Source organism: Oncorhynchus nerka, linkage group LG12, assembly GCF_034236695.1.
Source record: "Oncorhynchus nerka isolate Pitt River linkage group LG12, Oner_Uvic_2.0, whole genome shotgun sequence".
In the NCBI taxonomy this organism is placed as follows: domain Eukaryota; kingdom Metazoa; phylum Chordata; class Actinopteri; order Salmoniformes; family Salmonidae; genus Oncorhynchus; species Oncorhynchus nerka.
This window is the reverse complement of record NC_088407.1, coordinates 46,210,977-46,347,399: the sequence shown is the minus strand read 5'-3', so window position 1 is coordinate 46,347,399 and position 136,423 is coordinate 46,210,977. Positions and strand designations below refer to the sequence as shown.

The following is a 136,423-nucleotide window of genomic DNA, read 5'->3' as shown; positions in this document are numbered from 1 at the left end:
GAATGTGTCATGGAAACAGCAGGTATTCTTAATGTTTTGTAAACTCAGTGGATATACAGGAAGTGCCAGAAATCCCTATGTTGATACATTTAATACATTTTTCCATTACAGATAAGAATTTAATGTTTTACATAACTTAATTGCAAGATTAAATATCACCCTGATTTTGGATTTGGATACAATACATTCTCATCACTTCTAGAAGCAGTGATCTTGCGACTCTCAGTAAAGGCCATGTTTAAATGGTTGAGTGCCTGGGGCCTAGATGGTGCTCTTCAAGGATCAAGCCACCGGGGCCTGAAAAGTGGGCTGTAGGTGACAATTAATCAAACCTGCAGTGGAAAACTAGGAACCAATGAAACATTGCCGACGTTATTGCTTTATGCCCTTATATGAAGAGCGGAACGACTAGGTGCACCTGTGCCATATTGACTGGTTCAATATTGACTCAGACCTTCGTTTGATTAAGGTTGCTCACTGTACTGTGGGTTAAATCTGGACATTTAAAAAAAAAAATAGAGGAAACTAAATTGTATTGCGGCGCTTGTCTGTTGGAAGTCAATTGTATGAAAAGAACAATAAAACATGATTTGTTTGCAGAGGGAAATGGAGAGGATATTGTGCTTACAATGGGGGTCTGTGGTTTGTGGAACAACACACATGCGGCTGGAAGGGTAACAGAGGGGTTAGAGAGAAGTATGGGTGGAAAAGAGGAAGAACAGCAAATAGAACAAAAGGCACAGTTGAAGTCAGAGTTTACAGTCGGGTTTATGTTCAGTGGATTATTTCCACTGGGCACAGACGTCAGTTCAATGTCTAGTTTTGATTTCCATTTGGTTGAGTAACATGAATTCAACGTGAAATCAACAAAAAAAACTTCACCGTGTCATTGAATGTAGGTTAAAAGTTTGGTGAAAAAAAGACAAAATGCCCTTGCGTTGATGACTTTTTGCAAATCCAATCAGTTTTCCAAGTTGATTCATCGTCATCACATTGATATTGGTTTAAAAAAATACGTGGAAACAATGTTGTTTCAACCTGTTTTTGCCCAGTGGGTTGGTTGTTGAATAAGTTCAGGTGTAAGGTAGGTCATTGCTAGCCTGGTTAATGCAATGCAGTGTTCAGTCTAGTTTAACCAGGTTTTGTCACTGCTGGCCTACTGTGCTACAGTTGAGCAAATTTTCTCAAAGTTTCAATACCAATGGCATATGGTTGCTTATTGATCTCCAAACGTCCAGAGAATATCCCTAGAACGTCCGTGACTCACCTATACAGCATGTGATCCATAAGTTATCAATGGCTGTTACCTCAGTAAATAGCAAAGCTGATAAATAGAGTATGTCATTAGTAATCGCCCATGACCTAATGTTGAGTCAACATGAGAGAATTGTGTGATGTTTGCTGCAGAGTTAGGAGACAGATGAAGTGTGGCAAAATTGGAATTGGAAACATTAGCTGAGGTAAATCTTGGCCTATTTTTTTCTGTTTCTGAAAATAAGACTATTTGTCAGTTGGCTCAGATATTGTTTCACAAAGTTGATAGTCAAAATGTATTAATTTGCACCAATGGCCCAATCTAATTCCAGCTGTACAGATCACATCTCTCTGTTTGGCATCAGTTGAGTTTAATGGGAAAGCCATGCGGATGTCATCCTAGAGTGGCCCTGGAAGTGAAATTCTGACTGCTGACCTCTGAGTGAACCTGGCAGTGGGTTTTGTCACCAGGCAGAGAGTACCCGGAAGCACTGGTCTGGAGCCAGCTTTTAAATATTGTGGTGCTGGTTTTTAGTTTGTTTTGTGGTTGTTAAGACAGGTCCAGAATCAGATCAGTAGCCTATAGTTATACCTTGCTTAGTAGGATATGACACAGGCTATCACAGAGGTAGTTGGGATAGTGTTGGGCATTGGACTCTTTTAAGGGGTTTCAAATAAATCTCAGATACTGGCTGAGACGGCAATACTGTCTTGGTTCCATCATAACCGTGGGCAACACCAAAAATGGTTGATAAAGGGACAGTTCACCCAAATTGCAAAATGACACATCTGCTTCCTTACCCTGTAAGGAGTCTTTGGACAAGAGACAAGCAATCCATTTGTTTACTTGGCTGCTGTCAACAAATGCTAACTTAAGTCACGTTAATATACCCTAAGTTAGCATGGGACAACAACAATATTATTTGATTCAGTCTTACCCATGGGCAACACAGAGAATGGTTCACCAAGGAGGTGTACCACTGATCCTTCGACTCACTTTTCTATTACGTTATTGAGGTTTTGTTAGAGCAAGGGTGTCTTACCAAGCATTGAGAACGTCAACAAAAGATCTTGAGAAGGAATAGGATCTGGCATTATAGGATAATTGTTCTCCTTTGCACTTATACGCACTGTAAAGATATATGAAATGAGGGCTAGCATGATGACATGAATGGTTGTTGATTCATAAGGGTTGGATTGAATGCAAATAATATCCCACTTAAATTGTGATCCTTTTACAATATAAAGTCAGTCACTACGGAGACTTTTAAACACTTCAGATCTGTGTGTTAAATGCAACATGATCTCATTCGCTAGAGGCCATGCTGTATGGAGACTCAGTGCTGATCTAGGATCTGTCCAAACAATGTTATATCGGGGGGAAGTTGCTATGAGGTTGTTATGCTGATAGAGGTGGAGCAGAGACTAGACTAGACTCACTGCCAACATGTTCATCACTCTGGACAGTAGTTTGGATTTATGGAAAACTGACGTGGAGCCTCCCTGGTCCTGCCCCTGAACAGTTCTACGAGGCTTTGCATCAGTAGAGGAGGCAGCTACACTCCCAGCGCGGGAAATATAATTGCTGTTATGAAATTGTGGTGGTGAATCCATTTGAATGTAATCAGCTAGGAATGGTGCTGGCTTTTTGATTCTCTGAGTGTGTGAGTGTGTGTGTGTGTGCGTGTGTGCAAGCAGGCATCCGTGCATATGAGCATGCACGTGTGTGTGAGAATGTGCGCGGGAGTAGTACTAGTGGAACAGAGTCTGATCTTCCGTGTTCCAGGGTTCTGAGCTTTTTATAGCCAATGCAAATCTTGTTCTCTTTTGAAGCACCTGTTCAGATAAATGGGGGTCAATAGGGCGCTAGCTCAACCACCCAGCATGAGATGTGAGACTATTAATTTGTTCTCCATAATATCGTATATATAGTGCAATCGGAAAGTATTCAGACCCCTTTACTTTTCCCACATTTTGTTTCATTTAGCCTTATTCTAAAATTGATTCAATTGTTGTTTCCCCACATCAATCTGCACACAATACCCCATAATGATGAGCAGAAACATGTTCTTAGAAAATGGAGCAAATTTATTACAAATAAAAAACTGAAATATCATATTTACTTAAGTATTCAGACCCTTTACTCAGTACTTTGCTGAAGCACCTTTGGCTGTGATTACAGCCTCAAGTCTTACACCTGTATTTTGGGAGTTGCTCCTATTCTTCTCTGCAGATCCTCTTAAGCTCTGTCAGGTTGGATAGGGAGTGTTGCTGCACAGCTATGATGTTCGATCGGGTTCAAGTCTGGACTCTGGCTGGGCCACTTAAGGACATTCAGAGACTTGCCCTGCGTTGTCTTGGCTGTGTGTTTAGGATCGTTGTCCTGTTGGAAGGTGAACCTTCGCCCCAGTCTGAGCTACTGAGAGCTCTGGAGCAGGTTTTCACCGAGGTCCTTTCTGTACTTTTTGCTCCGTTCATCTTTTCCTCAAACCTGGTCTCCCAGTCCCTGCAGCTGAAAAACATCCCCACAGCATGATGCTTCACAGTAGGGATGGTGCCAGGTTTCCTCCAGATGTGACGCTTGGCATTCCTGCCAAAGAGTTCAATCTTGGTTTCATCAGACCAGAGAATCTTGTTTCTCATGGTCTGCGAGTCCATTAGGTGTCTCCAAGCGGGCTGTCATGTGCCTTTTACTGAGGAGTGGCTTCCATCTGACCACTCTACCATAATGGCCTGATTGGTGGAGTGCTGTAGAGATGGTTGTCCTTCTGGAAGGTTCTCCCATCTCCAAAGAGGAACTCTGGAGCTTTGTCAGTGTAATCATCGGGTTCTTGGACATCTCCCTGACCAAAGTCCTTCTCCCCCAATTGGCCAGCTCTAGGAAGAGTCTTGGTGGTTCTTCCATTTAAGAATGATGGAGGCCACTGTGTTCTTGGGGACCTTCAATGCTGCAAATATTTTTTGGTACCCTTCCCAGATCTGTGCCTCGACACAATCATGTCTCGGTATCAGGTATCAAGGTAAGACCCAGATGCAGACCGTGTCGAAATAACAATGTTTATTACAGCAACGGGGGCAAAGGTACAGGACGGCGGGTAGGCTCAGGGTCAGGTCAAGCAGAGGTCGGTAATCCAGAGGTGGGGAAATTGGTACATGTACGGCAGGCAGGCAGGCTCAGGGTCAGACAGAGAACACAGGTATAAATACACGGGGGATAAAGGGGAAGATGGGTGACACCTGGAGGGGGGTGGAGACAATCACAAAGACAGGTGAAACAGTTCAGGGTGTGACACTCTGAGCTCTACCGACAATTCCTTCGACCTTGGTTTCTGCTCTGACATGCACTGTCAACTGTGGGACCACACAGGTGTGTGCCTTTCCAAATCATGTCCAATCAATTGAATTTACAACTCCAATCAAGTTTTAGAAACATCTCAAGGATGACAAATGGAAACACGATTCACCTGAGCTCAATTTCGAGCCTCATAGCAAAGGGTCTGAATACTTATCTAAATAAGGCATTTTTTTTTTTAAGTATACATTTGCAAAAATGTCTAAAAACCTGCTTTCTCTTTGTCATTATGGGGTATTATGTCTAGATTGATGAGGGGGAAAAAAACAATTTAATCCATTTTAGAATAAGGCTGTAACAAAATGTGGAAAAGGGGTCTGAATTTCCTAATGCACTGTAGCTTTGAAATCCTAACATTATGAACTTCTGAAGAAAATAAGCAGTTTCTCGACTCATAAACTGACTTTCTAGAAGGGAGTGTGCGGCGAATGGCTATGCAAACGCATGACACAGCAATGTGAATTTGATTGGCAAGGAATACCCATGCTTCGAGCATTATGCATATCTCCATTCATTTCCCCCGCTGTTTATCATCTCATTTTTTAAATAAATATATCTGATACTTATTTTCTACTACAAAGATCTGGTCAAAGGTCAAATCATGAATGAGGCAGAGTGAAAGCGAGACAAGGGGCTAGACAAGATAAACTACAAAACACTCAATCTCTAGAGTAAAAGGGAGACATCCATGTCCCGTGTCTACTCAGTGAAACACTGTATATAGCTAAGGCCATACAAACTCAATTCTATGTTTAACGGATGCCCCTCGAAAATAAAATAGAAATGTGCTCGCTTTCCTCACAAAAAAATAAGTCATCTGTTAAACATTTATTAACGTTTGTGGCGAGCACCTCAATCAACAACAGTTTTTAAACCCGCATTTAGAAAGGGAATTTCAAAAGGAAATAATGGGAAGGTTTCGTGCCATAAGAGATAGCACTGACAGTATCATCTGTATTGTTCTGCATATCTATGTAACTCAATTCTCAACAGTGTTTTGGCTGCAAACACTTGTTGACAATTGACGATTGATGATCACTTCACCAACATGATACGTAGATAAGATCATTTTAACCAAGTAAATGAATTTAAATATGGTGACTTAATTGCAGCTTTCGCCTTGTCATGTGGAAGGCCACGGAAATATTTCATCCATATTTACTATGACGTCACAGATCTTTAACGTCTGCACATTTTGTTTCATGTAGGTGTTCACAATGTCCATCATCTTCACAATGTCATCATATTGTCTGCATTTCAGATAGGCATTCTTGGGGGGGGGGGGGGGGGGGAATGGATGTTTAACGTTTAGAGTGATGCACAATATGTTGTAAAATATGTTGTATAATCTGCACCAAGGTAACAGACAGAGGATATGACGTAAACAAGGTTATTTTTTTATTTTGATCAGGGCCTGTCAGTCAAACATGCAACTGGAAACTTGTTTTCTGGGAAATGAACGATACACGGGAACGAAGAGAAATACATAGTATCACCGATACAAATATAATTGATGATATTTCTATGGTACTGTTTCACCACTCCATTATACAATATGGTTCATGCTCAGGTATAGCCTAAATGGGTGCCCAAGGTAGGGCAACTTCATTCCAGTGGCTTTTGGCATGTGTTCATTAATTCATTCCACCCACTTGTATTCTGTCTTTCTGGCGTTCCTCAGGTGGCTCTTGAACTCATAAAATGTAGGACGTTAATGACTCTGACTCATGTAAATTTTCATATAATTCCTATGACTGAATAGGCTCCATGCTTAGATTTCAAAATGCCTATGCTGCAGGCACATCGTTAATGTGACAGACTCTCTGCAGGGTGACACCAAACGCTAAGTTCATTATCAATCATCCAACAATAACCACTCTCTCGCAGGGTGAAGCCAAGTTCATTAGCAATCATCTAGCAAATACCTATGTAATCATTTTTTACATTTTATATATGAAATGTGGAATTTTATTGCAGATATACAGTATCCTCTTTGCATGACAAGTTTGTACCTTTTTAATGCACCCAACTGTAGTTAGAGGGAATCCTAATCATCAATGTGAAGGTTTGTGAAGGTTTCCTGTGAAGGTTTACTGCAGGTCCCGGAATCATCAGATGACACGCTGAATGTTTTCTCTGTCTGCACAGGATATTGTTGAAGATGACTTCAACTGTCTCACCTGTGACCAACTTCACTACAGTATTCTCCAATACCACAATCACCACCAAGTCCAAAGAACAAATACTCACTCAGAGTAAGTGTGTGTGTGTGTGTGTGTGTGTGTGTGTGTGTGTGTGTGTGTGTGTGTGTGTGTGTGTGTGTGTGTGTGTGTGTGTGTTGTGTGCGTGCATGCATGTGTACTGTATGTGGCCTGGCTGGTGTGTGTGAGAACTGTTTGTTAGCACCATTTTATTTGCCCTTTTTGTTACATTTCAGAAGTGAAATACACAATTTGTTATAGTTTCACAATGACACCAAGTAGTAGTAATCATTTAACACCTCCCCTGTGAAATTTTAAATCAATAGGAAATTATAGCCCTAGTTAAGATAAGCATGTGCTTATAAATAACATCCCAGTGCGTCACACAATCTAATCAAGATGTCCTGCAAGGGAGTGGTAACAACTGAAACTCAACCCGTTCACTAAAGGATACATCTACAATCCCTCCCAACAATGCTATCAACAATGAGAGGCAGCAAGATGGCTGACGAACGAATGTTGATGACAGTATACTAAATGACCATTCAATCTCACAAACAAATAACATTGTTACCTCTTTGCTCATTTCCCCAGGTTCAGGGGCTATGATTGCTGTCATTGTCATCGGGATCATTATCCTTCTAACCATACTACTTGTCACCCTGAGGACATACAACAGGTCAGGCTGCATTTCATATAAATAGGCCTCAATTACATGCTCAGTGACACAGTCAGCCATTGCAGGTTCCCTTTCAATTATTTGTTTTTCGAAATCTCACAGTGCGATTCACCAGAATCTCTAGAAGCTCAAAGAACAATCATACACACACGTGTGTCGGAGACAGACAGGTCTAGTGGCAAAAAAGATGAGCCCCTCCATTCATACTGAAGAGCCACTCGCCTGACCTCTGGTCATTCTCATCTCTCTTCCTCATCATGAAGAGTAGTACTCTAGGCTGCTCAGCACGACTTTGATCTGTTTTCAGGTTCAACTGTTCACAGGTGTGCTGCAAGGTCACGCTGCCAAGCGCAGGTTTTTCAGCTCTTGTCTTCTGCATCACTGGTACTTCCTGTTTGAGTTTTTGCTTGTAAGCAGGAATCAGAAGGATAGAGTTATGGTCTGATTTGCCAAAGGGAGGGCCTTTTATGTGTTTCTGTATGTGGAGTAAAGTTGATCTAGAGTTTTGTTGCCTCTAGTTGCACAGGTGACATGCTGGTAAAAAATGAGTTAAAACAGATTTCAGTTTTACTGCATTAAAATCAACGGCCATGAGAAACACTGCCTCTGAATTTTCATTTTCTTCTTTGCTTATGGCCCTATACAGCTCATTGAGTGCGGTCTTAGTGTCAGCATCGGTTCGTTGAGATAAATAGACAGCTACCAAAAATATACATAAACTCTCTTGGTAAATAATATGGTCTGCAGCTTATCATGCGTTATTCTAACTCAGGGAATCAAAAACTTGAGACTTCCGTAACATTAGAGATCACACACCAGCTGTTGTTAACAAACAGACACACCTCTCCCCCTCTCGCCTTACCCCAGTCTGCCGTCCGGTCTTGACAATGCAGATAAAAACCAGCGAGTTGTATATCCATGTCCTCGTTCAGCCACGACTCCGAGAAACATAGGATACTACAGTTTTTCAGGACCCGTTGATAGTTTAGTCTCGAACAGAGATTATCCGTTTTTCTCCAGTGACTGCACGTTTGCCAACAAAACAGAGGGCATTGGTGGTCTACATGCTCACCGACGTAATCTCACCACCTTCGCTTGCCTCTCTTTTGCCGCCGTTTCCTCTTTCGAGTCACAGGGATCAGGGCCTGGTCCGGGGTAAGTAGAACATCCAGAGCTGCTGACTCGTTGAAGTAGAACACTTCATCCAAAACGAGGTTAGTGATCTGTGGAGCAGAGCACAATTACTATCACTATGTGCGACTCATGTCCTGGGCGTGCTGAATGTAGGAGCGGACTTATTGTCCAGAAGGAATCATCATCACAGGGAATGGAAACCATCCCCAAGTGGTGAAACACGTCTTCTCCTAAAGCCTCATACTCCCCAGTCTAGTCAGAGTGAGAGAAGAAGGCTTGTTTCTCATCTTGGCAGCCCCCCGATGGCCAGGCAAGCTCTGGTTAGCAGAGATCATTATCCTGCTGTACGACGAGCCCTGGCAACTCTCGTTATACAGGGATATTCTGATCCAAGTGAACTGAGACATTGTCCACCCTCACCTGCAACACCCATGGCCCTCTGGGCCTGGCCCATGAGGTTCAATCTGGATGTGACAGGCCTGCCTCTTTGAGTCATTGACTGTACAGAGTGCCAGGGCCCCTTCTACACGCCAGCTGCGTGAAAACAAGTGGTGCATTTTTTTAGAAGTGGTGTGACCAAAAACAGATAATTCCTTACCAATGTCCTGTATCCGAGGTGTTATGCTTTTTGCAGGACCTTATGAACAGGGGGAAGGCTTTATCCACTGTTAAGGTCTATCTAGCCGCTTTCTCGGCCTATCATATAGGCTTCAACAATAACATGGTGGGAAAACACCCCCTGTTATGTTGTTTCATGAAGGGGGCACATCGCTTACGTCCAGACTTTTTAGCTGCTGGAAAGTGTGGAGATATATGTCCTTTAACACTGTTTTTACAGTGTGAGTGCCTACAGTTTTCCCGGGGCTTTTCCAAGGTTTCCTTGTTGCCCAACCCTGCCTTGATGCCTAAGGTCAGGGCAATAACAATTTTCTTGCCTTGGAGCTTGTGGTTTTACACCCACCGCCTTTCCCTTCGACCAAAAGAACGGATGCGCGTTGCACATATATTTTTGGATAGAACAAGAGCTTTGCGCAAGAGCAACCAACTCTTTGTGTCCTGGGTGCCTCCCTGCAAGGGAAGGCCCTTCTCCCATCAATGGTTATCACATTGGATTCTGGAAGCTATTATATTGGGCACTGTTTAACAGGAATCTCATTGCAAGAGATTTACGATGAGGCTTGTTTGGCAAACCCCTCAAACTTTTATGAGGTTCTACCGGCTAGACGTGGCTGCGCATTCTTTCGTGCATACTATCCATTCTTCTGAGAGGATGTGCAATATGGGAGTTGGCCATATCCCACTGTGAGATATCAAAACAAGATATCTCTGATATTATCAGTGAGTTATCTCACCACATTCCCCTGCTCACAAGTGTGAGGAAGTTTGACATGCTCGAAAATGACCCGCGGGCAAGTATCTCCGACAGATGCGTGTGATTGGTTCTTCGAGGGCTGTACAATTGAAAAGTAAACTCACACACCTATAGTGCTAGAAGGTGCATGGAGAAAAACTGAAAACACTGAATATGAAGCAAAACTCCTGCACACTGGTGATCCTGATGCTTCAGAAAATTTTATGGATCTCATAGGATAACTGTGCTATACCAACTCAATTATGTTTTATCAAATGTTTTATTGGGTGTATATGTTCTGCTAATCCAGATGGTATTGACGACTTTTTGTGATTAGTCATTAGAAATTAACTCAAATTTTAAAATGCAATGTATAATCTATTTTGCTATAGTGAGGGCTTTGACAGGTTATATTATCAGGTAAAACTCAGGACCCTAAGATGGATCTTTATATGTATTTAACCCTTCACCAGGCGGACACATGCGTCCAGAGTGCTGGGTACAGGTTCCAAAGGGCCACCTCGACAAAAGATGTCTTCTTCTACAGTGCAGACCAGCATGCCCTTGGGGAGCTTTGCGCTGTCAAGTAGTATGTCCGAAAATGGATTCCGGCTGCCCCGAGTGGAACTAAACAGCCTGGACCAAAACAACTTGGAGCAACAAAGCAGAATCAGCGATTCGACAGTAGTCACCATACATGATACTCCATCACTAGGGAATACATAGCAGGCTGCTAACTTATTGGACAGGTGACAAAGTCAGCATATAATGCTTGAAAAGAAAACCTTTATTATGAACAAAGTGGTACTATAGGAACGCAATGAATAAGCATGGACACTCCTGTGGACATAAAGAATTGCTTTCTTGACTACAGTGTTCAGAACATGGACAAAATTATCCTGCTGTCTGTGCATTTGCAGCTATGCTACCAACAACCACGAGGATAAGCGTTGGAGGAGAGATGTGTACAAGATTTACGGCATGAACATGGTATCATGTCTAGTTTTTCTGTGTGCGTACATTTCTGTGAGGGAGTTGTTCACAGGGTTTTACATTTATTCACATTATTCTGATGTAAGATTATTAATCTTTTTTTATCTGAATAATGTTGTTGTGGTTTTCAGGAAAAATCATGAGAATGTTTCTGTGAAAAGTCGATACTGGTTTGAATCCCTGTGGAGATCTAGATAGCATACAATTATGAAATAATAAGTCCCAATTAGTTTGATTCCAAAGGATTTAGCATTTTTCACTCAACCTATCCTGTGATTATTTTTGCTTGTGGTTATTTCATTGAAATTAATATTGAAAATAAATATTGATATTTCTAAAAGTGCGTGCATGTTTCTGCTTGAATATGATTACATTTGCATTTCGTCATTTACAGTGCATTCGGAAAGTGTTCAGACCCCTTTACATTTGACACATTTTGTTACGTGACAGCCTTATTCTAAAATGGATTGCATAGTTCCCCCCCCCCCCTCATCAATCTACACTCAATACCCCATAATGATAAAGGTTTTTAAATATCACATTTCCATAAGTATTAAGACCCTTTACTCAGTACTTTGTTTAAAGCATATTTGGCAGCGATCACAGCCTCGAGTCTTCTTGAGTATGACGTTACAAGCTTGGCACACCTGTATTTTGGGAGTTTCTCCCATTCTTCTCTGCAGATCCTCTCAAGCTCTGTCAGGTTGGATGGGGAGTGTTGCTACACAGCTATTTTCAGGTCTCTCCAGAGATGTTCGATTGGGTTCAAGTCCGGGCTCTGGTTGGGCCACTCAAGGACATTCAGAGACTTGTCCCGAAGCCAATCCTGCGTTGTCTTGGCTGTGTGCTTAGGATCACTGTTCTGTTGGAAGGTGAATCTTCGCCCCAGTCTGAGGTTCTGAGCACTCTGGAGCAGGTTTTCATCAAAGATCTCTCTGTACTTTGCTCCGTTCATCTTTCCCCTCGACCCTGAATAGTCTCCCAGTCTCTGCCGCTGAAAAACATCCCCAAGGCATGATGCTGCCGCCACCATGCTGCACCGTAGGGATAATGCCAGGTTTCCTTTAGACGTGATGCTGGGCATTCAGGACAAAGAGGTCAATCTTGGTTTCATCAGACCAGATACTATTGTTTCTCATGGTCTGAGAGTCCTTCAGGTGCCTTTTGGCAAGCGGGCTGTCTTGTGCCTTTAACTGAGGAGTGGCTTCCGTCTGGCCACTGTAGTATAAAAGCCTGATTGGTGAAGTGCTGCAGAGATGGATGTCCTTCTGGAAGGTTCTCCCATCTCCACAGAGGAACTCTGGACCATTGGGTTTCTTGGTCACTTCCCTGACCAAGGCCCTTCTCCCCCGATTGCTTAGTTTGGCCGGGGGGCCACAGCTCTATGAAATCTTAGTGGTTCTAAACCTCTTCCATTTAATGGAGGCCACTGTGTTCTTGGGGACCTTCAATGCACTGTAGCAGACAGAGGTCAAATGTGTTTTATATTGGATAGTTAGTAGATATATGTTCTTCTCTCATCAATAGCTATTTAACCAAGCATGCAATGACTATGAAAATGGTATACTCTGAATCAGAGGTGGATGGAGAAAAATCCACACTTTATATTTTTATAAATGTAGATTTTTTTATTTTTCAGATTTCAATCTTCAATCTTCAATAGCTTTTAAAAAAGCATGCCATGTCTATGGAAATAATATATTCTGAATCAGGGGAGGATGGAGAAAAATCCACACCATTTAGATTTTTATGGGGGAGGGGTTCAATCTTTAATAGCTCAAACAATTGATTCAGAAAATATAATTTGTCATGGTCATGGCACGCTTTGTTTAAGAGCTATTGAAGATTGAAATCTGAAGATGTTTTTTATAAACATATGTTAACTAAAAAAAATGTTTTTCTACATCCTCCCCTGATGCAGAATATATCGTTTTCATAGTCGTGGCACGCTTTGCCAAGAGAAAACCGAATATCCACCAAATATCCAATATTAAAAAAAAATGACATCGGTATTTCGCAGACAGTTTTCTATTGACTTTGAATGAATGGCTCAATCGGTGTCAACAGCTTGAGAATACTCTTAACACTACTTTTTTTGTTCAAGTGACTGGCAACTGAAAGATTCAGTGCCCTCATCTGGTAGAAAGTTGCCAATGGCAGAATTTCGAGTGTGCATTACAGATCTCCATTACTTTGAAGTTGCAATGCGTTTGGGCGTCATTTAAAGTGGAACTGACAGCATTTTAGCAACATTAAATCTTATTCAAATCTGTTCATATTCACCCTCAGGAAGAATGACATGTATTTGAATTTTTTGAATGTTTGAGAAATGAGATCTTACATATGGTCATTTTCACATTTTCATACTTTCATGGAATGTTTGGGAATGATGTGGAGTAAAGCATTTGTGAAAATCTTTAGCAGCCGTGGGTTGGACAATTGATAGTACATTTTTACATTCTGTAATGTTCACTTGAACAGAAACAGTGCTGTACTGAACGACCAGTTGACAAACGGGAGGTGTTGGGTTGTGGGTTGGGGAACACTGTCAGCATGGCCACTGCCCTTTAAATATGTCCACTCATTGCTTCAGCCCACACCTAGCCACACACACCAAATGTAAGCAAAAATAAGTCAAAGGTTGTTCAAGAACATACAAGGACGTTTTTGGGAAACGTGTCAATCTGTACAAAACGTTCCGCAGCGTAGCAAACGTTCAAGCGAACTGAATGGACCTCAGCACCGGACTCTACACAGACCTGTGCACCATAGTCAAGCAGTGCTACAGTAAGCTTATATGCAAATAAGCCATACGGCCTTCATTCACTTTGAACTGGGCTGTGTGTTTGCAGGCACTAGCAACAACGGCACTTTAGATTATTAGAAAGCATTTGCCAAAAGCCACAAAATACATATACCTAAATCGATTTATGCAAATATGTAAATACCACGGGAGTCCTCTTACATTTGGGAACTTTACAGTCCTATTGATCAAACAACCACGAAGAGCACAGAATGTTGGTGCCACCTTAATTGGGGAGGATGGGCTCGTGGTGACGGCTGGAACTGAATAAGTGGAAGCAGCAAATCTTACCAGGCCAGCTGTGATTTACAACCTAATACCAAGGAATGTATTGGTGAATGAGTTATATTTGCCTGACTTTCCTAGTTAAATAAAGGTTAAATAAAATCTAATAAAAATACATATTAAATCGGGAATTAATGTCTTACTCTATGTCATGGAATTTTGAATGAAATATAACCTATTTTTAAAACCTCTTTTAAAGTTGGTGTTCTAGCATAAACTGGGAATTTGATATTTTGACTGTGATTGTTTGTTTTATATCTGCAAGGTAGTTCAAACTGTCTGTTCCATTTTAAGATTTTACAGTAAATTGATTAAGACCATAATGCTTGAAAAAAATATATATAGACATTTTATGCTTTTATTTCGCTTCTGAAATAAAACTATCAGATATAATTACTACGTTTGACGGGGTGTCCAGCCAACGTTGTAGAACTGTTTACCGTAGGTGACTTGAATGCGACTCAGTACTCGTTTTTAACAATGGTGTCCGTGGGTAAGTACAGTAGCTAGCTAGTAAATCGGGTATACTAGCGTAGCTATATACTTACACATGGCTCTCTAACAGTCCTTATTTATTGTATTAGTCACACAATGAAACCGAGCTTGCTGGATTGATTATTTACTGAGGTTGAAGCCGATAACTGTGAATTACAAGAGAAAACGAATTAGCGTTAGCGAGGGCTTTGCTAAGGCAGCTTCCGGGTAGCATTATCTAGCTAAGGGAAAGTCAAAAGTTAGTAACTTGTAGCTAGCTTTCAATCAAGGTATAAAAGAGTTTGGATATATTTACATGGTCGTTAAATTCACACGTTTTGAACAGTTCAACAGACAGTGGGGAAATATGTATGTGTAACACCTGTTGTGTAAAATACACCTTGAGCAAATGTCATAAGCTAGAGAGCTTTATCTTTTTGTACTCTCACTTTTCTGGCCATAATATCAAAGCAAATACACGTGATAGGCAGATGTTATTGCGGGTGTAGCGAAATGCTTGTGCATCTAGCTCCGACAATGCAGTAATGTCTAACAAATTACACAACATATACCCACTACACACAAATCTAAGTAGGAATGAATTAAGACTATACATTTGGAAGAGCGACGTCAGAGCGGAATGGACTAAGATAGAAGTATAGAATACAGTATGTGAGATGAGTAATGCCAGATATGTGAACATTATTAAGTGAATGAGATACCGTAGAATAGTATAGAACAGTACAGTGGGGCAAAAAAGTATTTAGTCAGCCACCAATTGTGCAAGTTCTCCCATTTAAAAAGACGAGAGAGGCCTGTAATTTTCATCATAGGTACACTTCAACTATGACAGACAAAATGAGAAAAACAAATCCAGAAAATCACATTGTAGGATTTTTTAATGAATGTATTAGCGAATTATGGTGGAAAATAAGCTTTCAAAAGTTTGAGGGTTTTAGGTGATAAGACAAATATAATAATTGAGTGGTTGTTGGCAGTGCACATAGGCATTGTTGTTTGTCCAACATGAGTACCATTATCAACTGAAATTGTGTTTATCATAAACTTAGAATTAACAGTTTGAATCCAATTGAATCAAGACAGATTATTGACAGACATTTAATTTCTAGTGGAGGTACTATGCCTGCTGCTGGTAGCTGTGCTGTGGGGCTGCACCAACCCATTTCTGAAGAGAGGCACAGAGGGGATTGAACATGTGAAAAAGGATAGCAAGTTTCTTCACTTCCTGGCAGAGGTTAAGTTCCTGTTTTTAAACATCAAGGTAAATTGACACTTGTATTTGGAGAGGGACTAAAACTTTTTCCATTTAGGCCTATAGTCTTGGATGTAATTCTTAATTGATGCAAATACACTTTCCATGCTTTTCCTGTTATTTATAGCAGATGTAGCCTATAACAACGTGTCCCTTTACATTTGCAGTACCTGATACCATTCCTACTGAATCAGAGTGGGTCCTTGGTGTACTACTTCACTCTTGCCGCCACAGGTGAGCTACATCTTACGACTAAAACATGTTGAACTAGAGGATGACTGTTTTACACATTGACTACTCACAATCTCATCCTCCTCAGGTTTCTCTTATCTCCAAATCGCATGATTGAAGTTGCCCCTAGATGCAGATTTTTCTACCTCACTCTTTTTTTGCCCCCCCCCCCTCCCCTCCCCTCCCCTCCTACAGATCTGTCTCTGGCTGTGCCCGTGGCCAACTCCCTCACCTTCCTCTTCACCATGCTCACTGGGAAGCTACTCGGGGAGGAGTTTGGAGGGAAAAGTAAGTGTTGTGTGGTCACCACTCTCCAAACATAATGGCACACATTCTACAACATTGCCATCGCTCTCTGGGCTGTTTGGTTAGCCTTAGCACACATTGCATTGAGGATTGTCTCATTTTTCACACACTGTCTCTGTGTGTTTGTTTGTTGCAGGAGCTGTTGGAGGGATGGTCCTCACCATGGTGGGCATCACTCTATGCATAGTGAGCTCCATCAGTGAGACTGAGAGCAAGGGGCAGCAGAATGGCACAAAGGTCTCACCATAGAAATAGATACTGTATCAGCACAGTACATCTCTATGGGTTTCGCTCTAAAAAAAGATGACTGGACACATTTTAAAAGGTTCTATCACACACCACCTAGTTCAAGTTATTGTTTCTTGTCTAGGGTACTTTCTATAGGCTTTAGTTATGTCTTCAATAGAAGTGACTTTACGTAACATATTTCAACTACAGCGGTGTTTAGGTTATCCAAAGGGACCAAAGCATATCGCTGTAGAACACAACATTTTGTAACAGATAATGAAAATGACAGCTTCTTATTGGACAAGTTCAAGTAGTAAGCTACCTCCCCAGTCCCTGTTTCAAAACGTTTCTCCCTACTGGACACAATCCTGACCTACACCAGCCAGGCAGTAGAGTGATTGGACAATATGTAGAAGAGAATGCAAATGAGCTTATTGGGTACTCATCATGCACAATGTTGTGGCTTCCACACCTTATAACAACTGTGACAGAGTTCAAGTGAGGTTTATTCCAGCCGGGGTCCAGATTTATTGCCTATCTAGTTAAGGCCGAGCCAGCCATTCTTGCCACTTTGCTGCCATGTTGTGTGAATACTGCCCATAGAAACACTAGGCTATAGGCCTATAGAAGACCACAGTCAATGTGTTAGTGTTGAACATAGACCAACTAGAGTTCATATCTTGAAATCACAGTGCTGCTACTGTATACCAAGGTCAGAGAAACCGTTTACATTGTAATGTCTTAATGTAACTTATTTTGATATGAAACTACAAAGGCGTTCCATGCAAGGTGATATGTTGAGTGGGGAAAAACTGTAGTCTGTTTGCTGTTTTATTGCACTTTTTATTCTGAAATAATGGCATTTAACCCAAAATGCTTGTACTGTACAATCAGAGGACGTTGCTGTTTTTGTAAGATAAAATATTTCATTTGGTATATTTCCAAGTTTATTTTGATGAAGAGGAATTCTTTACATTCAATGTACACTACCGTTCAAAAGTTTGGGGTCACTCAGAAATACAGTGTAGACATTGTTAATGTTGTAAATGACTATTGTAGCGGGAAACGGCAGATAAAAGGCGTACAAAGGCCCATTATCACCAACCATCACTCCTGTGTTCCAATGGCACGTTGTGTTAGCCTTTTAAAATGATACATTTAGATTAGCTAATTGATCATTAGAAAACCCTTTTACCATTGTTAGCACAGCTGAAAACTGATGTTCTGATTAAAGAAGCAATAAAACTGGTTAGTTGAGTATCTGGAGCATCAGCAATTGTGGGATTACAGGTCAAAATGGCCAGAAACAAAGAACTTTCTTCTGAAACTCGTCAGTCTAATCTTGTTCTGCAAAATGAAGGCTATTCCATGCGACGCTGTGTACTACCCCCTTCACAGAACAGCGCAAACTGGCCCTAACCAGAATTGAGTGTGAGGCCCTGGTGCACAACTGAGCAAGAGGACCAGTACATTAGAGTGTCTAGTTTGAGAAACAATCGCCTCACAAGTCCTCAATTGGTAGCTTCATTAAATAGTACCTGCAAAACAAGGGTCTCAACAGTGAAGAGGCGACTCCAGGATGCTGGCCTTCTAGGCAGTATGTGTTCTTTTGCCCATCTTAATCTTTTATTTTTATTGGCCAAGGTCAGCATCCCGGAGTCGCCTCTTCGCTGTTGACGTTGAGAATGGTGTTTTGCGGATACTATTAAATGAAGCTGCTAGTTGAGGACTTGTGAGGCGTCTGTTTCTCAAACTAGACAATCTAAATGTACTTATCCTCTTACTCAGTTGTGCATCGGGGCCTCACACTCATATTTCTATTCTGGTTAGAGCCAGTTTGGCTGTTTTGTGAAGGGAGTAGTACATTGCGTTGCACGAGATCATCAGTTTCTTGGCAATTTCTCGCATGGAATAGCCTTGATTTCTCAGAACAAGAATAGACTGATGAGTTTCAGAAGAAAATGATTTGTTTCTGGCCATTTTGAGCCTGTAAACGAACCCACAAATGCTGATGCTCCAGATACTCAACCAGTCTAAAGGCCAGTTTTCAGCTGTGCTAACATACAGTTGAATTTGGAAGTTTACATACAACTTAGCCAAATACATTTAAACTCAGCTTTTCACAATTCCTGCCATTTAATCCTAGTAAAGAATTCCCTGTCTTAGGTAAATTAGGATCACCACTTTATTTTAAGAATGTGAAATGTCAGAATAATAGTAGAGAGTGATTTATTTGAGATTTTTTTTCTTTCATCACATTCCTAGTGGGTCAGAAGTTTACATACACTCAATTAGTATTTGGTAGCACTGCCTTGAAATTGTTTAACTTGGGTCAAATGTTCCGGGTAGCCTTCCACAAGCTCCCTACAGTAAGTTGGGTGAATTTTGGCCCATTCCTCCTGACAGAGCTGGTGTCAGGTTTGTAGGCCTCCTTGCTCGCACACGCTTTTCGGTTCTGCCCACAAATTTTCTGTGGGATTGAGGTCAGGGTTTTGTGATGGCCACCCATTTTGCCACAACTTTGGATGTATGCTTAGGGTCATTGTCCATTTGGAAGACCCATTTGCGACCAAGCTTTAACTTCCTGACTGATGTCTTGAGATGTTGCTTCAATATATACACACATCATTTTCCATACTAATGATCCCATCTATTTTGTGAAATGCACCAGTTCCTCCTGCAGCAAAGCAACCCCACAACATGATGCTGCCACCCCACTTCATGGTTGGGATGGTGTTCTTTGGCTTGCAAGCCTCCCTCTTTTTCCTCCAAACATAATGATGGTCATTATGGCCAAACAGTTCTATTTTTGTTTCATCAGACCAAATCAAATCTTATTTGTCACATACACATGGTTAGCAGATGTTAATGCGAGTGTAGCGAAATGCTTGTGCTTCTAGTTCCGACCATGCAGTAATATCTAAGAAGTAATCTAAGCTAACAATTTCACAACTACCTTATACACACAAGTGTAAAGGAATGAATAAGAATATGTACATAAAATATATGAATGAGTGATGGCCGAACGGCATAGGCAAGATGCAGTAGATGGTATAGAGTACAGTATATACATATGAGATGAGTAATGTAGGGTATGTAAACATTATATAAAGTGGCATTGTTAAAAGTGGCTAGTGATACATTTATATCAATTTTTCCATTATTAAAGTGGCTAGAGATTTGAGTCAGTATGTTGGCAGCAGCCACTCAATGTTAGTGATGGCAGTTTTAACAGTCTGATGGCCTTGAGATAGAAGCTGTTTTTCAGTCTCTCGGTCCCTGCTTTGATGCACCTGTACTGACCTCGCCTTCTGGATGATAGCGGGGTGAACAGGCAGTGGCTCGGTGGTTGTTGTCCTTGATGATCTTTTTGGGCTTCCTGTGACATCGGGTGGTGTAGGTGTCCTGGAGGGCAGGTCGTTTGCCCCCAGTGATGCGTTGTGCCGACCTCACTACCCTCTGGAGAGCCTTACGGTTGTGGGCGGAGCAGTTGCCGTACCAGGCGGTGATACAGCCCGACAGGATGCTCTCGATTGTGCATCTGTAAAAGTTTGAGTGTTTTTGGTGACAAGCCAAATTTCTTCAGCCTCCTGAGGTTGAAGAGGCATTGCTGCGCCTTCACCACGCTGTCTGTGAGGGTGGACCATTTCAGTTTGTCCGTGATGTGTACGTCGAGGAACTTAAAACTTTCCACCTTCTCCACTACTGTCCCATCAATGTGGATAGGAGGCTGCTCCCTCTGCTGTTTCCTGAAGTCCATGATCATCTCCTTTGTTTTGTTGACATTGAGTGTGAGGTTATTTTCCTGACACCACACTCCGAGGGCCCTCACCTCCTCCCTGTAGGCTGTCTCGTCGTTGTTGGTAATCAAGCCTACCACTGTAGTGTCGTCTGCAAACTTGATGATTGAGTTGGAGGCGTGCATGACCACGCAGTCATGGGTGAACGGGGAGTACAGGAGAGGGCTGAGAACGCACCCTTGTGGGGCCCCGGTTTTGAGGATCAGCGGGGTGGAGATGTTGTTTCCTACTCTCACCACTTGGGGATGGCCCGTCAGGAAGTCCAGGACTCAGTTGCACAGGGCGGGGTCGAGACCCAGGGTCCCAGGGACGAGTTTGGAGGGTACTATGGTGTTAAATGCTGAGCTGTAGTCGATGAACATCATTCTTACATAGGTATTCCTCTTGTCCAGATGGGTTAGGGCAATGTGCAGTGTGATTGCGTCGTCTGTTGACCTATAGGGGCGGTAAGCAAATTGGAGGAGGTCTAGGGTGTCAGGTAGGGTGGAGGTGATATGGTCCTTGACTAGTCTCTCAAAGCATGATGACGGAAGTGAGTGCTACGGAGCAATAGTTATTTAGCTCAGTTACCTTAGCTTTCTTGGGAACAGGAACAATGGTGGCCCTCTTGAAGCATGTGGGAACAGCAGACTGGGATAAGGATTGATTGAATATGTCCGTAAACACACCAGCCAGCTGGTCTGCGCATGCTCTGAGGACGCGGCTGGGGATGCCGTTTGGGCCGGCAGCCTTGCGAGGGTTAACACATTTAAATGTTTTACTCACATTGGCTCCAGTGAAGGAGAGACAACTTGTCTGGGTCTTTTGGGAGGGGAAGACAATCTTTTTCATAGAACTTCTTATCCACTGTAGTCTTGGTCAAAATCTCGAGGAGAAAAATACAAAGGACCTCTTGTAGTATCAATCCTTTCACACTAACAACAACCAGGTGTGAATAAACATGCATTTAACAAAGACTGTTACTTTTATCCCTACAAGCACAAGATGTTGAAAAAAGATACACTACCGTTCAAAAGTTGGGGGTCACTTGGAAATGTCCTTGTTTATAAAAAAATTGTTCATTAAAATAAGATCAAATTCATCAAAAATTACAGTGTCGACATTGTTAATGTTGTAAATGACTATTGTAGCTGGAAATGGCAGATTTTTTAATGGAATATCTACATAGGCGTACAAAGGTCCATTATCAGCAACCATCACTCCTGTGTTTCAATGGCACGTTGTGTTAAATAATCAAAGTTTATCATTTTAACAGGCTACTTGATCATTAGAAAACCCTTTTGCAATTATGTTAGCACAACTGAAAACTGTAGTGCTGATTAAAGAAGTAATACAACTGGCCTTCTTAAGACTAGTTGAGTATCTGGAGCATCAGCATTTGTGGGTTTGATTACAGGCTCAAAATGACTAGAAACAAAGCACTTTCTTCTGAAATTCATCACTCTATTCTTGTTCTGCGAAATGAAGGCTATTCCATGTGATAAATTGCCAAGTTTGCTAAACTATACACTAGACCAACAAACCTTACATACAGTTGAAGTTGGAAGTTCACATACACTTAGTTTGGAGTCATTAAAACTCGTTTTTGAACCACTCCACAAATGTCTTGTTAATAAACTATAGTTTTGGCAAGTCGGTTAGGACATCTACCTTGTGCATGACACAAGTAATTTTTCCAACGATTGTTTACAGACAGATTATTTCACTGTATCACAATTCCAGTAGTCAGAAGTTTACATACACTACGTTGACTGTGCCTTTAAACAGCTTGGAAAATTCCAGAAAATTATGTCATGGCTTTAGAAGATTCTGATAGGCTAATTGACATCATTTGAGTCAATTGGAGGTGTACCTGTGGATGTATTTCAAGTTCTACCTTCAAACTCAGTGCCTCTATGCTTGACATCATGGGAAAATCTAAAAAATCAGCCAAGACCTCAGAAAAAAATTGTAGAGCTCCACAAGTCTGGTTCATCCTTGGGAGCAATTTCCAAACGCCTGAAGGTACCACATTCATCTGTACAAACAATAGTACGCAAGTATAATCACCATGGGACCACGCAGCCATCATACCGCTCAGGAAGGAGATGTGTTCTGTCTCCTAGAGATGAACGTACTTTGGTGTGAAAAGTGCAAATCAATCCCAGAACAACAGCAAAGGACCTTGTGAAGATGCTGGAAGAAACAGGTACAAAAGTATCTATATCCACAGTAAAACGAGTCCTATATCGACATAACCTGAAAGTCCAGTCAGCAAGGAGGAAGCCACTGCCCCAAAACCACCATAAAAAAGCCAGACTACGGTTTGCAACTGCACATGGGGACAAAGATTGTACTTTTTGGAGAAATGTCCTCTGGTCTGATGAAACAAAAATAGAACTGTTTGGCCATAATGACCATCGTTATGTTTGGAGGAAAAAGGGGAAGCTTGCAAGCCGAAGAACACCATCCCAACCATGAAGCACAGGGGTGGCAGCATCATGTTGTGGGGGTGCTTTGCTGCAGGAGGGTGTCGTGGAAATGTCCTTAATTACCAAATGATGAGAGAGCAAATCACACGCGAGTCAGAGTTATGCTTAATCTTCACCTTTAATAATAATTAAGCTTTTGCAATAGCATTTTGACTTTCAACAGTTCAGTATCTCTAATGAAAAGTTGAGAGTCGTCAACATAATGGCAAATGGGATCCTTTATAGCAAAGATCCACCCCCCCTAGACGACATGACAAACCACAGGTCTTAGGAACTTACACAAAGAAAGACTTTACTTCAGAGAGGAATATCCCCTAGCCAGACAGAGTTGGCTATACATTATCGTTCAGTTTGGTCTCCTAAACAAAGCTCTTATCTCGTCCTTGGTACAAAATGGTACCAAGACATTACCCCCACCCTATGATTATATATCAAATTGTCATTTAGATACAACCAATTCTAAATACAACCAATCCTGGACAAACTCACGGAGAGGAGAGTGGGGCTATAGGTCAAGATAGGAACAACAAAAGAGGGAGCATAGAATGATTCCAGACACTGCCATCCTCCTCTCCCCGATGGGAAAAGTAGGGAGTGACTGGCACACAGACACAGTGGAGCAAAAGATATGTTTACACATGATGACACCTTGACCTCTCCCTTCTCTGCGGCCCAAGCAACTTAGTCCTGACAGAGAACAGATAACTGCCAATGGCCACCACTATAGTACAACAAAATACATTCTTATGAGAAATAACTCCTAAGCATATCATGAAAATAAAACATCTTATCTATGTTACCCAACTAATTGTGATTATTCCCCAACAAGGGACTGGTGCACTTCATAAAATATATGGCATCAGAGGATGGAAAATGATGTGGATACATTGAAGCAACATCTCAAGACATCAGTCAGGAAGTTCAGAAAACCAGTCCGTATCTGGTGTGACCACCATTTGCCTTATGCAGCGTGACACATCTTCTTCGCAAAGCTGATAAAGCTGTTGATTGTGACCTGTGGAATGTTCTCCAACTCCAATTCATTGGTTTTACGAAGTTGCTGGATATTAGCAGAAACTGGAGCACGCTGTTGTACATGTCGATCCATAGCATCCCAAACATGCTCCATGGGTGACACTTCTGGTGAGAATGCAGGCCATGGAAGAACAGACATTTTCAGGTTCCAGGAATTGTGTACAGATCTTTGCGACATGGGGCCGTGCATTATCATGCTGAAACACGTGGTGATGGTGGCGGATGAGTGACACGACAATGGGTCTCAGGATCTCGTCACAGTATCTCTGTGCATTCAAATTGCCATCGATAAAATGCAATTGTGTTCGTTGTCCATAGCTTATGCCTGCCCATGCTATAACCCCACCGCCACCATGGGGCACTTTGTTCACAACGTTGACATTAGCAAACCGCTCGCCCAAAATATGCCCTACACGTCGTTTGCGGTTGTGAGGCTGGTAGGACGTACTTCCAAATTCTCTAAAACGATGTTGGAGGCGGCTTATGATAGAGAAACAAACATTAATTTCTTAGGCAACAGCTCTGGTGGACATTTCTGCAGTCAGCATGCCAAGTGCACACTCCCTCAAAACTTGATACATCTATGGCATTGTGTTGTGTGACAAAACTTCACATTTTAGAGTGGCCTTTTATTGTCCCAAGCACCGTTTAATGAGCTTCTTGATATGCCACACCTGTCAGGTGGATGCATTATCTTGGCAAAGGAAAAATGCTCACCAACAGGGATATGAACAAATGTGTGCACAAAATGTTAGACAAAGAAGCTTATTGTGCATATGGAACATTTCTGGGATCTTTATTTCCGCTCATGAAACATGGGACCAGCACTTTACATGTTGCATTTATATATTTTTTCCGTATAATAAACCTCATACATCATTTCAAGGAGAGAAGTGAAAGATGGTCCAATTACACTACTTAAGGAAAGAAATAACAGTTCAAACTTCATTGTCCCCAGAGGGAAATTTAGTTGCAGGCAGGGGTAACATTTAAAAAAAAAAACACATAGTACATAGATTTTGTTTCTTCTTCTTCAGGCAATAGAATGCATTCGAAAATCAGATACTGCACCATTTAATTCCCTATCCCTACTTGGGCCAAGTGTTTAACATGTTTTAGCCGGTGGGTACAAAGGAGTGCTTGTATCAGTTGCTTTTTAGTCTGGTTTGTATCTGGAACCTGAGGGTAGAAGTTGGAACGCGGAGTGGAGGGGGGTGGTTGCTGTCCTGGAACGGAGGGTTTTGGGTAAGGAGGACAATAAGAGTGGAGGAGAGAAAAGAGGTATACCTGGTCAACAGGAAGATCTACTGCTGTGTTCTCATTCTCCAGCACCTCCTCAGCCCCCTGCACCTCCTCTCTCCTCCTCCGTACACATCCTTTGAACACACTGGCCTGGGCTGCAATGCACACACACACACACACATGAACGATAAATCATCGTAAGTGTGTACAGACACAATCATGAATACAATTACTTTACACTATGCCAGGGGTCTCAAACATGCGGCCCAGGGGCCACATCATGCCCACAAGTTGCTTTCTTGTGGTTCCACCTCTGATATCTAATTCCTATTCAAATCAGGCCCTCCGTGAGAACAGCAAAACTGACACTGGCCCCCAGGTAATTGGAGTTGTTTGTGTGCTCTTACCTGGTCCACTACTTGGCAGAGGCCTAGGTTGGGCTCTTGTTCCTCACAGGTCTGGCGTAGAAGATAGCGCTCACCTCCTTCTTTGGTCTCCTTTGAATGGCTGGGAGTGTCGTCTTCCCTACTTCGTCCCCCGTTGACTTCACCCTCCGTCCGTCCGACTGGAACCACAACATCAGAGTCGTGTTCATTGGACACCATATGGAAGAAAACAGACACACAGGGTGGGACTACCTGGACTTATAAGAAAAGCACATTTTTTGCTAGTGTTTCGACTGTACCTCTGGAGAGTCCAGGAAGAGCAGAGTCACTGTATCTGTCCTCAGGGCCCCCTGGTTGCCTTCCTGCCCTGAGCAAGGCAAAGGGAGACAGTGTGTACCTTTATTACCACGCTCAATTGTCCTACAGACAAAATAAATATAAAATATGAATCAGTAGATGATAAGCACAAAGATACCTCATATCTCCTTAATTCCAGGGTAAATTCTGGAAAATAATGGAAAATTGAAATTCATATAATATAGAATTCAATATTTGAACAACAAAAAATCTGCCCCCCCCCCCCCTCTTGACGACAGAGAGAAAAATGAAAGATTGTAAACTTAATTTCCTGTATTTCTAGCCATTTTGCCATGGGGAGTAGAGAAATGTTGCAGTTTTAATTTATGCAAGTCTACACATTTTGCCATCGGGCGGAGAGAAGTTAATCAAAAAAAATGTATAACACATTTCATGCATTTACTACTCCTTTTGCCATGGGGCAGAGAGACATTTTTAAAAATGTTTTACTTAGCTGACATTGCTAATTGTTAGCTGACATGGCTAATTAACTGACATTTCAGACATTTCACAATAAGCGGTTATCACTTAGGGCCACGCACCCTTCAGTCAGAGGGCAGTGTCCATGGCAACATACGTCATCATCCTGGCCAATAACACATCTACATAGACAGATTGAGTGGCCCACTTGAATGAATAACTAAACAATATAGCCACTCCGTCCACAAAATTGCCACTGACCTTACTATTAGGCCCAAAGGCTATTGAGGCAAGCCCTGTTAATATCACTTGTTTCTGACCACATAATATAACAACAAAATCAATACTTCAAACTAAACCTAGCCACAGACGGATAATAATGTTTCTACAGTGTTTCCACTTTGATGTGGCACTATGCAACGTTGTTGTATTTAAACCGAGCGGTAGGCATGGGGGCTGTCAGTGAGGGGCTGCATACAGGTGTAGGATCTTAATTTGATTACTCTTTTGTTGCAAGCACAGCAGGAAATGCAAATTTCCACTTTGAAATTTCAGACTTGATTTGCCCTAATGAGAAATGTATCAACCCCAATAAAAAATGGCCATGAATTATAATCCACATGCTAATTCACGTTTCCTGTTGCTGCAGGATTATTTACCTGCTGTAGCAAACTGGCTCAAACTAAGATCCTACATCTGTAGGCTGTGTATCAGGCCTGCCCAGGCATGTTCAGAGCCCTGATAACACAGTGGCAAAACAACATCTGTGCCAACCCAAGTGTCACACGATCGCCTTTCTACTGTTTCATATTAACTCAGTGGTGTAGAGAAAGAATGCTGACGGGCACGTTATGGTGGCCTTTCTGGTCCCAGTCAGATAATGGAGATTTATATTAGTTTTAGGAGTACGATATTGCTCCAAAGCAGTACACACACTCCACAGCTGAAAATGAAATACATTCATATCTTGCTATCCAACCAATTGGACTGAATAAAAAGCAAGCCCTTTCCATTGTGCGAATGGCTATTGAGATGCTGCGCTTGAAATGGCCTTGCATGACAAGCATCCATGACACGTCCGAGAGTCCTTTGCATAATGTTACCTCATCAAGACCTATCCTCCTTTGATATGTGAATGTATCTGATGATAAGAGAGAGCTATTGAAATGGGCCAACAATTACCTAAGACACCGGGTGACAGCTTGAATACAGCACAGAACATTGACGTTATTATGGTGCTTATTTACATATTTGTCTTGGTACTGGTTCTGATCCACCTGATTTCAGTGGATGTGTTAGTGTGACCACCCCCCTCGGAGCGTTCCAGTGGCGAGTCCGAGATGGGTTAGGCCTGGATTCATGAGTAATGGACCCGACAGAGAGCCGCCACACACAGAAAAGCATATTGAACCTTACCCTGAGCTCCTTCTCTGGGTACAGGCTGCTTTTTCAGCCCTGTGTTCAAATAACTGTACGGAGAAACCAAGAGACATGTCAAGGGTTCACACGTCATCCCCAATGTCAATGAGACATAGACCGCTTGACCCATGTCTGTATAAAATATTTGCATAATGGTTTACGAGCTTCATGTGTATTGGGCACACAATTGCATTACATCTCATAGGAAACGTTAACTTGGACAAAAATAATGTAACCTACTGTGTCTAGGCATTTACACAAGTCATGGTAGACATACATGGTCGACATGAATAAATGGACCATTGAACATACAGGTGTAGAATTAAGACCATTTCCAGAGAATTCATAATTCTGCCTGGTAGACTACTACTCACGCCAGCTTCTTCAACCTCTCAAAGCCTGCAGCTACGTACTTGGCCCCGGTCTGGAGGTCATGCAGCTCCCTGACCCGGTGACCCTGACGGGGGGTGTACAGGGTCTTCACAAGGCTAGTGTATGGATGCAGTGGGTCACGTCATTGAGGAATGCCTCCATGGTGGCCACCTGTTGATGGTTGACCACGAACCTCCTGCCGAGTAGAAGGGGTCACCGTTCCTGTAGACCATCACGCTCTTGACCGGAGGCAGGAGAGTTGCTGACCCACTAGAAGCCATTTCACCAGATGCGGTCTTTGTCCCCGTCTGCTCGGGGTCTAACACACCACCTCTCATACACTCAAACCGTAGAAGGCTAGAAGAGTGTTGAAATGTTTGAATTAGGTGAGACCCCCTTCTGTTGTTGTGTTCTGTGTGGTGGTCTCTCACAGCTCTGGACTGTCCTGCTTTCTCTGCTCTCTCTCACACACACACATCTCAAGCGGCTGTATTTCCTGGTTGCCATGGCAGCAAGGCCAGCAATGACTGACTCTGTGGGCAAAACCATCAGCAGCAACAAACGACAAGAAGAGGAGAGTGCAGGAGCAATAGACAGAGAGAGAGCAAGGGGACAGTGTTGTAAGCTAAACAAATAAGAAACCATAAACTTATGCATCATCTTCAAAAAAACACTCAAAAACCCATTGAATTGACATGGTCAAATTCACAAGTGAAGCCTAATGCTAGTTCTGTAGTATGTACAACGGAAACAGTAGTTAAAGCTCAGGGACAACACCTCTACAATAGGTTTGGCTCCGGGAGTTGACTTGAAGTACCTTTTCCATTCATCCATTTCAAACATTCTCCCTTGTTTGACCTTTTATGGGCTGTCAAGAAAGCAGCTTTTGTGTTGTCGATATCCACACAAACAAGAACAGTATGTTGAATTGTATAACTGCACTTTAATGATTGTATGGAGTATGTGGTCTCAATGGGAAATACGAGCTTGTGTGGATCACCTGAGATACACTACAGGCAGCAGGAATTCCCTTGAATCTCTCCCGTAACTTATTTGAAAAGAATGGAGATCACCATAGTTATATGGAACGATGAAGACAATAGCAGTGACGTGAAGCAACATCACATGTAGCACTGACAGCAACAACGCAAGTATTATTCTTATTAAAAAACATAGCTATAATATACTTGACCACGCCATCAATGGATAGTTACAAACATAAACATTATTCATAATGTTTTCCCCAAACATTCACTCTGTGCCACTCATACACATCTTGAATAAATACCCCCCCCAAATAAAAAAATAAATATACATTTAATTATACCCCTCCCAGTGTGGGATAGCTAGATTAATTTATTTGGTATATGATTATTTATGTATCTTAACATAATTTCATTTATCAACATGGGGAAAGATTCAGTCCTTCAGATCAATGTCCAGTTTAGAGAAACAGCCTCTCCTTGGTCCTCTGCCATTAGGAAATATTCAGACTCTCTTTCAGTGACAGGTACTGAGAGAGAGAGAGAGAGAAAAGAAAGATAATGTAATTGTTAACCTTGCATTGAATATTGGTCTTATTCTTCAACACAATCAATGAAAACAATGCGACAATGACATAAAATTACAGAAAACGGCTTTCACTTTTTTACGGCTGGCAATAGCTTGTTGAAGCCATAGCATCTCCATGGCCAGAGTGTTCCTGTGTAGCTGCAAGGCTTCAGGGGTATGGGGCTCGTCCTGGGCCAGACTACGCCACCGCTGGGAACCTGGGAAAAGGCAGACACGTTCAGAGCAAGTCATTAACTTACATGCCCTAAAAACAATGAGTATAAAGTCTCTAAAAACAAGCATATTTGGATTCACACACACTAAACTTTTATTTGACCCACGCACACCTTACCTTTCTGAAAACAACCATCTCGACCCAGACTGCTCCAGACAGTGGTCGTATCCCCTGTGCTCTCCAGCACGCCTCCTCCATCCAGCTGCTCCCCCTGACTGCCCTCAGTCTCCCCCTCACCCCCAGGTGGACAAGAAGAAGGCCTGGAGGAGCCCCTGGAGATGGATGCCCGTCCATGGCTGTAGGGGTCATCTCTCTCTGGTTCTAGCCTATCGGACATAAGCTGTGCCCCTTCTCTCTCCCCTGGCTGCTCCAGAGGATGGCTTCCCCTGTCTGGTGCTTCTTCCGCATGTTTTTTGGTGAAGATACCAGATGGGCCACCCTGTATGGTAGAGTACAATAACATGTGCTAGATACACAAACGGTGCAGAAAATGACAAGCAGAACTTACAGTCTTCGAGAGAATGGCAAACTCATCAAGGACCTCAGCCACCCGAGCCATGGTTTGTTCACCACGCTACCAGACGGTGGACACAGTACAGGTGCATCAAAGCTGGAGTTGAGAGGTTGAAAAACAGCTTCTATTTCCAGGCCATCAGACTGTTAAATAGTCACCACTAGCCGGCCAGATTATTTGACTTATAATTCACTGTATCACAATTCCAGTTGGTCAGAAGTTTACATACACTAAGTTGACTGTGCCTTTAAATAGCTTGGAAAATTCCAGAAAATGATGGCATGGCTTTTGAAGCTTCTGATAGGTTAATTGACATAATTTGAGTCAATTGGAGGTGTACCTGTGGATGTATTTCAATGCCTACCTTCAAACTCAGTGCCTCTTTGCTTGACATCAAGGGGAAATCAAAAGAAATCAGCCAAGACCTCAGAAAATAAATTGTAGACCTCCACAAGTCTGGTTCATCCTTGGCAGCAATTTCCAAATGCCTGAAGGTACCACGTCCATCTGTACAAACAATAGTATGCAAGTATAAACACCATGGGACCACGCAGCCGTCATACTGCTCAGGAAGGAGACGTGTTCTGTCTCCTAGAGATGAACGTTCTTTGATGCGAGAAGTGCAAATCAATCCCAGAACAGCAGCAAAGGACCTTGTGAAGATGCTGGAGGAAACAGCATCTATAAACAGGAAATCTATATCCACAGTAAAAAGGAGTCCTATATCGACGTAACTTGAAAGGCCGTTCAGCAAGGAAGAAGCCACTGCTCCAAAACCGCCATAAATAAGCCAGACTATGGTTTGCAACTAACTACACATGGGGACAAAGATCGTACTTTTTGGAGAAATGTTCTCTGGTCTGATGAAACAAAAATAGAACTGTTTGGCCATAATGACCATCGTTATGTTTGGAGGGAAAAGGGGAGGCTTGCAAGCTGAAGAACACCATCATGTTGTTGGGGTGCTTTGCTGCAGGAGGGACTGGTGCACTTCACAAAATAGATGGCACCATGAGGATGGAAAATAATGTGGATATATTGAAGCAACATCTCAAGACATCAGTCAGGAAGTTAAAGCTTGGTGGCAAATGGTTCTTCCAAATGGACAATGACCCAAAGCATACTTCCAAAGTTGTGGCAAAATCGCTCAAGGACAACAAAGTCAAGGTATTGGAGTGGCCATCACAAAGCCCTGACCTCAATCCTATAGAAAATGTGTGGGCAGAACTGAAAAAGCATGTGTGGACAAGGAGGCCTACAAACCTGACTCAGTTACGACCTCAACCCAATTGAGATGGTTTGGGATGAGTTGGACCGCAGAGTGAAGGAAAAGCAGCCAACAAGTGCTCAGCATAGAAAATCATTCCTCATGAAGCTGGTTGAGTTAATTCCAAGAGTGTGCAAAGCTGTCAAAGGCAAAGGGTGGCTACTTTGAAGAATCTCAAATACACTTTTTTTTGTTTACTACATGATCCATTTGTGTTATGTCAAAGTTTTGATATATTCCCTATTATTCTACAATGTAGAAAATAGTAATAATAAAGAAAAACCCTTGAATGAGTAGGCGTTCTAAAACTTTGACTGGTAGTGTACATATATTTATATTACACTGACATTGCTCATTCTAATATTTTTACGTTGCTTTTGTTTGTGTATTGTTAGTTATTACTGCACTGTTGAAGATACAGTGCATTCGGAAGGTATTCAGACCCCTAGACTTTTTCCACATTTTGTTATGTTACAGCCTTATTCTAGAATGGATAATATTAAAAGACTAAATCTAATCTCCAAACAATAACAAAGCATAATCAGGTTTAGACATTTTTGAAAATATATCACAAATAAAACACTGAAATACCTTATTTACATAAGTATTCTGACCCTTTGCTATGAGACCCAAAAGGTGCATTCCGTTTCCATTGATCATCCTTGAGATGTTTCTACAACTTGACTGGAGTCCACCTGTGGTAAATTCAATTGATTGGACATGATTTGGAAAGGCACACACCTGTCTATATAAAGTCCCACAGTTGACAGTGTATGTCAGAGCAAAAAACAAGCCTTGAGGTCGAAAGAATGGTCTGTGGAGCGCCGAGACAGGATTGTGTCGAGGCACAAATCAGGGGAAGGGTACCAAAAAATGTATGCAGCATTGAAGGTCCCTAAGAACATAGTGGCCTCCATCATTCTTAAATGGAAGAAGTTTGGAACCACCAAGACTCTTCCCAGAGCTGGCCACCTGGCCAAACTAACAAAATGTGGAAAAAGTAAAGGGGCCTAATACTAATACTTTCCGAATGCACTGTAAGAGTTTCGCTACACCCACGATAACATCAGCAGAATGTGTGTATGCATCCAATAACATTTTATTTGAAACCTTAAAATGCTTACGTCTTTGAAGTGAGGAATGGCAATAATGTGCCCCTTCCACTCTAAGTGGTTCACTTCTCCATCGATATCTCTCACAATGTCCTCAAACTCTGAACGTGCGCAGTTGATCTCCTTTCTCATCAGATATCCACGAGCGTGTGCCTGTGGGAAAGGGGTGAGGTGACCACTGTGTTAGTGTTGGCTACAACACCTGGTGAGGTTAAACTTGTTCGCTAGTAGTAGTGTCGCAATTGACAACTAGAGCTACGAACCAACAACCCTTCAGTAACTGGGAGAGCACATTTCCACCTCTGCCATTTAGGTCCCTCCAGAACTATTGGCAGGGTCTGTTGTATACAGAATGACCACACTATTCCACCTCTTCGGAGAAGCCTCTATTCCCAAAGCAAATGGAAACACTTCCATCAAATGAAGGAGGCTCCTGTGATAATCTACCCGACTTTAGAGCAAGGGTACAGAGCAAGTTGTAGTACACTTGCCTACTGTGCCATAAAGGTCCAGACCGTTTGGCAGAGTACATTCACATTCAGGGAATCTACACTATCATAAAAAGCTAGCTACATACATTTTGTGAATACAACCCTGTTCAACAGAGGCTGTAGTTAGCTACAATACTGTATTAAGCTAGCAGCTAGAACGCATCGTGTTACGTTGTTAACGTTAGCTAGTAACTTAAGCCTCCCACCCACACTCAGTCCCCGCTGCCAGCCAACACTAGCTAAAGTTAGCTTTGAAGCTGCTTTCAAGCAACATGCACGCAGCTATAGTAGCAAGACAACACAGGTAAGCAAACGAGCATTCTTTGTTTGGATACGCCGGCCAGCCAGCTAAGTTAGTTAGTTAGCTGCTTTTACCTGAAAAAGTATGAAAGTACACTCGCGTCCCTCCATTGCTATGGTAACGAGGCAAAGTTCGCGGGAAATAAACAGAGTTGTGTTCCTTTTCCGGTGTCACAATCACGTCAAGTGAAAATAAAAGTCCCTTCGTGAAATGTGTAATTTAAAATATATATCAACATCTCCTTATACGTTGGAAACTCGTCTATATGTCTAATATATTCAAATCTATTATTAGTCATTTCTGCGTTATGTCGCTATTGGTGTTTATTTTGAAAAATATGTGAGCGACCCCGGAAGTACTTATTTTTGCAAATTTCGTAACGCTACGGCTGTCCAAAAATATTTGGCTGTCTGGTCTCCGTATGGCGTCTTGCTAAAAATTAACGCCACACGCGAAAATGAGTGGTGTGAACCAAATGACTTTGTTCCAGACGTGGGGAGCATCTGTTCCGCAAAAGGTTAGTCAAACGAATAATGTAAAGAAGTCTTCCGGACGACGAAAAACAACGCAAAACAGCAGGGGCAGCACAGCAGCCTCAGTCAAGACTCAGAAAAGGGAGACTGGTATAACTTTGCCGCCCCCGGCGCCCCGTAACACGCTATGGGGTGAATTTGATCAGGGGTCCACAGCTGACAGCGAGGTGAGAGATTTCGAGGAGGTTGTTGCTGCTGCTGCTGAAGAAGATGATGATGATTTAATGGTAGTTGCTGTTTATGAGGCGGAAAAGTCTTTGCAAATTGATGGAAACCTTGGACAACATAGTGAACACACAACAAATGTTGAGAGCACTTGTCTCACACAGATAAGCTCAAGTGGATCAACATATTACAAAGACTTCCCTGGCCTTGACAGCTCCTCTGCAAAGGTATGGATCTACCCCACCAACTATCCCATAAGGGACTACCAACTAAAGATATCGGAGGCAGCTTTATTTCAGAATACGCTGGTATGCCTCCCCACTGGCCTGGGCAAGACTTTCATTGCTGCTGTGGTAATGTACAACTTTTATCGATGGTATCCATCTGGAAAGATAGTTTTCATGGCACCAACAAAACCCCTGGTGGCACAACAAATAGAAGCGTGCTACAAAGTGATGGGTATTCCACAGACACACATGGCAGAGTTGACAGGTAAGTTGCCACACATGTATCTTAAACGTGTTTAAGCAGGGCCATGGCAAGGCCATAAAACATGTCTTGTCTGACATTTCCATTCCTTTTCCACCAGGGAGCACGCAGGCTCAGCAGAGGCAGGAACTGTGGAGGTCCAGGCGCATCTTCTTCCTCACTCCCCAGGTGTTGGTGAACGACCTGTCTCGAGCCACCTGCCCCGCGCTGCACGTCAAGTGTGTGGTGATTGACGAGGCTCACAAGGCCCTGGGGAATCATGCCTATTGCCAGGTATCTAACACTTAAAACCATACCTGAGAATGTTTCTGCCTTAACTAAGGTAGTTTGTGTTGAGCTTTACATTTATGTCAATGACCATTACAGACCAGAGGTAAGCTATTTCACCACTGTTCTATAACTGATACTGGCTCCAGTTACCACCAGAGGGATTGATTGATTGATAGAATTTATTAGATGATTAGAAGTAATAGGCTTGTCCAGCCGGTGACAGGATGACATGCATACAAGAAAACACAAAGCCCAGATGCTTATTTTCATTGCTGTCCTCAAAATCAAATCAAATCCTATGTTATTGGTTGCATACACGTGTTTAGCAGATGTTATTGCGGGTGTAGCGAAATGCTTGTGTTTCTAGCTCTGACAGTGCAGTAATAGCTAACAAATAATATCTAACAATTTCACAACATATACACACAAATCTAAGTAAAGGAATATAATTAAATATTTGGGTGAGCAATATCAGTGGCATAGACTAAGATACAGTAGAATAGAATACAGTATATACATATGAGATGGGTAATGCAAAATATGTAAACATTATTAAAGTGACTAGTGTTCCATTTATTAAAGTGGCCAGTGATTTCAATTCTATGTATATGGGGCAGCAGCCTCTAATGTGCTAGTGATTGCAGCAATAATTATCAACAGCAGAGGTGCCTGTTTGAGAGACCTTGTGAGAAAAATACCCCCAATCAAACCGCCATGTTATTTCTCAGATATTGTTTTTGTGACACCTTAAATCTATTCTCTAGTGACTGTTAAATTGCGGGAATAATAGCACGTTGTCACTGCTTCTCTCCTCAGGTGGTGAGACAGTTGGGGAGCCAGACTCAACAGTTTCGCATCTTGGCACTCAGCGCCACGCCAGGTGGAGACACAAATGTGAGCAGCACAGCCTCTTTCACAACACTGAGGATGTTTACAACTATTATTTTGACCTTATGATGCTTTCAAAAGGGTATTAAATGGACTAACATGACATGATGCACTGGCATTCTATAATGATGTACCACTTCAACCATTTACAAGAGAACAGAAATGATATTCCACCTCAATAGTATTCACATTGTGTAGGATTATCACCCAAATTACCTACTTCCTAGAAATCTATCAACTCACTCCTGACTGTCTTCCTCTGCAGTCAGTGCAGCATGTCATATCCAACCTGCTGATCTCCCACATTGAGCTGCGGTCTGAAGAGAGCCCTGACATCCAGGCCCACTCCCACCAGCGCAGCCTGGAGAAGGTGGTGGTTCCCTTGGGGGAGTCGCTGGCCGGGCACCAGGCACTCTACCTACAGGTAGGCACCATAGATCCTCTCATATCAGACTTGGTGGCACAGATTGTTTTCCTGGAAATGTGATGTAGCTTATGTTAACTAGAAAGGTAAACAGTGTTCCTATCTGTATGACAGCTGTAGAGCCTTCCAAGACACAATAATAACATTTATGTTTTGTTAGCTTTTTGAACTTTGTGGTGAAGGAGTGGCCTTTTGAGGCTGGTTCCCTTTTGATCCTGGGTTATGTGATATTTGTGTTGGTGCACTGTCACCATCATCTGGCTGAGATTTGTTATTGCAGGATGTTTTTTTTCAACTGTCCCGTACTTGGGAGTAAACATTCTCTTTTGCCATCTCAGTGTGGTACAACTTAATTCATTATTTCTAACAATATGGTGAGAAGCTGCATACCAGGGTGCACTGTAGTTGTTTGTCAATGTGCCCATTTCAGACTAATTGGTCTCAATTGGCTGGAGTGGTAGAATGTTGTGGCTGTTAGAGCAAAGGGCCAATCCACCAGCTACTCATCCAGCACTGTAGCTCCAACCTCAATCAGTGTCACCTGTCAAGCCACTGGAGCTGAAGTGACTGGCTGCTATGCGAATCAGATAAATGAACGCTCCGATAGGTGCTCCCCATGATCCAGCATTCCAGACAGCCTCTGGCGGGGAGGAGACTGGACCCGTGTGGTGCCGCCTGTAGTTGGTGCACCTCTTGTCTGATGTGCTGAATTTCCAAAGTTACTCTCATGGTTTATGGTCTAGACAAGATGCCATGGCCTCAACATTGACTCACTCAAAGTAGGTTTGCCTCGGCAAGCATCTCCTCCATGGTCTAGACTAGTTGCCCTCAACATTGACTAACAGTAGTATGTTTGCCTCACTGGGCGCCTCATTGCATAGTATCAATGTGACAGCCTGAACCTACTTGAGGCTCCATGATATATTGTGCTTGGGATCCCGCTTGTGAGGGATTGTGTTTCACACAAGTAATTGAGCCCACAATTATTCCCTTGTCATGGGAAATAATATTTATTTCCATTCCCTCTTTTGTAGGTTATGTATTTTGAGTGGGAATTAAGTCATTTGGCAGACATGTCAGATGTTCCCTCTGGAGATTTCCTGCTCTCTCAGGCACTGAGCTGGGGCTTAGTAACCTCATATGCTCCCATCTCACCTTCAGGTTTTTGAATAGCCTTCAGCATGGTGCCATTTCCATGCTCACTGGTGCCAGATAGGTTTGAAACTAAACTTTACAGCTGTGGATCTGCTTTCGTGTGTCTGAACACGACTAATCAAGCTTTTTTGTATACTGGTAGTAGTCTGGGTTATTATTGGGAAATGTCCATCCCCACCATCATGGTTGAAATCACACAATGCAGATTTAACTGGAACAAATTGGTTAAAAGGTGCATGTTATATCACTATGCTGATCATAAAATGATGGGGACGACAATTTCTCAGAGCTACATTTAGACTGGACTTGGCGATTTGAAGTGATTGAGATCCTGTTAGTTTACATGCTGCTGAATGTGGTACGTGGTGAAATAAAGGTTATGAATGGTCATTAATCTACACTGGGCAATGAGAAAGATGATCTACTGAACAAGTCTTCACACAGTGATGATTTGGCAAGGTACAGTTAGTTACCTGACGTACAGTACTGTCTGTGACTGACGTCGTCCCAGCTACTTTACTATATAGTCCGGTGTTAATCAGTATAGGCCTAATTCTCCTCTAAAACAAGAATGATAGATCTATGTATTGTTGAGTCAACAAAATAGATATGATACAGATGATCACTTTGACGTTAAATGAATCCACTTAGTCATTGGTTTTATTACAAAATATTTGTGAAGATAGAAAATACCTCCTAAAATCTTATTTTGAGTTAATGGATTTTTGTTAAATTGGGTATTCGATAATGCTGTGAACTAAAAAAAAAACGTAACTTTTCTTACTTAGAATAAAAATACTAAACACAGTGTGTGTATACACGATAGGTTGCTCTATTTAAGTGCTCTATGCTTTTCCTCTCTTTTCAATGTTATGTGTTACCTGGCACTGCTGATGAGAAGCGTGCACAAACGTTGACACAAAGCAATGTCTGGATTGGAACCGTATGTAAAGAGACAGAAAGAAGTAATATTGTATTGTAGTTTGAACATCGTCTTTAAGCAGGGTTTTTCTGTATCAAAAAGAGGCTTAGTTGGTAGGCATAGCAGGGGAACGGTCAGGCCGTCAGCGTGGCTGAATTCCAGAGAATTTTAGAGCCCCCCCCCCCCATCTAGCAGATTATTTTGCATTTAAGCTGATTTCCGGATATTCTAGACATTTTGCCATGCACCTGAGAAATTTAGCAGTTTAAAGCACATTTCCTGCAATTCTACATCCTGCCATGTAGCGGAGAGAATTTTGCAGTTTTAAAGGTAGACTTAGTGATATGACGTAGATGCAGAAAGTAAACCGCATAGTGGGTACATTTCCGCTCTTTTGGTTCCGTGGCGCCCACGCTGTAAGAGTGAAGCGAACCCGTGCAGATAACTGTGTATGACTGAGAGCGAAGTCTTGCATCTTGCTCATCTCAATATTTGCGCTGCTGCTCGTGGCAATGTCATTTAGCTGAGTCTACCTTTTTAAAGCTAATTTCCTACAGTTCTATTGCATTTTGCCATGGCTAATGTGTTACTATGCTTTAAAACAATCTATACTGCTAAATGAATAGTTTTTGGAATTTAAACATTTATTTCCTTTAGGTGATTGTTAGTTCTCAAAAATAAAAAATAAAATATAGGTTCATTATCTAGTTTTATTTAGTAGTTTAAGTTTACACTGAAATCATTTTTCCATCGCCCAAAAAGTTATCAGCCCAAAGAATATTTTTCATTGTTTGGACTTAGGCAACCTGAAAAAACATTTAGGAAACCCTCCCAAGGATTAATGGCAGAAGGAACCCCGGCTTTAAGAATGAGGAATGCGTTGACGCTGATCATAGAGAAATGTAGTATGCAACAGATAGCATGCTTGATTGTCATACAGCAAAGGTCAGTGATTTTGGTTTGTAGTAATGCTTTTTTTCCTCTTTCTCACAGTGCTTTGGCAGTATAGCGGGGTATTTGGAAAAAGCCACGATGGTTTTTCAATACTGTCAAAACTATTTATTGAATATTTGTACCTGCAGTCAACTTAGGAGATAAAGCAGGTTATGTTCTTAATTTCACCGGTCACATTATGAAGCTTAACCGTAGTTCCCCAGAACAGTTGAGCTAATCATTTTTGTTTGTAAGTAGCACAATGGGAGAAAGCTAGTGCTTGTGAGTCCAGCTGTGCATTTGGTTTATCTTGTTAGTTAGCTAAGTAAGTGAATCGGCAGGGCATCATATAGTGCTAGCTTTCTGCCGTGTTTGAGAAGTCAAAGCGCTTTGGATGGGTATTTTGATTTCCTTGCATTTATTTTTTACCTTCTCGGTCAGTCTACTCCTGCCCCCTATTTATCTGAGCGAGGCAGGCAGACCCATTGCCCTAGCGACTCCACATAGATACCGCTGTACACATACCACTCCCTTATGACAAGCATGCTTCATTCAAAACTGTTCATTTGCACAATGTCTCTTGTTCACATTCGCTCGTAAATGTCCAAACTGACAAAGACATTCGGTAGCTACTGCCTATACTTGTTTAACTTTTAGCTGGATTGCCTGTCTTTGCGCTCGTTAGCATATTTAGCTAGCAGCTGCTATTGAAATTCGCTATTAGTTTGTGCTAATTTTGTTAGCCTTGTGGTAATAGATGTACAATGGGCATTGTTTTAGTGCCCCCTTGTGTACTGTGGCGGTAATACCATAAATCCCAGGATGAGAGAAGGACTGTTTGACGATATGAAAATCTGGATTGACTGTTGGCCGTTTCAATACATGTTTATACAGTTCTGTGTTTGTCTATATGTCGTTATGATGCATCTTCAGTGTGTCCTTGACAGAAATAAAATGGCCTGCTTTACATACATTTCTTCACTGCTAATAAATCCACCCTCCTATCGCATTAAATTGTCTAAAGTTGGTAGTTATCATGGTGAAGATTGCAATTAGGTTCCCCCCACCCACACACCTAACGCTGACAGGAATAGGTGTCATCGTTCAGGTTTGTTAATTGCTTGGTAAAGATTCAAGTTCTCTGAGGTTTACAGTGACTGGTGCAAGAATTACATATCCACCCACTTTTCACAAAATTTCAAGTAAACGTCACTTGGCTCCTCACCTTTCGGAGGAGGTCAAGACTATGAGGAGAACAGAGGTGCAGAGTAAAATCAGTAGTTGGCCTATCAAAAAGGTGTTAATCCTTGAGTCAGTTTCTGCGGCCCCACTAATCTAATTAGCATTTATTTTTTAATCCACCATAAAAATTAAGCTAGAAATATATTTTTGCTTGGGCTGTGTCTCAATCCACCGCATCCGTCAAAATCGGCCTTCCACAGCAGCGGTGAAAAGTGACAGAGCTACAGCGGTGTTTGTCAGATCATGAGACACCCCCCTCCCCAGAAAAAAATAATAATTCAATTTTATTTAAAAAAAAATATCGGTCTTCTCGCGGTCTAGTGTTTGGCCTACAAACTATGACCCCTCTAAGGTGAGACTCAAACACGTCAATGGTTTTGCGCGAAAAATGAATGGAGGTTAAATATAGTATACAAAACATTTTAGGACACATGCTCTTTTCATGACAGACTGACCAAGTAAATCGAGGTGAAAGCTATGATCACTTATTGATGTCACTTGTTAAATCCATTTCAATTAGTGTAGATGAAGGGGAGTAGACATGCTAAAGACGGATTTAAGCTTTGAGACATGGATTGTGCAGTGGTGTGAAGTATTTTTTTGGCGGTATCTGTACTTTACTATTCATATTTTTGACAACTTTTACTTCACTACTTAATATGTAGTTATGTACTTTTTACGCCATACATTTTCCCTGACACCCAAAAGTACTCGTTACATTTTGAATGGTCTAATTCCCACACTTATCAAGAGAACATCGCTGGTCATCCCTACCGCCTCTGATATTGTGGACTCACTAAATGCATGCATCATTTATAAATTGTTGGAGCGTGCACCTGGCTATTCGTCAATAAATACAAATGGTGCCATCTGGTTTGCTTAATATAAGGAATTTGAAATTATTTATACTCCCTTTTGATACTTAAAGCATATTTTAGCAATTACATTCTACTTTTGATATTTAAAACCAAATACTTTTAGACTTAAGTAAGATTTTACTGAGTGACTCACATTTACTTGAGTCCTTTTCTATTAAGGTATCTTTACTTTTACTCATGACAATTGGGTACTTTTTCACCACTGGGATTGTGTATGTGTGCCATTGAGGTTGAATGGGCAAGACAAAAGATTTAAGTGCCTTTGAAAGGGGTATAGTAGTAGGTGCCAGGCGCACCGGTTTGTGTCAGGAACTACAACCTGCTGGGTTTTTTCACGCTCAACAGTTTCCTGTGTGTATCAATAATGGTCCACCATCCAAAGGACATCTGCCAACTTCGCACAACTGTGGGAAGCATTGGAGTCAACATGGGCCAGCATCCCTGTGGAACGCTTTCGACTCCTTGTAGAGTCCATGTCCCGACGAATTGAGGCATTTGAGGGCAAAATGCGCGGTGCAACTCAATATTAGGAAGGTGTTCTTAATGTTTTGTACACGTGTGTATGGAAGTAGTTTAGTGCCTAAAAAAAGGGGTTAAATGGGTCGACCGATTAATCGGAATGGCCGATTTCAAGTTTTCATAACAATCGGAAATCTGTAAATTTGGACACCGATTTTTAAAAATGTTTTATATATTTTTTCACACCTTTAACCTTCATTTAACTATGCAAGTCAGTTAACACATTCTTATTTTCAATGACTGCCTAGGAACGGTGGGTTAACTGCCTTGTTCAGGGGCAGAACGACAGATTTTTACCTTGTCAGCGCAGGGATTCAATCTTGCAACCTTATGGTTAACTAGTCCAAAGCTCTTAACACCTGCCTCTCGAGGAGCCCACCTGTTACGCTATTGCAGTAAGAAGCTAAGGTAAGTTGCTAGCTAGCATTAAACTTAATCAATCATAATAACTAGTTATAACTACACATGGTTGATGATATTACTAGTTTATCTAGCGTGTCCTGCGTTGCATATAATCGATGCAGTGCGCATTCGCGAAAAAGGACTCGTTGCTCCAATGTGTACCTAACCATAAACATCAATGCCTTTCTTAAAATCAATACACAGAAGTATATATTTTTAAACCTGCATATTTAGCTAAAAGAAATCCAGGTTAGCAGGCAATGTTAACCAGGTGAAATTGTGTCACTTCTCTTGCGTTCATTGCACGCAGAGTCAGGGTATATGCAACAGTTTGGGCCGCCTGGCTCATTGCGAACTAATTTGCACGTAATTATGACATAACATTGAATGTTGTGCAATGTAACAGGAATATTTAGACTGATGGATGCCACCCGTTAGATAAAATACGGAACTGTTCCATATTTCACTGAAATAATATTTTTTTTGTTTTCGAGATGATCGTTTCCGGATTTGACCATATTCATGAACTACGGCTTGTATTTCTGTGTGTTATTATGTTATAATTAAGTCTATGATTTGATAGAGCAGTCTGACTGAGCGGTGGTAGGCACCAGCAGGCTCATAAGCATTCATTCAAACAGCACTTCTGTGCGTTTTGCCAGCAGCTCTGCTGTTTATGAATTCAAGCCTATCAACTCCCAAGATTAGGCTGGTGTAACGATGTGATGTGAAATGGATAGCTAGTTAGCGGGGTGAGCGCTAATAGCGTTTTGAACGTTACTCGCTCTGAGACTTGGAGTAGTTGTTCCCCTTGCTCTGCATAGGTAACGCTGCTTCGAGGGTAGCTGTTGTCGTTGTGTTCCTGGTTCGAGCCCAGGTAGGAGCGAGGAGAGGGACAGAAGCTATACTGTTACACTGGCAATACTAAAGTGCCTATAAGAACATCCAATAGTCAAAGGTATATGAAATACAAATGGTATAGAGAGAAATAGTCCTATAATAACTACAACCTAAAACTTCTTACCTGGGAATATTGAAGACTCATGTTAAAAGAACCACCAGCTTTCATATGTTCTGAGCAAGGAACTCAAACGTTAGCTTTCTTACATGGCACAGACTGCATTTTTACTTCTCCAACACTTTGTTTTTGCATTATTTAAACCAAATTGAACATGTTTCATTATTTATTTGAGGCTAAATTGATTTTGATGTATTATATTAAGTTAAAATAAGTGTTCGTTCAGTATTGTTGTAATTGTCATTATTACGAATACATTTTAAAAATCGGCCGATTAATCGTTTTTTTTTTGTTCTCCAAAAATCGGGATCGGCGTTGAAAAATCATAATCGGTTGACCTCTAGTTTCCAGATCTCATCTCTCAGATATAAGACACTTCAAAACAAACTTCCAGGAGATGTTTTTACCTGTATGAATCTGTAATTCAATGTGTTTATGGGCTAATAGCAGTAAGGCCAAATTCAATGTTTCATCAAATAATTTTAAATTTTTGGGTCCTAAAATCGAATATCTAAGTGATCCTTTGTATGACTGTCTTAAAACAATTCCATATGGCAGCTTAGTAGAACCCCACCCCCTTCCAGGTTTAGACTCTAGAGGATTAATGGACCCAAATGATGCAGCCTTGCTCAGAACTGGTAATAAGGACCTTTTTCAGCAAAGTCCCAAAGTCTCTTCTCTTTCTAAAATAGGAAGGGGTTTCCATTAGGGGTGAATCTGTAGGGTCAGGTAAGGACGGAGTGTAGGGTGGGTCAAGTTCAGGAGGAGAGGTCAAGGTCAGGCTGGCCCTCAAGGCTGCTCCAGGAACCAAATCTCATTCTGTCGGTTTACCGCCGCGGGGTTTGTGTAGCCGGCGACAATGAATGAGCCATTCACGCATATGGCGGGGGAGTCGAGCACTTCCGCCATGGTGCGGATCTCGTTGATGATGGTCACCTCGTTCGTAGCACCAGCGAAGGCCCTGGAGCGAGAAAGGGGCACATAGGAATTTAATGAGATTTGATTCAAGTAATGGAGCTGTGCGTTTTAAGGTATTTTAACCTCCCTACCCAATTCTGCTGTATAAATTCCAATGAGATTGTCCAATACAATATGCCATGAAAGTGAATGTCACACTGGGCTAAATGGAAACACGACTGGAGCCACTTTGTCATATTTGGAAGCATGAAGCAACCATATGATGTCTACAAAAAGTGTTGGAGTGGTGGCTGATTGACTGAAATAATGTCAGTAACTTTAGCTAGTTAGTCTCTCGTGACTGACTTAACAAATGTTTGTGTCCAATAGAGTAGCTAGCTAGTTACGTACATGCGATTTGGTTCCGAGATTCCCAGTAAGCTAACTTCTTGGCTAACTGCAGGCCGAAACAGTTTGCCAGAAACTGAACTTGTTCATGCCTCAAACTGACAAAGTGGCTCCAGTAATGATTACAATTTGATGTTAACGTATCTACTTCCATATTGTATTGTCATAAAATGTATCAGGCAGTACAACATAATCGCCAACCTTGTGTATACAGTAGTGGCAGGCCATTCCTCAATGCTTATTTCAGTGTCAGAAGGCTGGGGTGGCTGGGCTTGGTATTCTGTGGGCAGGTAGTAGGCCACAGTGACGTCACTGGACAAGACAGAGTGGTTCTCGTCCGTGCGGATCACCGTCAGGATAGGGATGGTCATACCCAGATAGGTACCTAAGGACAGGACATGAACAACTAAGAGTCTGCAGTAGATTTGGCTAAACAAGAATGACATTTGAAGAATAAAGACTCGATGACTACTGTAAGGCTGCTTTGGACTCACCTGAGGAGTTCTGCTGGCAGATGTATCTCATGAGCTTCATGAAACCGTAACAGATACTCTGCTCGTAGGTGTCCTCGTGAACCGTGATGCACGCCCAGTGGGCCTTCTCATAGTGGCGTTTCTCATAAAGCACGTCCCCACACTGTATAGACAGACAAAGGCTCAGGCTCATGCATTTGGCTGGTTCACTATTATTGATGTGTGGGTCAGCGGTTTGTTCACCCGCCCACAATTGCTAATAACCCATCGAGTGGCCCAGCCAGAGACCGACTTGAACCTGATCGAACATCTGTTGAGACATGAAAATAGCTGTGTAGCGGTGCTCCCCATCCAATCTGACAGAGTTTGAGGGGATCTGCAGAGAATAATGGGAGAAACTCTCCAAATACAGGTGTGCCAAGAAGACTTGAGGCTGTAATTGCTGCAAAAGGTGCTTCAACAAAGTACTGAGTAATGGCGGCGAGCTTTACACCACTCCAGCCGAAACTTGTCATTGCATCTTAGGCTTGTGTGCTCAGCCATGGAGACCCATTTCATGGATTTCCCGACGAACAGTTATTGTGCTGATATTGCTTCCAGAGGCAGATTGGAACTTGGTAGTAAGTGTTGCAACTGAGGACACCGTGAATCTTGGAGGAGGTGGTGTGGGTGTGCTTTGCTGGTGGTACTGTCTGTGATTTATTTAGAGTTCAAGGCACACTTAACCAGCATGGCTACCGCAGCAACCCCATCTGTTTTGGGCTTAGTGGGACTAACATTTTTTTCAACAGGACAATAACCAGAAACACACCTCAAGGCTGTGTAAGGGATATTTGACCAAGAGGGATCAGGTGACCCGGCCTCCACAGATGACCCGGCCTCAACCCAATTTGGATGAGTTGAACCGCAGAGTGAAGGAAAAGCAGCCAACAAGTGCTCAGCATATGTGGGTACTCCTTCAAGACTGTTGGAAAAGAGAGTGTGCAAAGCTGTCAATGGCAAAGGATGGCTACTTTGAAGAATATCAAAATATATTTTTTATTTGTTTAACACTTTGTTACTACATGATTCCATTTGTTATTTCATAGTTTGTCTTTACTAGTATTTTACAATGTATAAAATAGTAAAACAATGAATCAAAACCCTTGAATAAGTAGGTGTCCAAACTTTTGACCGGTATTGTAAATGTACAGTACATAGCTACCTCAATTAGCTTGTATCCCTGCACATCCACTTGGTACTAGTACTCCCTGTATGTAACTTATTTTCTGCTCCTTATCTATATATATATATCTATACGTCACCACGCTCCTCCGCTCTCTCCACTGGCTTCCAGTTGAAGCTCGCATCCGCTACAAGACCATGGTGCTTGCCTACGGAGCTGTGAGGGGAACGGCACCTCAGTACCTCCAGGCTCTGATCAGGCCCTACACCCAAACAAGGGCACTGCGTTCATCCACCTCTGGCCTGCTCGCCTCCCTACCACTGAGGAAGTACAGTTCCTGCGCAGCCCAGTCAAAACTGTTCGCTGCTCTGGCCCCCCAATGGTGGAACAAACTCCCTCACGACGCCAGGACAGCGGAGTCAATCACCACCTTCCGGAGACACCTGAAACCCCACCTCTTTCAGGAATACCTAGGATAGGATAAAGTAATCCTTCTCACCCCCCCCTTAAAAGATTTAGATGCACTATTGTAAAGTGGCTGTTCCACTGGATGTCTTAAGGTGAACGCACCAATTTGTAAGTCGCTCTGGATAAGAGCGTCTGCTAAATGACTTAAATGTAATGTAATGTATAGCCATGTTATTTTTTTACACATTTGCTGTATTCCGAGGTGTCACTATTTTGGATTTTCTCTTTAACTCTTCATTGTTGGAAATGTACCTGTAAGTAAGCATGTCACTGTTAGTGTACATCTGTTTTCTGCAAAGCGTGTGACAATTGCCTAGAATTTAGTGTGAATTGTCCAATAATAAAACGTTTATAAAATTAGCAGACTTAGTGTAACATACATTTTTAGTATGTGTGATCCCTGCAGCCAAACAGGACCACACATTTAACAATGAGTCTTATTGCTGGGCTGGCAGAGTAGAAATTGTTTGTTGGTGAATTTGTCAGATGATAGACTTGCCTTCTCCTTATGAGTGATGAGGGTGAAGGGCACACGCTCCCGGTCGTGTTGTCCATTGTTGTTGCTGGTGATCTGCTGGATGGGCTCGGCCATGTCTGTTTGAGATAAAAACAGACTTGGTTCATTTTTATCGAGTTGCTTCTAGTAGGGTCGTCATAGTCCAGGACCTTCATGTTTTTGGGTAAGAGTGGGGAATTTTGCAACCCTACCTTCAAGTACAACAAATGTGGAGTTAAGCTGTATGCTTGATGACAATGCTATAGTGCTACTAACAAAACACCCCATTTTCTTACATTTCCGATCCTGACTTGGGCTCCATAGATTCAGAAAAACGTTGTGTTGTCTGCCAACCTGCCTAATAGAGGTCAAAGTAGTTGAGGCAGAGGCCAAGGTGCTGAAATATAGACCCCTATGGCATGACTGTAGCTAGTAGTAGTACACGAAGTATTGGTTTCCTATTGCAGTCTATAGACTATAGTCGCCATTCCCAAACTAGGGGTCGTCCGATATAAAAATGGGGTCGCGGGAGAATTTCCAAAATCCTGAAGGGGAAAAAAATATACATGATTTTGAGAGACAATCTTGTGTGGTTAACCTTAATCTAATAAATTATTCAAATTTGAAAGATAAAATTAGATCACTTGAATCATTCCCACGGTGAACGGCTAGGCCTGCTATGCTCTGAATCCACACACTAGCGAACAATGCCTCCCTTCCCTCGGCTGTGCATGTTTATTACAGAAAACAGCGTCAGTAAGTTTCCCACATGAGTAATGACTGCTCGCCTCCAAAGCTTGAAAGAGCATTTTGGTACCTACTTCCCAATCAGCTTGACTATGATCATGGCTCTGTTGACATGCCGGTAAGTGAAATCGAACTGTCAAGTGGCCGAATGCTGCTGACAACGCATTCACTGGTCACTTAGGAGTTTGTGTTTGATTCAAAGGGAATACCTGCCGCCTCCCTCTGCTTTAATGCAGCGGTCAAAACTAATGGGAAACTAATGAGTGTTCAAGACAACTGGGAACTCGGGAGAAAAGAAACTAGCTGTGGGAAAAATCTTTTGAACAGTCATCCAACTCTGACCTCATTTTAGAGCTCCGACTTTCCGACCTGAAGATCAGTGACGTCATGATTTGACTTTGTGTTCCCAGTTGTCTTGAAAGCACCATAAAACTCATGGTACCCTTCGCCAGCTCATATCTGTGTGAAGCTGGATTCAGTGTGCTCGCCTGCATTAAAATCAAATATCGATCCATGTTAGATGTAACGCCAGACTAATTTCCAATTGACTGCCATAGCCCCACATTTAAAATTATGTGACGGTGAGTTGAGAAGACGATCAGAAATACTGTTTTTCAATTGATGGCCATTACCGCAAATCAAAAAGTAAACATTGATTGTTAATTACATTAATTACATTTCACATGGTTGGGGTCGTGAGAATTTTCAGATATCAAATTGGGGTCGTGGGTCAAAATAGTTTGGGAACCGCTGGCTTATAGTGTTCAGTCTACAGTAGGCTTGGGCAGTATCCAGATTGTCATACCGACCTTGTGCCATCCCGGGATGTTTTGTAATACCGGCACTGAACACAAAGGGCACTAATTTCATACCCGATAGCCTCTGGAATCCGAAGGTTAGCAATGCTAACAAATACATGTAAAATTTTTACAGTTCTGACCTAATGTATTTGCAGGACAGACATCCCAGCTCATAAAATATACAAGTAACAACAAAAATGCTACTCAGTTTGCTGCATGCACAAAACAATTAGACATCAAGGCTCTTGATTCAGGAGGGGTTTCTCTACTGTTACCAAACAAAGCTTGATTTGGGAAGAAGCTCACCACTTAGCACGATAGCTAACTAGCTACTAAATTAGCAAACCAAAAGCACAACTGCAGGGCATTTAGAACATTTTAGGCAGGTAACTTAGTTTAAGATATCTAGCTGGCAATCATTTAATTCGATCTGAACTACGTCACCTGGCGCCATGCTGCACAAAAAAGTGAGTGACACGCAAGGCGCCGGTGTGTTTCAAGGTGTGCTTGAAAACAAATACCACTGACTGGGGACTACAGGTAAACGTCCTAATGTGACCGGTGAAATGAAGAATGCAATCTTCTTTAGGCTTATCTAACGTATTGCATAAGTTGACTGCAGGTATTTACTTAAAGTAGCTATAAATAAATAAATAAAAGTATATTGTGTGTGTATTATACCACCCAAGCCTATAAATCTGATAAACTGGGTAAATCAAGATGTATCCTAGGCCTATTCTCAATACAGGTGAATGCATATTCAATAGAAGTGTGCATGCATTGAGTTATTTAGCTTTTTGGGGGGCTGACGTCATCATCTGTAAAGCCATGAAAATTTGTTTCCCTTCCATGTAGCACTTTTTATTGTACTGATCAACATTTGCATAGAAGTCAATTATTTTATAATTCCCCATGACAGAGGAAGAACCATTACGCCGGTAATATGGGTCAGATCTTTTGAACTGTTTGGGTTAGAAACCGGCAGTTTGCTGCATTAATGGTGCAAGCATGGCGCTAATAAATCTATGCTCGGGAAATAATGGTACAGCAAAGCCTTACAACAACTAAAAAGTCATTTAATATAGGATTTACTCCATGTCGCACAGCAAAACTATTTAGTTGCATGTGCGGCAATGTATCCCACTCCAACTATTTGTAGCAGATAAGGTATCGGCTAATGGCTCTATTGTCATTTCAACACATTAGGCCTACAACTTATCAGAGAGCAGATGGCCAGTAGATGACTAAGAAGGTGGGGTGATGTGCATGATCATACATGGGTGACTCATTATGACTGTCCCCTAATATTTTTGATAAGGAGGGTCGTTTTGTGTCGTTTTGTTTCTTTAAGTGCCCCGTAGAACCAACTTCTCTGGTTTAAAAACAGCATAAGGGGCATCTTTTATTTGTTATTTAGCAGATGCTCTTATCCAGAGTGACTTATTTTTTATTTAACTAGGCAAGTCAGAACAAATTCTTATTTACAATGACGGCCTAGGAACAGTGGGTTAACTTCCTTGTTCAGGGGCAGAACGACAGCTCAGGGATTCGATCTAGCAACATTTCGGTTACTGGGCCAACGCTCTAACCACTAGGCAACCTGCCGACATACAGGAGCAATTAGGGTTAAGTGCCTTGCTCAAGGGCACAGACAGAATTTTCGCCTAGTCGGCTCGGGAATTTGAACCGGCCCAACACTCTTAACTGCTAGGCTACCTGCAGACATGAGTCAGAAACATTCATTCTAGTGTCAAAATTGGCTACAAAGTGTAAATAGGATAATGTTGGTCATAAAGCCAGTCCCATCCAAAACAGAGTTTTGTGAGCTCGTCACAATTTACTAGAGGGCTGGATTACAATCATACCCAGTGCCCAATAACGAGAGAATAGGGCTGGGCCCTATATACTGTATTTGACTAAATACTGTACGGCTGCACGAGTCGTATCAGATATCTAATTCCTATTGAGGGGGGGCCTTATTGCAATTGCAATTTTTGAAAATGTGGTAATTCCATCATATGGTTTAAACAAGTGTCAGGGTAGAGAACAGTAATTCTAAAATGAGATCTGAATGAATACATGGTGTACTAACTGAATACAAAACCAAATGTTCTACTAGACTAGCGTAATAATCCACGAGTGAGCTCTGTTTCAACTTCTCCCTTCATTTGTAACCATAAGCCTAACTGTCTGCAGCCCAATAGTGTGAAAGAACTCTCAATCACATATGACCTCTAGTGTATGAAGGGGTATTGTTCACATGAGTGCTAGGCTATAGTACAGTATAGCCTAATCTTTATTAGTGGAAATATGTTTATTGACATTTCTATGTACAGTTCAGAAACTCCTTCAATCGAGTGTTGCGCAAACCAAAGTGTAGTCTGTCAGTGTTTTACTATGGTGGTATTACAATGGACACAGACGGGAAGATCTTAATAAATTGACTAAAACACCTTTTGAGCACCATTCAAAGCCCAAGAGCGAGTGGGGGAGTGGGCAGAGGTTTACTGTACAACATTGTAACCCACAGTATTTCAGGACAGGATTTAATAGCCCAAGCTTTCCCTTAACCAGAGCAGGTTAGGCTATAGCTCATCTGTTAAGCCTTTTAATGCCTCAACGGCGGCTCCATGCTAAGTCTGCAGTTAATTAGTCAGAGGAGAGAGGGAACAGGCAGGAGTCACAGCCTAACTGGAACTACATAAGCAGCATACCATAACTCCGTGTTCAGCAGCCTACACATCCAAACAAAAGGGCATTCATTTCTAACCTGTGGCTTTGACACTAGCCTACTTCAACCTGGGTTGTGTTTAGGACTGGGCGATATGGCCTAATAATCATATCTTTATTTTTGTATTTTTTTTTCTAACTTATTCACGATATATACAAAATTATGTAGACACCCCTTCAAATGACTGGATTTGGCTATTTTAGCCACAGCTGACAGTTGTATAAAATTGAGCACAAGGCCATGCAATCTCCATAGACAAACATTGGCAGTAGAATGGCCTTACTGAAGAACAACGTGGCACCGTCATAGGATGCCACCTTTCCAACAAGTCAGTTCATCAAATTTCTGCTCTGATAGAGCTGCCCCGGTCAACTCTAAGTGCTGTTATTGTGAAGTGGAAATGTGTAGGAGTAACAATGGCTCAGCCGCGAAGTGGTAGGCCACACAAGCTCACAGAATGAGACCACCGAGTGCTGAAGTGGTGGGTTGCAACACTCACTACCGAGTTCCTAACTGCCTCTGGAAGCAACGTCAGCACAAGAACTGTTAGTCGGGAGCTTCATAAAATGGGTTACCATGGCCGAGCAGCCGATCGCCATGCGCAATACCAAGTGTCGGCTGGAGTGGTGTAAAGCTTTCCGCCATTGGACTCTGGAGCAGTGGAAACGCGTTGTATCACGCTTCACCATCTGGCAGTACGACGGACAAATCTGGGTTTGGCGGATGCCAGGAGAATGCTACCTGCCCCAATGCATAGGCCAACTGTAAAGTTTGGTGGCAGAGGATTAATGGTCTGGGGCTGTTTTTCATGGTTCAGGCTAGGCGCGTTAGTTCCAGTGAAGGGAAATCTTAACCCTACAGCATACAATGACATTCTAGATGATTCTGTGCTTCCAACTTTGTGGCAACAGTTTGGGGGAAAGCCCTTTCCTGTTTCAGCATAACAATGCCCCCATGCACCAGGCAAGATCCATACCGAAAATGGTTTGTTGAGATTAGTGTGGAAGAACTTGACTGGCCTGCACAGAGCCCTGACCTCAACCCCATCAAACACCTTCGGGATAAATTGGAACGCCGACTGCGAACCAGGCCTAATCGCCCTACATCAGTGCCCGACCTCACTAATGCTCTTGTGGTTGAATGTAAGCAAGTCCCTGCAGCAATGTTCCAACATCTAGTGGAAAGCATGCCCAGAAGAGTGGAGGATGTTATAGCAGCAAAGGGGGGGACCAACTCCATATTAATGCCCATGATTTTGGAATGAGATGTTCAATACTTTGTCATGTAGTGTTTCTCTAAATAAGCTTTCTTGTACAATTAAAAAAAAGGTCAAATACACTGCATTTGACAGTCAGCAATACTCTCTAATGAATTCAGAGCTTGTGAAATTATACATAGAATAATTAAATGAGTGGGTTTTATAGTTGAAGGATAAATATAAGCCTATGAAAAATGCGGCAGGGTAGCCTAGTGGTTAGAGCGTTGGACTAGTAACCGAAAGGTTGCAAGTTCGAATCCCCGAGCTGACAAGGTACAAATCTGTCGTTCTGCCCCTGAACAGGCAGTTAACCCACTGTTCCTAGGCCGTCATTGAAAATAAGAATTTGTTCTTAACTGACTTGCCTAGTAAAATAAAGGTAAAATAAAAAAAATTTAAATTACCCAGAACCATGCATAATGCACATTCAATAATAATAATGACTAACTTCTTGTAGCAGGCATTAGAAAATAGACACAGGTATCAAACACACGTGCTAGTGAGTAGCCAGCTAATCGTTTATACTTCAAGTTTAGCCAACTTGGATCTATTTGCTAACAAAGGTAGAACAGTTGCATTGTTATGAACACATCCTTCTGTCTCCAATTGTTTGAAAAGCATGCTTGTCCACTTTCTTCAGATGTGAAATCAAGTGGCCTACCTTTCTCCGAATGAGAGTTGCCAATTCCTTTATATAATTGTGTTCTATGCTTATCGATCATCTAGAAAAGACTAGACAGCTAGAATAACAGTCTTCGGCTAAAATGCTGCTAGCGGAACCGCACGAGACAAACCAAGCATATATTTTCCAGAATCTATGTTCATTCATACTAGTTTTTAGTAGTGTCTGTTCTACTCGCAATTTGAGGAGTTGAAACATAAAAAGGGTGTTAAAAGGTTGAATTCTTTATTACAGTAAAATGTCTCAATGTGTTTGTTTCAATATGACCGATTTTCTGTTGGACCAAACCTCAAATGCAAATAGCGAGTTCAATCCGCTTGTCAGAGAGGAAAAAGTGATCTCTCATCTGTTTCGCTATAAGTGGCTTGGTGTGTGTGTGTGTGAGAGAGAATTAGAAGGTACACAGCCTACAAGCTATTGCACAGAAGATGCAAAAAAGATGACCAAAAAGACAACAAGTGGACATAAACGCTCATAAAAAACTTTAAACAAAACTTTATTCTTACAATATAGGCTTTTGGAATATAGCGCCAAAACATACATTAGAATTAATCTAATTCATTTGATATCGCGCAGTCCTAGTTGTGTTCATTAGGCAATACATTTGAGAAAACCAACTCAAAAACACAGAGGGGCTGTGGATATGTCCAATAATGTTTTAGCAGTGTGCCCTACTGAACACAACCCCAGACTGCAGGATTGAATTGCTAGAATCGAGATAAAACAGTGATACTAGTCATGCTCAGAGGTTTTGGCTCGACTCTGGCATGTTCCCTACTGAACATACATACTGCCCTACTGGACTGTAGTGGAGGGGATACCTAGAATGTAGACTGAACAGCAGTAGTACTATTTAGGCTCAGAGGTTTTGACTTTGCTCTGGGGACAGCAGCATAGACAGCCCAGTCTGGGTGTACCCTTTCAGCCCTCTGTCATTTTGCTGCTGACTGCCTGCTGCAAACCCATTCCAGATGACCTAGTAGGTCAGGCACAATTTTGCTCCGTTTCCTTTCAGAAATATAAGCAGTTCTGGGTACAAATCGGGGTCACAGTACAGCCAGCCGTCTGGCTTGTTTGTGCAATAGGAGGCCTATCCTTTGTTTTACTGTACATGTAGACAGGGAAAATTGGGTCACTCAGTGTTATTGCCTCATGTTAACCTTACAGGGGTGTTAAATTCAGGACAACATTGTTTATGTCCAACAATAATATTTAAAACAATTGGCTCAACATGGGGGGTAAAACCATCCACAGGCCAAATTTGGCCCATTTTCCAGCTATTACTGTACTCTGGCTATAATTTTTCTGAGAGGTATGTTCTGAAAAAGTGATGCCATTTTCAGGGCCTGAAACATTGCTTTCAATATTTTGTTCTTTGCTGAAAGAGTATGTTCAACATTTCAATTGTTAATACTTTCAGTTAGGACTAAGTACCACATTCAATTCTGCATTTTTTTTTTTTTACAGCAGGGGTATTCAAACAGGAGTCGGAGGTACTGCAGAGGCTCTGTAAATGTTTTTTTTTAAGTGGAATTTTCTTTTATCAAAACTATCCATGCCTGTCATCCCCGCGAAAACAAACACTCCCCACTGATAACATTATAACCTAACGGTAAATCTTGAATGGGGGGCGGTTTGACCTGAACATTCACTGACCAGCCCTATTTCCCTCTCCTTGTATGCACAGAAATGATTGTCCCTCAGGGATGAATACAGTTTTATTGAAATGTAACTATTTTTCCATTTCGTTTTTCCACTGACTTGTCATCGGACCATTTTCCCATCTTCAAGATTTGTTAGGAAAACTATTTAACAGATGCATTTCTTAAAATGTCATTGGCATAATGTGTTGAAGAGATATGAACAGTGAGCCCAGCCCGCATGCGGATGGATGCCTGCCAAAATGGCTTGCAGAGTGGTAATCTGTTGGATCAGGGTTTGTTAAATCATTTTAAAAGCACCTCTACTGACCATGAGGGGCAAAAGGATCAGGGGCTTTAAGTGAAATCTGTCATGTTGCTGCTACAAGCACTCATTTTACTAGGCTAGACCCTCATTTTCACACATGACATTAGCATTATTCACAGCCTAGGATTTCATGTAGCTCTAGTACATTATACATGTTTAATATATTTTAGTGTTCCTTAACTAGCCTAGTGACAATAGTACCGTTTTTGTGAATGTATACATTGTCTTGAGCCCCGATACAATGTGTCCCGTTTTTTGGCTGGGACACAGCACATTACCCACAATGCACTGTTTTGACAGCCGTCAACATCGACGGAGAGTTTAAACAACGTCGACGATGGTTTAAGATGTTAATGATGATCACTGTATGTCTATTTGTGGGGAAAAAGTAGCGTTCATTTGTTTTGTGTGTTAATGATGATGTCTGGCACCCTGATGACGTCGACTACAGGAATAGTTCGAGTTCGCGGCAGATATCTCACGCAATCGATGAAACGGGAATAAAAACAAAAGTAGCCAACTTTGCACAATTGTTGTCACAATAAACTGTGTCAACCGTTTTGTTTATACTGTCCATATAGCATTGCCACAACATAATTGCCCATACAAAATCCACTACTTTCTAAATTTGAACTGCACAGTGTGTGCTCTAAATCCCAAATGCTTTACCTTGAGGCACTTCGACTTGGTGTCCTCGAGCAGCGTCCTGCCAGTAGCGCAGCAATCGGTCTTGCTGCCCTTCGTCCTCCATCGTCTCACTCTCCTCTTCCAGACTTCCATTGCCCGAATCTGACATCTGGTCTTCCGAAAAAGATTCCAGATCCTCTAGCGTGATCGCCCCAAATACGGATTCGTCTCCACCACCGATACCATCGAGTCCACCACCTCTATTCATTCGACAATTGCCAGGATGCATTCTCCACTCTTGGAAGAAAAAAAAATCTAAGCAAATGTGTACTGTTGGGTCTAAAGAAAGACCGTTTTTGGTGGTAAATCCGAGCGCGTTCCAGTCACAATCCGAAGCGGGAAATTCTGATCCGGGTTAAATCCGATTTAAGAAAACTTCAGGGCCATTTTTGCTCTAGTCTTGACGCGCTCGTTTTATTTACACAGCTGTGCAACCTATATTCTATTTACAGAAACCATTTCAAACTTATTCTACTGAAGTTAGTTATTAATCGTCGAAGACTGCAAGACAAATACCTTGCCTGTCATATACCTTGCGCTGCTTTCCATAGGCTGGTGAACCTATCTTGACGTTTATAGATAGTGGAACAAACACCACATGACACCTGGCCACTCCTACTGCAAGACTTGATAAATGCTGAAGTTCATTCACCTGAACATCTTTTCCTGAATTCAGATGTTCTGCGTCCCCTTTGTCATTAACAATTGCTTTTTTAAAAAATTTTTTATCGGGTAGACAGTAAATTAGGTACAAATCTTGTTTTGCACATAAATCAGAGTGGGATGGTGTTTGATTTCAGTAACTGGGAGAATTGTTTCTCTCGCACATCTTTGGCCAGAAATGCATATCATGAATTAATTATCTTGAGTCCATTGAGTATGGGAGATGGGAAGGGACATGGTTATTAAAGAGTGATAGAGAATATGCTGACATGAGGAGATTTTATATAATCTTCTGCTCTGTAATGTGATGCATGGGGCACACTCAAAACCAGCTGGTCAGTCAGTGGTCATCTGGGGTAACTTGGCCCTAAAGTAGGGCTGCAATCCCAAAAAACACGTTTATTTATAGTCAAGTTAAGCCTGTTGACCTCTTGACCACTTTCACTTGCGGTGATAATTATCTCATCTAACTTGGGCCATGACACAGATCCTGTGCATCTGCATCCATTGTAGACATGCAGCAGTGTATTGGCCTGTAAATTAATAGCTACAAAGAAGAAAGGCCACTCGATTGTCTCCCACCTCACCTAACTCCACACTCGCTCAGCCAATGAGGAGAGAGCTCCTTCACCGAGTTTGCTCTGTAAGCCTCACGGCCAAGATAGACTGTACTAGTGGCACTCGGCTAGCCATGCTAGCTTCGCCTTCATGGGGGTGCTAGCAAGCAACCTAGGTAGAGCTTGGTATTAACAGCCATTGTCAGCAAATCCAGTAGGGGCTGAAAGTTATGGCGAGCTTCGATTGGTCACTCACGCCGCGATATCGCGGAAGATTTGCATAAAATTCCGCTTTCCCCAACTTTAGTCCCTGTTCAGCTCCCAGGCCCATGCTCGCTTCACTCAACGGTTCCCCGCCCACTCCGCTTATCTTCTCTTTCCTTCCACTGAATTTGAATGGCTTCATAATGCCACTGTATATGAATACGAGCTGTCAGTGTTGTGGGTTGCAGTACTCACCATCCTCCCGTTCCTGCAGCTCATGAGTTCTGTCTGCCAACTGGTGGGTGTCTGAAATGGAGCTCATGGGAAAGCTGGTCCTTAGACTATAATGATAATATATGGGTTATAATGAGAATAAATAAAAAATTCTCCACGTTTTGGTTGAAGCACTACACAGCTGATTCAAATAATCAACGCTTGAGGATGAGTTGGTTATTTGAATCAGCTGTGTAGTGCTAGGGCAAAACCAAAATGTGCACCCAGGGCCCCCACCCCCTGTGCACCTTGCCCTGTTGCTTCACCTTTAATTCACTTGCTTTACCTATGACCTTTCTTTAGGTCAACGGACGGTCACTAGCATACTACACTGAACGAAAATATAAACGCAACATGCAACCATTTCAGAGATTTTACTGAGTTACAGTTCCATATAAGGAAGTCAGTCCATTTTAAATAAATTCATTAGGCCCTAATTTTGGGATTTTGCATGACTGGGAATACAGATATGCATCTGTTGATCACAGATACCTTTAAAAAAAAAGGTGGCATGGATCAGATACCCAATCAGTATCTGGTGTGGCCACCATTTGCCTCATGCAGCGTGACACACATCTCCTTCACATAGAGTTTATTAGGCTGTTGATTGTGACCTGCGGAATGTTTTCCCACTCCTCTTCAATGGCTGTGCGAAGTTGCTGGATATTGGCGGGAACTGGAACATGCTGTCGTACACGTCGATCCAGAGCATCCCAAACGTGCTCAATGGGTGACGTGTCTGGGGAGAATGCAGGCCATGGAAGAACTGGGATATTTTCAGCTTCCAGGAATTGTGTACAGATCCTTGCGACATGGGGCTGTTGTGCATTATATGCTGAAGCGTGGCGATGGCTGCAGATGAATGGCACGACAATGGGCCTCAGGATTTTGTCACGGTATCTCTGTGCATTCAAATTGCCCTCGACAAAATGCAATTGTGTTCGTTGTCTGTAGGTTATGCCTGCCCGTACCATTACCCCAACACTACCATGGGTTACTCTGTTCACAACGTTGACATCAGCTAGCGACGCTACAGGTCAAGACCCTGGTGAGGACAACGAGCATGCAAATGAGCTTCCCTGAGACAGTTTCTGACAGTTTGAAGAAATTCTTCAGTTGTGTAAACCCAGTTTCCTCAGCTGCCAATTGCACGCTCCCTCAACTTGAGACATCTGTGACATTGTTTTGTGAGACAAAGCTGCACATTTTAAAGTGGCCTTTTTATTGTCCCCAGCACAAGGTGCACCTGTATAATTATCATTCTGTTTAATCAGATTCTTGATATGCAACACCTGGATGGATGGATTATCTTGGCACAGGAGAAATGCTCAATAACAGGGATGTAAATAAATTTGCGGCCAAAAAAGTACGCTTTTTATGCGTATGGAAATTTCTGGGATCTTTTATTTCAGCTCATGAAACATGATACCAACACTTTACATGTTGCGTTTATTTCTGTTCAGTATACTTAGAAATAAGTAATGTATTGGGCATGCAGTAGTATGAGCATGGAAACATGCACAGTCTGTCTGCTGTGTTTGTTACCCTGCTCCAACCATGAGTCCTGACATCTGCTGTGTGAAATTTTGGCAGATGAGATGATGCTGGTGGCAAATTAACACAGAATGTTTGGGAGAAAACCCAGAAGAGAAGAAAAAAAACCCTGAATGTTTGGTCTGTCATCGCGCACTAAACATAAACGTACACTCTGGTTAAGTACACACAAGTGACAGACACAACTGCTCAAAGTAGGTTTTGATTCAGGGGGATCTTTTATTGTTCAAATAATTTAAAATGTATTGATCGCATACACATGTTTAGCAGATGTTGTTGCGGGTGTAGCGATATGCTTGTAACAAAGTTGCTTAGGAGCCATAAACAGGGCGACCATGTCTATTGGCGCCATCTTGTACCTTAATTTTTGGGCGACGTGGATGCAGTCATAGAAATAGAATCTGTAGAAGGGGCTTAATGGGCCTCTAACCCTGGCAATTAAACTCATGGATTTATATGGCTGCAGCACTATAAAACACCTTTGCCAGAGTCAAATAAAGAGATGTGGCTCTGACCTTCACCCACTGTGGATCATTATGCCATTATATTGTCAACAGACATCAAATTTTATTGATCACATACACATGGTTAGCAGATGTTAATGCGAGTGTAGCAAAATGCTTGTGCAAGTACCTTTTGCACACAAGTGTAAAGTAATGAATAAGGATATGTAAGGATATATAAATATATGGATGAGCAATGGCCGAACGTCAGTAGATTGTATAGAGTACAGTATATGCATATGAGATGAGTAATGTAGGGTATGTAAACATTATATAAAGTGGCATTGTTTAAAGTGACTAGTGATACATTTATTACATCCAATTTTTAATTATTAAAGTGGCTAGAGATTTGAGTCAGTATGTTGGCAGCAGCCACTCAATGTTAGTCATGGCTGTTTAACAGTCTGATGGCCTTGAGATAGAAGCTGTTTTTCAGTCTCTCGGTCCCAGCATTGATGCATCTGTACTGACCTCGCTTTCTGGATGATAGTGGGTGAACAGGCAGTGGCTCAGGTGGTTGTTGTCCTTGATGATCTTTTTGGGCTTCCTGTGACATCGGGTGGTGTAGGTGTCCTGGAGGGCAGGTAGATTGCCCCCGGTGATGCTACCCTCTGGAAAGCATTACGGTTGTGGGCGGAGCAGTTGCCGAACAAGATTGTGAAACAGCCTGACAGGATGCTCTCGATTGTGCAACTGTAAGAGTTTGAGTGTTTTTGGTGACAAGACAAATTTCTTCAGCCTCCTGAGGTTGAAGAGGTGCCGTTACGCCTTCTTCACTACGCTGTCTGTGTGGGTGGACCATTTCAGGTTGTCCGTGATGTGTACGCCGAGGAAATTAAAACTTTCCACCTTCTCCACTACTGTCCCATTGATTTGGATAGGGGGGTGCTCCCTCTGCTGTTTCCTGAAGTCCACGATCATCTCCTTTGTTTTGTTGACATTGAGTGTGAGGTTATTTTCCTGACACCACACTCCGAAGGCCCTCACCTCCTCCCTGTAGGCCGTCTCGTCGTTGGTAATCAAGCCTACCACTGTAGTGTCGTCTGCAAACTTGATGATTGGGTTGGACGCGTGCATGGCCACGCAGTCATGGGTGAACGGGGAGTACAGGAGAGGGCTGAGAACGCACCCTTGTGGGTTCCCAGTGTTGAGGATCAGTTGGGTGGAGATGTTGTTGCCTACCCTTTAGTCCCAGGGTCCTTTGCTTAGTGATGAGCTTTGTGGGCCCTTGACTTTTTCCACACTTTGTTACTTTACAGCCTTATTCTAAAATTGATTCAAAAAATATTTTCTATACACAATACCCCATAATGACTAAGCAAAAACAGTTTTTTAGAAATTTTTGCAAATGTATTAAACCCCCCAGAAATACCTTATTTACATAAGTATTCAGACCCTTTGCTATACTCGAAATTGAGCTCTGGTGCATCCTGTTTCCATTGATCGTCCTTGATGTTTCTACAAATTTTTTAAATTTGTTAAAAATGTACCCCCTTTTCTACCCAATTTCGTGGTGTCCAATTGTTAGTCATTAATATCTTGTCTCATTGCTACAACTCCTGTACGGGCTCGGGAGAGACGAAGGTCAAGAGCCATGCGTCCTCCGAAACACAACCCAACCAAGATGCACTGCTTCTTAACACAGCGTGCATCTAACCCAGAAGCCAGCCGCACCAATGTGTCGGAGGAAACACCGTGCACCTGGCGACCTTGGTTAGCGTGCACTGCGCCCGGCCCGCCACAGGAGTCACTGGTGCGCGATGAGACAAGGATATCCCTCTCGGCCAGTAATAAAAGTAACAAATAATTAAAGAGCAGCAGTAAAATAACAATAGCGAGGCTATATACAGGGGGTACCGGTACAGAGTCAATGTGCGGGGGCACCGGTTAGTCGAGGTAATTGAGGTAATATGTACATGTAGGTAAAGTTAATAAAGTGACTATGCATAGATAATAACAGAGAGTAGCAGCGTAGAAGAGGCAGGGGGGGAATGCAAATACTCTGGGTAACCATTTGATTAGATGTTCAGGAGTTCAGGATTCTTATGGCTTGGGGGTAGAAGCTGTTTAGAAGCCTCTTGGACCTAGACGTGGCGCTCCTGTAGCGCTTGCCGTGCGGTAGCAGAGAAAACAGTCTATGACTACTATGTCCAATCGGTTGAAATCCTCACCTTGATTGGGGGAAATCCTCCCTAATGTGTTTGTCTTGTGTGTGTGACCAAAATATCTTCGATTGGTATCTATCTAATATGCTTTTGCGATGTAAAAGGTCACTGGAATTATCGGTTCTGTAAATAATGTGAGTAGCGACTTATGTGAATCGAGGACTCCATGCAAAGCATTCTTTTCTTATTTTTCTTCTATACCAGCCTATAATTGACGTATCTTATTCTGAATAATTGCAGTCACATTGGTTCCAGGGCTTCCTGTTGGAGACTTCAATCTCCTGCTGGGAAGATTAAAGGATATGAATATTGTGGCCACAAAAATAAAAATAAATCTGCCTCGCTCTGAAATAGGGAACAGATAATTGCAGAGCCTTCTTCGGTTTTGTATTGCGTTTGTTGAAATAGGCGCTCAACTTATCCTGTCTGTGTCGCCCATTGTTGTTCCAGGTACTGGAACGGTTCACGGGCCGTCTGATCCAGAACAGGGCGATGTCTCACCGCGACTTGCACTCCCTCACCAAGTACCAGCTCATCCTGGCCCGGGAACAGTTCCGCAAGAACCCTCCGCCCCACGTCACGGTGCGGTATACACACGGATGCATGCAGGCACACAGTGCCACCACACACCACCACCACACGACACACACACATACACACACACACAGAGAGAAAGGCAATCCTTGACTTACACTATACTTTTAATAACTTTATGAACATTTTGTAACACATAGCCAACCAATGCTCATCTTTTTTGGAGCAGGAATGTCCTCAGAGTAACCCCTATTCATTTTCGTCTATGATCAAGCTGTTTTGCGATGGAAATCCAATGTCAAATTGACTTGCAAATCGATGTCAAGTTACGTCATGTTCTGTCTTGCTGTCAAATTAAGTCAAGCTACACACGTTAAGCCTCTCTTTGTGGTCCTGGCTGTTAACAGGGGGCTCAGCAAGGGGCTCTGGAGGGGGACTTTGCCCTGTGTATCAGCCTGTACCATGGCTACGAGCTGCTGCTCCAAATGGGCCTGCGCTCCCTCTTCTTCTATGTCCAGGGCATCATGGATGGCACCAAAGGTAGGTAGGAGGCACCTCCCTACTCACTCACTCACTCACTCAAGTGATAGCTTGCATTCTGCTCAGCTGATTTCTCTATTTATGCCAACTCAGAGAAGTCTCGAGCCAGGAACGAGCTACAGCGCAACGCCACCTTCATGGACCTGTACCAGGAGATGGCGGCCATGTTTGGAAAGCCCACCGGTAGGATACCGTTCCTACAGCCCTGTTCCTACAGTTTTTGAAGCCACACGATAACACTTTATTTTACAGCCAGGCTGGTACTTTCCTGGTATTTACATGGTGAATACTAAGAAACTGTGGTAACAAGAAGTATTGTTTTGGTACTTATACCTCAAAGAACTAACTGGTACCAAATGGTGCATAGTGATGCTTGTGTCGATGAATCTCAAAGAAACCGGAGTGTAATTATTACGCAATTATTAGTCAAGTACCGTTGTAACAAGTCATTTCTAAATAACTACCTGTTCAACAGCTGGCTGTAAAAAAAACAAGCGTTACCAATGCTTCTCCTAATTGTGAATGTTTATTATGAAGGGTGTCGTGGGCCCTGACGGACCTGATTGCCATGTATTGCGCTTTGCTTCCAGGCCCCGAGGAGCCCTTCATCTACAGCCACCCCAAACTGCAGAAGCTTGAGGAGGTAGTGCTCGGGCACTTTAAAACATGGGCTGAGAGCTCCAGCACTGGTAATTTACTCTCTTGTTAGTAGCGACTAACTGCATCCGACTCTTAGCGATGACTCATCCTTTTAAGATATTTATCTTGAGCCGAGGTAAACCGCAGGCTTGAATGGCATGGTTAAAGTCAGTGTGCTCCAGGTGTTGTTAGTCCGTATTTGCTTTGAGTAGTATCAGATGCACTTAATAAGCAGTTCATCGGTTGTAAGAGCACGCACTGAGGATGGCACTAACCAAATGTATGCAGTGTGTATTTCAGTATGAAATGTTGCATAAAAGGAAATTAAGACATACTGAATTTCCAACTACATGAAGTGAGCGCTGGTTGCCCCCTTTCCATTGGTTGTAAGTAACCTCTTTCTCTTTTCCCTCTCCTCTTTGATTGGTCCAGGCTCTGGGCCCCAGGAAGTGAGCACACGTGTGATGATCTTTTCGTCGTTCCGGGAGAGTGTGCAGGAGATTGCCGCCATGTTAAATCGCCACCTGCCCCTGGTCAAAGTCATGACCTTTATGGGCCAGGCCTCGGCAGGGAAGGGGGTCAAAGGGTTCACCCAGAAGGAGCAGCTGGAGGTAAAAACACTCTAGGTTCTGGATAGAACATAAACGGGGTTATTTGATTGTCCACATGGAAGAACCCTTTGAAGAACTTTTTCACAGAGCGTCCTACCTGTAACCCAAAAAGGGTTCTTCAAAGGGTTTTCCCATGTGTACAGTCGAAGAACTCTTTTGGACCACCACCTTCAGTGCATAGGCCTGCGAGTATGTTGCCGTGTTGCTTTGAATCCCAGACCTACGGCTGCTTTGTTTACAACCCCTCTCTTCACTTACCTCCTTCTATGCGTCCTATCTCCTCAATAAGATGTCTGATATTACCTCGACTAACCCGCGCCGCCACACATTGACTCTGTACCCGTAACCTCTGTATATAGCCTCGTTACTGTTATTGTATTGTCGCTCTTTAATCATTTTTTAAAAATCATTTAATTTGAGTTTTTTTTATTTTAGTAAATACTTTCTTTAACACTTATTTTTCATAAAACTGCATTGTTGGTTAAGGGCTTGTAAAGTAAGCATTTCACTGTAAGGTCTACACCTGTTGTGTTCGGCGCATGTGGCAAATAAAATGCGATTTGATTTTGATAAATACTAAAAAAACACAATGCACGTGCCACTGTCACACCAGGTGACAAGACTGATGACACAAGCTCAAGGTAACGCCAGGATAACGTCATTATAAAGGGTAGTATTTGATTAACATGGCTTGGTTTACATTGTGCTTGTACTGGGATTTGGTCCAAATGAACCAACAAAGGACACACTGGAAAGTGCCTCCCAAATACCTGTATTGAGCAAAGCTAAACGGCACAAACATTCAATGTTATCCAAAAGTGTGGTTGCTTAGCAGCTCTGACTGAAGCTAAGGTGCTTTTTTTGTGTGTCCTGGAGACGGCTACAACATTGACCATATTAGGCTTGTCTTCTCAGGCCCTCAGTGTTCTCTATTCCTGACTGGCAGACAGAGTGTATGCTTAGCTTAGATAGTTAACACATCCTGCTCTGTCTTGTCACTGTGTTGGCGAGCTGCCAATATTTTGTTTAATTTATTCATTTAAATGTACTGATATCCACATGGCAGTCAAATATACTGAAATACATGGATATTACAAAACATACACAATAACACATTCAAGTTGAAATCACAAGTAAAATTCATGTCAATATGTACGTTAAGGAGACCCAAAGAGTTTTGTTGATTAATTTGCATAGGTAGGGTATGGGAGACTGGTGTGCTGGTAGAAATATATTTTCACACCTGTACCACATGTATAACATAATGTAGGTAGGCCTGTATACAATGGAGAAGGTAAGGCGATTTACGATAAAGAAAGCAGCCAGTTCAGGTAAAGATTATTATATAAATGATATGTTTTATGTTCTTCAACAACCACCAGCAAATCAATTGAATTGCTAAACTGTTAGCCTCTAGGCTAAATGTAGCACCCACCATTAACTTACAGGAACATAGCCGACAGTAGCGTTTGAAGAACTAGCTGGTCCCCCCCCCCCCTATTTGTACTTTAGCACAAAATGTTATGCTGCTCATAAGTATCATTCCTCTGCAGGTCGTCGATAAATTGCGTTGGTCCCGACTCCTGAATATTTTAAGGCTTCTGTTTTGTACAGAGACACGCAGTTAATGCATAGGCCTGCTCAGCTCTTCAACTCCCTGAGGCACCGAGGACATGATGTCACAGAGTACAGTAGCACTGTGCCTTCAGCTCTGTGCCTTCATGAGAGCTGCTGTATAAGGAAACATTTACCTTAATCCTAAACTGTGCTGGATTCAATTACCAGTATAATGGTTCAGTAATTTATTGATGCAAACAAAGTACAGTATATATTCACAGGTGTGTGTTTGTGCGCGCAAATATGGTAATTCAGCACCATTCAGTGACTCATATTCAGTATTTGTGGCCCTGACCCCATGCTGGAATCGATTCCACAACCCTCGTGTTGCTATCACCATGCTCTTACCCACTAAATCATTAGAACCACATGACTTGACAGCACAGACATACATGTTTGTGATTGACTTCACATACAGGCACAGTGAACATTTCTGTCATCCTGATAAAATGTATCGATTTCTGTACCGAAGGTGATGCAGAGGTTTCGGGAGGGGGGCTTCAACACCCTGGTGTCCACCTGCGTGGGCGAGGAGGGGCTGGACATCGGCGAGGTGGACCTCATCGTGTGCTTCGACGCCCAGAAGAGTCCCATCCGCCTGGTTCAGCGCATGGGCCGCACCGGACGCAAACGCCAAGGGCGCATAGTGGTCATCTTGGCCGAGGGACGAGAGGAGAGAGTGAGCGACAACTCCTGCCTTTGGAATCTTAGGAATGGTCCCACATCTGTTTGCGCTGTACCTCTACGGTTATTCCTATGATTGTTGTCATTCCAAACGTGTTTATGTTTGGCATGACAATTAACATAAGGGTTAGCAAGACGTCACTAGGACCAGGTCAATGGAATGTCCTTATTTTTTTCCATCGTATTTATTTATTTATTTAGACAGTTGAATAGAGAGGGCGAGACTGAGGTATAAAGTGTGCTCTAGACCTAGCTGTGTTTCCACTCTTTCAAAATACCAAATTCCACAACCCCCAACCGGGTCCAGTCTTTTGTGTCTGACGGATTTTGGCTCTGGAGTCTCTGTCTAGTGTTTACACGTGTCTGGCTCCTTCCCAGGCATCTCACCGTTTATATTGGTTTCCTTTGTTGTGCGAAGATAAACCAAACATCCTCAAGTGTACTTTGTGTTACCTGGCACTGCTTTAAGAACCCATGCTTATCCTGAATTGTCACACATTGATCATCCGCCAAAAACATTTTGCTCTAGAGTTGTGTCTAGAATTAACAGATACAGTGCTATCAGAAAGTATTCATACTCGTTGACTTATTCCCCATTTTGTTGTGTTACAGCCTGAAATCAATATGGATTTAAAAATATATATATATATCCTCTCGCCCATCTACACACAATACCTCGTAATCGTGAAAACAAGTTTTTAGAAGTTTGTGTTGTATCGGATTTGCCCCAAACATAACAGTTTGTATTTAGGACTAAAAGTTTGTATTTAGGACTAAAAGTTCATTGCTTTGCCACATTTATTGCAGTGCTAATTCAGGGCCTTGTTGCAAACAGGATGAATGTTTTGGAATATTTGTTATTCTGTGCAGGCTTCCTTCTTTTCACTCTGTCAATTAGGTTAGTATTGTGGAGTAACTACAATGTTGTTGATCCATCCTTAGTTTTCTCCTATCACAGCCATGAAACTCTGTTTTAAAGTCACCATTGGCCGTATGGTGAAATCCTTTAGTTAGGAAGGACGCCTGTATCCTTGTAGTGACAGGGTGTATGGATACATCTTACAAAGTGTAATTAACTGCAACATTCTCAAAGGGATATTCAATGTCTTTTTTTTCTTCTTCTTTTTACCCATTATCAATAGATGCCCGTCTTTGAGGCATTGGAAAACCTGGTCTTTGTGAGGCATTGGACATCTGTGTTAGAAATTCACTGCTTGACTGAGGGATTTTCTAGATAATTGCATGTGTGAGGTACAGAGATGAGGTAGTCAATTAAAAAGGTCATGTTAGACACTATTATTGCACACAGAGGGAGTCCATGCAACTTATTATGTGACTTGTTAAGCAAATCACTTTGACACCATCGGGTATTGTGTGTAGGCCAGTGACGACACGTAAAAAATTCATACATTTTAAAATTCAGGCTGTAACACAACAAAATGTGGGAAAAGTGTGAATACATTCTGAACGCATTGTAAGCATGAAATAGCTTTAAATCATCTTGACTACGTTTTGAAACGCTCTTTGTTTGAGCGCGGACCCCCTAATCTGCAACCGCCCAACTCTTTGTCGGACATCTTTTGTTTCCCCCTCAGACCTACAACCAGAGCCAGAGCAACAAGCGCAAGGTGTACAAGTCTATCGTGGGGAACAGCCACAGTTTCCACATGTTCCCCCACAATCCCCGCATGCTGCCCGACGGGGTGCATCCCGCCCTGCACAAGATGCACATCACCTGTGGCCAGTTTGACCACCGGGAGAGCAGCGGGCGGCTCGCCGGGGGTTGGAGGGGGCGCAGGTCCCACTCCTTGGAGGGCCAACGTGAGTCCCTTATTCTTCCGCATGATCTAGGTAAGAGAGGCTGGGGCTCTTGATATGTCTGTGATTGAATCGAACCGACAGCAAAGACTCTCATAGATAATAGTCTTGGTGTTGTTATCACTGTGCTCCAAATATTTGGGCATCTTTTCCAGAGCAGAGCAATGTTTGCATTTAACTAAATATTTTTCATTTGACATACACTACTGTTCAAAAGTTTGGGGTCACTTAGAAATGTCCTTGCTTTTGAAAGAAAATAACATTTTTTTGGTCTATTAAAATAACATAAAAGTGATCAGAAATACAGTGTAGACATTTTTAATGTTGTAAATGACTATTGTAGCTGGAAACGGCTGATTTTTAATGGAAAATCTACAAAGGCGTACAGAGGCCCGTTATCAGCAACCATCACTCCTGTGTTCCAATGGAATGTTGTGTTAGCTAATCCAAGTTTACCATTTTAAAAGGATAATTCATCATAAGAAAACGCTTTTGCAATTATGTTAGCACAGCTGAAAACTGTAGTGCTGATTAAAGAAGCAATAAATCTGACCATCTTTAGACTAGTTGAGTATCTGGAGCATCAGCATTTGTGGGTTTGATTACAGGCTCAAAATGGCCAGAAAGAACTTTCTTTTGAAACTTGTCAGTCTACTCTTGTTCTGAAAAATGAAGACTATTCCGTGCGAGAAATTGCCAAGAAACCAGTCTCAATGTCAACAGTGAAGAGGCGACTCCGGAATGCTGGCCGAGTTCCTCTGTCCAGTGTCTGTGTTCTTTTGCCCATCTTAATCTTTTCTTTTTATTGGCCAGTCTGAGATATGGCTTTTTCTTTGCAACTCTGCCTAGAAGGCCAGCATCTCGGGGGTTGCCTCTTCACTGTTGACGTTGAGACTGGTGTTTTGCGGGTACTACTTAATGAAGATGCCAGTTGAGCATCTGAGCGTCTGTTTCTCAAACTAGACACTTTAATGTACTTGTCCTCTTGCTAAGTTGTGCACCAGGGCCTCCCACTCCTCTTTCTATTCTGGTTGGAGCCTGTTTGCGCTGTTCTGTGAATGGAGTAGTACACAGCGTTCTCACATGGAATAGCCTTCATGTCTCAACAAGAATAGACTGACGAGTTTCAGAAGAAAGTGCTTTGTTTCTGGCCATTTTGAGCCTGTAATCGAGCCCACAAATGCTGATGCTCCAGATACTCAACTAGTCTAAAAAAGGCCAGATTTATTGCTTCTTTAAATCAGCACAACCGTTTTCAGCCTCTGCTAACATAATTGCAAAAGGGTTTTCTAATGATCAATTAGCCTTTTAAAATGACAAACTTGGATTAGCTAACACAACGTGCCATTGGAACACAGGAGTGATGGTTGCTGATAATGGGCTGCTGTTTCCAGCTGCAATAGTCATTTACAACATAAACAAAATCTACACTGTATTTCTGATTAATTTGATGTTATTTTAATGGACAAAAAATGTTGCTTTTCTTTCAAAAGCAAGGACATTTCTAACTGACCCCAAACTTTTGAACGGTAGTGTATGTATTGGCTCTCCGTGTACCTGTATTGTAAGCTTTTGTAACAGTTGAAAGACAGACAACGGGCCTCTCTCAGCTTTGGAGTATAAAGGCGGCTTCCCCCTTGTGTTTTAATGATCCAGTCGGGCACCAGGAGAGTGTGAAGAAGGATGGCTTCCTTAGCCCCTCTGAGCTCACTCACTGGGAGTCTACGATGAAACTGGGGGAGGGGGAGGCTCCACCCATTCTAAGACAGTCCCGCTTCCTCTCAAAACAGGAAGGCTCGCCACCTCGGGTGAGTCATGGGTTAAATTCTTGCACGGATCAAACACATTGGCCAGTCACACACACACACACACACACACACACACACACACACTACAAATGTATGCACTCACGTATCTTAGATTATTTTTTATTTTTTTTACCTTTATGTAACTAGCCAGGTCAGTTAAGAACAAATTCTTATTTACAATGACGGCCTAGGAACAGTGTCCCTGCCTTGTTCAGGGGCAGAACGACAGATTTTTACCTTGTCAGCTCGGGGATTCGATCCACCAACCTTTCGGTTACTGGCCCAACGAGCTAACCACTACCTGCCGCCCCATTATCTCTTTGAATAATATATGCTAAGTGGTATGTTTTATGATTATGTTGTGTATGTGGCTGTAGGTGGAGCTGCTCTCCAGCGGGCCAACCAGGGAGCTGTCTCTGTGGGAGTGGAGACACTGGCAGAACCAGCCCTTCCCCACTCACATTGTGGACCACTCCAACCGCTGCCACCACTTCACCAAGGTCATGGAGCTCATTGACGGCCTGCGCCAGGAAGAGGTGAGAGGGAGGGCAAGCTCAGAGGGGGTCATCCATCTACCCATCCATATACAGTTGAAGTCGGAAGTTTATATACACCTTAGCCAAATACATTTAATCTCAGTTTTTCACAATTCCTGACATTTAATCTGAGTTAAAATTCCCTGTCTTAGGTCAGTTTGGATCACCACTTTATTTTAAGAATGTGAAATGTCAGAATAATAGTAGAGAGATTTATTTCAGCTTTTATTTATTTCATCACATTACCGATGGGTCAGAAGTTTACACATTAGTATTTGGTAGCATTGCCTTTAAATTGTTTAACTTGGGTCAAACGTTTCGGGTAGCCTTCCACAAGCTTCCCACAATAAGTTGGGTGAATTTTGGCCCATTCCTCCTGACAGAGCTGGTGTAACTGAGTCAGGTTTGTAGGCCTCCTTGCTCGCACATGCTTTTTCGGTTCTGCCCACAAATTTTCTATAGGATTGAGGTCAGGGCTTTGTGATAGCCACTCCAATACCTTGACTTTGTTGTCCTTAAGCCAATTTGCCACAACTTTGGAAGTATGCTTGGGGTCATTGTCCATTTGGAAGACCGATTTGTGACCAAGCTTTAACTTCCTGACTGATGTCTTGAGATGTTGCTTCAATATATCCACATAAACATCTGGCGCCGACAGAGATGGCCGCCTCGCTTCACGTTCTTAGGAAACTATGCAGTTTTTTAAATTTTTTTATTTTATTATTTCTTAGACTGTTACCCCAGGAAATCTTAAGTCTTATTACATACAGCCAGGAGGAACTATTGGATATAAGAGCAACGTCAACTTACCAACATTATGACCAGGAATACTACTTTCCCGAAGCGGATCCTCTGTTTGGTCCACCACCCAGGACAATGGATCGGATCCCAGCAGGCGACCCAAAACAGCGGCACCGCAGAAGGGGCAGACGGAGCGGTCTTCTGGTCAGGCTCCGTAGACGGGCACATCGCCCACCGCTCCCGAGTATACTACTCGCCGATGTCCAGTCTCTTGACAACAAGGTAGACGAAATCCGAGCAAGGGTTGCCTTCCAGAGAGACTTCAGAGATTGCATCATTCTCTGCTTCATTGAAACATCGCTCACTTGGGATTCGTTATCAGAGTCGGTACAGTCTCCTTCGTTCTTCACGCATTGCTCAGACAGAAACAAACGTCTCTTTGGTAAGGTGGGCGGGGGTGTATGCCTTATGATTAACGAGTCGTGATGTTATCATAACAACGTACTGGAACTGAAGTCCTTTTGTTCACCTGACCTAGAATTCTTTACAATCAAATGCCGACCGCATTATCTACCAAGATAATTCTCTTCACTTATAATCACAGTCGTGTATAGCCTCCCTACGCAGATTCCTCGACGGCCCTGAAAGAACTTCATTGGATTCTATGTAAACTGGAAACCACATATCCCGAGGCTGCATTTATTGTAGCTGGGGATTTTAACAAGGCTAATCTGAAAACAACGCTCCCAAAAGTTTATCAGCATATCGAATGCGCGACCCGGGCTGGCAAAATCCCGGATCATTGTTACTCTAACTTCTGCAACACATACAAAGCCCTCCCTTGCCCTCCTTTCGGGCAAATCTGACCGCGACTCCATTTTGTTGCTCCCAGCCTATTGACAGAAACTAGAACAGGAAACGCCCATGCTCAGGTCTGTTCAACGCTGGTCTGACCAATCTGATTCCACGCTTCAAGATTGCTTCGATCACGAGGACTGGGATATGTTCCGAATAGTGTCGAAGAACAACATTGACGTGTACGCTGATTCGGTGAGCGAGTTTATTAGCAAGCACATCATTGATGTTGTACCCACGGCGAGTATTAAAACCTTCCCCAACCAGAAACCGTGGATTGATGGCAGCAATCGTGCAAAACTGAAAGCGCGAACTACCGCTTTTAATCAGTGGTCAGTGGCTACACTCATTACATTTTAGCTTCATGACTTAAGCAGAGTTGCTAAAAGCATGTCTTCGTCAAGTAACGTTAGCCGATCAAAAATGTACGATTTAACCCTCTCATACAAACTTTAAACTGCAGTCAGGGGTGGGAAAAGTACCCAATCGTCATACTTGAGTAAAAGTAAAGATACCTTAATAGAAAAAGACTCAAGTGAAAGTCACTCAGTAAAATAGTACATAAGTATATTTAAACCAATTACTTTTACTCAAGTACCAAAAGTCATTGTAACTGCTAAAATATGCTTTTGTTTAAAAAGTATAAGTATATATAAATCATTTCACATTCCTTATATTAAGCAAATTAGACAGCACAATGTATTTTTATTTATTTATTTACTGATAGCCAGGGGCACACTCCAACACAACATAATTTACAAATGAAGCATGTGTGTTTAGTGACTCCACCAGATCAGAGGCAGTAGGGATGACCAGGGATGTTCTCTTGATAGGTGCGCGAATTGGACCATTTTGCTGTCCTGCTAAGCATTCTAAATTTAACGAGTACTTTGCTGTGTCAGAGGAAATGTATGGAGTAAAGAGTACCTTATTGTCTTTAGGAATGTAGTGGAGTACAAGTAAAAGTTGTCAAAAATATAAAATAGTAAATTCAAGTACAGAGACTCCCAAAAAACTACTTGAGTAGTACTTTAAGGGATTTTTTTTTGGTGCCACCTCTGAAATCACCACACAACGTTACAAATGAAAAAACATACCCTATTTGTTTGCTCTACATTTTACATGCTTTGGAGGGAGGATAGGTTTCCGCCATTGCGACAATTTCAGAATGTTACAATTTCAGGTAAAAACTCAATAACAAGTCTTAAATATTAGGGAAATGTCTGTCAGCTGTTTCAAAAACATTGGATCGTTCGTATAGCTTTAAAAGATAATCGGAGAGCTCCATTGTACTGACATTTGCCTTTCATTCAAAGACAGCTGATATTCAGTCCTTTAGAGCCCTAGGTTTGTTTCGGGTGGATCTAGTTCTCACCTTATCCTAATAAGCTATTTTGGAACGTTTCCTTCGCCACAGGTTAACGAGACGTCGTGCCAGTTGGTTCCTCTCGTTTGTTCACCGTGGAGATATTTGGGCCAACAAATAGGCCCCTATGTGTTGTAGGCTTGTTGTAGGCATCACAATCTCAACATCACAAACGGATCAATCTCGATGAGGACATTTTCAGTGCATGTAGAAGCTCTAAGTGTTATTCGCAAACAACCACAAAATAGGCCTTGCGTATTTAGGCCACAGTTAACTGATGTTTCAACAGTTTGAAATGGAAATGATCTGAAAGTAGTGTAGCTTGATTTTTCACCACCGTTTATATTTCCCACATTAGACCAATCCACGATCATCAAATCACATTTTATTGGTCACATACACATGGTTAGCAGATGTTAATGCGAGTGTAGCGAAATGCTTGTGCTTCTAGTTCCGGCAGTGCAGCAATATCTAACATGTAATCTAACAATTCTACAGCAACTACCTAATACACACATCTAAGTGAAAGAATGGAATAAGAATATATACATATAAATAAATGGATGAGCAATGACAGAGCATCATAGGCAAGATCCAATAGATGGTATAAAATGTTTGTTTGTGCAGCCTCTTTGTGTTTAGTGATAGCTGTTTAACAGTGTGATGGCCTTGAGATAGAAGCTGTTTTTCAGTCTCTCGGTCCCAGCTTTGATGCACCTGTACTGACCTCACCTTCTGGATGGTAGCAGGGTGAACAGGCAGTGGCTCCGGGTAGCTGTTGTCCTTGATCTTTTTGGCTTTCCTGTGACATCGGGTGGTGTAGGTGTCCTGGAGGGCAGGTAGTTTTCCCACAGTGATGCGTTGTGCAGACCGCACCACCCTCTGGAGAGCCTTGCGGTTGTGGGCGGTGCAGTTGCTGTACCAGGCGGTGATTACAGCCCGACCGTATGCTCTCAATTGTGCATCTGTAAAAGTTTGAGAGTTTTAGGCAACATGCCAAATTTTTTCAGCCTCCTGAGGTTGAAGAGGCGCTGTTACGCCTTTTTCACCACACTGTCTGTGTGGGTGGAACATGTCAGTGATGTGTATGCCGAGGAACTTTAAAACTTTCTACCTTCTCCACTGCTGTCCCGTCGATGTGGACAGGTGGGGGGGTGCTTCCTTTGCTGTTTCCTTTATTCCAAACAACTTTCATAGTTTTTCCAACGGGGCTTCATAGGATGAGCTCGACTTCCCTATTTATTGGTATTCTGTTTAGCTTATTCCAGTCCCGCCTCCCCCTCGCTCTTTTCTTTAAGGCTTATTCAGAGGGCCGATGACATTAGCCAGGGCTTAGTTACATGGCCTAAATCGTAAAGGCCTTTGCATTCGTTCTTTCGCCTGCGCTGCTTTCCTCTCCCCTCCTGCCCTCACCTTTTAAAACCAATGACCGTGGCAACGCAACAAAAACACCCCAATTTCAAAGGGAAAGGTTTTTTGTTTAATAAAAAAAAAAAAGCGATCCCTTTTCATTTGAAGACCTCTCTCTGTTCGAGTCCGTGCACACACGCAGCCATGCTGCGTTTTTCATTTTCCTGTCTCCTCCCTTTTTTCATTTGCCTTTTATGATGGGGTGAGAGGGAGACACAGAGCAGGCAGACAGGCTGTCTCTCCCTCGCTTTTCTCAGAATTATTACATTTCTCAGAATTTGTAAGCCCAGGAAGCACTAAGTAGGCCAGCCCTGGGTGACCTACATATGTACGAACACGGGCTGAGCTAGGAAGAGCAGAGATTAGAGTGAAAGAGATGGGGAGCCTGACACCCTGTTGCCTCTGTGATGAACATAAGAGGGGCCTGTCCACTCCAAACCAGCAGTGTTTTGTTTGGTGTTCATTGGTAAGGGAAAACAGAGGGGTTTGGCTGTCACTATGGAACGGGATGAACTCGGGATTGGATTTCATTTCAATTTGCTAGACTGGGCGGGCGGGCGCCTGGAACTCGCAGCTCAGCAGCACTCATGTAAATTGTGAACCCAAACAATGTGAACCCAATGATCAAATGTTGGTCCAATGTTTTATATTGATGATCCAGTTTAATTTAATAATGACATTCACTCGAGCAAACTGGTCAATTGTTTGAGCGAAAGACCAAGGACATTGTCTGGTCCATCGAAAAGGGAATTCAGTCCAATGACCCAATTGCTCTCTCACCAGTGTTGAAATGATAATTGCGTTTCAGACGTTTGCAATGTGTTTTATCACGTCATCTGCTTCTGTCTGTAATTTTTTACATTGGCATTTATATTTGAACAGGTGAGTCATATCTAATCAAGGACTTTGAATTTCAAGGGAAATGAAGGATCAGATTGACTACGCATTTGCACCAGTGCAAAATCTGATGTAACAAGGCAGTACTAACAAGTCAAATATGGGTAAAATAGGAATAAACATTAAAATGACATTAAATTCCAAAGTCACATCTTGTGAGATGTTTTCAGACCTCAAAAGTAGTTTGATGTCAAGATGAATCCACGTCTCAGACCATCTGTTTTGTAGATCCAGCAAAACTCCACAAGCTCTAAAATGAATGGAAAAGATAGGCACCATGCAATTTCCGGATTTGCGGGGCTCATCTAATCCATGCATTTGGGGTGAAGGCATGTAAGCTGGATCCACACAACCAATGGTGTGCGATGTGGACTCATATTTACTTTGGACTACTTTGGAGGTCTGACAAATTTAGATTCTGGTATATAATTACCCTTTTAAAGCAATTGTAAACAAACAGTTTAGTGGTTTAGCTTAGTTTCTTTCCTGTTTTATCCCCTTCTGTAAATATGCAGTACAATAAGCTTAGGGTGTTATTAAGTAAGTCAAATACAATGCCTGATTGTGCTGCATGAACGTTTTGAAGTGTGAAACAGAAACATTTGAGGGTGGGTAAATTTCTCCAGCCCCATCACTCAGTTGTTTACCAAAACAATGGTGGAACTGGTAGGGTTTCTGCTTTGTTTGAACTTCAGATTGCCCGTTTTTATCTATAGCTGCGTACTTCAATTGAAACAGACGTGAGCAAAGTGATCAGGCTGGTTTACAAGGCTAATGTATCACAGCCTCAATCTAACAAACACTAAAATGTCCCGTACGTTGTGTTCTCTAACCCCAGCCGCGTTCTGCCTCCCTTAGCGTCGTTCACAACTGTCAATATAATTAAATGTGTTTGCCAAGATCTACGAATAACTCATAACTAGGCCACTTCCCCGTTTGAGCTCTATCTATACCCTCAGTGTTTAACTCCCTGAGTGGATGTGCTGGAGAGGTACACTATATATACCAAAGTATGTGGACACCCCTTCAAATGAGTGGATTCAGCTATTTCAGCCACACCTGTTGCTGACAGGTGTATAAAATTGAGCACACAGCCATGCAATCTCCATAGACAAGCATTGCCAGTAGAATGGCCTTACTGAAGCTCTGTGACTTTCAACATGGCACCGTCATCTGTAAGTGCTGTTATTGTGAAGTGGAAATGTCTAGGAGCAACAACGGCTCAGCCGTGAAGTCTGTCCAAATTGTCTCTGGATGCACCGTCAGCACAAGAACTGTTAGTCGGGAGCTTCATAAAATGGGTTTCCATAGCCGTGCAGCTACACACAAGCCTAAGATCACCATGCGCAATGCCAAGCTTTGGCTACAGCGGTGTGAAGCTTGCCATCCTTGGACTCTGGAGCAGTGGAAACACATTCTCTGGAGTGATATATCACGCTTCACCATCTGTCAGTCCATCGGACGAATCTGGGTTTGGCGGATGCCAGGAGAACGCTACCTGCCCAAATGCATAGTGCCAACTGTAAAGTTTGGTAGAGGAAGAATAATGGTCTGGGGCTGTTTTTCATGATCCGGCTAGGCCCCTTAGTTCCAGTGAAGGGAAATCTTAACGCTACAGTGCTTCCAGTTTTGTGGCAACAGTTTGGGGAAGGCCCTTTCCTGTTTCAACATGACAATGCCCCCATGCACAAAGCGAGGTCCATACAGAAATGGTTTGTCTAGATTGGTGTGAAAGAACTTGACTGTCCTTCGGGATTAATGGGAACGCCGACTCCGAGCCAGGCCTAATCACCCAACATCAGTGCCCGACATCACTAGTGCTCTTGTGGCTGAATGGAAGTCCCCGCAGCAATGTTCCAACATCTAGTGGAAAGCCTTCCCAGAAGAGCAGAGGTTGTTATCGCAGCAAAGGGGGGGACCAACTCCATATTAATTCCCATGATTTTGGAATGAGATGTTCGACGAGCAGGTGTCCACATACTTTTGGTCATGTGGTGTAAGTCAACAGCAGTGCTGTACTAGTGTGGCATGTTTTAGCTGTAGTGGAAGGGGGCAACGCCCCGACTACAGCTGTGTTCTGCTGTTCTCTACCAGTCATCAGGTAGAATGCTCTGGAATGCTCAGTGATTCATTTGTAAGGCACCACAGTTAGATACTGTCCTAGCTGTCATATCCATCCTTCATCACCTGGATGTTGATAGGTTGATTATATGACCAGTGTTAACTGGCTACCCATTTATTCTCCATCATAGAATAGAATAAACATTTCTTGTCCATCCAAGGATGGTCATTTTCTTTGCCATCATACAAGAGTCACACATTTATCATACAAATTACAACCAGTTGACCTGACACACCTTACTATACATGTAGAGGGATATACACTCACGTTCTTGGGCTTAAGTCCTTTCATAAGACCACTGAGGACCCTGACCTATCCTCCTCCCGCTCCTAATGTCGCTGGAGGGAATAGCAGCACTTTTACTGTCTCCTGACCAATTGTGCTATTTTGCTAATTGTGCTGATTGTAACTTTTTTTGTACATAATGTTTCCTTCCATCGTTTTCTATGACCGAAAAGAGCTTCTGAACACCAGAACAGCGATCACTAACCTCGATTTGGATGAGGATTTCTACTTCAAAGAGTCTGCGGAGAAGGACATACTGCTCATCCCGGACCAGGTCTAAATCCCAGAGTCTCTGAAAAAGAAGAGGCAGGGTTATAGAGGATGGCGTGCTGGATACCTGACGAGATTACGTTGTGAGTGGATAAAGTGGATAAACCGCCTCCACCTTCCGTTCTGTTGGCGAATATGCAGAATCAGTGGAGCATAAACTGGACGAGCTCCATTCGAGACTATCCTATCAACGTGATCTGAAGAACTGTAATATCCTGTTTCTCCGAGTCATGGCTGAACAAGGACATGGAACATATAAATCTAGCTGTTCTTTCTGTACATCGGCAGGACAGAACGGCAAACTCAAGGGGGGTGGGTGTGTGTCTCTTTTGTTAACAACAGCTGGTGCGCAATCTCTAATATTAAGGAAGTCTCGAGGTTCTACTCGCCTGAGTTAAAATACCTTATGATAAGCTGTAGACCATACTATTTAACAAGAGTTTTCACATATGTTTTTTTTGTAGCTGTCTATTTACCACCACAAACCAATGCTGACACTAAGACCACATTCAACAAGCTATATAGGACCATAAGCAAACAAGACAATTCAGGAAATCAATTTTACCTCATGTCAAATCTAATCAAAATCAAATTCTATTGGTCACATACACATGGTTAATGCGAGTGTAGTGAAATGCTTGTGCTTCTAGTTCCGACCATGCAGTAATATCTAACAAGTAATCTAACAATTTCACAACAACTGCCTTTTACACACAAGTGTAAAGGAATGAATAAGAATATGTACATATAAATATATGGATGAGCGATGGCCGAACGGCATAGGCAAGATGCAGTAGTTGGTATAGAGTACAGTATAAACATTAGTCACTTTAAATAATGTTTACATACCCTACTTACTCATCTCATAGATACATTTATTACATAAAATGTTTAATTATTGAAGTGGCTAGAGATTTGAGTCAGTATGTTGGCAGCAGCCACTCAATGTTAGTGATGGCTGTTTAACAGTCCGATGGGCTTGAGATAGAAGCTGTTTCTCGGTCCCAGTGTTGATGCACCTGTACTGACCTCGCTTTCTGGATGATAGTGGGTGAACAGACAGTGGCTCGGGTGGTTGTTGTGCTTGATGATCTTTTTGGCCTTCCTGTGACATCGGGTGGTGTAGGTGTCCTGGAGGGCAGGTAGTTTGCCCCCGGTGATGCTACCCTCTGGAGAGCCTTACGGTTGTGGGCGGAGCAGTTGCCGAACCAGGCGGTGATACAGCCCGACAGGATGCTCTCGATTGTGCATCTGTAAAAGTTTGAGTGTTGTTGGTGACAAGCCAAATTTCTTCAGCCTCCTGAGGTTGAAGCGGCGCTGTTGCACCTTCTTCACCACGCTGTCTGTGTGGGTGGACCATTTCAGTTTGTCCGTGATGTGTACGCCGAGGAACTTAAAACCTTCCACCTTCTCCACTACTGTCCCGTCGATGTAGATGGGGAGGTTCTCCCTCTGCTGTTTCCTGAAGTCCACGATCATCACGTCACCTGTGGAACTGGAGGCCAAAAAACTGTAGATCACCTTTATTCCATACACAGACGCATACAAAGCTCTCCCTCGCCCTCCATTTGGAAAATCTGACTAGAACTCTATCCTTCTGATTTTACAAGAACAAACTCAATCCGGAAGTACCAGTAACGCGCTCAATACTGAAGTGGTCTGATGAAGTGGATGTTAAGCTACAGGACTGTTTTGCTTGCACAGACTGACTTTGAGGAGTTTACCACATCAGTCACCGGCTTAATTAATATGACGACGTCCCCACAGTTGACCGTATGTTTATATCCCAACCAGAAGCCATGGATTACAGGCAACATCTGCACAGAGCTGCTGCTTTCAAGGAGCGGAACACTAATCCAGACGCTTATCCACTACACCCTCCAACGAACCATCAAACAGGCAGAGCTTCAATACAGGACTGAGCCTACGCCGGCTCTGACACTCGTCGGATGTGGCAGGGCGTGCAAACTATCACAGATTACAAAGGGAAATCCAGCTCCAAGCTTCCCAGTGAAGCGAGCCTACCAGACGAGCTAAATGCCTTCTATGCTCGCTTCAAGGCAAGCAACACTGAACCATGCATGAGAGCACCAGCTTCTCCGGACGACTGTGTGATCACGCTGTCCGTAGCCGATGTGAGGTTAACATTCACAAGGCCGCAGGGCCAGATGGATTACCAGGACGCATACTCAAAGCATACGCTGACCAGCTTGCAAGTGTCTTCACTGACATTTTCAACCTCTCCCTGACCCAGTCTGTAATACCGACATGTTTCAAACAAATGACAAAATAGGTTACCTTGGAGTTCTTGGGCACAGGGACTATCTAAATGTCTATCGCCCCGTAGCACTCACATCTGTAGCCGTCAAATGCTTTGAAAGGCTGGTCATGGCTCACATCACCACCATCATCCCAGGCACCCTGGACCTCTATACCATGTGGTGTCAGAGGAAGGTCCTAAATTGTCAGACTACATCCACCCAAGCCATAGATTGTTCTCTCTGCTACCACACGGCAAGTGGTACCGGAGCACCAAATCTGGCTCATGAACAGTTTCTACCCCCCAAGCCATAAGACTGCTGAACAGTTAATGATTACTATAATGGCTACCTGGAGTATGTGTTGATCCCCCTTTATTTTGCAGTGACTCTCTTGCACTGTTTCTATGCACACTCACAGGACTCTACACACACACACACTACATACGCTCATAAACACACGCACACGCACACTCTTCACATGCACTGTTGCTAGTCTGTATATCATCTATCCTGATTGACTAGTCACTAACGAGAGTACATGTACATAATTACCTCAACCTCGTACCCCTGCACATTGACTTGATCGGTAATCCTTGTATATATCCTCGTTATTGTTATTTTCTTGTTACTATTTCCTTTTTTGTCAAATGTTTTATTATAATTGTTTAACTTTTTAACTCTACATGGTTGGGAAAGGGCTCGTAAGTAAGCATTTCACGATAGTCTACACCTGTTGTATTCGGCGCATGTGACAAATAAAATGTGATTTGAGATTTTTATTATCTTAAATCGTACCCTCGCTGAAATGCCGGCATAACTTTACACCCCATCTTTCTCTTACACCTCGGTTTCTGGCGTCGAATTCTGTTGTGCTCCCGCTAGTCCACTTTAGGCTCACTGTGTCTGGATCACTTGCAGGTCAGATACAGTGCCTTCAGAAAGGATTCACACCCCATGAATTTAAAATGGATTCAATAAACTCAGCGAAAAAGAAAGTCCTCTCACTGTCAACTATGTTTATTTTCAGCAAACTTAACATGTGTAAATATTTGTATGAACATAACAAGATTCAACAACTGAGACATAAACTGAACAAGTTCCACAGACGTGACTAATAGAAATGGAATAATGTGTCGCTGAACAAAGGGGGGTCAAACTCAAAAGGAACGGTCAGTATCTGGTGTGGCCACCATCTGCATTAAGTACTGCAAGCGCATCTCCTCCTCATGGACTGCATCAGATTTGAGAGTTCTTGCTGTGAGATGTTACCCCACTCTTCCACCAAGGCACCTGCAAGTTCCCAGATATTTCTGGGGGGAATGGCCCTAGCCCTCACCCTCCGATCCAACAGGTCCCAGACGTGCTCAATGGGATTGAGATCCGGGCTCTTCGCTGGCCATGGCAGAACACTGACATTCCTGTCTTGCAGGAGATCACGCACAGAACGAGCAGTATAGCTGGTCGCATTGTCATGCTGGAGGGTCATGTCAGGATGAGCCTGCAGGAAGGGTACCACATGAGGGAGGAGGATGTCTTCCCTGTAACGCACAGCATTGAGATTGCCTGCAATGACAACAAGCTCAGTCCAATGATGCTGTGACACACAGCCCCGGACCATGACGGACACTCCACCTCCAAATCGATCCCGCTCCAGATTACAGGCCTCAGTGTAACGCTCATTCCTTTGACGATAAACGCAAATCTGACGCCCCTGGTGAGACAAAACCGCGACTCGTCAGTGAAGAACACTTTTTGCCAGTCCTGTCTGGTCCTGCGACGGTGGATTTGTGCCCATAGGCGACGTTGTTGCCTGTGATGTCTGGTCTGTCTTACAACAGGCCTACAAGCCCTCAGTCCAGCCTCTCTCGGCCTATTGAGGAGAGTCTGAGCACTGATGGAGGGATTGTGTGTTCCTGTTGTAACTCGGGCAGTTGTTGTTGCCATACTGTACCTGTCCCGCAGGTGTGATGTTCGGATGTACCGATCCTGTGCAGGTGTTGTTACACGTGGTCTGTCACTGTGAGGACGATCAGTTGTCCGTCCTGTCTCCCTGTAGCGCTGTCTTAGGCGTCTCACAGTACGGACATTGCCATTTATTGCCCTGGCCATATCTGCAGTCCTCATGCCTCCTTGCAGCATGCCTAAGGCACGTTCACACAGATGAGCAGGGACCCTGGGCATCTTTCTTTTGGTGTTTTTCAGAGTCAGTAGAAAGGCCTCTTTAGTGTCCTAAGTTTTAACTGTGACCTTAATTGCCTACCGTCTGTAAGCTGTTAGTGTCTTAACGACCGTTCCACAGGTGCATGTTCATTAATTGTTTATGGTTCATTGAACAAGGATGGGAAACAGTGTTTTAAACCCTTTACAATGAAGATCTGTGAAGTTATTTGGATTTTTTATGAATTATCTATGAAAGACAGGGTCCTGAAAAAGGGACGTTAGAGTTTAATTACTGTGATGGGAGAAAACTGAGGATGGATCAACAACAATTTCAGTTAACTCCACCATACTAACCTAATTGATAGAGTGAAAAAAAACATGTATCCTGTTTGCAACAAGGCACTAAAGCAATACTGCAAAAGATCCTGAATACAAAGTGTATTGGATTTGCATTAAACATAACACATTACAGCTTAGTGCTGGCTACATCATGTTAGGGGTATGCTTGTGATTGTTAAGAGTTGTTATTTGTTAAGAATTGTTAAGTTTTTCATGATAATACAATTAATGGAATGGAGCTAAACAAAGGCAAAATCCTAGAGGAAAACCTGGTTCAGTCTACTTTCCACCAGACACTGGGAGATCAATTGACCTTTGAGTATGACAATAACCTTAAATACAAGGCCAAATATACACTGGAGTTGCTTACCAAGAACATAGTGAATTTTCTGGAGTGGCTGAGTTACAGTTTTGACATACACTTTCAGATGTATGGCAAGACCTGAAAATGGTTGTCAACCAATTTGACAGAGCTTGAAGAATTCTGAAAATAATGGGACATTTTGCACAATCCAGGTGTGCAAAGCTCTTAGACTTAACCAGAAACACTCACAGCTGTAACCGCTGCCAAAGGTGCTTTTACATAGTATTGAGTCAGGGGTGTGAATACTATTTCTGTGTTTTAATTTTCAATACATTTGCTAAATCTTGTGTGTAGATGAGTGATTTAATCCATTTTGAATTCAGGCTGCCACAACAATGTGGAATAAGTCCAGGGGTATTAATGCTTTCAGAAGGCACTGTACACAACATAAAACATCAGGCTTGTTTAAGCATTAAACCGAATGCTACTTCTCATATCCGCTGAATGAAGACGTAGCCTACGGAATACTGATAACATGTTTTCACTTTGATTTGAATTCCGGCTGTAACACATGTGGAAAAAGTCTAGGGGTATGATTACTTTCTAAAGGCACTGTGTCAAATGTCTTGTTGTTTATATAACCAGTCAACTCTGTATGTCGTACCAGGGAAGTATTAAATCTGTAATCTGTAACTGTAACTTGCGTTATGATACAATCGCTTGTGCAACATCTGAAGAAATTTGCTTCAACCAAACTTTTTTTTTTTTTTTTTTTTTTAAATAAGAAAAAAGTTTTGTAGTTAAATTCATTGTCGTGTTTGTTTTATCTGACAGGGTGAAAGCAGATATGAGTTGGAGCTGCTGCCCCACCTCCACAAAGCAGATGTCATAGGCCTCACGGAGGAAGCACAGCAGGAAAAGTCCACCAAAGGAAAGAAGCAGAAAGAGGGAAAAATGACAAAATCCAGAACCAAAATGGCCAACCTGAGCCACAAGCAGAAGACTTCCTGCCTTTCCTCAGCTGACCTAGACCGTGTAGAACTCAAAAAGGAAGTGCAGAGGGAAAGCATTTCTAAAGCAGGAACAACCTTAGTCTCTCCATGGACCCTGATAAAGAACAGAGTCCCTTCAGAATGTCACAAGGAGGTGACTCATGACCTCAGAGATCACCCAGGCCTCTGGCCACTCTCCTCCACGGGTGACCAGCCTATCATGGACATGGATTTTGACTGTATCATACTCAACAACGAGAGTGAAAGTTCAGAGGTCAATTCTCCAAGGGATTTGGAGAGTGAATCAGTGAACTGCATTGCTGCTGTAGAACAGATTGACCTCAATCAGTTGACCTCAATTGCAGACCGTGAACCCAAGTCAGATGAAGATTCTGAACTGGAGGCTTTGTTTTACTTGCCCAAATGGGATGCTGCTGTCCCCAAGTTGCAGCCCCTGAGACAGAAGTTAGAGAGCTTGAGGGTCATTCTAGTCAACGTGACAGAGCTTCTGTCTAGGTCTCCTCCAGCTTTGCACTTTGACCTGGACAGCCCTCAGTTTGACCCTGGGCCCACCCCCTTCACCACCAAGGACTGTTCACATACGCTTCCGGTTGAACCTCTGGATGAACTCCTGGATGTAGATCAGACATTCCACGTGAATTTCTCCCTGGAAGTGGATGAGGACTTTGCCGATCCTGCTTCTCAATCTCCCAATGTTGATTTAGACGTTGGTTCTCTAGACTGTGAAAGCCATTGCGAACCACCTCATCAGCAGCACTCCGCTTCATCACCCATTACTGTGCCAGCAGAAAGCATGGGTAGGGAAAGTGCCCTTGGCAGCCCTAGCTGGGATGAGGTCTTCGAGGATGACAGCAATGACATAATGGAGGATGATATGGATGATAAAGCGGACTTCAAGCCACCATGTCATCCCACTCAGCCTAAAGCCCAGCACTCTAAAACCAACCTGGACGAGAGCATGGACCTGTTTGGAGATGACGGCACCTTCCTCCAGATGACCATTCCGGACATCCCTACGCCAGGGAACGTCAGTATCCGACTACCTAGCCCCCTGAAGGCTCCGGAGAGGGAATGGTTAATAGGGTCAAGTAAAAGTGTGACAGAAACAACGATGGTGTATCAGGTCAAACCTAGTCGTAGCCATGCTTCTCCTGTAGCGCAGCAGGAACCTGCTCAGGACTTTGAGAACTTTGTCTGTTCTCAGGATTTGTTCTCTGTCAACTTTGATTTGGGCTGGGAGGAGGATGAAGGGGACACAGAGGCTGCTCCTAGTCCATTCCCCTCAAAACCTTCACCCCCTGGGTCCAAAAAACAGGAAGCACCCCTTTCTTCCACAGTGAATGAGCCAAAAATCTCTGGCTCATCCACTCCCCACTTTAGTTTCCATAGGAAGAGCGTGTCCACACCCCTGGCAGCCTGTCTGGAAAGGAAGAGGGCAGACACCTCTGCTCTGGCTTCGCCTCAGACCTCTCCTCTGACCTCCAAGAGCGGAGCTCTGTTCTCACCAATCCCCACATTAGGACCGAGGCGAGTTCTCCTGCCTGGTCCTTCCACCACCCCATCCACTTCGTTCTCATTCTTAAAGAGGAAATGCCAGGGGACCTTACAGAATGCCCAGACTCCCAAAGCTCAGGCGGGGGACCCAGGAAATGGTTCAATAGAGATGGGACACAGTTTGTCTCACAAATCCATCTTGGACCCCCCTCATCCAGGTTAGTTCACTCCCAACTATTACAGGTGCTTAATTTCATTGTGTCCCCTAGTTTCCCATTCACAAACAACTAATCCTCCTTGTATACCTGGTTGAGAAATTAGCAGGTGTTCTTACAATCTGATCAACACATCTCATCAAGGTAGCGCATCATGAGCGATAGGTCAGGTTGGTACTGCTTTGCATTGACTGTTTGTCCCTGTGAGTGGGTAAGCTCTTCAGGCATGTGCATTATGATTTGTTGTCCCCCGCCGCAGGCCTGTGCACCAGTGACAGTGAGGAGGAGGTTATCACCCGTAGGCGGGTTCATCATCATGTCAAGGCAAACCCCTTGTCTTCTCCCGTGGTAAGTCCCAATTAGCTACTTTCCCCCCTGTGTATCAAGGACTATATAGTAAGCCTTCAGTAATGCATCTTCATTCTGTCAAACACAACCACCAAATGTAGGTCTGGTGAACACTTGCACTAGGTCTCTAATTCTAATCATGTCGTGGTGTTAATGTTTATTTTTCTAACTTACGCGTACTGAACAACAATATAAACGTAACATGTAAAGTGTTGGTCTCAGAAGTTTCCTATATGCACAAAGAGCTTATTTATCTCAAATGTTGTTCCCAAATGTGTTTACATCTCTGTTAGTGAGCATTTCTCCTGTGCCAAGATAATTAATACACCTGACAGGTGTGGCATATTAAGAAGCGGGTTAAACAGCATGACCAGTACACAGGTGCACCTTGTGCTGGGGGCAATAAAAGGCCAAAATGTGCAGTTTTGTCACACAACACTATGCCACCGATGTCTCAAGTTTTGAGGGAGCGTGCAATTGGCATGCTTACTGTTTTAGAGAATTTGGCAGAACGTTCAACCGGCCTCACCAAACGTAGACCACGTGTAACCACACCAGCCCAGGACCCCCTCATCCGGCTTCTTCACATGCGGGATTGCCTGAGACCAGCCACCCGGACAGCTCCCAGGGAAGCTCATCTGCGCGCTCGTCATCCTCACCAAGGTCTTGACCTGATTGCAGTTCAGCGTCGTAACCGACTTCAGTGGGCTGTAGTCAATGTTGTGAATAGAGTGCCCCATGGTGGTGGTGGGGTTATGGTATGGGCAGGCATAAGTAACTGACAACGAACACAAATGCATTTTATTGATGGTAATTTGAATGCACGGTGATACTGTGAGGAGATCCTTAGGCCCATTGTTGTGCCATCACCACGTTTCAGCATGATATTGCACGGCCCCATATCACAAGAATCTGTACACAATTCCTGGAAGCTGAAAATATCCCAGTTCTTCCATGGCCTGCATACTCACCAGACACGTCACCCATTGAGCACGTTTGGGATGCTCTGGATCGACGTGTACAACGGTGTGTTCCAGTTCCCGCCAATATCCAGCAACTTCGCACAGCCATTGAAGACTGGGACAACATTCCACAGGCCACAATTCCACAGGCCACAATCAACAGCCTGATCAACTCTATGCAAAGGAAATGTGTCACGCTGCATGAGGCAAATGGTCACTGTACAATCATCCATTTCTATTATGTAACCTACCATGTCAAATTTCCGTCCTCTTATCTTTTCCACACTTTGTTTGCCATGGCTGTAGAGCATATGTGCCCAATTTTAAGAAGTGCTCAATATAATAGTAATGATACCATACTTCGTCGGAATATTGAGAGGTCTGATATCTATATAAGCCTTTTAAGCATAGTCTGTCTGTTGTCGGCATGGCAACAGGCTCGCAGACTGCTTTTGCAAAGATCTATTTTGTTTCAAATTCTCCATTCAGACTGGCCTCTTTTTGGAAAGCATCTGTTTTCTCTGAGACAACTCCGGTTTTGACAATACAAGACTATTCACCACAGAGTTGCATACATGGCCTTGCCAGAGATAAAGAAAGCCTGCAGAAAGCATGAGTGGGTCAGAATAGTCACGTGGGCTTCTAAACTAAAGATTTACACTTTGCGCCTTATGTAGAATATAAATGATACAAATGCAGAAGTGTCTGGGGGGAAAAAAGTTATTTGTTTGAGAGATGAAAAAAAGAGATGAAAAATATATATATTCAAATGATTGTGATTGATGATTCTGTTTATCCATTGTTTGTTATATTTCCTCTCCCAGTCAATGCTTCTCAGTGATGTGGATTCTCCTTTACAAGTGACCAGGAAGTCAAAGCATGCGGTGGCACGCATTGTAAGATAATTACTACAACCACTATCACTAAAGTATCGTCATCAAACGCGTCGCTTCTAGCCGCTTGTGTGTCTCGTTCTCTTCCTCTCAATGATCTTTTACTTAATTCAGTACAAGCTAGCATCAAGTAAACACTTGTGGATTACAATGAATGTTGAACACTTTTAGTTTTTTCTTCTGACCGTCATAATAAAGTTAATATGCCTTTGACCATGTCCTTTAAAAACCTCTTTTCCAGTCAGATGAGAGCGACGGGGAGGGGGAGGCGATGTCTGACGATGACTTCCAGAATACCTCTGTTCGACAGCCAAGAGCGCCCCCCCGTGTGGCTGTGAAACCATCCGCGTCGCATGGGAAAGCTGAGGTCAGTCAGGTGTCAAATACATCTCACGTTGAGACGTGCTGGTCAGTAGCCCAGGGTCATTTTAAGTGTGTCGTTGTTCAGCTACATTCTCTGTTTGTTGACTTATTGCTCCAACCTCTATGTCTTTTGGAGGGTTTGGTATAAAGCAGAAGACATTTTTGTTGTCATATGTACATTGGACAATACAGTAATCTACTCCTTCGAATCAACATTTCCTTCCCAGCAGGCCGTGCAGCACCACCACCGAGGAGCCCGTCACTTTCTGGACGAGGAGGCGGCGCTGTCCGAGGGGGGGGAGGTGTCATCTGACGAAGAGGACGGTGAAGAGCAGAACCGCTCACTGGAGGGCTTCGTTGTGAGCAACACCCAGTGCTCCCAGGGAATCAACGGTGAGGGGTCAAATATAATAAGAACAATAATAACAACAACAACATGGGTTTTATACAGCGCTTTTCATGGACCCAAAGTCTCTTGTTATGTTATACAGTTGTTATACGGGTAGTCACCTATTATACAGTTCACTCACCGGGCATGAAATAGAATAAAGCGTTTCTAAAATGGGGAGATAACTAAGAATCGCTCACTTTCATTTTCTGTTGCACAATGTATTGTTTTGTTTCGGTGTGCCCTAACATGACCCAACACACACACTCACACACACACACACACACACACGCGCACACACTCACTCTCTCTCTCCCATTGTATCTCCCTGTGTGACAGATTCTGAGATGCAGGGGGTTTACCTAAAGTCAGTGAGAAGCCCTGCTGTGGCTGGCAAGTTCAAAATGATCTACAAGCTAAACCACAACATGGACATCTTCTCTCAGGTAGGATTATCAGGATTTATTTGGTGTCTATTAATCTTAGGGCTGGTTTCCCAGACAGAGGTTAGTCCATTGAACATGATTTTTAGTCTAGGACTTGGCTGTGTTTGGGAAACTGTCCCTTAGAGTTTTATTCTATGATTTTTAATCAACTGTACCCTTTTCACTCACTAAACAAAACAGTAACTAGACCCTAAACCTCAACTAAACCTTGTAATAAATTATGTGGAAATTGAGGAAGTTGAGATGACTAAACTGCTTGGAGTAACCCTAGATTGTAAACTGTCATGGTCAAAACATATTGATGCAGTAGTAGCTAAGATGAGAAGTAGTCTATAATAATGCAATGCTCTGCCTTCTTAACAACACTATCAACAAGGCAGGTCCGACAGGCCCTAGTTTTGTCGCACCTTGACTACTGTTCAGTCGTGTGGTCAGGTGCCACAAAAAATGACTTTAAAAAAAATGCAATTGGCTCAGAACAGGGCAGGACAGCTGGTCCTTGGGTGTACACAGAGAGCTAATATTAATAATATGCATGTCAATCTCTTCTGGCTGAAAGTGGAGGAGAGATTGACTTCATCACTACTTTTATTTATGAGAGGTATTGACATGTTGAATGCACCGAGCTGTCTGTCTAAACTACTGGCACACAGCTCAGACACCCATGAATACCCCACAAGACATGCCACAAGAGGTCTCTTCACAGTCCCCAAGTCCAGAACAGACGATAGGGAGGCACACAGTACTACATAGAGCCATGACTACATGGAAGTCTTTTCCACAGCAAGCAGTAGAATTTGATTTAAAAAACAGATTAAAAAAACACCTTATGGAACAGCGTGAAGCAACACAAACATTGGAGCGCACACACACACACACACACACACACAATACATACACATGGATTTTGTACTGTAAATATGTGATAGTGGTGGAGTAGGGGCCTGAGAGCACACAGTGTGTTGTGAAATTTGTGAATGTATTGTAATGTTTTAAAATTGTATAAAGTGCCTTAATTTTGCTGGACCCCAGGAAATGTAGCTGCTGCCAATGGGGATCCATAATAAATACAAATGCACTCTCAAGTTGACTTTTTTTTCTGATTAATGCTTTATGCTGAAATCTATAGGTGTTTATGAAGGATAAATAAAGGCTTTTTTACTTTAAACCCCACTGGACCTCGGATTTTTCAAGCCACTTAACCCTTTTTTGTTGGATTAGAGAAAACATTGTTTTTTAAAAATCTATGACTTAATTTCTTAAAGTTTTTAAAGAAACAATGAATAGAAGTAAAGAAACAAAGTTAGCCGATTCAATCACTTTATAATGTTTTGCTTAAGCTTCTCTCCAAACTGTCCATAGATGCCTGAGCTGGACGAGACATACGCGGAAGACAGCTTTGTGGTGAGGGGAAGTGATGAGGAAGAGCTCGGCGAGGAGGATGAGGAGGTCCCATTGGAATTTATCTACGAGGACTCGTTCGTGGAGGGGAGGAGGCAGTACCCCACCAGACGCAAGGCGCTGATCCGAAACATCAGGGCTCAGGCTGGGAGCGGGCCTGCCACTCTGGACAAGAGGGCTGCTGACCCTCAACCTAATCCTGCTGGGAAAAACAAGCGCTCCCGCATAGTGCATTTGGTGGACTCCAGCTCGGAAGAAGAAGTGGAGAAAAGTAGAAATAGTGTGAAAGCTGAAGGTGTTGCTGCCATCTGCAGGCTAACTGAGTTACAGCAACAGAATGACTGGGTGTTTAAAGCTCCACGGCAGCAGATGCCCCCTGGTGGATCCACCAGAGCCTCCACAGCGAGCTGTGTGGTGGGGCCTAGAGTCCTCAGTGGAGCCAGGTCCTCCTCTATGAACTCTGTGATGGAGCCTGCCCCAAGTGGAACCAGCAGGACCTCCTCAGTGAGCTCCGTGAGGGGACCTAGAGAGGAGCAGCAAGAAGAGAGGTGTCGCCAGAGGCTCCATCAGCAGGCCCTCCTGTCTGAGGAGCTGGACTTTGAGCAGTCGGAGTCTCTGTTGCTCTCAAGTAAACAGCCACAGGTAATGTGGTAATGTACTGATATGGGCCACATGATATAGGCCAAATAGGTTGTGTTTACACAGGCAGCTCAATTCTGCTATTTTTTTCCCACTAATTGGTCTTTTGACCAATCACATCCACTCTTTTACAGAGCTGTTCTGATTGGTCGAAAGACCAATTAGTGAGATAAAATCTGATTGGGCTGCCCTAGTATAAAAGACATATAGGTCAAACAGATATGTTAGATGCTAATCTATGTACTATGATGTTAGTAAAAGTGGAGCGTCACGTACCAAGGGATATTTAGTTACTGTAAATAACAGATGTTTGAATCCGTACAGAGTACAAACAACAACTGTTCTACCTATTTTCATCCTTCTAGGCCAAACTTTTCCTACAATAAAAGAATGGAATAGAATCTTCCGGGAATCTGGATTTCAGAAGTAGTAATTAATTCGATTTCTCCCTAAATGTCTATGTTGTGTCTTTCCCCAGGCTACCTCCTCCACGTCCTCAGCACCCCACGTCCAGAGCTCCTTCGGTCAGGCCGCCACTCTAAGCAAGCCCCCTGCCTCGTCATCGAACCCATCGGGCCTTGTCGCTGTACTGGTGGACAGCCGCTGTATCACAGCCTGCGTGGATGTGGTCTCCAGCCTGCGCCAGCGTTGCGCTGTCACGGCCCACGTGTGCTCGCTGGATGGCTGCGACTTCGTGGTCAGTAACCGCATGGCGGTCGAAAGGCAGTGCCAGTCGGAGCTGGCCGGGATGCCGAACCGCAAACGGCTTGTGGAGAGGGTGACCAGTTTGCAGAGCCTATTTGAGCGGGTCTGTCTCATCGTAGAGAAGGACCGCACCAAACCAAGTGAGGGAGGGCACGCACTCTCTTTTTGACAGACCTGTTGACTGGGATACTTCCTGTGGGGTCACTTCCTGATTTTCTACATTATGCTTGTCACGTCACTTTTGTTTGATTGTGACAAAAGCCACTTGATTTGTCTCGCCCAGCTTGCTGTGTTTTCATTTGGATCCATTCCACAAGCAAATGTCACATTCGAAATGATGCACCAGCACCAAAAAGCTCTTGAAGTGGGATAGCTAACGCTAAAGTCGGGACCTTGACAAACTTAAAGGGCAACTGCACTTCCTTATTTGGCCTCGTTTTAGATTTGGTTCATTAAGAAATGTTAGCGGACTAATTCAGAAGTGAGTTGGTTTGATGTGGGTGTCTCTTGTGTGTGTTCGCAGGTAGGAAGAGTTAGACAAATTATTTCGCCAATTAGCTTCAGCCGGCTGGTGTGCGACCATGGCAAAGCTGGTTTGACTTTGGATAGCCCATCTCTGGGAATACTTGGGGACTGTCAATAAATTACACAATGTAAATGGGACAATATTTCCATCTTGCACATCTTTTAGTTGTCTCATTAAATGCTTTCAATATTTGTATATGAATTTCTACAATTTATAGTTGGTTTGAGGTTTGGAGCAATTGCCCATTTAAAATATTGTTTAATTTACTGATGGTCCCTAACTAGCCCCGTTGGGATATCGAATGTCAAAGCTAATTGACCATGGGCGTTAATGATTGGGTCGCGTGTAGCTGCACTTTGAATTTATGATTACGTGGGTACTGCCAACCCATGGAAAACTGTTACGGTATCCTTCATTCCATGACATACCATTTTTTTCCCATCATCTCGCAAACCTCAGTTTTGGACGAGACAGACTTAATGACCAAAATTAACCTATTTACACTTTGTAGTAAATTTTGACACTAGAATAAATGTTTCTAAGTCTTATCAATGCCACGTAGGCCATTTTCAAAACAAGAATATGTTTTTTAAGGGCAGTCACTCTTTAACAGTGAGTGATGACCATGAAAACATGCAGGACTGATGGCTATAGCTACAGTATGTTCAACAAGTATATTATTCTTCTGGCTTGATCTAGCTCTATTTGTGATATTTTACCTTGCCTCGTTGGCTTGCTAGCTTGCTAGGTAAATCAATCCTCTGATGACATCTGCAATGTTTGTTAACTTGCATGAGCTGCGTTTGAAGTTACATGTAAACATATCCACTCACTGCTAGGTAAACAAAGAGCTTTCTGATTCCGAACTGCATGCTCAACTTTTAATGACGCGGACAGGAGGGCAAGCTATATCAAGTGTGTCTAGCGATGACCGATGACAGAATGTATATGGAAGTTTGATTAAAATATTGATTGTAAAACAATAACCAGAAAGATCCCATATGACAGTATTTAAAGGGTTCAGCATTGCCTTTCTATCATCAGACAAACATTTTTGGAAAGTTGATCTACCGTTCGTTATTCTTCATATTTTGTACATTTTCCTTGCCTTCTTCCCATAGGTGAAGCTTCCCGTCCTTTCCAACCTACACGCTACTACGACAGCACACTGGCCAGTTTGGTGAGGGCAGGCGTCCGACTCCTGGTGAGTAGGGGGCCTGAGGAGAGCGCCACCCTACTGGCTGAACTGGCCCGAGTGGAGCAGAGGAAGGGCCAGGCTATTAGCGTGCCATTAGAGGTCAAAGGTCACCGGCAGCAGGCGCTACTCTTCTACCGAACGCTGCCCTGTGTCAGCTATGTCAATGCCCTCAACATGAGCCACAGCTTCAGATCGGTGGGCCACCTGGTCAACAGGTAGGGGAAATAAACTGCTATTGTTAGCATCACTGTTAGCATTATTAGCTCTGTTAGCATCTCTGTTAGCGTGTCAGTTAGCATTACCTCTGTTATCAAATCAAACTTTATTTGTCATGCGCCGAATATAACAAGTGTAGACCGGTGAAATGCTTACTTACAAGCCCTTAACCAACAGTGCAGTTCAAGAAGAGTTAAGAAAATATTTACCAAATAAACTAAAGTAAAAAAGTAACATAACAATAACAAGGCTATATACAGGGGGTACCTGTACAGAGTCAGTGCAAGTTAGTTGAGGTAATTTGTACATGTATGTAGGGGTGGTGTGACTATGCATAGATAATAAACAGCGAGTAGCAGCAGTGTACAAAACAAATGGAGGGGGTGTCAATGTAAATAGTCTGGTGGCCATTTGATTAATTGTTCAGCAGTCTTATGGCTTGGGGGTAGAAGCTGTTAAGGAGCCTTTTGGGCCTAAACTTGGCGCTCCGGTACTGCTTGCCGTGTGGTAGCAGAGAAAACAGTCTATGACTTGGGTGAATGGAGTCTCTGACAATTTTATGGGCTTTCTTCTGACACTGCCTAGTATATAGGATCTGGGGACCCATGCCAAGTCTTTTCAGTCTCCTGAAGGGGAAAAGGTTTTGTCATGCCCTCCTCATGACTGTCTTGGTGTGTTTGGACCATGATAGTTAGTTGGTGATGTGGACACCAAGGAACTTGAAACTCTCGACCCGCTCCACTTCAGCCCTGTCGATGTTAATGGGGGCCTGTTCGGCTCGCCTTTTCCTGTAGTCCACGATCAGCTCCTTTATCTTGCTCACGTTGAGGGAGAGGTTGTGGTGCCAGGACAACACTGCCAGTTCTCTGACCTTCTCCCTATAGGCTGTCTCATCGTTGTCGGGGATTGGGCCTACCACTGTTGTGTCGTCAGCAAACTTAATGATGGTGTTGGAATCATGTTTGGCCACGCAGTCGTGGGTGAACAGGGAGTACAGGAGGGGACTGAGTACACACCCTTGAGGGGCCCCAGTGTTGAGAATCAGCGTGGCAGATGTGTTGTTGCCTACCCTTACCACCTGGGAGTGGCCTGTCAGGAAGTCCAGGATCCAGTTGCAGAGGGAGGTGCTTTAGGCCTAGCTTGCTGTCGGTGTTCCAATTCATCCCAAATGTGTTCAGTGGGGTTGAAGTCAGGGGTCTGCGCAGGCCAGTCAAGTTCTTCCACGCCAATCTCGACAAACCATTTCTGTATGGACCTCCCTTTGTGCATGGGGGCATTGTCATGCTGAAACAGTTTTTCACAATTCCTGACATTTAATCCTCGTAAAAATTATCTGTCTTAGGTCAGTTAGGATCACCACTTTATTTTAAGAATGTGAAATGTCAGAATAATAGTAGAGTGATTTATTTCTGTGGGTCAGAAGTTTACATACACTCAATTAGTATTTGGTAGCATTGCCTTGAAATTGTTTAACTTAAGTCATAGTTTCGGGTTGCCTTCCACAAGCTTCCCACAATAAGTTGGGTAAATATGGGCCCATTCCTCCTGACAGAGCTGGTGTAACTGAGTCAGGTTTGTAGGCCTCCTTGCTCGCACACGCTTTTCAGTTCTGCCCACACATTTTCTATAGGATTGAGGTCTGAGGATTGAGGACAGGGCTTTGTGATTGCCACTCCAATACCTTGACTTTGTTGTCCTTAAGCCATTTTGCCACAACTTTGGAAGTATGCTTGGTGCCATTGTCCATTTGGAAGACCCATTTGCGATCAAACTTGAACTTCCTGACTGATGTCTTGAGATGTTGCATCAATATATCCACATAATATTAATACCTCATGATGTCATCTATTATGTGAAATGCACCAGTCCCTCCTGCAGCAAAGCACCCCCACAACATGATGCTGCCACCCCCGTGCTTCACGGTTGGGATGGTGTTCTTCGGCTTGCAAGCCTCCCCCTTTTTCCTCCAAACATAACGATGGTAATTATGGCCAAACAGCTCTATTTTTGTTTCATCAGACCAGAGGACATTTCTCCAAAAAGTACGGTCTTTGTCCACATGTGCAGTTGCAAACCATAGTCTCTCTTTTTTTATGGGGATTTTGGAGAAGTGGCATCTTCCTTGCTGAGTGGCCTTTCAGGTTGTGTCGATATCGGACCCGTTTTACTGTGGATATAGATACTTTTGTACCTGTTTCCTCCAGCATCTTCACAAGGTCCTTTGCTGTCTGCTTGATTTGCACTTTTCGCACCAAAGTACGTTCATCTCTAGGGAGACCGAACGCGTCTCCTTCCTGAGCGGTATGACGGCTGCGTGGTCCCATGGTGTTTATACTTGCGTACTATTGTTTCTACAGCTGAACTTGGTACCTTCAGGCGTTTGGAAATTGCTCCCAGGGATGAACCAGACTTGTTGAGGTCTACAATTTTTTTTGTCTGAGGTTTTGTCGGATTTCTTTTGATTTTCCCATGATGTCAAGCAAAGAGGCACTGAGTTCGAAGGGAGGCCTTGAAATACGTCCACCCCTCCAATTGACTCAAATTATGTCAATTGGCTTTAGAAGCTGCTGATAGGCTGTGACATAATTTTCTGGAATTTTCCAAGCTGTTTAAAGGCACAGTCAATGTAGTGTATTTAAACTTCTGACTGACTGGAATTGAGATTAAGTGAAATAATATGTCTGTCAACAATTGTTTAAATATTTCTTGTCATGCACAAAGTAGAGGATATATTTCACTGGTCATCCCCAAAGCCAACACTCCCTTTGGCCGCCTTTCCTTCCAGTTCTCTACTGCCAATGACTGGAACAAATTGCAAAAATCACTGAAGCTGAAGTCATATATCTCCCTCTAACTTTAAGCATCAGTTGTCAGAGCAGCTACCGATCACTGTACCTGTACACAGCCAATCTGTAAATAGCACACCCAACTACCTCATCCCCATATTATTACTTACCCTCTTGCTCTTTTGCACCCCAGGATCTCTACTTGCACATCATCTGCACATCTATGCACATCTATCACTTCTGGAAGGTTCTCTCATCTCCACAGAGGAACTCTAGAGTTCTGTCAGTGACCATTGGGTTATAGGTCACCTTCCTGACCAAGGCCCTTCTCCCCCGATTGCTCAATTTGGCCGGGCGGCCAGCTCTAGGAAGAGTCTTGGTAGTTCCAAACTTCTTCCATTTAAGAATTATGGAGGTCATTGTGTTCTTGGGGACCTTCAATGCTGCATACATTTTTTGGTACCCTTCCCCAGATCTGTGCCACGACACAATCCTGTCTCGGAGCTCTACGGACAATTCCTTCAACCTCATGGCTTGGTTTTTGCTCTGACATGCATTGTCAACTGTTGGACCTTTTAAATAGGCAGGTGTGCACCTTTCCAAATCATGTCCAATCAATTCAATATACCACAGGTGGACTCCAATCAAATTGTAGAAACATCTCAAGGATGACAATGGAAACAGGATGCACCTGAGCTCAATTTCTAGTCTCCTAGCAAAGGGTCTGAATACTTATTTAAATACGTTTTTATTTTAAATACATTTTTCACTTTGTCATTATGGGTTATTGTTTGTAGATTGATGAGGAAAATACATAATTTAATCAATTTAAGAATAAGGCTGTAATGTAACAATGTGGAAAAGGGGAATGTACTGTATATTTGCCATATATGCCAAACCCCTCGGGCGTGTCTATTCCACAGGTTTCCACCGCTAATTCTCTGATATTAAAATGCCTATTTTGCTCTTCCATCTGACTGCACAATCCACTCCAGGCAATTTCTAAACTTCATCTCCAGTATAAAAATCATCTAGACATTGTCACATTTCTTTTAGACTAACATTTAGTTTTCAAAGCTGAGATTTGTATAAACCTTGCTGTCTGTCTGTTTCTCTGACATTTGCAACATAGGTTCAATATTCAAATTCGATAATGAACGTGTCAGAAAGGCAGGGAGGTTTTCTCAGCCAGTCGAAGTCATGAATCAGCTGGCATCATTTTTATGGATATACTGTGAATACACAAAGAAATGTCAAACAAAACAAAATGCAGCTAGTTTGCATTCTTTCTAGCTCCGGTTTGAAGTGATTGTGTTAGCTGTGTTGTTGGCTAGCTCCTCTGAACGACAGTGTCCTGACGAGTGAGCACATTTTCTATGACAGGCGAAATTGCACCTCATTAGCTCATTGTTATGGATGTATCCAAATAAATGTCCCTAGAAAAAAGCTTAAACATATGCAGCTACTTTGCTGTTATCCTGGTTGTAAGTTAGCCATAGTTGAGTAGCTAACAAGCAAGGGATAACGTTGCCAGTCAGTATGACAATGGAACATAGATACAGAACAAAAAGACTGAACAACTGGGTCGCGTCATTGGCAACCGAACTGAAACGAATGACCAGCCGGCTTGGGTTGCAACTCTAGATTTGTGTCGGGACTATATGAAATAGTATGAATAAATTCATCAAAATAATGTTTTTAATGAAAATATGTCAATCATTGTTTGAATATGTTGGTAACCCATTATTTAAAAGTGATAATGCCTTCGAAGCCTCGACTTCGTCTCGGGCCTAACGACATCGGTTCCAATATATCCTCCAAATACCGGCTTTTCGGGCATTGTCACTAATGCGGGCACTAACATCTAATGATGGCTTCAACTTGGCTTTACATACAAATCCTTCCATTACAAAGGGAACCTGTTTTGGTGGGGGCTTTCTCATTTATAAAAACTGGGATGGTGAAATTCTAATGGTGAGATTGTTACCACTATTCATGTCTTTATAATGTGTGCCTGCGTTGGTCACAAAGGCTACAGAAAAATCACCATGCATGCATCCAGGCAAGTCCTCATTATTCTCACATATTTTAGAATGTACTAATAATTGGAATGTCAATGCATTGACAAGGCCCCAAAAAATGCATTATTTTTAGTGGTAATTTCCAACTTTTTTTGGTTCTATTTTTTTTGAGGGGTGGTTCTATATTTGGGGTGTTCTACAATTTTTTAACATTGAGGTCCTTGAAAATGACAATTATGTGCTTGAAAAAGTCCCTGAAAGTCCTTGAATTTGACTTGTCAATGTATGCATGAAGCCTACTTAAAGGAAGTATAGTCCTAGGCCAATGTTGTATAGGTGTAGTTATGGGCAATTTGCATATATTCCTCTAAGTACACATGTGGAACTGCATAAAAATCATTTTTGTTTTAATTTTTTTTTGGTTTATCCCAATGTCACACATTGGCCCCATTTATTTATAGAAATACAACCAGTTGCATATGTGGATAATGAAATGTCTTCTTCAGTCTGGTGTAGAAAAACCCCTACAACATGATAAACATTTAGAAGGGAAACTTCATATTCATCATCTCCAGCACCACCCCAACATCAACTTGTGTGAAAATGGTGCGTTTCTATGTTTTGTCATAAAAAAGATAGATCATTGGTGTGCATCGTCTGATTTTGACCAATTGTAAGTGGGCATTGCCTACTAATTGGTCGATGTCATTGGAAACAATTATCTTTCTCAATGTTTTTATCCCCACAAAACATAGAAATGTGCCATTTTCACATACAGTATGTTGGGGTGGTGCTGGAGATGAAGTTGAACAATTGTGAAATGTCTCTTTAATGTGCTGCAGAATCTTTAATAACAATATATGAGCAATATTTGATACCATCAGATACACTACATGGCCAAAAGTATGTGGACACCCCTTCAAATTAGTTGATTCAGCTATTTCAGCCACACCTGTTGCTGACAGGTGTATAAAATTGAGCACACAGCAAAGCAATCTCAATAGAGAAACATTGGCAGTAGAATGGCCCATACTGAAGAGCTCAGTGACTTTCAACGTAGCACCGTCATAAGATGCCCCCTTTCCAACAAGTCAGTTCGTCAAATTTCTGCCCTGCTAGAGATTCCCCGGTCAACTGAAAGTTCTGTCATTGAAGTGGAAACATCTAAGAGCAGCAACGACTCAGCCGCGAAAAGATAAGTCACACAAGCTCACAGAACGGGACCACCGAGTGCTGAAGCACGTAGTGCGTAAAATTTGTCTGTTGGTTGCAACACTCACTATGGTTTAAACTGCCTCTGGAATCAACGTCCACACAAGAACTGTTTGTCGGGAGCTTCATGAAGTGGGTTTCCATGGCCGAGCTGCCGCACACAAGCTTAAGATCACCATGTGCAATGCCAGGCATCGGCTGAAGTGGTGTAAAGCTCTCCGCCAATAGACTCTGGAGCAGTGGAAACGCGTTCTCTGGAGTGATTCATCACTCCATCATCATCAGAACTTGACTGGCCTGCACTGAGCTCTGACCTTAACCCCATCAATTGTCTTTTGGATGAATTGGAACACCAACTGCGAGCCAGGCCAAATCACCCAACATCAGTGCCCGACTTTACTAAGGCTTTTGTGGCTGAATGGAAGCAGGTCCCTGCAGCAATGTTCAAACATCTAGTGGAAAGCCTTCCCAGGAGAGTGGAGGCTGTTATAGCAGCAAAGGGCTGACCAACTCCATATTAATGGACATTTTGGAATGAGATTTTCAACGAGCAGGTTTCCACCATACTCATGGCCATGTAGTGTATATAGTAGAGAATACAATAATTAGCTACAGTAGCATTAACACTCTCTCTCTCCTCTACTTGTAGCTCTATTGAGGCTTTACAGAAGGGGGCGTGTGTGAGCCGCCCCAGAGCCGAGGAGATCTACCGCTGCCTACGCTACTCCTGTGACACCACCCTGATGACTACAAACACACCCGGGAAGAACAACCTTTAGCCAGCCATCACTGCTTAAATCTCCATTGACACTGATCTAAGGTCAGGGTGGCCTTGGGAGAGTATACCGATCCTAGATCTGTGCCTCAAGGACAATTTACAATCTTGCTTTTAAACAGGACCTCTAATGGCATCATGGCCTTGAATTGTGTTCATTAGTCACCAAATGGAATAAAGAATACTGAATAAGGGATGGTCTACCTGGACTTCACCTTCGTTCCCCATTACAAAATGAGTATTTCTTGCACATTTGAAATGAGACTTGATAACGGACACTAAGGTGAATGTACGGTATGATGAATGCAAGTTGTAAGTACTCGTTCCCTCCTATGTAAAATGTATAAGTGCATTTCTGTTTTGTTGAACAAATATTTTCAGTTATTACAATTTCTGTTCAAATAATGGAGTAATATCTTTGTGTTCATATTTTGTAAAGAGATCAAATATAAGGTTTTGATTGCAGGAATAAAAATTCACAATATTTCTGTAACAAAATCAAATTCACAATGAAATCAGAGTTATTTGTTTATTATTTGTTTACGGTCATTTGATTCGGTCAAAACACATTGACAGATATTATTGCCCAAGAATACAAAATGTCTGTCTAGTCTCTTCGCATTGCTGAGTCTGGCAAGACTAGTCTGTCTGAACCACAAGGGTTCACCCTTTCATTACATAAAGAAAACATAACGACAGAGTAGGACACGTCATTGGTCTTTCCCACATAAAAACATTTGACACTCTGGGGCGAACATGCACTATGGAGTCATACAGTACCTTCTGAAAGTATTCACACCCCTGGACTTTTTCCACATTTCGTGGGTTACAGCCTGCAATTGAAATGGATTACATTTAGATGCGTCACTGATCTACAGACAATACCCCATAATGTCAAGAGGGATTATATTTTTTGAGATGTCTACAAATTAATAAAACATTTAAGCTGAAATGTCTTGTCAATAAGTATTCAACCATTTTGCTATGGCAAGCCTCAATAAGTTCAGGATTAAAAATGTGCTTAACAAGTTGCATGGACTCACTCTGTGTGCAATAATAGTGTTTAACTTGATTTTGAAATGAGTACCCCATCTTTGGGGGTACAAATATCTGTAAGTTCCCTTAGTAGAGCAGTGAATTTCAAGCACAGATTCCACCACAAAGACCAGGAAGTTTTCCAATAGTTTGCAAAGAAGGGCACAGATTAGTAGATGGCAACAAAAAAAAGCAGACATTGAATATCCCTTTGAACATGAAGTTATTAATTACACTTTGGATGGTGTATCAATACACCCAGTCACAAAGATACAGGCGCCCTTCCTAACTCCGCTGCCAGAGAGGAAGGAAACTTCCCAATAAGTGCCCTTCTTTTTGGTTGAATCTGTGTTTGAAATGCACTGCTCAACTGAAGGACCTTACAGATAATTGTACACTTGTCATTAAAAAAAATTGTTAGCGTATTATTGCACACAGCGATTCCATCCAACTTCTGTGACTTGCTAAGCACATTTTTACTACTTATTTAGGCTTGCCATAAAAGGGGTTGTGAATAATTGACTCAATACATTTGTTTTTCATTCATTAGAAACAATTCTAAAAACAATTCCGCTTTCACGTTATGGGGTATTGTGTGTGTGTGTAGGCCAGTGACAAATCGAAATTTGGTCAATTTCTTAGGGCGGCAGGTAGCCTAACGGTTGAGTCAGTAACCAAAAGGTTGCTGGTTCGACCTAGAATAAAATATACACATTCTTTGACCTAGGTTGCCTTCAAAAGCAATGTCTGCCTGTTCTAGAGCAGTGACTGTTCCCTTCAGTTTGAGTTGCCTATACTAGATGGATATAGGTTGACATTTTGTGAAATAGCACAGTTAAATAGAAATCAAACTGGATGGCCATCAGAAAGAGGAAAAACTAAGTGTATAAGATGTATAAACTGAAGGTCTATTAGTTTACTCCAATTGGGGGATTGATGGTGGTGTTTGCGGGGGGAAATAAAGTATATTCTTAAAAATGTGTATAAATATTTACCAAAAATATATGGGAGATTGGAAATGCAGACAATTACATTGATGGAAGCAACAATCTTTCTGCAATAGTAAGCTGATCCACCCCTTAAAAAAGATACTGTGAGTGCTAAGGCTTAGGCCAGGATTTAATCCGATCTGGCGCCGTTGGCAATGCACCTTTTTAAGAGGCAAATGTAAACGCGTTGCTGCACAGCTCTGCTTAGTCGGAAATTAAATGGTGCATAGCCGACAAAGCACAATCGTATTGCAGACATACTTTGTTACATTCTTGTCTTGAAAAGACATGACAAAGACTCCTATTAGATAGGTTTTTATTCAGCCATTTATTTTTCCACATATTGCTTTGGTTGCAAGACATTAAGACCTATAAAAGAACAAACATTACACCTACAAAAGAAAAGTTACTTGCCCTTTTCAAGCACTTGAGCCCTTCTGGACTCTGGCTCTGATTGGACATATGCCATCCAACCTGTACAGTACAACCAAAATGCTGATGGTTTTCTGTAACAGTAAAACAGGAAGCAGCATTCCATATACCGTAGTAGAGTTGCCATCGTCTACGATCACACTTATTGTGCCATAAAAGAAATAAGACGAAAGACCCCAATTCACAGTATAAATACATCATACAGTACGTTACTCTGTACAAGCAGTGTCATCCAGCATATAGAAACGAGTCATTAGTTATTGGGAAACATGCACGTGCAATTCAATTTGATATCCAGTGTAAGGATGCAATATCCTTAATATATTTGTTTACATACATTTCATACTTGTAGGATCATTTCTCAAATCATGACATGTACATCATTCAATCTTAAGTTGGTATGTAACAATCAGGCTGATTCAATTCGCAACATTTTCTAGGGACTGTGCTGCCTCAAATACAATATAATGCTACTGTAAAAAAAAAAAAAAAAAACTTTTGTCCTGAATCAAAACAATTCACTTATTTCGCTGTGCAATATGGTCGTGCCATTTCATACTTAACATTGCAATAATTTCAGCACATTTGTTAATGCCAAGGGTTTCAGTAAAATAAACAAATAAAGGTGCCACCTTTACAAGGTCTGGGACATGATTGACTTGATGCCCCTGAGTGTTTAAATTAGGATTATCAAAAATAACTAAGAGTTGTGTAAATCAGGAACCAGTTTGTGCAGACGTCGCACCCGAATCTAATGTCCAATGGCTTCCCAAAATGGTTACTCAAGATAGGCCCACGGGTGAAGAGTAAGGCTCCGTTCACACTGCTCGCCGTAAAAATCTATACAAGGAAGTCATTTCATTGGTCCTAGCCAGCAGAATCATTGATTAGAACGAATGAAATGGCTTCCTTTCTGGCATAGTTTTTTCCCTGCAGGCAATGTGAACGGATTCCAAACCATGTACTCGAAAATAGTCTTTTCATCAGAAAGCTTCACTTGTGTATACAGTACATATTTTCAGACATACATATAAACAGGGTTGGGTAGGTTAATCCGTTAATTACTAGTTTACATGTGAAATTCTAAATCAGTCACATAACTTTTGGATTCCTCAAACGTTACTTTCCCCTTAAGATGATTCGAAGACAAAATGTATATTACCAATTGAATGACATCTATTGCAGGATGAATCAATGTTAAGGGCTGGCCATAATGGATGTTGCATTTTAATGACAAAGTCTATAGGCATCTGCTAGCAGATACCCATAGACTTCCAGTCATTGGCTAGCGAAACTACCTCCCAACTTCCTTCATACTGGACACGGAAATAAGAATGGTATCCATGAGTTCCGGGGAAGTAGATCAAATCTTTAAGTATCCCTTTAAACTTTCTGATTTGAATGTCAGGAGAAAATGGAAAGGAGTCCGATTTCCCCGGCCCCAAACATCCTTTCTGAATTCTGAATTCAAAAGTATCAAATCTGATTACAATAATTTTGCCGGTAACGGATTAGTTTGTTTTGTTACATGTAATCCGTTACTCCAACCCTACAATATAAATATACTAAGCTGTGCATAAATACATGTATACGGGTGTTTTGTTTGTAACCAGGATGACCAGTTCAGTAATGTACTTTTTCAGTGTGATTGCTTTCTTCCCCCAGTGACAAATGAATTCACCAAAAAAAAATAAAGGCTGCTCTGTAGAAAACCAAGGGTCAAAAAGGGACACGTAAATATTTGCAACCAAAGTTTTCCAATCGTAAAATACATTGTATAAAAATATCCTTTGTCGAGTGATCAAGTCACTCAGGTCTCAGCAGCTTAACCGGTGCACTGTGGGACCACCTCCACTCCAGTCAGGGACACCAGAGCAGAAGCACAATCTTCCCCAGGTCACAGGCTTGAGGGCTGGGCCTGCTGTGGGCTCGCAGTGAGTGAGGAGTGGGCGGGTAGGGGCTCGCAGTCTGTGATGCCGCCCTCGTCGTTCCGCATGTACATGAGGAACAGAGTCACGGTGGCAAAGGTTGTGGCGTTGACTGGGAATGCCCGCAGCAGTGTGGAGGTGAGGCCACGCGTGAACACCCGCCAGCCCTCCCGCTTCATGCTCTGACGCATGCAGTCTGCAATGCCGTTATACTTGTTGTGGCCACCCACGCCGTCCGCCTGGAGCCGGGATTTTATGACGTCCACGGGGTAGGTGGAGATCCACGAGGCGATGCCCGACATGCCGCCGGCAAACAGCAACTTGAGGATCATGTAGGGGTCGTCGGGCTCGCAGCCCAAGTGGCGCGTCAGGACATCGTAGGTCAAGAAGTAGATCCCAAAGCCCGGCGTCTCACGGACCAGCGTGGTCACCATTCCCCGGTTGATTCCGCAGAAGCCCTCCTTCCGGTAGATGCGCACCAGGCAGTCTAGTGAGTTCTTGTACAACTTCTGCTTGGACTTCCTCTCGCCCAAGCCCTGCAGCTGCATCCGTGTCTTGGCCAGCTCCATAGGGCAGCAAATGATGCTCTGCAATGCCCCCGCCGATGCCCCAGCCAGGAACTGGTTGAGCGGTGTGTCGTGGCCCAGCCTGCGCATGGCGTTGCCCTGGACACCGAACACGATGGCATTGATGAAGGTCAGGCCCATCATGGGGGAGCCGATGCCTTTGTAGAGCCCTGTCATCTGTGGACACACAGCAGAAAGAGGGACCGAAATAATAAGGTAATGAAGCTGAATAACTGGGAATAAAAGGAGTTTTGGATAAAGGTATCTGCTACATGGCATATTTATTATTATTTAACCAAATCACACTTTCACTACAATAAATGCTGTTCTCAAGGCCAGACTCTTTATAAAGCAATGGTATAATGCTAAATGTGCTGTATATGCCGCTATTCTACTCCTTTAAATGATGATATAGCTTAACACTAGTACTCCACCATTGAGGGAATTCCTAATCACGACGAAAAACAGGTTGAGGCAGCCCAGCAGAATCTACCCCATTAAAACCTGGCGCAACTCCCAACCTGCGCGAGTGATAAGGCGGTTCTCTTAATTTAGCCGCGGAGCAGGCACAGCGCTCCGATTAACCCTGGCTACTGATATTTCTCCCAACCTCCTCCCTCCAGACTGGCTGATAGGCTCTCTGCTAGGCTGACGCACAAGACTGTAACGAGAGACACTTGAGTAGAGCCCTGTTCTAACCAATGGTACCAACTGTAGTTGGCACTGCACAGAGCACATGGCAATGCAGAGCCAACCACCGTGAAACGGATTCATTCGAATATGAAAATATTTCACCACTGGTAACTACCCACACACACACTTAAAAAATGAAAGTGTTTCCCCCACTACAGCAGTCTCAAACGTCCAGCCCGTAGGCCACATCAGGTGAGTTCTACAGACTTGGTACTGTGAGGAACTTGAGTCGGTCATGGTGGTGGTCGTACTCACCGACTCTTGTCGTATGATAGACTGGAAGCAGTGATACGTGCCACGGTACAGAGGTCTGTCCACACTCTGAACTTGGAGTCGTACCTAAATTAAAAAAATGGACACCTCAATGTTTGTAAAAAAAAGCAAAGACAATACTGCCACATTTAATAATACAAAACAAAGGAAAAGGGACAATGCATGAAAAAGTTACTAATGGCAAATGTAGTGTACCAAGGTATGGGATTTGGGTGGTGGTGAAATGATATATATGTATATACAACAAATAAGTATTCTGTGCTTGTACATCTGGAGAATATTTTTTTTACAAAACACGGGGGAGAAACAGAAGACCTTGACCGTACTTACTAGCTAGGTCACACATCCGTGCAGAGGTTGATTGTCCCTCATCTACAACAAAGTGACACCTATGCTGTTAAAGACAGCCCTCCCCGTTCAGAGATAAAAAAAAAATCAACATGGTGTCCCTCCCTCGGCGCCTTCGTATTCCAAATTATTTTAAAAATGTAAAAAGTGTACGAATACACATCTTGGGAAAAAGGTTCTGTCAAATATCAAACAGGCGTAAAGTACAAATATCCTGATACGGGTTGTAACTTGTTGCTTAGAGATTGAGTACACATTCGAAGATTCAGTGTTGGCAAATTACAGCTCTTAGACTAATTACATGTATGAAAATACGATGAGGCTTGTACTGACATTTTTATAATAAAACAATTAAGCCTACTGATTCTTAGGTTTCCACAGCTATATAATATACATTTCATGAGGCTATTTTGAGCCCAAATAACTTTATTGCTATGACTGGTATAACTTTACTAGAAGTTACCTTATGGAAAAAAAGTCCACGTTTACAAAATACTTTGCCCTCTGCCTTGACATGTCCCTCAGTCAACCAACCCCGTGTCAATTCTAGGAGGATTTCAACCCACTTATCAACAAAAAAAATGTCTCAATGTCTCCAAGTTTCACCATAATTGTAAAGCCCTAGTTACTTCAACAAATGTATATCTGAAGATTATTTCGTTCATGTGATTTATTTACATCTGCCCGTCATTTTAAGGTCAACCCTGTTATGTGAACTGTCGTTTTAATATGGTAAAACTAATCATTTTTAAAATGTTTTTCTCAAAAGAAACATTGAACATCAAAGTATATTCACAGTGTAAAAGCAGGTAAGCCTTATGGGCATTTTCTAGTGTTTTGTGGGGGAACACTGAGCAGGTCAAGCATAACGTTAACCCTGTTACCCATAGACAGAAATGTTTTAGCAATCACATTTTTTTTGTGAAGCTTGCGTTCAATTTCCACTCCCTGTTGCACACAAGCTTCCGGTACCCGTCCCGAGGGGATTTATGGCTGATTTAAGATAATAGGCACTTACTATACTAATTTTCATTTAACATCTTGAGATGGGGAAAAAGTGTTTGAAGTTTAGAATGTGCTTTTTATGACCAAGTAAACAAAATACAAATTCAATAGTCATGCAGATCAACACCTTTTAAAAGCACAATCTAGGATTCAAACAATAACTAAGCATTTTCCCCACCACTTTATTTGGTAAATAACTGAGGAATGGGGCAGGAGAACAATTTTACCACTCAAAAACATAGGCACAGGGAATCTCACACATGGATGCAAAGACTGAACAGCAATGAGATAAGAATAGTAGTTTTAACCATGTTTTGAAACGATACAGTGATTGCTTACAAATAATAAACCAAGGTTATATTTTAGGTTCTGATAGGGTAAGACCAATGCTCATGAGGAATTTCTAAGTTACATTAAAGAATCAATGGCTACAGTTGAAGTCGGAATTTTACATACACTTAGGTTGGAGTCATTAAAACTTGTTTTTCAACCACTCCACAAATTTCTTGTTAACAAACTATAGTTTTTGCAAGTCGGTTAGGACATCTACATTGTGTATGACAAGTAATTTTTCCAACAATTGTTTACAGACAGATTATTTCACTTATAATTGACTGGATCACAATTCCAGTGGGTCAGAAGTTTACATACACTAAGTTGACTGTGCCTTTAAACAGCTTGGAAAATTCCAGAAAATTATGTCATGGCTTTAGAAGATTCTGATAGGCTAATTGACATCATTTGAGTCAATTGGAGGTGTACCTGTGGATGTTTTTCAAGGTCTACTTTCAAACTCAGTGCGTCTTTGCTTGACATCATGGGAAAATCTAAATAAATCAGCCAAGACCTCAGATTAAAAAAAAAAAATTTAATTAAAAAAAATAGTAGACCCCCACAAGTCTGGTTCATCCTTGGGAGCAATTTCCAAACGCCTGAAGGTACCGCGTTCATCTGTACAAACAATAGTACGCAAGTATAAACACCATGGGACCACATAGCCGTCATACCGCTCAGGAAGGAGACTCGTACTGTCTTCTAGAGATGAACGTACTTTGGTGTGGAAAGTGCAAATCAATCACAGAACAGCAAAGGACCTTGTGAAGATGCTGGAGGAAACGGGTACAAAAGTATTTATATCCACAGTAAAAACGAGTCCTATATCGACATAACCTGAAAGGCCGCTCAGCAAGGAAGAAGCCACTGCTCCAAAACCACCATAAAAAAAGCCAGACTACGGTTTGCAACTGCACATGGGGAGAAAGATCGTACTTTTTGGAGAAATGTCCTCTGGTCTGATGAAACAAAAATAGAACTGTTTGGCCATAATGGCCATCATTATGTTTGGAGGAAAAAGGGAGAGACTTGCAAGCCAAAGAACACCATCCCAACCGTGAAGCACGGGGGTGGCAGCATCATGTTGTGGGGGTGCTTTGCTGCAGGAGGGACTGGTGCATTTCACATAATAGATGGCATCATGAGGTAAGAAAATTATGTGGATATATTGATGCAACATCTCAAGACATCAGTCAGGTTTGATCGCAAATGGGTCTTCCAAATGGACAATGACACCAAGCATACTTCCAAAGTTGTGGCAAAATGGCTTAAGGACAACAAAGTCAAGGTATTGCAGTGGCCATCACAAAGCCCTGACCTCAATCCTATAGAAAATTTGTGGGCAGAACTGAAAAAGCATGTGCGAGCAAGGAGGCCTGACTCAATTACACCAGCTCTGTCAGGAGGAATGGGACAAAATTCACCCAACTTATTGTGGGAAGCTTGTGGAAGGCTACCTGAAACATTTGACCCAAGTTAAACAATTAAAGGCAATGCTACAAAATACTAATTAAGTGTTGTGAACTTCTGACCCTCTGGGAATGTGATGAAAGAAATAAAAGCTGAAATGATTCCCTCTACTTTTATTCTGACATTTCACATTCTTAAAATAAAAGTAGTGATAATAACTGACCTAAGACAATTTTTACTAGGATTAAATGTATTTGGCGAAGGTATGGCAACTTCCGACTTCAACTGTATATATTAACTTAAGTCCAAAAATGCATGGACCAATCCCAGATTGACCCTTTTAATAGACTGCATTTAATTAAATCAATATCAAACAGGCACCAACTTACATCAACAACTCTCCAATCCATTAATATAGAACAACATCACCAACTCTCCCACACACACATTGACAATGGGATATACATAAGGTTATTCTTGAAAGTTGAGGAGGGCGTGATGCAAAGTAGCCTAGTGGTTAGAGCATTGGAATAGTAACCGAAAGGTTGCAAGTTCGAATCCCCGAGTTACAAATCTGTCGTTCTGCCGCTGAACAAGGCAGTTAAACCCACTGTTCCTAGGCTGTCATTGAAAATAAGAATTTGTTCTTATCCGACTTGCCTAGTTAAATAAATGTAAAATAAAAACATTGGATTCATGTGATACAGACCCCTAAATGTATCTCATAATAATGACTCGTAGTAAGAATTTTTTGGGTAGCGGGAACAGTATTTCCATTGATGTCACTAGGTCAGAAAACAGCCAAAATACCCAAGTTTGTGTGGTCTGGGGAAAAAAGTGCGGTTTATTATTTGTAAGTAGTAGCCGAGAAAATGTGGTTCTTAAAATGTTTTGATTGGAAAAGAGCATGCATAACCTATTTAATTCTCTATCAAACGCTGTTGGTCATTTGTCATTCAAACTCGCCCCTTCGACGAGGCTTAATAAACCCCACGGTAGCTAAGAAAAATAAAACATGTGCCAGGCATTTTCCAGCGAGAAAACATAAACCCACCTTTACAGTATCAAAAGGATGGCCAACCAAAACACCTGCAGCACCTGAAAATGACAAAGATCTGTTAGTAAGCACTTGCTTGTTGGAAGCAGTTGATTTCTGCTAAGTAATGTAGGCTATACTAAGTTAAAGCCATGTGAAACTGATAGGAAAAACAAACCCTTAATTGCAAAACAGGATAGCATAGAGAGTGGTGAATAACACTACAGTAGAGAGCATGGAGATGCATTCCACTGCTTATCAGTCTTTGATTTAAGTTGCAACCACTGTGAGGTATTGTTGCAACAGTGGTGGGTGCATGTTTGAATATCAAGTGCATCACACACAAGAACAAACTGTCTTATCTGGACTGCCATCAACAGTTGTTCACTGTACCCTTGTCCTTGACATGATTGTTAGAGAGAGGAAAACGCAATACTATCTGACACCACCTGTGTGTGTCACAGGACTAAACCTGCCTAGGGCAGTTTCAGATTAGAGTACATTAGTCTGACCCTCACTTGCAAGACCTTATCTGTAGCTGAGACAGTATCACAATAATGCTCAACGATATAGTTTATTAATCAATAACTTTGTCTGTCTGGCTAACCGGGACAACATTCATATAATTTGAGATGGAGGTAGGGTTAAAGGCAATTATACATCTTTGTAGGAAGTCAAGAAAATAACTTCCTGTGGAGAATAATTTTAACAATGTAATTTAGCTAGACAGGTCCTAGTTCACAACGCCTCTAAGGTCTAGAAATACACCTAGTTTAATTTTGTGTTGGGGGGGGGGGGGTAATCTTAAAAAATGAGTACCCCCGTCTGAAAAATCTGAAGATTGTACGTTACGTTAGTTCACTTCACATTCACCAGTTTTCACCATGTGAAGTTGGTGCTTGAGGGACTGCCCATTGTACCACTCCCAACTATGAGCACATAGTTTCGATTGAAATGAATGTAACGTTAATTGTTTGGTTGTGAGAGAATTAAAAGGTTATCAACCAGATATATTCTATAGCTAAGAAACCAACAGGTTTAGCCAGCTAAGTACATATGGCGAGTTTAACAACAATGGGGGCAAGAAAGTGCTAGACTAGTGGACAAGACGCTCACAGTACTCAGTATTTTTCCATTCTTTGTTGGTAAACTTGCGCCATCACTAGGCACATTTCTGCATTAGCAAACTAATATAGCTAGCCACGAATCATTAAGTAAATTCAAAACGATTCCAACGCGACGCATTTGACAAACCCTTTCAATGACTCGGTGCTGCTGCCACGTAGCAATCATTGAAGCAATATATCCAAGGGTGTGCTTGCTAGCTGGCTATAGTTTAACTTACCTCCTATGCATCCTGCCGCAAAGTCCAATGTAAAGTCCATTCCCTCAGTCTTTGAATTAATCAAATGATTACTAGCGGTCAGTGAGCCTGTATTTCTTCTTCGTAGCACAAGGGGCTAGCCAATTCAAAGGTCTGTCTTGGTGCAATCTTACAATGCTTCAAGATAGCCGAATAATTTAGCTAGCTATCAGTTTCCACCTGTAGTTTGATGGCTGCATCTGTAACGTTAGCTATCTGCTAGTTGAATTGCTAGCCCGATCTAGTCTCCTCTTGATATAGAACAGTTAGCGAAGTGCTGTTGGTGATATCACTGGCTTCTCAAGCGAGCTCGTGAATAAGCTAGATAAGTAGCTTAGTGTGCATGCTTTAATTTAATAATTGAATTGAGCCTCTCCCAGTTAGCATACTTCCACCGGCTGTGTCTTCTATTTCTGTATATCGTGTGAAGTTCAAAGCCCATTTTGAGGAAGCATTTAGCCCAATCGGATTACTGTGACGAAGACAACACCCCTACCGCCCCCACACTCAGTGACTCGATGTGATTTTGCATGGGGTTCTGTTCAAAAACTGTGATTACAGTACTTTCGAGTCCAAACAACTGGTTTATGATCAGCTCTCCCCAACCTAGTCTAACTAACCGTTTACCTTTAGTATAGGTTAAGGGTCAAATATGGTACATTGTTGACCAAGACACATTCAAGATTGCAACGTTTATAGCATATTAGACATTCTGAAAAACACTCACTGTATGGTCAAACCAAACATTATATAATCAAATGTATTTATGAAACCCTTCTTACATCAGCTGATATCTCAAAGTGCTGTACAGAAACCCTGCCTAAAACCCCAAACAGCAAGCAATGCAGGTGTAGAAGCATTTCATTTTAAGTGGCAAATTACCAACAATGACCAGGCAGCCTACAGGGAGGAGGTAAGGGCCCTTTCGGAGTGGTGCCAGGAAAATAACATCTACCTCAACAAAACAAATCGTGGACTTCATGAGAGAGCAGATGGAGCACGCCCCTATACACATCTACAGGACCGCAGTGGAGAAGGTGAAAAATGTCAAGTCCCTCTGCGAACACATCACTGACAATTTGAAATGGTCAACCCATACAGACAGTGTGGTGAACGGTGCCTCTTCAACCGCAGGAGGCTGAAGAAATGTGTCTTTGCTCAACCGAGCCACGGCCTGTTCACCCTGCTACCATCCAGAAGGCGAGGTCAGTATAGGTCCACCAAAGCCGGGACCGGGAGACTGAAAAACAGCTTCTATCTCGAGGCCATCAGATTGTTAAATAGCCATCACTAGTCGGCTACCACTCGGTTACTCAACCCTGCACCTTAAGAGGCTGCTGCCCTATATAGACATGTAATCACTGGTCACTTTAATAGTGGAACACTAGTGACTTAGATAATGTTTACATACTGTACTGCTTTACTCATTTCATATGTATATACTGTATTCTATTCTACTGTTTTTTAGTCAATGCCACTCCGACATTGCTCGTCCTAATATTTATATATTTCTCAAATTTGATATACCTCACCTCCACTTTAGAAAGTGATAATATATCATATTATGTGTTTATTGTACTGGGAACACTGATGCGCTATATCAGGGGTCCCCAAACTTTTTCCTGTGAGGGCCACATAACTTTTCCCTTCTCTGATGGGGGGCCGGTGTCAGTTTGTAACAGAAAAAGTGTGACGATCGTAGGGGAGCTTAAAATTTTTATTGTTTTCCAGAAAGCCACACATAACCAAATAACCCTTTCCAGGTTCTTTACAGAAAAAAAGTCAGGAAACAAATAATAACACTATTAATGAAATAAATAATAACTAAATAACCCTCTCTGAGTTCTTCACAGAAAAAACAGGAAATAAATAATAACTAAATAACTCTCTCTGGGTTCTTCATAGAAAAAAAAGCCATGGAACATTAACTTTCTGTCGTGCCATGCACAATCTTAACAGATAAAAGTTCAGCTCAGTTGTCAGAGCAGAATCTCTCTGACACATATGAGCAGTCTCTTAAAGTTATTGTGTTCCTTCCTTATAATCCTTTTGTAGGTTCCAGTAGGCTTGTAGACACCGCTGTTTGCAGCTCTCTCTCATCAACTTCCCTGTGAAAACCACAAAAGAAGCAGGTTGAGAAACTGAACTAAGTGATACAGCACATACACAGCACAATACATTTCACTACCAGTATGGTTGTAAAGATGGATTTTATCCCAGTAGATTTTATTATGATTATATTTGTTTATGCTCAGAATGACTCATTCAAGTCAGAAAAGTGAGCTTACCTATCTATGTATGTTCATCAGTGTGAACTGTGGGCCTGCATCTGGCTGGTGAGAAGTTGAATATCAGGTTCCATTCTAGTTACAGCCAGTCTCAAGCACTGATGCAAATGTTCATCTGTCAATCTTGATCTCATCGGGGTTTTCAGCAGTTTCATGCGAGAAAAGGTTTTCTCGCAGATATACGTGCTGCCAAAAACTGTGGACATTTTCATTGCGTGTTTTTTGATGTTTGGATATGTGTCGTTTGGGAGGGCGGCATAGAAGTCAATGAGACTGTTGGGCTTGAATGCGTCTTTCAGAACATCACAGTTCTGTAACTCAGCCAACTCAAACTGATATGAAGGCTGGGCTTCATCAATGTCGGCAACAAAGGGGTTCTGAAAAAGACGGATTTCTTTTGCATGAACATGTAGTTCACTGAATCGCACACCGAACTCCGCCTTCAGCATTTCCAGTGCTTCCACGCACTTTTCAGCTGGGAACGGGACCGCTGGGTTCTCTGTCGACAGGTTTTGGGTAGCAGGAAGATGGACGAAGTTGCGCTTTTTCACTTGTTCCAAAAGCAGCGCTAATTTCACCTCAAATGCTTTTATGTGTGAATACATGTCGCAAATGAGTTCCCCTCGCCTTGTAGCTGCAAGTTAAGGCTGTTAAGTATTTCTGTCACGTCTGTTAAAAATGCGAGGTGCCATTTCCATTCTGGGTCGATCAGCTCTGGGACCGTTTTGTCTTTTAAATGAAGAAATGCGTTAATTTCGGGTAGCAGCTCGTAAAAACGCCTCAAAACTCTGCCCCGGCTCAGCCATCGGACCTCTGTGTAGTACAGCACATCTCCGTGCGTAGACTCCAGTTCAGACAGGAATTTTTGGAACTGCCTGTGTTTAAGTCCCTTTGCTCTGATGAAGTTTATGCACGACACCACAACCTTCATTACAGAATCCCACTTCAACACTTTGCAGCACAGTGCTTGCTGGTGAATTAGGCAGTGGACTCGTAGAGGGGCGGTGAGACCCCTTTTTTCCAACTCCCGGTTCATGCGTCCTATTAGACCGCGAGTTTCGCCCACCATGCTAGGAGCCCCGTCAGTCGTGATGCTAGCTAGCTTTGACCAGTCCAGGTCCAACTTCTCCATGGTTTGGCACACTTTGTCAAAAATATCCTCTCCCGTTGTAGTCCCTTTGAGACTTTGGAGGGCTGCCAGCTCCTCGCATATCTCAAAGTTTGCGCTAACTCCACGAATAAAAATGAGCAGTTGCGCTGTGTCTTGCACGTCTGTGCTCTCATCCAGTGCTAATGAAAAAAAGTCAAATTCTTTCGTCTTCTGCTGCAGCTGGGCATATACATTACTCCCGATTTCTTCAACGCGTCTGGTGATTGTACTCGCCGACAGACTTACGGCATTAAATGCATCTTTCTTCTCGGGACACACCTCCTCCGCGACAGCATCCATACATTTCTTAACAAACTCTCCGTCAGTGAAAGGCTTACCGCTTCTTGCTATCAGTTTAGCAACCCGAAAGCTGGCCCGAACGCATTCTGAATCAATTTTTCTCTTACCTAACCTTTTCGCCATTATTCCGTTCTCTCTTTGACAGGGCCGGGCCTAGGATTTTTTTTCTGGAGGCCAAATAGGAAAAAAATTCGATAGCGTCTCTGGTATTGTTCAGAGGGCCGGGCCAAATGTGCTGACGGGCCGTATCCGGCCCGCGGGCCGTAGTTTGGTGACCACTGCGCTATATCCTTGCCTGTTGAGTAACAATTGTACTGTATTATTATCATGGCATCTTTAGCACGAGTCCTGCTTTTTGATCCCTCTTTTTTGATACTGTAGTGATTTGGTCAGTGACTCCATGTCATCCACAAACAATCTCTGATTAGTCTTAATTCAGACACAATTAAAACATTATTTATATAATTATTACTATTACGATGTTTGTTGCTGTATGGTTACATTCACACAACAATGTGATTGTTGTGGACTGTCAGATTAATATAATAGTTCGATTAAAACGTGTACATGCTTTGCAAGAAGAACGATGTTCAAAGAAGAACGATTTGTCCCGTCGTAGCTCATCCTCAACTAGCCTACTCCATTCATATAGCCTACCTCTTTCAGACATATGGAATGTGGCGCCTTGAAAGCGCCTCCGCTACCGCATGTTTGTTTGTCTGAAAGGGTATACACTAGGGCTTTTTAAATGCCGCCACGAAACCTTCTTTGGAGATACTGTAGTTTCGAAGAGCCAATGAACGGGCATTTAACTTGTCTGCAAAGGAATGCCGCTCCTGAATAGTGGTGGGAAACCGACTCCAAAATAATCGATTCCTCGACTCCTTGCCCGGTGTCAACTCCCATTTCTGGGTGTCAAGCTTCAATTCCGCTAGGAATCGACTCCTAAGATTTAGAGGAGGAAACAATTTTCCGTAGTCTATTTCGAGAACACAAACTCTCGCATCTTTCACAGCAAAGAAAGAGCGAGAAAGAGGAGATGGGAGGGGCATAGGTAGGCATGTCGGCCACCAGGCAGACAGACAGTCAGAACTGTGCACCGGAAATCAAAATATGTAGGCTACGGGTATGGGGTCAATTTCACGCCATAAGTATTAAATTCAAAATAAAATAAATCGTGAACATGAAAAATAAAGTTGAGAATGTAAACATTATATTTTCGAGGACGGATGAAATAATGGATGTTGTGATCAAAAACCAAACAATTGAAAGCAAAATGTATAGAATTGTAAACAAAAAGAAGACTTCAAAACCCCAAAACTTGTAAACAAATGAAGTGTGTCTTCCAAATGGACAATGACCCCAAGCATACTTCCAAAGTTGTGGCAAAGTGGCTTAAGGACCATAAAGTCAAGGTATTGGAGTGGCCATCACGAAGCCTGACCTCAATCCTCTAGAATTTTTTTAGGCAGAACTGAAAAAGCGTGTGCGAGCAAGGAGGCCTACAAAACTGACTCAGTTACACCAGCTCTGTCAGGAGAAATGGGCCGAAATTCACTCAATTTATTGTGGCAAGATAGTGGAAGGCTACCCGAAACATTTGACCCAAGTTAAACAATTTAAAGGCAATGCTACCAAATACTAATTGAGTGTATGTAAACTTCTGACCCACTGGGAATGTGATGAAAGCTGAAATAATTCATTCTCTCTACTAATTATTCTGACATTTCACATTCTTAAAATAAAGTGGTGATCCTAACTGACCTAAAACAGGGAATTTTTACTCAGATTAAATGTCAGGAATTGTGAAAAACTGAGTTTAAATGTATTTGGCTAAGGTGTATGTAAACTTCCGACATCACCTAATTTTAGGGTTTTAGCTAATGTACTTCAAAATTGTCAGTCACGGGTCAATAATGTACAGTTATTAGAAGCATGTCTATCTGATACATGTACTGACAAACCATCTAACTACTTAGGTAAACATGAATGACCTGTTTCACAATGTTCGGCGCAGGTGTTGGTAACTGGTTCACCATATCCAGAACATGCGGGCACATGTGCCAAACAACTGCTCTGAACATTGTGCTAAAATAATGATTAAGATCACACTTCATCATTTTAAATATTATGGGGAGACCTATACGTTTGACAATCAAGCACGAGTTATCGGGGTAGCCTATTATTGTCCAGACATAACTTTGAAATATCTTCGTAAGAGTCGATGCAATTTGAAAATAATTAAGAATTACAGGGAGAAGTTTGGAAAAACTAATCCTGTGTGAATCATCATCTCCTCTGGAAGAATGCACAAGCTCTGATAATAATTACAAAAACAGCATCTCTAGTTATACCTGTCGGAATAGGGCTATAACATGGCAAAGGATAGGCTTATCAGCGTAGAGTGCACCGCGTCATCCCATGGGATCTGTCAAGGCTGTACACAGCAGAAATATCATCGAGATATAGTTCCTTCATATTATGACAAGGATATAAAAGGATTTGCCAGTAGATTATCGACTTGATTCATGATGATGACTGCTAGCTAAAATTGTGAAAGTATGATGTCGACATGATCAGTCCAATCAAAGCTACTGTACATATAACGTGATTTGACGTAATTTTATCTGTGGCCAATGACCTTGAGCCTTCTTGGATGGGCACTTCTATGGCAGCAGCTGAAGGGCTAAAATTTTCAAGGTCTCCTCTTACACTTGGCAGTGATGTAAAGTCCCCATGAGTGACAGAACACTGAGCCAATCACGGCGCAACGCTCCGTATTTTCTGCTGGCTTGCCCCACCACCACAGAAAGCGCTGAACTAGGCTGAAACAACTGCATATTGGAGCTGCCTTACTCAAGAAAACAAAAAAAGGCCATGTTTGTATGTGGCTTTATTAACTCAATTATAATTGAGTGTATGTAAACTTCTGACCCACTGGGAATGTGATGAAAGCTGAAATAATTCATTCTCTCTACTATTATTCTGACATTTCACATTCTTAAAATAAAAGTGGTGATCCTAACTGACCTAAAACAGGGAATTTTTACTCAGATTAAATGTCAGGAATTGTGAAAAACTGAGTTTAAATGTATTTGGCTAAGGTGTATGTAAACTTCCGACATCACCTCATTTTAGGGTTTTAGCTAATGTACTTCAAAATTGTCAGTCACGGGTCAATAATGTACAGTTATTAGAAGCATGTCTATCTGATACATTTAATGACAAACCATCTAACTACTTAGGTAAACATGAATTACCTGTTTCACAATGTTCGGCGCAGGTGTTGGTAACTGGTTCACCATATCCAGAACATGCGGGCACATGTGCCAAACAACTGCTCTGAACATTGTGCTAAAATAATGATTAAGATCACACTTCATCATTTTAAATATTATGGGGAGACCTATACGTTTGACAATCAAGCACGAGTTATCGGGGTAGTCTATTATTGTCCAGACATAACTTTGAAATATCTTCGTAAGAGTCGATGCAATTTGAAAAGAATGAAGAATTACAGGGAGAAGTTTGGAAAAACTAATCCTGTGTGAATCATCATCTCCTCTGGAAGAATGCACAAGCTCTGATAATAATTACAAAAACAGCATCTCTAGTTATACCTGTCGGAATAGGGCTATAACATGGCAAAGGATAGGCTTATCAGCGTAGAGTGCACCGCGTCATCCCTTGGGATCTGTCAAGGCTGTACACAGCAGAAATATCACCGAGATATAGTTCCTTCATATTATGACAAGGATATAAAAGGATTTGCCAGTAGATTGTCGACTTGATTCATGATGATGACTGCTAGCTAAGATTGTGAAAGTATGATGTCGACATGATCAGTCCAATCAAAGCTACTGTACATATAACGTGATTTGACGTAATTTTATCTGTGGCCAATGACCTTGAGCCTTCTTGGATGGGCACTTCTATGGCAGCAGCTGAAGGGCTAAAATTTTCAAGGTCTCCTCTTACACTTGGCAGTGATGTAAAGTCCCCATGAGTGACAGAACACTGAGCCAATCACGGCGCAACGCTCCATATTTTCTGCTGGCTTGCCCCACCACCACAGGAAGCGCTGAACTAGGCTGAAACACCTGCATATTGGAGCTGCTTTACTCAAGAAAACAAAAAAAGGCCATGTTTGTATGTGGCTTTATTAAAATTATATATATTATTTTTTACATTTGTTTGCAAACTGATATGTGACATGTATTAATGCCAAAATAACATGCAAAACAGGTAAGCCCCCCAAATATATTTTTGCAAAAAATATGTGGCTCAAAACAGGGCTCTTCCCCACCTGCCCTGAATGACGGGTCGCCACTGCACAGGACAAACATAGTTAGAAGGTATGCATGAAAGAATGGACATTTTTATAAGTATCGACTGATACCGACTCGATGTAGTCAGAGGTAGACGACACTTTGCCAAAACCCATCTCCTCGCCTCTCAACTGCACCGGGTATCATGGAGTTGAGAATTCTTGGCAAGAGACATCCATGTCTTCATCGCTGAAAAAGATAAACAGTTGAGTTAGATGTCATTTGAAAGCTTGCAAACAGGGTTGTCAAACTATTCTGTGATTTCTTGAAAAATAGTTCAATTGAGGTCCAATTGAGTCTTTTTATCTCAACATTAAATAATTTCTGTGTAACAATTAAGAACCCTACTGTGATTGTTTTCAATTAAAATGGTCAAAGAGAAAGAAAAATGAATCCCACCAGAATAGGCTGAAATTTCAGGCAGTCTTTTCAAACAGTTCTTACACTAAAAGGGAGTTATCATCATTTTCGCAGTTTCGCATTATTATCCCAACCTCAGAGAGTGGAACACTGGGCCAATAATAATAATAATAATAATAAAAATATGTATAATTTCATGTAGCCCTTTACACCCCTACCCGTATATGGAGATTTATAAATGGGCCGTTTTTGTATTGCGTAAACAACAACAGTAATTGTGTGATGACAGGGATGCAGGGTTGTAATTCCAAATGAAACAACTACAAGTGTGCTTGCTCTAGTTCCTCAACAGCACAGCTAGGTGAGCTAAAAAATGAAACTTGACTCTTGACTCTTTGAGTCATAAAGGTGCATTGACATTAGTTAGCATTGACATTAGTTAGGATATGTGTTTACATACTGTTTTACCCACTTTTATATGTAGTTACATACTGTATTCTAGTCATGGTTTGTCCTATATAACTACTGCTGTACACATGAAATAACGCATATAGAATCATGTAATAACCAAAAAAGTGTTAAACAAATCTAAATATATTTTAGATTTGAGATTCTTCAAAGTAGCCACCTGTCACACCCTGACCTGAGATATCTCTGTTTTCTTTATATTTTGGTTAGGACAGGGTGTGACTAGGGTGGGTACGCTAGTTTTTGTATTGTCTAGGGTTTTTGTATGTCTATGGTTTTTGTATGTCTAGGGTTTTTGTATGTCTAGGGTTTTCTAGATCTAGGTGATTTGTATGTTTATTGTGGCCTGATATGGTTCCCAATCAGAGGCAGCTGTTTATCGTTGTCTCTGATTGGGGATCATATTTAGGTAGCCATTTCCCTTTGGTGTTAGTGGGTTCTTGTTCTATGTTTAGTTGCCTGTCTGCGCTATTCATATTAGCTTCACGGTTCATTTTGTTAGTTTGTTCAGTGTTCATTCTTTTAATAAAGAAGAATGTACGTATACGACGCTGCACCTTGGTCGGATTCATAGGACGAACGTGACACCACCCTTTGCCTTGATGACAGCTTTGCACACGCTTGGCATTCTCTCAACCAGCTTCACCTGGAATGTTTTTCCAACAGTCTTGAAGGAGTTCCCACATATGCTGAGCACTTGTTGGCTGCACTGTAAAACATTTACTGTAGAAATTACAGTAAATTAACAGCAAAAAAGTTGCCAGTAAAGTACTGTAAAACAGTTTTTGTTGCTGTAGATGTACTACAATAACTTATTGTTTATAAATAACAGCAATTGTCTGTATTTGTACAGTACCTATACACCTTTCTAATTAGAATATATTATTGTGCTTTTATTTTACAGTAATTACTTGTATCTACAAAATGCACAGGATTTACTCGAATTGCATTAAATTACTGTAATTTATTTTTCTATTTTTGCTGTAAAACCAGTTATCTGTTGTATGTGCTTTTACAGTAACATGCCAATAGTACTGTAAACATTTGCATTACCAAAACAAGTAAACACAAAACAAATAATATGTTCTTAAGCATGGTTTAATGTAAACAAACCAAAAAAGTGACCATCACATTCAATAAGCTCCCATCGTACAACTGAAATGCCAATAAACTCGAGCTAAATGGGCTGCATCACAAACACCTCAATTACAAACCTACTGTACACCTTTTGTCACCTGTGCTCCCTCTCCGGCCTCTAGGTCACCAGGCTGCTCGTTGTGACGCACACCTGTCACCAGCATTACACGCATAATGACACTCACCTGGACTCCCATCACCTCCTTGATTACCTGCCCTATACATTTCACTCCCTTTGGTTTCTTCCCCAGTCGTCATTGTTTCCTGTATCTGTTTCATGTCGGTGCGCTGTTTGTGGTTCTTGGTGTGTTCATTTATTTATTACATGTATTCACTCCCTGAACTTGCTTCCCGACTCTCAGTGTACATCATTACAGAATGACGACTCAACAAGGGGAAGCATTGGGGAGTGTTCTTTTGTTTGTTTTGCTGTTGGAGGTGATGTCGGGTCCGGGTGTCCGAACCGGAGCTACCTGGGAGGCCTCAGCCAGTTTGTCGGGTTCCCCTGCCTCAGCTGGCCCGACTGGTTTCCATGCCTCAGCGGGCTCGATAGGCTCCCATGCCTCAGCGGGCTCGATAGGCTCCCATGCCTCAGCGGGCTCGATAGGCTCCCATGCCTCAGCGGGCTCGATAGGCTCCCATGCCTCAGCGGGCTCGATAGGCTCCCATGCCTCAGCGGGCTCGATAGGCTCCCATGCCTCGACCGAGGCAACCAGGGAGGTCTCAGCCGGCTCATCAGGCTCTCACACCTCAGCCGGTTCGTCAGGTTTCTGCGCCTCAGCGGTGGTGTCCGGTCCGGATCCCAGGGATTGTCCCTTTGGTTGGCGTCTTGCGGCTGGAGCCGAACGTGCCGGGGAGGGGGTACTGTCACGTATGGTCTCTCTCCGGCGCTCTAGGTCGTCATGCTCCCGTGCCTCAGCCGAATTGACAGGTTCCCCCGGTCCGCTCCTGATCACCGGGATCGCCATCTTGGTCGGTGTCCTGCGGCTGGAGCTGCGGGTTGGGGAGGGGGTACTGTCACATGTGCTCCCTCTCCAGCCTCTAGGTGACCAGGCTGCTCGTTATGGCGCACACCTGTCACCAGCATTACGTGCATAATGACCCTCACCTGGACTCCATCACCTCCTTGATTACCTGCCCTTTATATGTCACTCCCTTTGGCTCCTTCCCCAGGCGTCATTGCTTATTGTCTGTGCGTTGTTCGTATTTCTTGTTTTGTATTATGTCCCGTTTTATTTATTAAAACACTCGCTCCCTGAACTTGCTTCCTGACTCTCGGCATACATCGTTACACCTTTCCCCTATCAAAGTGTACATATGAAAATACAAGCATCTTCCTTTACAAATTGAAAAATGTTGCAAAGTTATGTTTACTGGTATTCTAGCTTGTATGTGACAACATGCAATCAGATGCAAGCCCAATTTTTTTTTCTTCTTTTTTTCTTTCACAAAAGGTTTCAAATGTATCAATTATCGAAATAGATCAACGTCCTGAATAAGGTGCATGCTTAACTGTTCCAGCTTAGAAAGTGACCGCATTACAGATAAGAAAGGAGCGGGTATACTGTATGTATCTTAGCTTTGACAATAACCTTTCAGACACAGGTAACTCTCAAATTGCATTGCCTCGCGTTGAGCTCCAAAAAAATAACATGTTTCCTACTAAGATGGGTAAGCCTACTCTCAACATGTCTGCCTGGCCTTATCTTAGTTTTGTCATTACCTTCACTCCCTGTTTAAATGCAGAGTATGTCGTTTTGGGAAGGGTAATTGGACTTTTTAATTATGTGAGATTATGGTTAGAAAAGATCTCAATGGATATTTTTCTCCTATTCCCAGATGTCTAATTATGCATTCAAGCTTTAAGGTTTGTCCTCTCAAGTTGAGTAAATACCAGACATTTCCAAACAGCCAAAGTGGCATTACTTCCTCAACAATGTACCAATTTCAGTGCATACTAGATCATTTTCAAACACTTAAGGTGTAAAACACAAAGTCCATTATCTTCCTGACATATACAGACGTGCATTAATTGTGTTTCTGTTCTTCTCCACTACCTTTCTGTTTTTCTTGCTGACGGCCTCTGCTGTGGCGGTCTTCGAGCCAGTGGATGGATTGACTCCAGCAAAACATCTGTGAAAACAAAGAGCACATCCAGACAACATTTTAGAAAGATGATTAGATCCCCCTAATGTCTTCAATAGTGTCTGAAGTGTGCTGCATCACCTCCTGTTTTGTACAGAATGTTCACTTAGCTTCTCACAGCCAGGACTTATCTCAGGACGTTTGTCATTACCATCACTCCCAAGGTGTTTAAATTGGCTGATGCATTGGTTAAAGTCAAAATATGTCAAATGTTTCTCTTGACTGAACAAATGATTAATTAACCGTGTAAGGTCAATAGAGACGATGCCCTCGGAGAGGTCATGACCAAGGCAAGAAGGCAGTTCAGGCTGGCAAATGTGGAAGTACTTAAGCTCGTTAAATAGAGAATCAAATTTGACACCCCATGCACTGTCCTTGTCATTAGCTTTTATGTACTTTACATGTTCTTTATAGGACTGGGCAGTTATTGTTTAACCAGTTGACGGTGGATTCAACTAAAATGTTGCTCTGTGAATGTCACAATATCGACAAAAATATGTACTCTGGCTGAAATTTTCCGCATAGTCCCCAATACTGTGAGATTCCCGATTATGTCCAGCTATGGCAAATAAAAATGCGTCCATCTGCTAAAACAATACCACCATCCTCTAGCTCCTTAAGATCTCTTAGCGATGGGTTAAGAACTAATTCCTGTTCAAAATGCTTAAAAGCTTGCTCTCTGCACAGAAGGACTAGTTGCATGTGATCAATATTTGAGCTGTTATAAGGCAAAATGTCACCTAGAGTAAGATTGAAAGAAAGCACCTTGTGTTTATTTTTCCCTGGTCCTGAAGGATTTGCAACCTCAAATGCATCTTGATATAAACTCCTCAGCAAAAAAAAGAAAGTCCTCTCACTGTCAACTGCGTTTATTTTCAGCAAACTTAACATGTGTAAATATTTGTTTGAACATAACACGATTCAACAACTGAGACATAAACTGAACAAGTTCCACAGACATGTGACTAACAGAAATCGAATAATGTGTCCCTGAACAAAGGGAGGGTCAAACTCAAAAGTAACAGTCAGTATCTGGTGTGGCCACCAGCTGCATTAAGTACTGCAGTGCATCTCCACTTCATGGACTGCACCAGATTTGCCAGTTCTTGCTGTGAGATGTTACCCCACTCTTCCACCAAGGTACCTGCAAGTTCTCTGACATTTTGGGGGGGAATGGCCCTAGCCCTCACCCTCTGATCCAACAGGTCCCAGACGTGCTCAATGGGATTGAGCTCTTCGCTGTCCATGGCAGAACACTGACATTCCTGTCTTGCAGGAAATCACGAGCAGTATGGCTGGTGGCATTTTCATGCTGGAGGGTCATGTCAGGATGAGCCTGCAAGAAGGGTACCACATGAGGGAGGAGGATGTCTTCCCTGTAATGCACAGCTTTGAGATTGCCTGCAATGACAACAAGCTCAGTCCGATGATGCTGTGACACACCGCCCCAGACCATGACAGACCCTCCACCTCCAAATCGATCCTCGTTCCAGAGTACAGGCCTCAGTGTAACGCTCATTCTTTTGACGATAAACGCGAATCCGACCATCACCCCAGGTGAGACAAAACCGCAACTCTTCAGTGAAGAACACTTTGAGCCAGTCCTGTCTGGTCCAATGACGGTGGGTTTGTGCCCATAGGAGACGTCGTTGCCGGTGATGTCTGGTGAGGACCTGCCTTACAACAGGCCTACAAGCCCTCAGTCCAGCCCCTCTCAGCCTATTGCGGACAGTATGAGCACTAATGGAGGGATAATGCGCTCCTGGTGTAACTCAGCCAGTTGTTGTTGCCATCCTGTACCTGTCCCGCAGGTGTGATGTTCGGATGTACCAATCCTGTGCAGGTGTTGTTACATGTGGTCTTCCACTGCGAGGACGATCAGCTGTCCGTCTCCCTGTAGCGCTGTCTTAAGTGTCTCATAGTACAGACATTGAAATGTATTGCCCTGGCCACATCTGTAGTCCTCATGCCTCCTTGCAGCATGCCTAAGGCATGTTCACGCAGATGAGCAGGACCCTGGGCATCTTTCTTTTGGTGTTTTTCAGAGTCAGTAAAAAGGCCTCTTTTAGTGTCCTAAGTTTTCATAACTGTGACCGAATTGCCTACCGTCTGTAAGCTGTTAGTGTCTTAACGACCGTTTAACAGGTGCATGTTCATTAATTGTTTGTGGTTCATTGAACAAGCATGGGAAACAGTGTTTAAACTCTTTACAATGAAGATCTGTGAAGTTATTTGGATTTTTACGAAGGATCTTAAGACAGGGTCCTGAAAAAGGGATGTTTCTTTATTTGCTGAGTTTAGAATTAAGGCTAAATATGATGCTTAAGGCTAAAGAATAAAGCATTGTCTGCAATATTCTATCCATCCCAAATATCTTTCTCATACTGTGTCTTGAATGTCTTTGACTCAAAAATGGCACCAAGTGTTTTATTCATAGGGACATACATGGCAAAGCACTCTTTCCCACATTCCATTAGTGCCTAAATTCAAGGGCACAGGTTCAACATAATTGAAAGTGTTTTTAAAGAGAGTCTTCCGACACTGATCTGTTCATGAAGAACCATTACAGGCCTTGAGAAGATCCTCCTTTTGGAGCTCTTCAATTACACATTTTACATCATTCTCAGGAATGCCAAGTACACCCAACTTCTCCTTGACCTATGAAAAAAGATGTGATTGACCAAGATCATAAATATCTTGAAATTCTTCAATAATAGACTGAATGACATAGACATGTAACAATAACTCTACCCGAAGCTTTAAATAAAACAGTGTACGTTTAAAAATAAATAAATAAGAGAGCTTCATCGACACTGTCCAAGGGGCCGCCTGCCTCTAGGTCCTCGGAAAAGTAATTCTCTGTTGACACACCAGGGTTCTCAGTAACATTTTCAGTTTGTGTTTCCATATGCATGTTTGACTGAGCTGTTTTTGTGTTTTCTGGATATATGAGACGCAAATTTAGATTTAACAGCATACGTTTTTTCACATCCCATAAAATGGCAACTAATTTCTCTGCCCTCTTGCAAATGATCCTTCAAATGAGAAATAAATTCAGTAAAATCTAAACATCTAAACTGACAAATGTCTATTGGGAAAATCAAAATGTTGTCTGCTGGTTGAAATTGAAATGTTTTCACAGACCTTTGATATCCCTTGTGGTTCCTATATAAATGAGACTTAAAGGCAGTAAATTGCATGAATGCACGGGAACATTTGGGCACGCCCAGTGCGACCCGTCATTCATGGCAGATGGGGCAGGGCCCCACCTGTTTTGAGCCCCACATTTTTAGCAAAGAAATGGGTTTGTTTTGCCTGTTATTTTGGCAGTAATACATGTCACATATGAATTTGCAAACCGTATGCATATGCAGGTGTTTCAGCCTAGCTCAGTGCTTTCTGTGGTGGTGGGGCAAGCCAGCAAAAAATACGGAGCGTTGTGCCGTGATTGGCTCAGTTTTCTGTCACTCAGGGGGACACTAAGTCATCGCCAAGTCTAAGGGTAGAGCTCAAAAATTCAAGCCTCTTCGGCGTGAAGGGGTTAAACCAAGGCCTCAACCCTCGTGAGGCAAGGTGGGCCTTGTTTTTTACTCGTTTTGTTTTCACCCTGTCCTACAGACCAGGCTCCCAGAACGTGAAGGCAGACGCACTGTCCCGACTGTATGACACAGAGGAGCGGCCCATGGATCATACTCCCATACTCTTGGCCTCCTGCCTGGTAGCACCGGTGGTGTGGGAGCTGGACGCGAAAAATCGAGCAGGCGTTACGTGAAGAGCTCGCTCCCATCCAGTGTCCCGCTGGGCGTCTGTACGTCCCGTCTGCTGTCCGTGACCGGTTGATCTATTGGGCCCACACGTCACCCTCCTCTGGTCATCCTGGGATTGGTTGGACAGTGCGCTGTTTGAGCGGAAGGTACTGGTGGCCTACCTTGGCTAAGGACGTGAGGGTTTATGTTTCCTCCTGCTCGGTGTGCGCCCAGTGTAAGGCTTCTAGTCACCTGCCCAGAGGGAAGCTATACACCCCTTACCCGTTCCACAACGGCTGTGGTCGCACCTGTCGGTGGATTTCCTTACCGATCTCCCCCTCACAGGGTAACACCGCGATCCTGGTCGTTGTGGATCGGTCCTCTAAGTCTTGCCGTCTCCTCGCTCTGCCCGGTCTCCCTACGGCCCTACAGACTGCGGAGGCCTTCTTGACGCACGTCTTCCGGCAATACGGGGTGCCTGAGGATATAGTGTCTGATCGAGGGCCCCAGCTCACGTCGAGGTTCTGGAAGGCGTTCATGGAACATCTGGGGGTCTCGATCAGCCTCAATTTCACCCCGAGAGTAATGGGCAGGTGGAGAGAGTAAACCAGGATGTGGGCAGGTTTCTGCGGTCTTATTGTCAGAACCGGCCGGGGGAGTGGGCGGCGTTCGTGCCCTGGGCCGAGATTGCACAGAACTCGCTCCGACACTCCTCCACTAACCTCTCCCCCTTCCAGTGCGTACTGGGGTACCAGCCGGTTCTGGCATCTTGGCATCAGAGTCAGACCGAGGCTCCTGTGGTGGACGAATGGTTCAGGTGCGCGGAGACATGGATAGCTGCCTGTGTTCATCTTCAGCGGGCCGTGCTGCGCCAGAAAAACAGTGTAGACCGTCACCGCAGTGAGGCCCCGGCTCTCGACTCGAAACCTGCCCCTCCGCCTGCCCTGCCGGAAGCTGGGTCCGCGGTTTGTGGGGCCATTTAAAGTCTTGAGGAGAGTGAACGAGGTTTGTTACAGGTTACAGCTTCACCCCGATTACCGTATTAACCCCTCGTTCCATGTGTCTCTCCTCAGGACGGTGGTGGCTGGCCCACTCCAGGAGTCTCAGGTGCTGGAGGTTCCTCCACCCCCTCTGTACATCGAGGGGGCCACGGCGTACTCCGTTCGCTCCATACTGGATTCGAGGCGTCGGGCGAGGGGCCTTCAGTACCTCGTCGTGTGGGAGGGGTACGGTCCGGAGGAGAGGTGCTGGGTTTCGGTCGAGGACGTGTTGGACCCTTCAATGCTGCAGGAGTTCCACCGTCTCAGTCCGGATCGCTCTGCGCCTCACCCTCCGGGTCGTCCCTGAGGCCGGTGTTGGAGCGCTGCTGGAGCCGCGCGTCAAGGGGGGGGGGGGGGGGGGGTACTGTCACGACTTCCACCGAAGTCGTTTCCTCTCCTTGTTCGGGCGGTGCTCGGCGGTCGGTGACGCCGGTCGTCTAGCCATCATCGATCCACTTTTAATTTTCCATTTGTTTTGTCTTGTCTTCTCACACACCTGGTCTCAATTTCCCTCATTACATGTTGTGTATTTAACCCTCTGTTCCCCCCATGTCTTTGTGCGGAATTGTTTATTTTAAGTGCATGTTGCACGTTTTCTCTGGTCCGCGACGAGTTTTGTACCCGTTTTTTTGTTTGAGGACCTGCCAAATCTTTTGGATTTGAAACTCTCAACCCGCTCCACTACAGCCCCATTGATGGTGGCCTGTACGGCCAGCCTTTTCCTGTAGTCCACGATCAGGTCCTTTGTCTTGCTCACATTGAGGGAGAGGTTGTTGTCCTGGCACCACACTGCCAGGTCTCTGACCTCCTCCCTATAGGCTGTCCCATTGTTGTCGGTGATCAGGCCTACCACTGTTGTGTCGTCAGCAAACTTAATGATAGCGTTGGAGTCATGTTTGGCCACGCAGTCGTGGGTGAACAGGGAGTACAGGAGGGGACTACGTACACACCCCTAAGGGGCCCCAGTGTTGAGGATCAGCGTGGCAGACGTGTTGTTGTCTACCCTTACCACCTGGGGGTGGCCCGTCAGGAAGTCCAGGATCCAGTTACAGAGGGAGGTGTTTAGTCCCAGGGTCCTTAGCTTAGTGGTGAGCTTTGTGGGCACTATGGTGTTGAACTCTGAGCTGTAGTCAATGAACAGCATTCTCACATAGGTGTTCCTTTTGTCCAGGTGGGAAAGGGCAATGTGGAGTGCAATTGAGATTGCTTCATCTGTGGATCTGTTGGGGCGGTATGCGAATTGGAGTGCGTCTAGGGTATCCGGGAGAATGCTGTTGATATAAGCCATGCCTTTCACCAGCCTTTCACAGCACTTCATGGCTACTGATATGAATGCTATAGGGCAGTAATCATTTAGGCAGGTTGCCTTCGCTTCCTTGGGTACAGGGACTATGGTGGTCTGCTTGAAACATGTAGGTATTACAGATTCAGTCAGGGAGAGGTTGAAAATGTTAGTGAAGACACTTGAGAGTTGGACCGCGCATGCTTTGAGTACACGTCCTGGTAATCCATCTGGCCCCGTGGTTTTGTGAATGTTGACCTGTTTAAAGGTCTTCACAGTCTTCCAGAACAGCTGGTGCTCTCATGCATAATTCAGTGTTGCTTGCCTCGAAGCGAGCATAAAAAGGCATTTAGCTCGTCTGGTAGGCTCACGTCACTGGGCAGCTCGCGTCTGGGTTTCACTTTGTAGTCCGTAATAGTTTTCAAGCACTCCCACATCTGATGAGTGTCAGAGCCAGTGTAGTAGGATTCAATCTTAATCCTGTATTGACGCATTGCTTGTTTGATGGTTCGTTTGAGGGCATAGCGGGATTTCTTATAGGCGTCCCCATTAGTGTCCTGCTCCTTGAAAGCGGCAGCTCTAGCCTTTAGCTCGATGCGGATGTTGCCTGTAATCCATGGCTTCTGGTTGGGATATGTATGTACGCTCACTATGGGAATGACGTCATCGATTTACTTATTAATGAAGCCGATGACTGTGGTGGTATACTCCTCAATGCCATTGGATGAATCCTGGAACATATTCAAGTCTGTGCTAGCAAAACAGTCCTGTAGCTTAGCATTCGTGTCATCTGACCACTTCCGTATTGAGCGAGTCACTGGTACTTCCTGCTTTAGTTTTTGCTTGTAAGCAGGAATCAGGAGGATAGAATTATGGTCAGATTTGCCAAATGGAGGGCGGGGGAGAGCTTTGTATGCATCTCTGTGTGTGGAGTAAAGGAGATCTAGAGTTTTTTCCCTCTGGTTGCACATGTGACATGCTGGTAAAAATGTGGTAAATCTGATTTAAGTTTGCCTGCATTAAAGTCCCCGGCCACTAGGAGCACCGCTTCTGGGTCAGTATTTTCTTGTTTGCTTATGGCCTTATAGAGGTGGTTGTGTGCGGTCTTAGTGCCAGCATCGGTCTGTGGTGGTAAATAGACGGCTATGAATAATATAGATGAGAACTCTCTTGGTCGGTAGTGTGATCTACAGCTTATCATAAGGTACACTAACTCAGGCGAGCAATACCTCAAGACTTCTTTAATATTAGACATTGCACACCAGCTGTTATTGACAAAAAGACATACACCCCCACCCCTCGTCTTACCAGACGTAGCTTCTCTGTTCTGCCGGTGTATTGAAAATCCCTCCAGCTCTATATTATCCGTGTTGTCGTTCAGCCACAACTCGGTGAAACATAAGATATTACAGTGCCTTAATGTTCCGTTGGTAGGATAATCGTAATCGTAGATCATAAATTTTATTTTCCAATGATTGAATGTTAGCAAGTAGAATTGATGGCAGTGGGAGTTTACTCGCTCGTCTACGGATTCTCAAAAGGCAACCCGATCTCCGTCCTTTTTTTCCTCTGTCTTTTCTTCATGCAAATGACGGGGACCTGGGACTGTTCCCGGGAGAGCATTATATCTTTCTCGTCAGACTCGTTGAAGGAAAAGGCTTCTTCCAGTTCATGGTGAGTAATCCCAGTTCTGGTGTCCAGAAGTTATTTTCGGTGATAAGAGACGGTAGCAGCAACATTATGTACAAAATAAGTTTAAAAAATAAGTTACAAACAAAGCAAAAAAACTAACAAAATAACACAATTGGTTACGTGCATGTAAAACGTGTGCCATCCTCTTCGGCGCCATCTTATGTGTGTTTTAATAAATTATTTGGTGATAATATATTTAGTATAGTTTTATCAAAAAAGGATAACTTCATCGAGACATTGCGGTGGTTAGAAGAGCGCGCTTGTTTGAAATGGAAAAGTGTTGCGGTAGCTTTTAATAAAGAATAACATCAAGACAAAACAACTGCTTTATAAGTGGGATGCAATGTTGAGCGCTATACATCACGAGGGGTTCGTGCTGATTGTACGGAAATTGTGACACCCGGATAAATGGCGTCCCTTGAGAAAGCAAAAACAAGATGTATGTCAGGAGAAGTGCAGTATTATCATAAGGAGACGTTTACTTGGAATACATAGGAGGAATGGAGGGAAAAAGGGAGGCAGAGGAGGTTTAAGTGAGAGAGGGAGGAAGACGGTGAGCTTGAGTTGGTTAATAATGGCTGGGAAAAGGGATATGGTTTGTTAAAGAAGAATGGCAGAAAGTGTAAGCAGAGAGAGCTGAAGACAGGAGGAGAAATGGAAGTGAATGAGGTCGAAGTATCGGAGGTGGGAGGTGGGAGGTGGGGTGAAGTTTTCGGAGCCCTAGGCTTTGCACCAAGGGTCAGGATAAAGATGAGTCTGTGACAGTAGGAGTGAAGTTTTGTGAAAAAGTGGACCCTTGCCTTTTAGCTGATCCATTTGTGGAATCAGGGTTGGGTACTGTGGAATCGGTGAAGTGGTCTTGTGAAAATGGTTTGTGTTTCTGTTGGTCAGAGGGAGATGGTGCTCCGTGTTAAACAAATGGGGGCAAGAAATGTGAATTGTTTCACTCTCAAGAAAATAGCGCCATTGAAAGGAGTAAATGTTAAAAGTTGACCAACTGAAGGGGAAGATTCCCGGTGTTTGTGATGCTCGTTGTTTGGTGCGACGCAGATAGGGTGGTGAAACAGAAGAGTCTGTTCCTTTGAGTTTTGATGTTGAGTCTTTGCCAGACAAAGTGATGTTAGGATATATATGCTATCCTGTACAAGCTTTTGTGCTGAATACATTATGTTGTTACAGGTGTCAAGCTTAAGGGGGTGTGGCAGCAGTGTGTAGGAGCAAGGTTCCTAAGTGCGAGAAGTATGCAGAAGGGCATGAGACGAAGGAATGTGTAGCATTGGGGAGAGTGTAGTGGTATGTGGTAATTGTAGGGGTGCCCATGGGGCTGGGGATCAGAAATGTCCCGTGCGAGAGAGGCAGGTTGAGGTTTCCAGGGTTAGAGTAGGTCAGAAGTTGTCATGCTGAGGCAGTGAAGAAAGTATAGGAAGATGGGTCAAGGGGGAGGGATCCTGTAAGGAGTGGTGTGTGTAGTAGATATGTACCAGCACAGAGGGGTAGGCCAACAAGTGATATATGTGTCAGTAATGGACTTTTAGCATTTATAGCAATGTTACCACTGTACTACAGGGTTGGGACATAAGTCGCAGAAAATTGAGGTTGTGGTGGCAGCTGCAGAGAGATATTTAGGTGTGCGAGACTTGACATCAGAAGAGTTACAGGGTGTGTTAAGTGGTCCCATCCTTTCAGGTTGTTGACATGAGGTAGGATTTAATATATTTAAATAGTGGAATAGGGTGGTGTTATTATATATATATATATATATATATATATATATATATATATATATATATATATATATATAATTTATAGAAATAAATGTGTGAGTGTAGTGTCAGATGGTAGAGTATATGTTATTGTTTTATTCTTTTCAAGCGAAGTATAAGGGAGTTGTACTCCAGTCTAGTAGGTGGCGGCAATGCAACATATTGGATGTCAACCGCCGTTAATCCCCATCGAAGAGGAAGTTAAACTCCATCGAAGAAGAACGCATCCAACATTTTTAGCTGGACGCATTGGTTATATGCAATTACTCTACTTTCTCCTTAACCACTTAATTGAATCGTAAGTAACGTTAGCTACAGCTACCATTCCCGTAACCGTTAACTGGACTGGCATATCTGCTATAGACACAGGAATATGGATATTGCTAGGCAGCTTCTTGCTTGAGTTGCTAGCTAGTTAATGACTGTGTGACTAATGTTATGCGATTGTCCCTGACTTCAGCACATAGCTATCCAATTTGCCCATGTAATTACTACACCTTTAAATGATTACGGTTCCGTACACCGCCATCTGTCCATGTTTACAGCGAAGACGGAAGTCATTAAAAATGACTGTAGGATGCTAATGTGTTAACCGGGTCACTCAGTGTACAGTAAGTGGTGTGTTTTGCATTTGTGATATGAAAGTAGAGGGATTTATGTTTCTAGGACCGTTACTGCAATTGAGAATCGTTTCACGTTTAGATGGAGTACGTTTTGGTTTCCAGAGAAAATGATCATTTAAACAGAACATGGAAGGGCCTTGGACTAAAATTAGTACAGTAACGTTAGGCTCCTTTAGTCGGTTATTGGGCTAATAGCCGTCTAGGAAATGGTGCAAAACGCATCTCCTCATGGGTGGGTATAATTTGTGGAACGTTCCAAAAACTTCGTAAACAACGCATACAACTTTGAATAGCGGCAGAGTAGGATACCAGCAATTTTGTTGATTTTTTTTTCCACGAAAAATGTCTGTCCTCACACTGGTAACCTATGGACAAGCATTAAGAATAAGCTACGTTGTGAGTTGATGCCTATTCGGCAGCTAGTTAGCTAGGGGAATTGATCATGCTACGTTGTATGCATTGTTTGTTGACATCCTTGTTATTTAGGTAGTTTAGGGAACAGATTCCTGTTGGAACAATCACAGGGCCCAATGTGTTGGCAGGATTTGTAACAAAGCAACATTTGAAACATTTTGGTATTCTAGTTTCTGAAAGCAGATAATTGCTACCAGTGACATTATGATTAGACCTACTCTGACAGAAAGCTAATAAATATCTATTGCTAATAATGTCTATAAGAGGACCAATTACTAGAACTGTTGTGCACTTTTAAGTATTTAAATTTAGGAGCACCACTGCACTTAGAGCACAGAATCATGACCAAAAAAACTGCTTGTTACGTTAAATTTGTTATTGTGCTCATACATTTTTCAACTTAAACGCACATGTGCTCCATGTAACAAAGTTCAGTGTAGAGCCCTGTTAGGCTAGCAGCTTTTCAGCTGCCAAGATGGCTACAGATTGGAACACCAAGTAATGTTATTTGGTGTTACATTTGTATTTGTATTTTTAAAAATATACATCATACTGGGAGTTACTCTCGAGTGGCGCAGCGGTCTAAGGCACTGCATCTCAGTGCTAGAGGTGTCACTACAGACACTTTTACAGGTTTGAATCCAGTCTGTATCACAACCGGCTATCACAACAATTGTCCCAGCGTCGTCCGGGTTTGACCGGTGTAGGCCGTCATTGTAAATAAAAATGTGTTCTTAACTGACTTGCCTAGTTAAATAAAGGTTCAAAAGTTACAGGTTTCCATTAGGTACTGTTTGCTGTAGC

At 42.7% G+C, this 136,423-nt stretch overlaps 6 protein-coding genes and 1 pseudogene across 9 annotated transcripts; 2 read left to right on the top strand and 5 right to left on the bottom strand.

The window, feature by feature from the left end:
* Positions 1-14,458: 14,458 nt before the first annotated feature.
* Positions 14,459-17,500, top strand: tmem234 (transmembrane protein 234). The gene is made up of 5 exons (XM_029674967.2): positions 14,459-14,545; positions 15,657-15,808; positions 15,967-16,033; positions 16,226-16,318; positions 16,473-17,500. Exons 1-5 carry the CDS (start codon positions 14,533-14,535, stop codon positions 16,583-16,585), a joined length of 438 nt encoding a protein of 145 aa, XP_029530827.1. The 5' UTR covers positions 14,459-14,532; the 3' UTR covers positions 16,586-17,500.
* Positions 17,501-22,934: 5,434 nt separating this feature from the next.
* Positions 22,935-28,941, bottom strand: LOC135574113 (protein rpi-1-like; annotated as a pseudogene).
* Positions 28,942-28,989: 48 nt separating this feature from the next.
* iqcc (IQ motif containing C) lies at positions 28,990-33,739 on the bottom strand. Its single transcript, XM_029674966.2, has 5 exons — positions 33,612-33,739; positions 32,758-32,898; positions 29,970-30,291; positions 29,711-29,835; positions 28,990-29,579 (listed from the first exon to the last, which is right to left on the bottom strand). Exons 1-5 carry the CDS (start codon positions 33,645-33,647, stop codon positions 29,544-29,546), a joined length of 660 nt encoding a protein of 219 aa, XP_029530826.1. The 5' UTR covers positions 33,648-33,739; the 3' UTR covers positions 28,990-29,543.
* Positions 33,740-33,906: 167 nt separating this feature from the next.
* On the top strand, positions 33,907-101,877 carry fancm (FA complementation group M). 3 transcript variants are annotated; one of them, XM_029674964.2, is made up of 23 exons: positions 33,907-34,727; positions 34,825-34,997; positions 35,811-35,888; positions 36,148-36,306; positions 62,525-62,656; positions 63,016-63,148; positions 63,242-63,331; positions 63,739-63,837; positions 64,220-64,398; positions 66,488-66,694; positions 68,295-68,520; positions 70,174-70,325; positions 70,703-70,861; positions 84,706-86,596; positions 86,853-86,941; positions 88,728-88,799; positions 89,038-89,163; positions 89,387-89,552; positions 89,887-89,993; positions 91,356-92,036; positions 92,512-92,878; positions 94,386-94,677; positions 101,347-101,877. In XM_029674964.2, the coding sequence occupies exons 1-23, from the start codon at positions 33,995-33,997 to the stop codon at positions 101,474-101,476; spliced, it is 6,441 nt and encodes a 2,146-aa protein (XP_029530824.2). In that variant the 5' UTR covers positions 33,907-33,994; the 3' UTR covers positions 101,477-101,877. The 3 variants fall into 3 exon arrangements, with proteins under 3 accessions (XP_029530824.2, XP_029530823.2, XP_029530821.2); XM_029674963.2 differs by having other exon boundaries at positions 68,295-68,550; positions 89,390-89,552; XM_029674961.2 differs by having other exon boundaries at positions 68,295-68,550.
* Positions 38,083-60,552, bottom strand: LOC115138276 (heme-binding protein 1-like). 2 transcript variants are annotated; one of them, XM_065025617.1, is made up of 7 exons: positions 60,381-60,552; positions 57,835-57,885; positions 56,138-56,392; positions 47,286-47,380; positions 45,175-45,316; positions 44,882-45,065; positions 38,083-44,336 (listed from the first exon to the last, which is right to left on the bottom strand). In XM_065025617.1, the coding sequence occupies exons 1-7, from the start codon at positions 60,463-60,465 to the stop codon at positions 44,165-44,167; spliced, it is 984 nt and encodes a 327-aa protein (XP_064881689.1). In that variant the 5' UTR covers positions 60,466-60,552; the 3' UTR covers positions 38,083-44,164. The 2 variants fall into 2 exon arrangements, with proteins under 2 accessions (XP_064881689.1, XP_029530825.1); XM_029674965.2 differs by having other exon boundaries at positions 57,835-57,920; positions 60,381-60,467.
* Positions 101,878-103,795: 1,918 nt separating the features above from the next.
* LOC115138274 (mitochondrial basic amino acids transporter-like) lies at positions 103,796-113,332 on the bottom strand. The gene is made up of 4 exons (XM_029674960.2): positions 112,866-113,332; positions 111,539-111,582; positions 107,371-107,454; positions 103,796-106,599 (listed from the first exon to the last, which is right to left on the bottom strand). The coding sequence occupies exons 1-4, from the start codon at positions 112,903-112,905 to the stop codon at positions 105,826-105,828; spliced, it is 942 nt and encodes a 313-aa protein (XP_029530820.1). The 5' UTR covers positions 112,906-113,332; the 3' UTR covers positions 103,796-105,825.
* A 1,253-nt stretch (positions 113,333-114,585) lies between these two features.
* Positions 114,586-117,628, bottom strand: LOC135574180 (general transcription factor II-I repeat domain-containing protein 2-like). The gene is made up of 2 exons (XM_065025067.1): positions 115,172-117,628; positions 114,586-114,991 (listed from the first exon to the last, which is right to left on the bottom strand). Exon 1 carries the CDS (start codon positions 116,742-116,744, stop codon positions 115,761-115,763), a length of 984 nt encoding a protein of 327 aa, XP_064881139.1. The 5' UTR covers positions 116,745-117,628; the 3' UTR covers positions 114,586-114,991; positions 115,172-115,760.
* Between the last annotated feature and the right edge of the window lie 18,795 nt (positions 117,629-136,423).

Coding starts and splice junctions, on each gene's coding strand:
- tmem234 (XM_029674967.2), top strand. Junction 16,034..16,225: donor CTTCACTCTTGCCGCCACAG/GTGAGCTACATC, acceptor CCCCTCCTACAG/ATCTGTCTCTGGCTGTGCCC. Junction 16,319..16,472: donor GGAGGAGTTTGGAGGGAAAA/GTAAGTGTTGTG, acceptor TGTTTGTTGCAG/GAGCTGTTGGAGGGATGGTC.
- iqcc (XM_029674966.2), bottom strand. CDS start 33,647: ATGGAGGGACGCGAGTGTACTTTCATACTTTTTCAG. Junction 29,836..29,969: donor AGATGGTTGTTTTCAGAAAG/GTAAGGTGTGCG, acceptor GCCTTTTCCCAG/GTTCCCAGCGGTGGCGTAGT. Junction 29,580..29,710: donor CTATTGCCAGCCGTAAAAAA/GTGAAAGCCGTT, acceptor TCTCTCTCTCAG/TACCTGTCACTGAAAGAGAG.
- fancm (XM_029674961.2), top strand. CDS start 33,995: ATGAGTGGTGTGAACCAAATGACTTTGTTCCAGACGTGGGGAGCATCT. Junction 63,332..63,738: donor CATGTTTGGAAAGCCCACCG/GTAGGATACCGT, acceptor CTTTGCTTCCAG/GCCCCGAGGAGCCCTTCATC. Junction 89,994..91,355: donor ACATGGACATCTTCTCTCAG/GTAGGATTATCA, acceptor AACTGTCCATAG/ATGCCTGAGCTGGACGAGAC.
- LOC115138276 (XM_065025617.1), bottom strand. CDS start 60,465: ATGTCACAGGAAGCCCAAAAAGATCATCAAGGACAACAACCACCTGAG. Junction 47,381..56,137: donor CCAAGTCGAAGTGCCTCAAG/GTAAAGCATTTG, acceptor TATCTCAAACAG/ACATGGCCGAGCCCATCCAG. Junction 44,337..44,881: donor GCCACTACTGTATACACAAG/GTTGGCGATTAT, acceptor TTCTCGCTCCAG/GGCCTTCGCTGGTGCTACGA.
- LOC115138274 (XM_029674960.2), bottom strand. CDS start 112,905: ATGGACTTTACATTGGACTTTGCGGCAGGATGCATAGGAG. Junction 111,583..112,865: donor TGCGGCAGGATGCATAGGAG/GTAAGTTAAACT, acceptor TGTCATTTTCAG/GTGCTGCAGGTGTTTTGGTT. Junction 107,455..111,538: donor ATCCTTTTGATACTGTAAAG/GTGGGTTTATGT, acceptor TTTTTAATTTAG/GTACGACTCCAAGTTCAGAG.
- LOC135574180 (XM_065025067.1), bottom strand. CDS start 116,744: ATGGCGAAAAGGTTAGGTAAGAGAAAAATTGATTCAGAATGCGTTCGG.